This window comes from Gracilinanus agilis, chromosome 2 (assembly GCF_016433145.1).
Source record: "Gracilinanus agilis isolate LMUSP501 chromosome 2, AgileGrace, whole genome shotgun sequence".
NCBI lineage: Eukaryota > Metazoa > Chordata > Mammalia > Didelphimorphia > Didelphidae > Gracilinanus > Gracilinanus agilis.
Window position 1 is genome coordinate 489808803 of NC_058131.1, and position 144179 is coordinate 489952981.

A 144179-nucleotide genomic window follows, 5' to 3' on the forward strand; every position below is an offset into this window, starting at 1 on the left:
ATTTTTAAATTTGCCTCTTTAAGGGCTTCAATAAGATCTAATTATCTGTATTCCTATGTGGAGAAATTCTATGTATAATTCTCTGTAGTGAACTCTATTCACTATTGTAGTATCCACTATTATAGTAATCAGAAGAATAATTCATAAGGAGAGGGTGGAATACTAAATGGTCTAAGATGATATGGGAGGTGGGAAAGAGGGGGGTGAATAGTAGGGGACACCAAGAGAAACTTGAGTGAATAAGAAAAATAGGATATTCTATTACACACAAATAGGGCATGGGAAGGGAAGGGGACAAATACTATTATAAGAAGGAGAAGAAGAGAGCATTAAGAGGTAATATTTAAACCTTACTCTCAGTGTAATCAACCCGGAGAGGGAAGAGTAGCTATATTATCCATTGGGATATAAAACTCTATCTAACCCTACTGAGAAAGTCAGAAGGGATAAACCAAGGGGAACAGGGGAGTGGGGAGGTCAAAAAAGGGAGGGGAGAAGAAGGGAGAGGGAATTCATAAGGCCTTTAAAAATAAAAAGAGGGGAATAATAAGGGAGGGGGTAGAAAGGGAAGTCAATCAAGGGAGGGGATAAGGGATACTGGCTTAAAGCAAACCACTGGTTTAAAAGGAAATAGTGTAAGAAGAAGGGGTAGGACTAGGGGAGGATACAAAAATGTCAGTGAATGCACAACTGAAAATTATAACTCTGAATGTGAATGGGATGAACTCGCTCATAAAACAGAAGCAAATAGCAGAGTGGATCAGAAACCAAAATCCTACCATATGTTGTCTACAAGAAACACATATGAGGCAGGTGGACATACACAAGTTTAAGATTAAGGGCTTGAGCAAAGTCTTTTGGGCCTCAAATGAGAAAAAGAAGACAGGAGTGGCTATTATGATTTCTGACAAAGCCAAAGTAAAAATAGATATGATTTAAAAAGACAGGGATGGTCATTACATCCTGATTAAAGGCAGTATAAACAATGAGGAAATAACACTGCTCAATATGTATGCACCAAGTGGCATAGCATCCAAATTCATAAAGGAGAAACTTGCAGAGCTCAAGAAGGAAATAGATAGTAAAACCATAATAGTGGGAGATCTAAATATTCCTCTTTCAGATCTAGATAAATCAAACCAAAAAATAAATAAGAAAGAGGTAAGAGAGGTGAATGAAGTCCTAGAAGAATTAGATTTAATGGATATGTGGAGAAAAATAAATAGGGACAAAAAGAAATACACCTTCTTTTCAGCTGCACATGTAATAGGGCATAGATTGACCATGTAATAGGGCATAGAAACATTGCAAACAAATGCAAAAGAGCAGAAATAATAAATGTAACCTTCTCAGATCATAATGCAATAAAATAATAATTAGTAAGGGCAACTGGATAGGCAAATCAAAAGCTAATTGGAAATTAAATAATATGATTCTCCAAAACCAATTAGTCAAAGAAGAAATCATAGAAACAATCAACAATTTCATTGAAGAGAATGACAATGATGAGACATCCTACCAAAATCTGTGGGATGCGGCCCAGGCAGTATTCAGGGAGAAATTTATATCCTTGAGTGCATATATTAACAAATTAGGGAGGGCAGAGATTAATGAATTGGGCATGCAACTTAAAAAACTTGAAAGTGAGCAAATTAAAAATCCCCAGATGAAAACTAAATTAGAAATACTAAAAATCAAGGGAGAAATTAATAAAATCGAAAGTAAAAGAACTATTGAATTAATAAATAAGACTAGAAGCTGGTATTTTGAAAAAACAGATAAAATAGACAAAGTACTGGTCAATCTAATAAAAAAAAGGAAAGAAGAAAACCAAATTGACAGTATCAAAGATGAAAAGGGAGACCTCACCTCTAATGAAGGGGAAATTAAGGCAACCATTAAGAACTATTTTGCCCAATTATATGGAAATAAATATAGCAATCTGGGAGATATGGATGAACATTTACAAATATACAAATTGCCTAGATTACCAGCGGAAGAAATAGAATACCTAAATAATCCCATATCAGAAAAAGGCATTGAAAAAGCCATCAAAGAACTCCCTAAGAAAAAATCGCCAGCCAGGGCCTGATGGATTCACAAGCGAATTCTATCAGACATTCAAAGAGCAACTAATACCAATACTATACAAATTATTTAATATAATTAGCAAATAAAGAGTCCTACCAAATTCCTTTTATGACACAAATATGGTACTGATTCCAAAGCCAGGTAGATCAAAAATAGAGAAAGAAAACTACAGACCAATCTCCCTAATGAATATAGATGCAAAAATCTTAAATAGAATGCTAGCAAAGAGACTCTAGCAAGTAATCAAGAGGATCATCCACCATGATCAGGTGGGATTTATACCAGGAATGCAAGGATGGTTCAACATTAGGAAAACCATCCACATAATTGACAATATCAACAATCTAACAAAGAAAAATCACATGATTATCTCAATAGATGCTGAAAAAGCCTCTGACAAAATACAGCACCCATTCCTATTCAAAACACTGGAAAGTATAGGAATAGAAGGACCTTTCCTAAAAATAATAAACAGTATATACCTAAAATCATCAACAAACATCATATGCAATGGAGATAAAGTAGAAGCCTTCCTAATAAGATCAGGAGTGAAACAAGTTTGCCCATTATCACCTCTATTATTTAACATTGTACTAGAAACACTAGCAGTAGCAATTAGAGAAGAAAAAGAAATTGAAGGTATCAAAATAGGCAATGAGGAGACTAAGCTATCACTCTTTGCTGATGATATGATGGTATACTTAAAAAATCGTAGAGAATCAACTAAGAAGCTTGTAGAAATAATCAACAACTTTAGCATATTTGTAGGATACAAAATAAATGCACATAAATCATCAGCATTTCTATATATTTCCAACACATCACAGCAGCAAGAGGTAGAAAGAGAAACACCATTTAAAATCACCCTAGACAATATAAAATATTTAGGAATCTATCTACCAAAACAAACAGAGGAATTATACAAAAACAACTACAAAACACTTTCCAAACAAATAAAACTAGATCTAAACAACTGGAAAAACATTGATTGCTCATCAGTAGGACGAGCTAACATAATAAAAATGACCATTCTACCCAAATTAATTTACCTATTTAGCGCCATACCTATCAAACTACCAAAAAACTTTTTTACTGAATTAGGAAAAACTATAACAAAGTTCATTTGGAATAATAAAAGATCAGGAATATCAAGGGAAATAATGAAAAAAAAATGTGAAGGAAGGGAGCCTAGCAGTATCAGATATTAAACTGTACTATAAAGCAGCAGTCATCAAAACAATATGATACTGGCTAAGAGACAGAAGGGAGGATCAGTGGAATAGACTTGGGGTAAGTGAGGTCAGCAAGACAGTGTATGATAAACCTAAAGAGCCCAACTTTTGGGACATGAATCCACTATTTGACAAAAACTGCTGGGAAATTTGGAAAACAATATGGGAGAGATTAGGTTTAGATCAACATCTCACACCCTACACCAAGATAAATTCAGAATGGGTGAATGACTTGAATATAAAGAGGGAAACTATAAGTTAAGTGAACACAGAATAGTATACTTGTCAGATCTCTGGGAAAGGAAAGATTTTAAAACCAAGCAAGAGTTAGAAAAAATTACAAAATGTAAAATAAATTGTTTTGATTATATTAAACTAAAAAGCTTTTGTACAAACAAAAACAATGTACCAAAAATCAGAAGGGGAAACAACAAATTGGGAAAAAATCTTTATTACAAAAACTCTGACAGGGGTCTAATTACTCAAATATACAGGAAGTTAGATCAATTGAATAAAAAATCAAGCCATTCCCCAATTGATAAATGGGCAAGAGACATGAATAGGCAATTTTCAGATAAAGAAATCAAAAGTATCAATAAGCACATGAGAAAATGTTCTAAATCTCTAATAATTAGAGAAATGCAAATCCAAACAACTCTGAGGTATCACCTCACACCTAGCAGATTGGCCAAAATGAAAGAAGGGGAAGAGTATTGAATGCTGGAGGGGATGTGGCCAAATTGAGACATTAATGTATTGCTGGTGGAGTTGTGAACTGATCCAACAATTCTGGCTGGCAATTTGGAACTATGTTCAAAGGGCTATAAAAAATGCCTGCCCTTTGATCCAGCCATACCATTGTTGGGTTTGTACCCCAAAGAGATCATAGATAAACAGACTTGTACGAAAATATTTATAACCGTGCTTTTTGTGGTGGCAAAAAACTGGAAAAGGAGGGTCTGCCCTTCAATTGGGGAATGGCTGAACAAACTGTGGTATATGCGGGTGATGGAATGCTATTGTGCTAAAAGGAATAATAAGCTGGAGGAATTCCATGTGAACTGGAAAGACCTCCAGGAATTGATGCAGAGCGAAAGGAGCAGAGCCAGAAGAACATTGTACACAGAGACCAATACACTGTGGTAAAATAGAATGTAATGGACTTCTGTAATAGCAGCAATGCAATGATCCAGGACAATTCTGAGGGACTTATGGAAAAGAACACTACCCACATTCAGAGGAAGAACTGCAGGAGTGGAAACACAGAAGAAAAGCAGCTACCTGAAAACAAGGGTTGAGGCAGACATGATTGGGGATTTTGATTCGAAACTACCACACCAATGCAATGATCGATAATTTGGAAAAAGGTCTTGATCAATGACACATGTTAAAACCAGAGGAAATGCTCATCGGCCATGGGTGGGGGGTGTGTGTGGGGTGAAGGGGAAAGTAGGAGCATGAATCATGTAACCATGTTAAAAATGAATATTAATAAATGTTTTAAAAAAACAAAAAACAGTAAAGGAAGAAAAATATGTAAAATAAAAAATTTTAATGTTAAATCCATGTTTTTCCAAGCAGAGTAAAGCCTAACAGCCATTCACAAAACCACACTGATTCTCACTCTGAGAAGAATTAGCGTGAGTTATTACATTATTTTGTGCCAAACATTAGCACCAACATTAATCTTTGTCCGAAGTTCTTACTTATAACAAGTCCTGTCCATGTCAGAGCAGTGTTTCTTTTTGTTTCACTAGTGCTATTTAGTTCTTAATAATGGACTCAAAGTATAAGAGTAGTGATGCTGGTAGGTCTGATAAACTAAGAAAAATCATTAAGGGCCTATATATGTATAAGAAATACTTGTCAAATAATGCGGTTTGATATTATCCTTCATTTTCAACTTATACAAAGTGTCTTGGAACATATTGGTTGAGTGAAATGAGGTCCTACTGTATAAGATACTATGCAAATGAGAGTGTTATCATCATGTATTATTACTTCTATGCTTCAAAAACTATCACTTCCCTGTGGATATCTCCAATCTCAATTTCCATCTTTGATCTTTAGCTAATAGGGCCATCCTACTCAGCCTGGGCAATCTAACATATCCAAAATTGAATTCATCATAGAACTCAGAGCTGAAAAAGGTCTTAGGTCCTTTGATTTACCCTTACCTAAAAGGTGAATTCTGACTGTGACATCTGTGAAAAGTGGCCATCCTGGCTCAGTTTGATATGAGCAAAGGAGCACAGATTAAGTGTTTACTATGTGCCAGACATTGTGTTAATCAGAAGGAATGGAAACAGGCATATGAGCAAAAAAGAATTGCAGCCCCTGTCCTCAAGGAACTAGCATTCTAATGGGGAAAGACAACACATAAAAGGGAGAAAAAAGGGACGAAGGCACCAAGATGAAAATATATGATAGACAAACACAGATTTCAGCCTAGAGATGACTGGCCTGAATACTCTCTTTAAAGATATCTCTTTATGGAGATTCTGGGGAGAGCTATCTAATCAGAGGGAGTGGCTATGGGAGCATAAGATACTTCCAAGGCAAGAATTCCAGGGCCAAAATGATCTCCCAAGATGAAGAGATTTCCAGGGCATGACGAAAAAGTTCCTAGTGCAGTCTGGTCAGAAAGAAAGAGAAGGAAGCTCAATTCTTCCTAAGTTAGCTCTTGCATTTCATTTTGGGATGTCTTCAATTGTTAGGAAGTTTTTCCTTATTCTAAATCAAAATCTACCTCTTTATAACTTCCACCCATTGGTTTTAGTTTTGTCCTCTAGGACAGTGATGGGCAAACTACAGCCAGAGGGCCAGATGGGGAGGGGACCCTGAAATGTTCTATCCCACAGCACGACATTTTTCCTAATCTGACAAGTACAATGAGTAGGATACAATACATTGAAACTTAGAAAGAGTTGCCTTAGAAACAGACTGACAGATGAGCATTTCCTTTCCTTTGGCCCCCTCTTTAAAAAGTTTGCCCATCACTGCTCTAGGACTAAGCAGGGTAAATTGAATCTTTCCTTTGTATGACAAATATTCAGATACTTGAAGATCTTAAATGTATGTCAGCAAATCTTCTTCTAGGTTAAATATTCCTACTTTCTCCAACCGATCCTTATATAGCTTCCAGTTCCCTCATCATGATGTTTGGTATCCTCTGGATACAGCTCTCCTAAAATGTAAGCATCCAATAGGGATAAGGTTTGGGTATGTGATAACTGTCATAGCTTTGGGGAACTTCCAGATGAGGAAACTCTCTGTACCAAGGCTGGTCAGCACCTTCTTTATAATTCATAGAATTGCCTATTGAGAACTGAGAAGTTAAGTGACTTGCTCAGGATCACATTAAATAATATGTGTGATAGGTGGGACTTGAGCCTTGGTTTTTGTGGCTCTAAGGACAGCTCTCTATCCACTATACCACACTGCCTTTCATTCCTACGAACTAAGCATGATATTACAGATGCTTTTTGAGCAGGGCATAATGCAGTATTGTTTAACTCTTCCCTTATTCTTGGCACCATTTTTCTATTAATGAATATTAAGGAAATATTAGTGCAGCAAACACGTATAAGAGCTGGCAGATGGCTGAGCTTTTTCTCCTCTCCTGCCTCTTGAGATGGGTGGAGGGTCAAAGAAGGAGAAAGATACATACCAGTTGTTCTGCATTAGGCAGTGCTAGTGCTAGGAAAACAAAACAAAACAAAACAAAAATGCATAGAGACTTCTTTTCACAGAATAATGTGAGCTGAATGTACATGATCAAAAAGGTCTAGGGTAGGAGGGTTAGAAGAATGAAGAGGAAGAGGTGATAGCTTCTAAGAGAATGGAATATATAAGAAACAGCTCTTTCCAGGGCAAAGGGTTAGCACTTCTAAGACGAGCTGGGATCTACAGGGGCCAAGTTAGAAATATGATGAATAGGTAGAACAACCTGGAACAAGGGGATATAAAAGCTGTTATCTGTAGCAGGACCCATCTAGCAGTATTCCCCAGGATAGTTGACTCTTCCTTCAGACTTTCCCAATGGGTGCAAATCTTTTTTTTTTTGGGTGGGAATTGGAATGAAACTACTGTGGGAAGGGAGATTGGTGTAGAACAGGGTCGGCAACCATTTTGGCCGTGAGAGCCATAAACGCCACATTTTTAAAAATGTAATTTTGTGAGAGCCGTACAGTGCTCACAGTGCGCGCTCCTGTAACAGCGCCTGAAAAAAAACTAACTTTATGGCTCCTGCAGAAAGAGCCAGATCTAGCCCTCAAAAGAGCCAGATGTGGCTCGAGAGCCATACGTTGCCCTGGTGTAGACACTGGACTCACCTATTTTCTATGGTTAAATGCTGACTTCATATCTTGATTTTTGCGTGTGGATGAACTGAATTAAATACCCTAGATATGAGTAAAATTCAGATGTTGCTGGATTTATATGGTGGCGGGGGGGGGCAATATAGAAATATGGAAATCATTGATAAATATCTGAAATTGAAGCTGGTGCATCTGTTTTCATTTGCTAGAGTGTTACATTAGCTTCGTGGCTGCCATTCCCACTGATGACTCAAACTGAACTATCAGTTCATGCAAATCCCTCGGTCTTTTTCCATATAAAGTTTATATTATAAACTGTTATGCCTTTCTCCCATTCTGTTCAGTTGCTCATTTAAAATATATATTAAATATGGGGCTTTACATTTATCTGTGTTCAGTTTTATTCTGTTATATTTCATCTCTCCTTCAAGTCTATTGAGATTTGTTTGGATCCTAATTCTGTTACCTATCACATTATCTGTCTTTCCCGCCTTTGAGTGAGTCAGCTAGTTGCAAATTAGATAAGCATTCCCTCTATGTTTTCATCTTCCCCCTTAAACTAGTTATATTTTCAAACCTCTCCCAACTCACCAGGCCCTGCTAATAGCAACATTATTTTCTGACTCGCTTGGACTTGAAACTACCTTTAACATAGTCTTCATTTCCTAAACCAGTTTGTCAACGTGTCCCATTGTTTCCTAGAAATGATTCTTGGATTCTCCCCTTTCTCTTCATTCCTAGACCATTACTAATCTAGGTAAACCTGGCATCATCTCACACATGGATTACTACAACTCTGACCAATGGGTTCTCCCTACCATCTTCTCACTCTGATATATTTTACATATATACTGCCAGACTAATCTTCTTAAAAGATTGCTTTTTGTCAATCATGTAATTCCCCTCATTACTTCCCTGCATTACAACCTACAAAGGTTCTCTAATGTCTACCTAATAAAGTTCAAACTCCTCTATCTGATTTTCTAAGCCTTCTATTTTTTAGCTTTATCTTCTCGGTTAAATCTTCAAATCTTCCTATTCTCTCCATCAATAAATACACTCTGCTCTAGTCAAGCTGCAATTTTCACTCTTATAACATGCCATGCTCATTTCCTATTTCTGTTCCATTGAATAATATGTGATTCCAGGACTGTTTCTTCCAACTTGGAATTCCTGTCTTTTCTCCCTTTTTCAGGCTGTAGAGTGTTATCATAGGATAAGTGGAAAAAATGCTGGAAAAAAACCCCATCAGGATTCTAGTCTCTACTCTCTTACTGGTGTGTAAATTCGGGCATGCTGTTTAACATTTAAGAGCCGTGTGTGAACCTATACCTAACAAGGGTAATCAGAGTAATGCCTCCAAGCACCTTGCCTCTTTCCTGAGTGGCATTTGCCTGTCTTGGGTACCACAGCAACTCCTGATTGGTCCCCAGTGATAAGGGTTTTATCTAAGATGATTGTTGAGTCAAAAAGATGAACTCTAACTGTAAAACTTTATAAACCATGCTGTTCACTCTCTTATTGGGCTCTTTTTTAGTGTTTTCTCTCTCTTGGACTTCCAATAATTTAAGAATGGGGAGGGATAAGGAGGAGAAACATTGTTTTCCCTTTCCTACTGCCAGAGGCAATGGTTGCTACAAATAGATGGCAGTAAGAACCTATGCTTGCTTAGGTGAAACCAAGACCCTGGCCCCTTTCTTCTTCATGTTTTTAACTTGATTATAGGCCAGTGACTAGTGATCCTGAGAAACAATTGCTTCTACCTGTGGCAATTAATTTATCAAGAATTCCTCAGTTAAAGCTCTAGAGCAGGGGTGGGCAACCTTTTTGGCCGTGAGAGCCATAAACGCCACATTTTTAAAAATGTAATTTCGTGAGAGCCGTACAGTGCTCACAGTGTGCGCTCCTGCAACAGTGCCTGAAAAAAATTGACTTTATGGCTCCTGCAGAAAGAGCCTATCTGGCCCTCAAAAGAGCCAGATATGGCTCGAAAGCCATACGTTGCTGACCCCTGCTCTAGACATTACCCTACAGGAAAAGAGAATTTGAGAGAGAAAAGCACCACCATTAGGAATATCCTGCAATGAAAGGGTTAAAACATTCACAAGGTATTCTCCATCTGACCATATCTGCATATTTTGGATTGCTTTGCAGGTTCACCAAAGTGAATGCTAAATAAAAAAACCCTCTTCAGATACCAACCATGGATACTGAGAAATAGATGTTTTCAGTCTTGGGGACTACTTTATGAGTTAAAAAATTGCAGCCAGTTAGTTGCTGGTTGACCAATGGAAGATGATTCTTCAAAAAGAATTTTCTTTTTAGATAAGCATACCACTACCTGAAGAAAGAACTAAGAGAGGTCAATCAATGCCATGGTTTTTTCTTGGTTCTTCTCTTAACCCTCTGATAATTACTTTGCAGTCTTTTCTCTGTCTCCAACTTATAAATGTGGAGATCCCTAAAGGCTTTGTCCTGGGCCTTTTTATTTTGCCTCCTTCTCCTTCAATATGAATGACCCCCAAGAGGTCCTTGATCCTCTTATCTGTTTAATCTCTCATCTGCTCTTGACTCTTCACTTTCTTGGGGGAATATGAATATATGAGCTGAATTAGGTGTTTTCTATTTCTAAATTTCTATGTATGAATTCATATCTTTGAGTCTTTTGAATCTTAATAATTTTTTGTGGAGGAGGAAATAAATATTCCATATCTGATATTCATACTTTACACTGAGTACTTTTTTTCTAGAATGTACTTTTGAGGGGATTCTATACATGAATTATGCTTACATATTATTTTAGAGATTCCTCTAGATTTTTATTCCAAGGAGGGGTAACGAACTAGAGCCAGAGAAACTTGACCCTCCCTTTTTGGGGTCAGGCTCTCCCCACTCAAATAAATCTCTGTTGAGGTGAGTCAGAGCTTCTCAGGGGAAAGAACCCCCTAAATTGTGGGGTGCTTGTAAAATGAGAGTAACAATATTCGTAATACTTATTCCACATAGTTATTATGAAGAAAGCACTTTGCAAACCTTGAAGGGCTCTGCACCTGTGAGTTATTATCTAAATCCTAACCATCCTTCAAGACCTGGCTAAAGTTCTACTTCCTCCAAAGAGTTGTATCTGATTTCACCAACTATTTTTTTCTTACCCTGAAATTCTATTGTACATAGAGTCAGTATGTACAATACCATACAGTTCAGCACTTAATTGCACTATAACTGTTCCACATGAATTTGTCTTGTTTTCCCAGATAAACTTTATAGACTCTGAGGCTATGGATCATGTATTTGTTCATTTGCTTGTTTTTGTTTTTGTTTTATTTTTTATAACTCTCAGTGCCTACCATAGGGTTAGGTAAAATCATGGGAGGACAAATGATTGATATACCTATCCAAAAAGGGTATGACAAAAATAATTTCATTCTTTAGTTGTGATTTTAATTTTTCAAATACTTTCCAAGCTATTATCCCTATTTAGTTTTTTTAGATAGGTAAGGAAGTAGGTGTATATTCCAATTTGACAGATGAGAAAATTAAGGAAATGAATAAATGATTCCCTATTTGTGTTCCGAAGCTATTTGAGATGAGACCTGGCCCTCTTTCCTGACTACCACGAATTTCTCATCAGCCTGTATTGGAGAATCCAAGCTAAAGGAAAGCCAATTTAGGAAAATATTTTTAAAGTGAGGAATACGTATCTGAGATTCTGGTTCGTGGATTTGTTTGTAGGGGATCCAATTGCAGTATTTGTCCTGCATGTCATCTTATTTGAAATTCAAAATGTGGATGGCTCTTGCTATTCCAAGCTGGCTCTTAATTAGATGATGTTCCTTGAAAGAGGCTCAGGTTTTCTTGTTTGAGGAGACTAATAAATTTTGGTTACAATAAGTGGAAAAAAGAGAATGAAGGAAAAGACTTTAAACTTTGAGGCCATGCATGAAAAAAGGGAATCTTTTGTAGCAGTCATTCATAGATAAAATGTCTCCGTTAGGGAGAGAGAGGAAAATACAAGGAACAGATGCTATGCCAACCTTTAATAAGAAAATGTCCCATTAGTCAAAGACAGTATTGAGTTTGAGATCATATACATAATTCCCTAGACCAGTAGGTATTATAAATCAATAATAATTGTCATCATCAATCATTTGAAATTATCCAATTCAGAAAGACAAATCCAGACCCATCCTTTCTGACCATGAATAGGAGCAGTAATGTTATTGGATTTGTTGCTAATAGTTATCAAATCACAGCTCCTTCCAGCATCTGAATCCAGATGTTCAGGAAGCTCCCACCTCATAAGCTTCACTCCCACATGCTTCCTAATATATTCCCACTGTCCCCCTCAGCTCCCCCACCTCAAATGCCACCTGATGCCTTTGGTGTTATTTCAACAATGACTCTGGTATTTAATTTACTGCTATTAATTTCACATTTAGTCACATTTTAAGGCAGATTTGTAGTCATACTGGAGAATTTGGAAACACTGCCCTCTTTGGGCACACCTGGAAGCTTCCTTCCCATGCAGTAATCTATCTTCACTCCTCAATTCTCAGCAACTATTAGCAGTGCTTTGCACAGCACAAATGCTTAATAAATGCTCATTACCTACCTAACTACTTTACTGAAACTGTTCTCTTCAAGGCTTTAGGAAGCCTTTAATTACACAACTTAATAGTTTCTTTTCAGTCTTTCTCTTCCTTTACCTTTCTTCCCTAATCCACGACTCAGAACTGAAGTTTGTGGTTTACATGAGTTGGGTTCTATTTGGGAGAGTTTTTCATGCAAGTTAGTCTTTGGCTTATGTTTTCTCCAAGGATGATCAGAATTGGGCTCTAAGTGTCTACAAGAAAAGCACAAGGTTCCCACCTCTGACATAAATACTCAGGCTAATATTGATGACAAAATGTTTTATTTAACCTGATAAAAAACTACAAAATACAGAGGGTTTATACTTAAGTCCATAAACAGTCAAAATAACTCTCCTTACCTCTTGGTAAGTCCTATCTTCCTCCAGGGGCCTAAATATTCCTCCATATGCTAGCCTGAAGTTGACTGATTCTCCTCTACAGGTTTATCTGGGAATAAAGCAATCTTCTAGGAGGGATGTCCTGGAGGCAGCTCAAACAGTATCCTGAGGGCCTATTGTTGAATGCTCAGTGTGAGTATCCATATTTCTGAAATAAGCAAACATTGGGGCTTTATTTAAAAATAAATCTTATATTTATCATTTATTTATATTTATTAAAATTATTGTTTTGTTTATTGTCTAGACATAAGAAAGCAATGGTGAAAATGTTAACAATCCAGATTAAATTTAAAGGTTTTAAATTTAAACGTTTTTTTTTTCCCCCCTCCCTAGAGACCTGGTTGTTAAATGTTTACCAGTTCGCTTCTGCCCTCTCCTAGATTTATAGTGCTTTTTTTGGGCTATGAGCCCCTGACAATGGAAGTGCCCTAAGGTGGTTTTAGAAAATCAACACCCTTCTCCAAACCTATAAAAGCCACATGCTAACCAGAGTCAATGTTGGATAAATTCTTGATTTGTTCCTTCATTATGGCTCTGTCCCTGGTTGCTACATATGATCGATTCTATTTCCTGCTTGGTTTAAGAATTTATCCCTTTTGTTCTCATCATCTCTTACCAGTTCTTTGCTACACATGATTCCCTGGAGGGAGCACAAAGCTAAGTAGGCTTCTTTACCAAGGAACTGAGTCCATGTGTGAAGCACTTGTTTCTGCCTAAGCCTCTCAGCTTGGGTGCTGCCATTTTTCTGGAACTCAGCACTCCCTTTAAAACTCTAAGACCAAATTCAAGGGCTTAGTCCAGGCCTACAAACTAGTTGTGAACTGTCAACCATCTTTAATGTTAGAATAAATGGGACAATCTAGGACAAGGCAAGAAATTTCCACTTTATTTTAAAAAAAAAATAGACATTAGAACAAAGTTATCTTTAGTGGGAGATAGGACAGTATAATATATTTATAGTGATAGTGGCTTATTTTGATGTCAGTGGTTTCTTGACCCCTTATGTGGTTTATATACACCATCTTATCTAACCTTTACAACAACCTTATGAAGCAGGTCCTACAAAAATACTTATGCATAAGGAAAATAAAGATCAGAGAGGTTAGATATTTGCCCATGATCACATATTTAGTAAGGAATAAGAGGAATAGGGGGCAGAGTGAAAATTGGAACCCATTTTCTGACTCCAAATCCAACAATTTTTCCACAATACTATACCACCTCTCACTATATCATGTTGTTGTTCAGTTGTTTTGAACTCTTCATAATCCCATTTGCGGTTTTCTTGGCAAAGCTACTGGAGTGGTTTGCCATTTCCTTCTCCAGCTCATTTTTTACAGATGAAGAAACTAAGACAAAGATGGTTAAGTGACTTGCTCAGGGTCACACAGGTAGTGTCTGAGGCAGAATTTGAACTCAAGTCTTCTTGACTCCACGCCAGGTGCTCTATTCAATATGCCACCTAGCTGCCCTACTATACCATACTGACTCCAATTGTTGGCTATCCTTCCTTTAATGATAGTCTTCTCTGTCCTCTTCTTCTACTTCTCTGACTCCTTTTTCTCTTCCTACCTCATAAATGTGAGGGATTTCTAAAGACCCTGTTCTTGACCCTCTTTTTTCTGTCTTCTTAATCTCCCCAAGTGGAGATATCTCTCAGAGATCCTTGATCCTTATCTTCTCCTCCTTCAAAAATCTCATCTATTTTCTTGGATCTATTTTTCACAAATGCATATGACTTCCCAAGCTATATTTCTATTCTTACACTGAGCTCTAGTTCTTCATTTCCAATAGCTTGTGCTATCAAGATGTCCTATTAACTGATCACTCTATTGCAAATATTAAGGATATGGAAATAGGTTTTGAACAATGATACATGTAAAACCCAGTGGAATTGCTCATTGGCTCTGGGAGAGGGGAGGGAGGAGGGGAGGGAAAGAACATGAATCATGTAACCATGGAAAAATATTCCAAATTAATTAATCAATAAAAGTTTTAAAAATAAAAAAATAGCCCATTAGCAAGCACTTTGAGTTCATAAGGTAAAATTAACCTTCCTCCACAGTTGTCTAACTCATATTTAATGTATGTATGTAAATTTTTTTTTTAATTTTTTTAAACCCTTAACTTCTGTGTATTGACTTATAGGTGGAAGATTGGTAAGGGTAGGCAATGGGGGTCAAGTGACTTGCCCAGGGTCACACAGCTGGGAAGTGTCTGAGGCCGGATTTGAACCTAGGACCTCCCGTCTCTAGGCCTAGCTCTCAATCCACTGAGCTACCCAGCTGCCCCCAAAATTTTTTAACTTAGTGTAAATTGAAATCCTCATCTTCCTCCCTAAACCTGCTCATCTTAAATTCTTTATTCTGGTTGTTGGCACCACCATTTGCTCAATAGTACAGGCTTGGATGATTTCCCAGCACCATTCTTGACTCTTCCCTTCCCTTCCCTTTTTAAATAAATTATCTAATATTGTTGATTCTACCTCTAAAATCTTTCTCACCTCTGTTCCCACCTTCCCATCTCTACTTACAAGGACCCTAGTTCAGGCCTACCTCATCTTATCTTGAACTGTTATAATTACCAGCTAGCTATTCCCTCTGCCTCCAGTCTCCCTCCTCTCCAACTTATTATACTTCATATCATTGCCAAAGTTATATTTCTAAAATTTCAGTGACTCCCTCTTGATTATTCAATTTAAAAAAAAACTAGCTCTCATTTATCACAGAACTTCAAGTTTTGTGCAAGACACAAGACATTACAAACATTATTTCACCTTAGATAGGTGGGGTAGAATCAGGAAGACTTAGAATTTAAATTCTGCCTCAGATATTTACTACTTGTCTATGTTATATATTCTAAGTTTATTATCTCAGTTTTACAGATGAGGAAAACTGAGTGTCAGAATGCCTCAGATAAGGAAACTCATAGGGTTATATAGCCTATAAGTAACTGAGATGAGATTTGAACCCAGGTTAATAGTTTATCCACAATATCACACTGCCTTCAACAGAGAAATAAATAATACAAATTCCTTAGCATGGCAATCAACTCTTTCCATAATATGAGTTCAACATACATCTCCAGTCTCATTCATACCTTCTGTGCAAGCATACACCATACCCTTGTGACTGGAACTGACTGTCGCGCCTCCATTTTTATCTACTGAGATCCTTCAATTCTTTCAAAAGCCAACTTCCTCCATTTGGCTTTTCCTGATTGCCTGAGCCAGCATGCTTGAGGAAAGGAAAGGTCTGATCTGTGGATGTCTGATTTCATCTACAGTTATTTCTAATTGGTATTATAGTTATTTGTTACTATATATATGTACATATATATAGTCTACTATATATCTCATATATAGTTACTATATATATTTATAGTTACAACTACACTGTAAGTAAGCTCTTTGAGAGCTTATTCTTTATTGTTGTTCAGCCCGTTCAGTCATGTCAGACTATGACCCCTTTTGGGGTTTTCTTGGCAAAGACACTGGAGTTGTTTATCATTTCCTTCTCCAGATCATTTTTACAGATGAAGAAACTGAGGCAAACAGGGTTAAGTGACTTGTCCAGGGTCTACAGCTAGTAAATGTCTGAGGTCAGATTTGAACTCAGGGAATTGACTTTTCCTGACTCCCGGTCTGATAGTCTATCCTCTGTGTCTCTGAGCTCTTCTGACCTCCCTCCCCCTCATCTCTGAAGGTCTGATAATTGCAGGAAGTTCTTAAATATGCTTCTGCCTCTAGTTACCCTTTTTTTTAATTGCAAAAATATGAAAAGTCCTTGAAGACACAATATTAATCAATGCTTTCAGATGCTTGTTGTTAAGGACACATTAGTAGACAACCTTGTCATGCTAAAGTTTACTCAATGCATCTCTCCAATATGGAGAGATAGAAACAAATGTGCTGATCTTGCAGTCAGGAAAGCATTGATTTGAGTCCTGTTTCCAACACTTTACAAACTGTGTGCCCAGGGAATGTGATCATTCAACCTTCTTTATCTGTAACAATGGGAGTAATACCTGTGTTACCTATTTCACAGAGTTGTGAGGGCGAAATGGCCTTGCTATAGATATGCTGGCAATTATTATTCACAATTTATTATATCAACAACTTGGGCCAAGCTTGTCTGTATCCCAGGGGAATAATTCCAGCAAAATGCTCTGTTAATTCTCTATTTGATAAATTCCCTTTACAAAAGCCTCCTTTCCACCCCCTCCAAAAATCCTTTTCATTTCCAGCTGGCAGAGAGCACTTGGCATTTGCAGAGTTGTGGTAGTTATGAGAACTTACACCCTTTTATTGTTTTTCTCTTCATAGATATGTTTTCCAACAGGAAAAACAATCCCGCAATTGGAGGCATATGGGGTTGAGTTGTTTGTTATGTCCGAGTCCAGGTGTCAGGAGACCTAAGACAGGAATAAATGGATTAGACACTGGCTGTGAGAGAGAGAGAGAGAGAGAGAGAGAGAGAGAGAGATTGAGCATACTCATGCTAAAAACTTGTCCACTAAAACTTTTTTCTTTTAGGGGTAAGAAGGAATTTTTTTTTTTGGTTGTCTAAGGACAACCTTCCTTCCCCCTCTTTCTTTTACATAGTTAGGGGGGATTTGGAACTGTTTTTTGAGCCAGCTTTTACTAGCCTCTCTTTCCCTGTGAACTAAAATCATAGGAGGAGACCAAAAGCTATCACCTGCTTACTTGAAATAGGTCACAGCTGTGCACCATGACCTCACCATTATGAGGACACTTGGGCTTCTATTTCAGAGACACCACCCTTCAACCCAGGGTGTACTTTTATCAGAGGATGTTAGAACTGGGAAGGATCTTATATCAGCTTGGCCAATATGCTCATTTCACAGATAATGAAAAATGGGATCACCAGAGTGAAGAAATGATTTGCCTTAGGTCCTATCAATCTACTTAAAGTAGAGACAAGATGAGAATCCAAATTGTCTGAGCTTTTAACCAAATGTTATTTGTACTAGAGCACAGTGACCACATCATAGATTTTAGTTCTAGAGCTGGAAATTTCCTCCGAGGCCATTTAGTCTGACTCCTTGATTTTATAGATGAGGAAACTGAGGCCCAAAGATCTTATAGGTGGGAAGTATCAGAGTTAGAATTTGAACTGAAGGGGCAGCTAAGTGGCTCAATGGATAGAGAGCCAGCTGGGGAGATGGGTTTCTAGTTTCAAATCTGCCCTTAGCACTTCCTATTTGTGTGGCCCTGAGTAAGTCACTTAACCCCAATTGCCTAGTCCTTACTACTTTTCTGCTTGGAACCAATACTTAGTATTGATTCTAAGATGGAAGGTAAGGGTTTTGTTTTTTTTTTTAAAATAGAATTTGAACTCAGTCCTGGTGGTACAGTGGAAGGAACACTGGGCTTAGAAACAGAAACTCATCATCATGATTAAAATTTGACCTCAGAAAATTTTTAGCTGTATGACCCTGTCCAAGTCATTTAATCCTGTTTGCCTCAGTTCCTCATCTGTAAAATGAGTTGGAGAAGAAATGACAAACCACTCTAGTACCTCTGCCAAGAAAATCTCAAAATGGGGTCATGGAAAATTCTTAAATCAGGATTTCTTGCCTAGAAACTGTGAACTTATTTTTCTCCTCTGCTTCAATTTGATAAAGTCTATTTCAAAATAATTAGTTTCTTTTGCAATCCTCTATACTTTATTTTATACATCTAAGAACATTTTTAAAATAATATAGTTGAAATTCTGCATTTGCATCTCAGGGGTGTAAATAATGGGGGAAAGCCTCTCTTAACTGCCTTTCAAAATGCTCTGCAAACCAACAGTAACCTACACACACTGTGGGCAAGAAGCATGGCTGTGTATTCACACGCAGAATAATAAAGGGGCTGTACTTTGGACAAATGTTTGAATGGTTGATAGGTCATGAATACCTGATGGCCCCATTTCAGTAAGCTTTCCTCCTTGGCCTAAATGATGGGGTATTTAAATGTTGCCAGAGCACACACAGATAATCCCGTGTGGACTTTTTTATAGGCAGGGACAGAAACCTGCTGGTAGATGTTTAACAACCTGCTTCCCACCCCACCTCCAACGCCTGCCAAAAAAAAGTATACAGGACACATTTTAAAGTTTAATCTGAATTACTAATATTTTCTCCATCACTTCATTAAGTCTAGACAATCACGAATCAAGCCTTTTTCAATATCTTTCATCATGAGGTGCAAACGCAATTTAATGATTGATTCTCAAACGCCTAACTAAACTGGCTCCAGCTGACTTCCAAGTCACAGTTTATCCCCACTCCAACCCCATCGTTTTTATATGGGTAAAATCAGCCCCAAGCTGCTTTTTTTGTGAATTAGATTTCCCTTCAAGGCTACCCTTGAAAGAATTGGAAAAATCACATCATTATAATGCAGAAACGGCCCTTAGAGCACTTATGAAGGACTTATAAAACTTAGAACTTCATAGAAATTGTCTAATCCAAACCCTTCATGTTAAAGATGAGGAAAATGAGGTCTAAGGAGATGAAGGGACTTATCCAAGGTCAGATAGATACTAAATAGCAGAAATGAGACTTGAACCCAGACACCAGATTTAGGGATTTTCCTACTAGTCTATTACACTGCTTTTATATGAACAGAATTCTATTTTCTTCTCTCCCTCTTACCACCACTTCAAAGGAAAACAAATTACTTGTAACAAATAGTCGGGCAAACAGATTCCATCATTGGCCTTGTTCAGCAACATATATATCTCATTCTGAATACTGACTCCATCACTATTTTAGAAATTTCTCATTTTTGCAAGTGAGAAAAGTGAGATCCTGAGAAATGAAATGACTTGTTTCTCTAGGCTTAAGAATCTTCTTCCATGAAGTGCTCAAGATGATCTCTAGGGCTCTTTCCTTTTTTTTTTTTTTAAACATTCTATGATTCTAATAACCTCATATCACAGATAGAAGGATAGAGACACAGTGAGTACGTGAATCAGTCAGATACAGGTCTCATCGAAGGTCACAGTATTGGGACCAAATCTCTAGTCAAACTCCAAGCCTCAGGCTCCATCTGGTAGGATAGAATAAATTTGTACCATATCCATTTGCACTTGTCTATGTTATATATTCTAAGTTTCCTAAAAGCTTTTGTATATGTGCTGTGTTCTGACTTTGTAGCTAGATGTTAAATTCCTTGAAGGTAAGGACTGTTTTCTGTTTCTTTTTCATTTCCCTGGGTACAATTTGGATGGTTGCCTTTTGTGTTCAATTCTTTGTGACCCCCATTTGGGGCTTTCTTGGCAAAGGTACAAGAGTGGTTTGTCTTTTCCTTTCCTAGCTCATTTTGTAGATGAAGAAGTTGAGGCAAACAAGATTATGTGACTTGCTCAGAGTCTGAGACTGGATTTGAACTCAGGTCTTCCTGATTCCAGGCTTGGAGCTCTATCCACTGCATACCTAACTGTCTAGTAATTTGAGTACTTAATGTTTAAGAAATGTTGACTTGACTGACTTTAAAGTGACCTAACATCATACAATGAGTAAGATGATTTTTAAAATCCAGAGAGATTTCTTATTCCACTGGTATTAAATTTATATTGAATTCTATTCCAGTTTGAAAATTTGAATAGTGTACTATAAATTTCCATTAGTGCCCTGGGGATGGAGAATGGCCAAGTACAAAGTATGTTGAGCTGGCCATATGTCAATGAAGGGCAAGAAGTCAAAAAACAGCTAACATGATAAAAAGTTTGGTTTTCAAAAAATCTTGCTTTGATTCATTCAAGACGATAATCACTAATACCAGTAAAATAATAGCAATGATGATGGTAATAAATATTACTCCCATCATCATCTCTCTAATATTCAATATTCTCTCTATTCTGCCTATCTGCAAAGGGGTATAGCTTTTCTGTCATTAAATACAAAACTAAAAATCTTCCCTGAGCTTTATTCTCTCAAGGTACCATTCTACAACTTTATCGTCTTTTCAGCCAAACTCATAAAAAAAAAAAAGTTCTTCTATGCCCTTTGCCCCAGTTTCTTTTTCTCTCTTCTTCTTTTCTCATTCCTCAACTTTTTTGAAACCTGGCCACTGACTTCATCACTCATTTAAAATTGTTTTTCCAAAGTTACCAAAGATATGTCAATTGCTAAATCTATTGCTCTTTTATCATTCATCTTTTCCTTAGCGTTTGATGACACAACATATTGTTTTTAGATTCTTTCTCCTCTGGGTTTTTGAGACGCTGTTGAGTCTTGATTATTTTCTTCTCTGTGTTATACTTCCTTCTCACTCTCTTTTGTGAGTTCTTCATCCATATCCTGCCTCCTAACTGGTTGTGCTACAAATTCTGGGTCATTTTCTCTCTCTTGTTTCTCTTGTGGACCTCAGCATCAGTTCCCACGGGTCTAATTATTGTCTCTCCCCAAGATCTAAATATCTCTTTGTACCAACTGCCTGATGGACATTTCAAGTATAGTATAATTTAACATGATCTTTAAAACTGGATGTTCTAGAGGCTCAGACTTTTAAAAATAGATTTCATTATCTTCTCTTCTCCCAGTCTTCCTCTTTTGAACTTCCTCACTTTGGTTAATGGTACCACTATCCTTTCAATCCCTTCCATATTTGCTACCATAGTCTGACACATAGTGGGCAATGAATAAATGCTGCCTGATTGTCTGTTCTGGACTCATCACTCTGACTCATCCCACATATCTGATCACTTACCGACTCTTATTGATCCTTTCTCCACAATATCTTGCATCTGCGCCCCCTTCTTCCTCCACATATATCTGATAACCTTGTTCAGGCTTTTCAGCTACCTTTTGTTCTTTGGCTTTCCCCATTAGATTGTAAGGTTCTTGAATACAAACTCTCTCTGTTTCTGTCTCTGTCTCTCTTGTTTTCTTCTTTCATATTTATATCTAGAACATTTAGCACAGTTCCTGGCCCACTGTAGTTGCTTAATAAGTCTGACTGACTGACTATATATAGCTAGGCAGTTAGATGGCACAGTGTATAGAGGGCTGGGCCTGAAGTCAGAAAAACATCTTCCTGAGTTCAAATCTGGCCTCAGAAACTTTTTAGCTGTGTGACTCTGGGTAAGTCATTTAATCTTGTTTGCCTAGGTTCCTAATCTGTAAAATAACCTGGAGAAGGATATGGAAAACCACTTTAATGGAACTCTAGTGCTAGGAAAACTCCAAATGGGGTCATAAAGAGTCAGAACAACTGAAAACTGATTGAGCAACTGATTGAGATGCTTGTGATGATCTTAGTGGGAAGGGCTTTCAATAGCTACCTAGTCCGACTTGTATGGAAATCTCTTCTATTGAGTCCTATCTGAGAAGCTACCATCTTGCCTTTGCTTAAAGGTCACTTGTGAGGCAGAACCCCTTATGTTCTATTAGGTAATTTTTTTCAGTTGAATATTGCCAACGTTGGTTTGTTTTGCTCTTATTTATTCATCTTAAGGGAGTTACTGAGAGGTATCAGTGGAGAAAAAATGCCTCAATAATACATTAAAATAATAGAATAAAAGCTTGTCATGAGATAATAAATGCACAGGTACTAAATGGACAGCACAATAACAAATTCTATGAGAAGTTCAGGGAACAGAAAGATGATTCAGGGCTAGAATAAGTTCAAGGAAATCATCAGGGAAAGTTTCCTGGAGGAGATAGAACTTGAGCTAAATCTTGAATGATGGAGATTTGGATAAGCAGAGGTAGAGAAGAGAAGCATTTCAGGGAAGGATATAAGCAGAAACAGGTCTATGACTATATTTAAAGACATAGTGGGATGAACACTGGCTCATGAATCAGAAGATATAGTTTCAAATTTTGCCTCTAACACTATTTGTGTGACCTTGGACAAGTCATTTAACTTCCCTGGGCCCCAATTTCCTCATTTGTAAAATAAGGGAATTGGATTAGATGGAATCTGAGGTCCCTTCCAGCTTTAAATCTATGATATTATGACTTGTGTAGCTAAATAGAAGAATCACATAGGGGAAATAATGGCAGGAAAGTTTGTAAAGATTAATTGGGCTCAGAATGTGAAAGGTTCTGAAAATCAGGTTAAAGAGTTTGGGCCTTATAATATAAGTAATAGTAAACACTATAGGTTCCTAAGAAGGGAGTGACATGATGAAAACTGTGAGGAAGATAAACTAGTAGTAGTATGCAGGATTGATTAAAGATTCTACAGAATCACGGGGCTATTAAAACAATCCAGGCGTGAAGCCATGAGGATTTTTTTTTTATGTTTACACAATTTTGTTTAAAGAAAACTCTTGGCACATTTTAATGCAAAGTACTTAGAAAGAGCTTTCCTAAAATCTAGAAAAGTGAAATGTCAAGAAGACAAACAAACGTGAAAAAAGGGTGGTGGGAGTGGAAATAGAAGGGAAGCGATGGCCAAAAGAGACATGAACGAAGAATCAATCTCTGCCTTCTTCCTAACTTCCCTTTTACTGCTGAGGATTCCACACTCTAGCTAGTCCTTTCTACCTTTGGAACAACTTTGTAACATGCCTTCTTCCCTCCTCTATCACTACTACCACTCTGGTGCAGGATTTCATCTCCTCACATCTAGACTATTACAATAGCCTTTTTGGACTCTGGGCGTTTCCACTGCCATCTCTGAGACTTGGAATTCTCTCCCCCCATCCCTTCTCCTCCTGAATTCCCTGGCTTTCTTCAAATTCCAGTCCAAATTTCACCTTCTACAAGAAATCTTTCCCAATCCCCCTTAACACTAGTGCCTTCCCTCTGATTATCTCTAATTTATCCTGTATATGTCTTTTTTTGTACATGGTCGTTGGGAGGTTGTCTTGTGCATTAGCTTGTGAGCTCCTTGAGAGCAGGGAGTGTCTTTTTGCCTTTCTTTGAATCATGAGTGCTCAGCACAGTACCTGACCCAGAGTAAAAGGTCAGTAAATGTTGAGTGACTGACTTGTTCACATCCTGGAGAAATGAATGGGCAAGAGTCGATTCAAAGATGAACGTTTCATTTTTAGAGAAAAATAGAAACCAATAAATTAAAGCTTGATCTTAATTTCATTTGCTTTTAAAAAATCAACAGGACTTCACATTATCTTCAAAATAACCTCCTTCCACGATAACTTGCCTCGGACCAGCTGAACTTGCTTGGCTGAATAGGTATTTGGTGCTCTCTAGTGGAGAGAGTATTGATTACAAAGAGTACAAAGCTTTTTCTGAATCAGACATTTTATTTTGGAATACTGAATTCATATGAACAGAATCTCCAAAGGGGAGAATAAGTACAGAATTGATAGGGCTTAAATAGGGAAAGTACTCAGAGCCTCTATAATATAGTAGCATTTTTGAAGGGACTTTGGAAAAGAGACTTGACTAATGTCATTAGTCAGTCGGGAGAAAGGGATAATAGCTCTTTTGCTTTGCCTTCTGGATTTCAACAGAAAAATAAATGGGTCCAGGGTTAGTGAGATTTGCAGAGTTGGTAAAGACAGGAAAGATGTGGTCTTACTAAAAGGATGGTCCTACAGCATGGAAGTAAGGAGTTTGAAATTTGGTAGGATGAAAAATCAGTCAGTTTCTGATTCTTACATTGCTTTGATCAGATAGGTTGCTCAGTGGATTGGGAGCCCCATCAGAGGTCCTGGGTTCAAATAGGATCTCAAATATTTCCTAATTGTGTGACCCTGGGCAAGTCACTTAACCCCCATTGCCTAGCCCTTACTGCTCTTCTGCCTTGGAACAATACAAGTATTGATTCTAAGAAGGTAAGGGTTTTTTTTTTTTTTTTTAAAAAAAGAAGTTTGTAGTAAACTTTAATTTCAGAACAGTTCTCTCTTTTTACTTATCGGAAAATAAATAAATAAATCTCAGCTAAATTCAATAAGTACCTTCTATGTGTAAGATACAGCTAATCTTTTTATATAATATTTTATTTTTTAAGTTATATGTAATAACAATTTTTTAAACATTTATTAATATTTATTTTTTAGAAAAGTTAACATGGTTTGTAATAACATTTTTTAACATTCATTTCCTAAAAATTTGAGTTCTAAATTCTCTTTCCTTCTTTTCCCTCCTCTTTCTTTGAGATGGCAAGTAATTTGATCAACATTATACATGTGCAGTCATGGAAAACATTTTTCTATATTGGTCATCCTGTAGAAGAAGATTCATATAAAACAAATCCTGCCCCCCAAAAGAAAAAAATAAATTAAAAAGTAGTATATTTTGATCTGCATTCAAACTCTGTCAGTTCTCTCTCTGGAGGAGAGAGCATTTTTAATCATGAGTCCTTTGGAATTGTCTTAGATCATTGTCTTGCTGAGAATAGCTAAGGCATTCACAATTGATCATCATACGATGTTGCTGTTACCCTATATAATGATCTCCTGGTTCTGCTCACTTCACTTTGTATCAGCTCATGTAGGTCTTTCCAGGTTTTTCTGAAATCATCCTGTTCATTATTTTTTCTCTTATTTAATTTTAATTTTCCAGATTAGCTATACATACAGTTTTTAATAATAGTTTACTCACATTTTGCAATCCATGTTCTTTCCCTCCATCTCCCCTTCACACTCCCTCAAGATGGCAGGTAATATAATATGGGTAGGACATGTGTTATCATACAACATATATTTCAATGTCATAAGAAGACGCATATAATTGCTTACACTAGAGAAAAATTCATGAAGGAAATAAAGTGAACAATGGCATGCTTCAATCTGCCTTCATTCTTTGGTGGTGAACAGTGTTTTTCGTCAGGAGTCCTTGGAATTGTCCTGGATCCTTGTATTGTTGATAATCTGCTCATTAATTTTAAAGCTATGCTTTTTAAAACTCCATTTTAAAGCTTGTATACTTTTCCTAAGTCCCTTAAAAAATTATACTGGGTTATAGTCTTTGAGCATTTTCTCTCTTTAAATGCTGTCAGTCCTGCACTTAATCATCCCTTAAAATATTATGAATATGATATTATTATTCCAAAATATAAAATGTGTATTTATTGGAAACTTTTAGAAATAATTACTTCTATGGAAAAGTCATTACTAGGATGCAATAAGTGGCTATTTTTTAAAATTTGGCAATGGACTATAAAAATATTTGTCAATAAAAAAGGTAAGGATATTTCCATTTCTTTCCTGGTAGACAACAAACCTTAGAATAACAGAATATTAGAGGTGGAAAGGACATTTGAAATCATTTAGTTCAATGCCATTTTATAGATGATGAAGCTGAGGCCCCAAGATGCTAGGTAACCTAACTAAAGTCATATAATTAGTTAGAGAGGAGCACAGCCAGGCTTAGAATTTAGATTTTCTTTTATATCTCCTTAAAACAACCCCATCTCTTTTTTCCTGAATTTTTGAGTCTGTGTTTCATGGAACATCCAGTGAGATTGGGACATGAGAGGTGCTAATTAAATGTACCATTGGAGGATGTGCCAAGGTGGGGAGTGGTGGGTGGAGGAGAGTAGTTGGGATCAAAGAACTTTAATCAACGACTCTAAAGGTACACATTTGGTGCTCTGCCCTCTTGTTAGATGCTTTATAATCTAGCATGTCAGAATTGCCATTCTATTTAATTTAATCCACCAAGAATTTGTCAAGTAACTCATATATATATATATATATATATATATATATAATTTATTAAGGAAGTAATAACAGAGCAAGACTCTGTGCTAGACAGTTATGGACCTTAGAAATCATCTATTTTAATGCCTCAAGCTTATAGATTAAGAAACAGAGATGCTGAGAGCTTAAATGATTTGCCTAAAGTCACATAGCTAGTGAGTAGTAAAGTTGAAGCTTGAATCCGCGTCTCTTGTGATTCTGAGAACTCTCCAGGATAACCTGTGGTCCCCCTGCTCTCAGGGGCTCATCATATTATTTCTGGACTCTCTGAAGAAACCCAACCAGCTTTCACATGACTCCTAAACTCAAACAATCCACCACTCTCAGGCTCCCCCAGGAGTGAGGCTTACAAGCATGTTCTACCATAGCAAGCATATTGCTCCTTTTAGAGGAGTAACACAGTACTAGGCTACATTTCCTTCCATTTCCAGCCCCTACTCATGGCAGCACTGCCTCCTTCAACAACAGAAACAATTCCCGGAGTCCAAGGGCACACTTCCCGGTGTCTCCTGGGTGTCACCCCTTCCCTCCTAGTATCAGCCGCATAGAAACCTTGTGGTGTCCCAAGGCAGGTTTCCACTCCCCAGACCTCTTTTCAACTGAGCCTCCACCCCCTCCCTGCCTCTAGTCTCAGGTGCAGCAAGTGCTAGTTATAACTTTGGTTGTCTTTGGCTGTGTAGACTGTAGAGTGCTATAGAAATGTGAACAATTAGTAATAGAGTTCTGAGAAGTGAAAGGAGTGAAAAGAAGATGGGAAGAATCCCAACTTATACCTAATCTGCCTTTAACTTACTTCCTGTCAAAGATAAGACTCTTAAGTCTTTTCTTCTTTCTTTAGCTAGCCTGAAAACTTCAAGGAGCCTTTCTTCTTTCTGCGATGAAGTATATTAATTTCAAAGCTCTCTGAGAGTCTCAGATGATCAACACAAGATAAATACCAATTAAGCAAGCCTCGGGCTTCTTCGGTGACTGAACCTCTCACCTTTGCAATAATAAGGGCTATCTTCCATAGCTCCAATGGGGACAATTCAGTTAAAAAAACATATTTCTTCTGAATCCAAATGTGACCATAGGGAAAATACTAAGCTCTGTTTTCACCTCTTTGGCTAAGCAGTAAAATCCAGTGTGCATTTTGTGACATCTGTCTGTCCTTCTGGGTTGGATCTCAAAATGTCAAGCAATAATGTTTTCAGCCAAAGAGCCTTTCCCAAATACTAGGTCAATAATAGAGAGAATAGAAAACATACAAACACAAATAAAAGGAGGAGAAACACTTCTACAGGCACCTTGCCCTGGGTCATGAGAGGGAAAATTAGCCCAGTTGGATTATTGCCATACACTTTATTTTTTTCAACACCTATTTGTAACGCTTCCTACCAGTCTCTGGGGACTTCATTAAAAAGGGTTTCGTTAATCAGATTTTACAAAGAAAGTATGTTTAAGAGAGTATGGGGGAAAAGACAAGGGAAACCCAGTTGGGCAACCACTGGTGTTTTCTTATCTTGAAATCAATCTGCTTCACAATGCAAGAATCCAGAGCAAGGCTGAGGGACTTATGAGAAAGAAAACTGTGGGAGGAGAAACACAGAGGAAAAACAACTGCTTGAACACAAGGAATGATGGGGATATTATTGGGGATGAAGACACTAAATGATAACTCTAGTCCAACTATCAATAATATGGAATTAGGTCTTGATCAATGATACATGTAAAACCCAGTGAAATCGTGTGTTGGTTAAGGCAGGTTAGGGGGATTTGGGGAGAGAGAAAGAACATGAAACAAGTAAATATGGGAAAATATTCAAACTAAAACTAAAAATTAAAAAAAAAAGAAATAAATCTCCTTCAAGGGGTTGGAGAGAAGGAAGGTAGGTGGGAGACAATCCTCTAGTTTTACTCTCACTGACATTTAAATCTTTAATCCTTCATTAAACCCAGTGGTAGGTATTTTTTCAAATAAAAAATATTTTTTTCTCTATTGCCTGGTTTTACATCTACTGTGGGACTAATGAGAAGGAAGAAAAAAATCCTTTTCCATCTCCAGAAGTTAAACAGCTGTGGTATAGAGGAAGCACTGGTTTTGGAGTAAGAAGACAGGTTTAAGTCTCAGCTCTGACTCTTACTACCATGGAGAAATTACCTTACCTCATTAAACCCCAACTTCCTCATTTGTAACTTCAGGGACTGGATGGATGAGCTCAAAATTCTCTTGTGGTGACTAGTGTGCTGTCCTTGGAGTCAGGAAGACCAGAATTCAAATCCTGCCTAAGATACTGTGTGTCACAATATCTCCCATCTTCAGTTTCTTCATCTAGAAAATGGGGTTAGTAGAAGCATCTACCTCATAGGGTTGTTATGAGGACCAAATGAAATAATATATGTAAAGTGCCTTGAAAACCTTAGTTAATATTAATGTTCATTATTATTGTTGTTGTAGTTCTATAATTCTGTGACCTGGACTAATTCATTTAGACAGAAATATTAAAGGAAGTATAGAGGAAAGAAACACAAATTGGATTAAGAAAGGTCATAATCCTGTCATGTTACTGTATTCTGCAGTCACTGTTAACTGAATATTTGGTCTATAATTCAATGAATTGCTTTACATGATTTGATATCTTTCAGAATTTAAATTTTGCATAATTCAGCATAAGTCTTCAGGCTCAGGATTTAAAGGTAGTTAGTTTGGGTCAAAAGGAAATTAGGTTTGAGACCAAAAGAGATTTTGCCAAAAGCTCCAACTATGTCAATTCTGATAATGAACTTAAAGGTTCATTAATGAACTTAAAGGGTAGACCCATACTTGGGGCCTTGTGCAATAACTGTGGCTTTGAAATCAGTACGCAAAATGACATCAGTGGAAAGAAGAACAGAAATTACTGAAGGTAAATGTCAAAGAAAGGGATTTGTTTGAGAGGGTTTAAATGTTAAAAACACTTCATTGTTTTCTTGTTTATTCATGCACTAGAAATAATGAATTCCTCCAAAGATCAAATATACATATATGTATATTATTAGTATATTTATTTTAGTATATTTTTATTTTTTAGTATATTTATATTTTAAGGAATATTTGGTACCTCGAGGCATTCCTTAAACACAAGATTTTACTATGTCACTCCCCTGCTTAGTAAATAAGACATTCCATCTCTCATTTCTATGCCTTTGCCCAAGTTATTCCTCAGATCTGGAATATATTCCTTCTTTTCTGTCTCTTGGAATTCCCAGTTTACTTCAAAGCTCAGCTCAAGTACCATCTCCTACATAAGCACTTTTTTTGATCCACTCAGTTATACTCCTGTATCTCTCCTAAAATTATCTTATATTTATTTGTGTATGTTTTGTATACACTTATGTATTTCTCCTGATAAAATGCTTTGAGGGCAGGGACTACTTTTATTTTTGTCCTTGTATTCACAGCTCCTAGCCTAGTTCCTGGCACAAAAGAGATACTTAAGAAACGTGTGTTGATTGAGATGCTAGGAGAGCTGATATGTCATTCCAGCTGTCTGTTGTGTTTTTTTTTTTTTTTTTTTGTCTCTCATTCTCAATCCATGCTTCATTTATCTTCTTTCCTTATCATGCATGATTCCTATATGACTTTCCACAGCAATTGCCTGCCATCATTATTTTAATTTCCCTTTGGGTTTTTTGTAACTGTTTCTTCTAAGAGCAGGAAATATTCCATGATTTGAAACCACATATTATCACCTAGAAAACATTGATATTGGGATCTTGGCTTTTACAGTAAAGTGTAATTTGGGATTATTGAAAGGACTGTGCAGTTCCATAAATTTGATCTAGCTTCATCTCTTTCTCTTGCTCAAATCTGGCCCAACTTATCATCCCTGAATGTTATTTTGATAGATTGGCATAGTGTAATGGAAAGGGCTTTCTATTTTGAGTCAGAGGAGCCTAGTTTTAATTCCTAATTCTACTACCCATGTGCATTTCTGAAAATGCTCGGCAACTGGTATGGCTGCAACTAGTTCAGTATTATCTATGCAGAGAAGCATCCGGAGCACCCCAATATCAATAGACAATCCTTTTGTTTGGATGCTGAATAGAAAATTTTCCATTGATTAGTGAGTACTTTAGGTTTACATATTATGCCTCCCTCCATGTTTACCTCAAACACATTTTTATCTGTAGTTGCATGTCAGAATCTTGAATAATTTTAGTGTAAGTTAATAGTCAATAAACATTTATTAAGCACCTACATGTACTAAGCACTTAAAGGCAATGTACTAAGCACTGGGATATCAGAAAGACCAAAGACAATCCTTACTTGCAAGGATCTCACAACTGAATGGAGGAGACAATAAGCAATAGACAGGATAAGTTGGACGCTATCAAAAGGAAGGCACCAGTGAGATCAAGGTAGACTTCTTGTAGAAAGCAGGATTTTTGCTAGGACTGGAAGAAAGTCAGGGAAGATAGGAGGTAGAGATGAAGAGAGAGAATTCCAGACATGGGAGACTTCTGTGAAAATACCTCTAGTCTAAAGAAGGAGAAGTGGAAATCAAAATGAACATGTTGTCTTTCTATAAATCATTTTCATAGTTTTGCATCAGTTTATAGTGTTTTCCTCAGTTTCCATTTTGCCATTTTTATGGCATAATTATATTCTATAATATTCATAGAATTACAATGTGTTTAGCCATCCCCCAGAAAGAGTTTACCTCCTTAGTTTCTAGTTTTTGGAAATTACAAAAAGAACTGGCATAAATATTTTGTACATGTGGATCTTTTTCTTCTTTCATGTTTTTGGAGTATAGAGCTAGTAGTGGTATAAGTGAGTCAAAGGATATGCACAATTTAGTAACTTTTGGAGCTTAGTTGCTTTCCAGAATGGCTGGACTTATTATCCTGATGTGCCTACTTTCCCATAGCATTCCTGCTGTTTTCCTCTTGTCAATGTTTTCAGTCTGATAGATATGAGGTAGAACCTCAGAATTGTTTTATTGGCATTTCTCTAATTATCAGTGATCTGGAGAGTTTTTGTATGTTAAAAATCTTTTTTGTTCATTGATTTAATTTTAAAAATTATTGTTGCAAATGTTTACAAATCCAAATAAAGTAAGCTTTTCCATAAGATAGTAAACAAATGAAATCATGAATCTCTAATTTGTTTAACTTACTCTTCTTCATCTCTACACAATAGAGCCTGTCCACAAGTGTCCCAACCCATTCCCATGTTCCCTGCATCTCATAGAATATCATCAGGGAGGCTAACATTCATGCAAATTAAGTCTTTCATATTTTATCTTTCTATTCAATTTCTGGAGATAATATTTTCAGTTTATTCTTCCAGTATTAGTTTTTTGACTGTGTGTAATATTCTTCTGATTCTACTAATTTCATTGTTCATTATTTTGTATAGTTCTTTCTAAATTTTTAGAAAATCATTCTGTTTAAGGTTTCTTATATTGCAGTGGCATTCCATCACAAAAATATGCCACATTTTGTTTAGCCATTCCCCAGATGATGGACATTCCCTGAGTTTCCAATTCTTTGCCACCACAAAGAGCTGCTATCAATGTTTTGGAACATACAGGCTCTTTCCCTAATCTCCTTGGGAAACAGACATAGCATTGATATTGCTGGGTTTAAGGGTACACACAGTTTTATAACTCTGAGTGTAATTCCAAATTGCTCTCCAAAATAGTCAATGCAGTTCAAAGCTCCACCAACAGTGCCTTAGTTTCCCTCTTTTCCCATATCCTTTCCTACATTTGTCACTTTGCTCTTTTGTCATTTTAGTCAGTCTGGTGGGTGTGAGGTGATAACTCAGTTATTTTGGTTTGCATTTCTCTAATCAGTAGTGATTTAGAACATTTTTCAGTATACCTATATATGGTTTTGATTTCTGCATTTGAAAATTGTTTGTTCATATCTTTCTCATCTAAGTATTTGAGGGATGACTCTTGTTCTTATAAATTCCTATAAATTTGACAAATTTCACTATATATTTTAGCTGTCTACAAAAAATTTTCCCCTAGTTTTCCACTTTCTTTCTAATCATGGCAGCATTTATTTTATTTGTACACAACGTTTTCAATTTAATGTATTCAAAATTGTCCATTTTGCAATTGAAAATGCTCTCTATTTACTAAAATTCTTCTCTTATCCATAAATCTGATAGTATGCTCCGTGGATCTTCTAATTTACTTATTGTATCTCCTTTTATGTATAGATTATGTATCCATTTTGATCTTATCTTACTGAGTGGTGTAAGACAGTGACCTATATCTAGTTTCTGCCAAACTAGTTTCCAGTTATCCAGCAAATTTAGTTTAGGATCACCACTTTAATTATGTTAGCTTTGCCTGTCCACTAACAATCACAATTTTTCCATTTATTTAAATCTGACTTTGTGCAAAAAGTGTTTTATAATTATGTTCATGTAATTTCTGGGTTTGTTTTGGCAGGTATACTCCCAGGTATTTTATTCTAGCTATGATTATTTTAAAATGAAGTATCTATAGTTCTTCTTGCAGGATTTGTCCGCAATATATAAAAATCCTGGTGGTATATGTTGATTTAGAGCATTTTCATATGATTATTGATAGCTTTGATTTCTTCTTCTGAAAATTGTTTGTTTATATCTTTTTGACCATTTGGATATGAGATCTTTATTTGAGAAAGTTGTTGCCAAGATTTCTACCCCAGTGATCTGTTTCCCTGATGTGTGAAATCTGAAATAACTGAGGAAAAAAAGGGTTGAGCTTCCAAGCATATTGATTTATTAAGCATACCAACTGCATAACAAATTAAGACCAAACCTCCTCAGCTTGGCACTGAACCCTGAATACAAGGGGATTTTTTTTAATCATTAAAAGAAAACAATTAACAGGATATAAACCAGGATTAAAGATTAGGTAATCTGACTTTCCAACTTGGGGTTTGGGCGGGTAAAGCGAACAGGTACAATTCCCTGAAATAAGAAAAACAGATATCCCTCCCCAAATGTCTGTATTCAATCAAAGGAACAAGGAAACAGTAACTGATTGACCTCTATAAGACCAGTTTTCAAATAATAAATTTGGGTTGCTTGAGACGTATAATTGTGACAGAACTCCTTGTCTTTAGATATGATTGGGCTTCTGGTCAGTATAACTGAGGTCCTTAGTTAATGGTCACTAAGTAACATATAGAGGTGGTCCAAATTTCCCACCACTCTGGGCTCCATTCAGACAATACAATACAACTTTTTCATAACTCCCATAATTAAATAAAATTTTTACATAAGACACAAAGTAAACTAGATCCATAACTGAATAGAAAGGGAACTGAACTAGATCCAGAATTTACTCACAAGATGGAGTCAGTGTGATTCACTCACTTCTGATAATTTCCACATGCTTCTAATTTTAGCTAAATTTGATTTGTTTTGGAAAAACTTTAAAAATGGTTGAATAATCAAAACTGGCCACTTTATCTTCTGCAATTCTTTTTGTTGCTGTTATAGAGTGATTTCTTCTTGTGACTTCTTGACAAGGTACTTAGGTAATACTTTCTTTTTTTTTTCAAACCCTTATCTTCTGTCTTAGAATCAATACTGTACATTGGTTTCCAAGGCAAAAGAGCAATAAGGGCTAGGCAATATGGGTTAAATGACTTGCCCAGGGTCACATAGCTAGGAAGTGTATGAGGTCAGATTTGAACCTGGGATCTTCTGTCTCTAGGCCTGCATCTCAATCCACTGAGCTACCTAGCTGTTCCTTTAGAATCTTAGATAGTGCTTTCATTATAGTTGTGGATGAGAAAAGTGTGATATAAAAATCAATCAATCAGCAAACTTTTATCAATCACCTTCAGTGTGTCAGGCACTGTGCTTGGTTCTAGGGATCTAAAGACAAAAAATGAGAGTCCCTGCTCTCAAGGAACTTATATCCTATTAGGGAGACAATATCTACACATAAAAGTCTATACACAACACGTAAAAAATAGATGCAGGTAATTTTGGGAAGGAGTGTATATAAGGGCAGATCAGAAAAGACTGCCTGGAGAAGGTGGTACTTGAGAGAGGGAGAGGATGGAACAAGCATTTATTAAGCACCCTCTATGTACCAGACACTGTGGAAAGCACTTTATAAATATTGTCTTATTTGATCTTCATAATAGCCCTATGAGGGAAGTATGTTTTCCCCCCTTTCCAGTGAGGAAACTGAGGCACAAAGAGATGAAGGATCTTAGTCAGAATCACATAGCCTATTAGTGACAGACAGGATATGACCTCACTTTGTGGGGAATGACAATAAGTCCAGTTTTTGACATGTTAAATTTGAGATGTCTCTAGGATGTCTGGTTTGAATCGTCTTACAGTGATGGGCAAACTTTTTAAAGGGGGGGCCAGAGGAAAGGAAATGCTCATCTGTCTTTCTGTTTCTAAGGCAACTCTTTTGAAGTTTCATTGTATTGGATCCTACTCACTGTATTTGTCTGATTAGGAATAATGTCGCACAGCCAGATAGAACATGTCAGAGGACCACATCTGGCCCACAAGCCGTAGTTTGACCATCACTGCTCTAAGAGGTAATTTTGGATACAAGATTGACACTCAGGAGAGATGGGGCTGAATTTGTAAATCTGGGAATGATCTACATAAAAATGATAATAAGACCCAATAGGAGCTGATGAATGAGAGTATAAAATCAGAGGTGAAGAGAGCCTAGGATAGAACCTTGAGAAACACCCACAAAGAAACAGTTGATATATTTGACAAATCAACAAAATAGAGGGAGAAAGAACATTCAGAAAGGTAGGAGGTGAACCAGGAGAGAATAGTCAATATCATGAAAATTCAAAGAGGAGAGAACATCCACGAGGAGAGGTTTGTTAGTGTCAAAGGTAAGAAGGATGAAGAATGAGAAAAGACCATCAGTTTTGGCACTTGAGACCTTTGGTGACTATGGAGAGAGGAGCTTTAGTTGAATGCCAGATTGCAAAGGTTGAGGAGTATGTAAGAGGAAAGGAAGAAGAAGCTAATAATATAGATAGCTTTTGCAAGGAGTTTGCATGAGAATGGGAGGGGAAATATAGATAAATTTCTTCAGGGGATAAAAAGGTCTAATGAAAGTTTTTAAAGGATATCAGTGATGAGCATAGTTGCAGGCTATAATGAAGGAACCAGGAGATAGGGAAAGTTGAATATTTGAGACTGAGGGGTCTGAGACCGCTTAGATGAGGTGGGATGGATCAAACACACATAAAGAAAAGGGGAAAGAGAAGGTTCGGGAAGCTTGAGGGGGGGAGGAGGAGTTTGACAGAAAGAGGTTTAGGATGAAGGGAAGTTTGTTTTTTATGGAATTCCTGAAGGCACAGAGGAAGAAGTAGGTGCTATTGGAGTGGGATATGAGGGTAAGAGGTGGAGGATGGAGAAATTTTATTTTGTATGGTTGGTGATTGATTAATATAATTAATATGGGGATATAAACAGGAAAAGCCATTGGAGTAAAAGTGGATGATAGATAAATAATGAAGCTGACAGTCTCCAAAGAATGTTTCAGAGGCAGCAGGACTAGGACTAGGTTGGTTCTGACTTGCTCATGCAGTTGAAAAAGGCAGGGCTTGATTCCAGACCTTTCTGATTCTATGGCTGGCCCTCTCTTCCCCTGTGCCATTCCATCTCTCTGTGTGCTATATAAATATTGTAGCTCATGATGATAAAAGATAGCCACCACCATAGAAGGAGCAATCAGTCTGAATGCAGATTGAAACATACCATTCTTCATTTTGGTTCTTACAGGAATTTTTCTCAAGTGTAAACAATATATGTCTTGTTTCACAACATGACAGGGAAATACATATTATAATAATATATGTACAACCTGTATCATATTACCTGTCTTCTTGGGGAGGGGGATAGTGTTGAGAGAGAGAATATGAATTTCAAAATGTCAGAAAATTAATATTAATAATTGTAATTAATTGGCATGTAATATGGAAAAAATAAGGAATAAAAAATTATAGCTATTTATTATTTTTCTAGTCTGGTATTTATTTTGACCTTTGTTTTTCCTAGGCAGCACTAAGTAGATTCTAAAAGATTTGTTGTTTCTGTGCCCAGTCATTTAAAAATCATTTTATTCAAAGTATACTATATTTTGTACCTTCCAATTCTCTTCTTCAAAAAAGTATTTATGGGGGGGATGTTAGGTGGCTCAGTGGATAGATAGCCAGGTCCAGAGATGGGAAGTCCTGGGTTCAAATTCGGCCTTAAATACACAGTATTGATTTCAAGACATAAGGTAAGGGTTTTTAAAAAATGTATTCATGATGAGTTTGGGGGTTTAAGTGAAAGGAGAAGGAAATAAAAACAACATCAGAGAGTTTAGAAGTTAGAAGAGATTCCAGATGCCCATCAAGTCCCAGTTGGATGTGGAAGACATGCCCAAAGGTACACATTCGACTTATGCTTGAAGACCTTCAAGGAGGAGCCCACTGCTTGATGAGAGAGAACACATATTGTTGTGGAAGTATCAGGATACAGATGATGCTTTCTGGAAACATCACACACTAGCAAATGAACAAGATAAAGTAATGATGTTGGAAGTTTCATTCTGCTATAATCAGAGCATTCAATAATTCTTGGCTTTCTGGCACTTTCATCTCTCTGAAGGCACAGAAAGTGATGATTTTATCTGCTATTTTCGAATGAATTATGAGGTGGGAAGGACATAAGAATTTATATAGCAGCTCCAGCAATGCACTAAGCACTTTTACAAAGATCTCATCTAATCCTTGCAACCACCCTGCAAGGCAGATGTTACTGTTATCCCCATTTAATAGTTGAGGAAATGAAGGCAAAAAGGGAGTGAAGTTTCTTGCCCATGATTAAACAACTATTAAGTGTCTGATGCTGGATTTGATAGATCTCAGAGCTCTAGCCATTGCACCATCATTTGTATGCTAATGTAAGTTAACTAGAATAGAAACTGAAGGCAAAAAATGAAAGCAAGGGGAATATGGGGAGAAAGGGACTGTGTCACTGAGGAGTTCATAATTGCCAAGAATGGGAAAAGGAGGACATTGATGCAAGGTGCTAGGTTTGTGGCTCTAATGCCAGTTCTCAGTTCAGATTTAATGTTCAGATGAAATGAGGCACTCATCAGTATTTAGACAGTTAACAAGAGGAGGTTTACTTTGCTGGAAAATAGCAAACTGCATCAGGGAAACAGGGGTGGTGGTGTCAAATCACCTCTTGGGACCACCTTATTTCCTTTTGAGGAAAACTAATCACTGTCAGGGCACCTAGGTGGTACAGTGGATAGAGTATTGGGCCAAGAGTCAATAAGATCTAAATTCAAATTCAGCCTCAGACACTTACTAGCTATGTGACCCTGGACAAATCACTTCATCTTATTGGCCTCAATTTCCTCACTTGTAAAGTGAGCTGGAGAAGGAAATGACAAACCACTCCAAGTATCTTTGCCACGAAAACTTCAGTCAGAGTCATGAAGAGTTGGATATGACTGAAAAGACTGGAAAACATTCCCTTTCAAAGGAAGAGGGGTGAGCCCAAGACATACTGTGGGGAAACAATGGACTAAAATATTAGTCCTATCATGATCTGATAAAATTTTTGCACCTGAAAAAGTTTTATCATAGCATTTTTTAAAATTTAGCCACTTATAGCTATAGATTTTACCTTGACCTTTGTAATGATTTACTACGATGTCTCATGGGCCAGAGTGTTGCATGGGGTCTCAGAATGAGATGGGGGTGAGGGTTACCGAAGAGTTAAAAAGATGATACCTGTCACCAGCATGCTCCTAACAAGCTAGCTTTAATCCACCATGTTACTTAACAGGCTTTAGGATACTGCTTGCTCTCTCAGGCTTCTGCTGTTCCAGCCTCTCAGCCAGAAGCAATGTGCACATTTATCTACTCTCTACCAAGGTAGCTCATTAAGGGAAGCAAATGGTCAACAAAAATAATTTTGACTAGAGCCTGGCCTCTGGAATCCGGGAGGCAGTTTTCTCTCTACTTTCACATCATTATATTCAAGGTTATGATGCTATTTTCTCTGCACCTGTGTCCTCTTTGTGAACTTACAAGATAGAGGAGGGAAAGTTCAGGGGGATTTAACTCCTTGGTCCCCCACAGGCCTTGCTGGCTGTTACCCCCGCCCCCCCAATTCCAATTTCTGTGAGAGATGATTACCAGGAACTGGACTATGCCACTCTCTAGCCTGCCCTTTCCTCCCCAAACCCTGCCCACTCCAAAAAAGACCAAGGAAACCTATAAGGATGAGTCGAATTCTGCTTTGTGAAGAGTCCTTATAGTGAGAGAACTTTCAAGTATGGTTCTTTACCAATAAAAAAAATTTAGGGGCAGCCGGGTAGCTCAGTGGAGTGAGAGTCAGGCCTAGAGACGGGAGGTCCTAGGTTCAAACCCGGCCTCAGCCACTTCCCAGCTGTGTGACCCTGGGCAAGTCACTTGACCCCCATTGCCCACCCTTACCAATCTTCCACCTATGAGACAATATACACCGAAGTACAAGGGTTAAAAAAAAATTAAAATTACAAAGTTATTTCTTTAGATTCTTCCTTGTATTTCCTCATAACTCAGGTGGTGAGTCCAGTAGTAGTTCCTCCCTAGCTCTGTCAGACAGCTAGATAACACAGTGGATAGAGTATTGGATTTAGAGTCAGGAAATCCAGAGTTCAAAACCAGCCTCAGATACTTATTAGTTGTGACTGGGCAAGTTACTATAGTATACTATAGTATACTATAGTATACCATACTATATTATACTATACTGTACTATACTATACTATATACTATGTCTGTCTTAGCAGGGTCCTTATCTATAAGTTGGAGGTAGCAAAGGCACCTGCCTCCCAGGTTGTTATGAAGATAAAATGAGGTAATATTTGTGCAGTGTTTAGTGAACCTTAGGATGCTATATAAATGTCATTATTATTAATTTCTCTGCCTCTATTGTGCCAAATCTTGATTAACCCCGTTCTCTACCCCATGGCACCCCAAATCCCACAAAACCTGGATGACAGGGAGATGTTTATAATCTGAGCTATCTTAGACTCCTGTTTTCAGCAGAGATGACTAGGATGGATATACTCTGGAATGCTACCATGGGAATCAGATATACCTGTCCATTCTCCTAGACTTGAGAAAGCTTTCTAATGCTGCTATCCTAATAGATGTTGACCCTTTGGAAGGTTCTCCAAGCCTGGGGTATAGTGAAGTGCTAAGCTTTCTAGATCATAAGAATACTTTAACTACCATATGGGAAGACTAGGGTCTAAATTGAAGAGTTGAACCTTATGAAAAGTACACAAGAGGCAATAAAATAGGTGCTTTTACCTATGTTTGAAGAAAGAAGAATAAGAATGGGACAAACCCAACGTTTGGAGATAACTGATACTTCTGCCTCTGTCAAGGAAAATCATTTTCATGCTGGAGAGGAACAAACTTGGTTAAGAGCAAACTAAAGCCCAGTGAGGATGAAGGGTATATAGCACATTCAGCAAATGAGTTTGTTTCCTAGAAAGGAAGAAATTCAACCTAGGGTTACTGAAAGAACTTGTAAGATATGGCTGAATATATTGTTGATGATGTAAAGTCATCATCACAAGTAGGATACATGCTAGAAGACTAGAGAAAGACAAGATGTCTTGAATTTCCAAAAGGATAAAGGGTAGGTTCTGCAAATTATCATCTGATGAGCTTGATGTTGATTCCTGGCAAAATTCTAGAACAGAGTTGGTAAAATCAAGAAAGCCAGAAGCTAGTGTAAAAACTTCCTTTTTTTTTTTTTTTTTTTTTTTTTTTTTTTTTTAAGAAGGGCTACTCACTTGGCAGATAGGAAAGTGGGATTTTTGGATGTCAGTGAGACATTTAACAAAGCATTCTGAAGTTAGGGCTGTGATAAAATGCTTTTTTTGTATCCCTTACAGTGCCTAGCACATTGAAAGAATTCAAATTTATATTCAATTAAAGATAGAGAAATGTACAATAAAGGATAATAGAGGTAGACAGATTTATATAAGTGGTTGAACAAATGCCCAAACTATTAACTAAGGACAATCTGGAAAGATTTCTGTGTATCACAGTCTCGTTTCAGATCTTTATCCCACTGAACATTTTTAATCAATGCTTTGGATAGTGATGTGGATGAAAAACTTTATTAAATCTCTGAATAACAAATGGGTAAAGGTTCTTTAGTATATCAGATGTTATAGTTGACATCAAAAGAGATTGGGGGGGGGGCAGCTGGATAGCTCGGTGGATTGAGAGCCAGGCTTAGAGATGGGAGGTCCTAGGTTCACATCTGGCCTCAGACACGTCCCAGCTGTGTGACCCTGGGCAAGTCACTTGACCCCCATTGCCTAGTCCTTACCACTCTTCTGCCTTAGAACCAATACACAGTATTGATTCCAAGATGGAAGGTAAGGGTTTTTAAAAAAAAGAGATCTGGATGCTGAAATGATGGATTAAATCTAAAAAATTTAGAAGGGTTAAACATTAAAAAAAACACGCATAAATACAATGTAGAGTTGCTATAGTTTATATGGGAAAGAATGGCTTTTAAAAAAAGATTTAAAGTTTAATGTAAGTTGACAATGTGAAAAGAACCAAGGAGCTGTCTGGAAAAAATGAGGTAACATCCCATTCTAGTCTTATGTTAAAAAGATCACACTGGGACGTTATCTTATTTGTTTTTTTAGATTCACTTGGCGTCACTGGTCACAGTTTGGGGTGACATTTTTCAGAAAATGTTGTCAAGCTGCAGCCTGTCAGAGGGGGGCAAACAGATTAGAAAGGGGACTTGGAAACCATCTCATATAAAAAGTGGTTTAAAGAACTGGATTCCATCAAAGTATGTGGCCAAATTTCTTATCATATTCTTATACATAGGACTATAAACTCCTTTAGTGAAAGGATCATCTCTGACTTATCTTTGTATAAAGTATTGTTACTGTAGTATTTGAAAATTAGATTTATTGGGTAACATGATAGAAATCTATAAATATTTATAGACTCATAATTTATAATCTATATTTATATAACCTATAAATATTTAAATGACTACCTTGGGGAAGAAAGATGAGACTTCTATTTGGTCTTAAAGGGCAGAACTATGAGGCTTGGACTTAAGTGACAATGAGAAATTCTGGTTTAATACAAAGAATTTAATAAAAATAAATTAAAAATCATGACCTTAAGAGGTTATTTTACCACTCCTGTGGTCAATCAGATAATGCCCTAAGGGATGTCATAGAAGGAATTCATGTATCAAGTTTTGGACTTGAGGATCTCTATGTTCCTTTGCAACTCCACATCAACCAACCAATATTTATTGACTACTATGTGTCAGGCACTGTATTGGTTGCTGGGTCTGTAAGGACGAATATGAAATCATCTCCCCTTGAGGAAATTATTGTTTAATCAAGGGAGACAACAGGTAGGCATGGGCAATATGTAGGCATAGACAAAGTAGAAACAAGGTGATTTTTGGGAGGAAGGCACTCGCATCTGAGGGCTGTGCTGGGTAGGTGGTTCAGTGGGTAGAATGCCAGGCCCGGAGTCAGGAAGACTCATCTTCCTGAGTTCAAATCTGGTCTCAGACATTTGCTAGCTGTGTAACCTATGGGCAAGTCACTTTGCTTTGACTGCCTGTTTCCTCATCTGGAAAATGAGCTGGAGAAGGAAATGGCAAACCACTTCAGTATCTTTGCCAAGAAAACTCCAAATGAGGGCATGTAGAGTCAGACACAACTGAAAATCAACATTAATTTAGTGTTTACTATATGCCAGGCACTATATGAAGCGCTCTATAATGATCCTCTCATTTGTTCTTCATAATAACCCTGAGGGAAGTACTATTATCCTTGTTTTACAGATGAAGAAACCAAGGTAGACGGAAGCTAAATAATGCTCAGGATCACTCATGTAGTAAATGACTGAGGCCAGATTTAGTCCTAGGGCTTCCTGACTCTAGGCCACCGAGCTGCTCCTTATCTTTGTGGATGAGAGAAGCATTCTGCTAGAAAATGGTGTTTGAGCTAAGCCTTGAAGGCAACTTGAGCTTCCAGGAGTTAGAGATGAGGAGGGAGTAATTCCTGGATAGGAGAGACATCTGATAGAAAAACACAGAGACAGGAGTCTGGTATCTGAGGAACAATAGTCTCATCTGAGAAGACTGCAGTGTATGTGAAAGACAGAAATGTGTAATAAAGCTGGAAAGAGTTAGGAGGCTGACTGTAAACAGCTTTAAATGCCAAAGAGAAGAATTTGTTGAGAGTTACATAGGCTGGCTGGCACTTTAGAACAATCAGTTCCTAAACTGTATGGAATGGGAAAAGACTCCAGACAAAGAAACAAATTATGCAGCTATTGCAGTAGTCCAGGTGAGAAGCGATTAGTGTTTCAACATCTTTGTGTGGTAGAAAGAGGCTTAGATTCAGAACTGGAGAACCTGGGTTCAAATCCTGCCCCTCTCTGCCACTGTGACATTGGGTGACTTTGGGCAAGTTCCTTAACCTCTCCGGGTGTCAGTTGCTTCATCAATAAATGAAAGTGTTGGACTAGCTGACTTTGAAGGTTCCTCCCTTCTCGAACTCCATGATCCTGTAATACCTTATTGGGCTATGCCCAATTATGATAATTGAAATAGGTCTTTATTTTAGGAAAATCAAAATTCAAGTAATGGCAATATAATAAATGAATTTGTGTGGCATGAGAATTTAGTCACCCATCAAGCAATGTCTGCTGGAGTTGAGGGCTCCTATTTTGTGTCTTGTCTACAGTTGGCGAGGGGGCAGTGATGGTTTAACATCATCACACTTGGATTATGTGAGATGCCTGTGAGAAGCGTGCTGCCCACGGCTCTATCTTCCCCTGTAGCAACAAGTATGCCAGAAGTGAGGATTAAAGATGTCCAAAGCTCTCTTCCGCTTCTACCTGAGTACTGAGTGTTCTAGTTTGGTGATAGTGAGGGATTTCTTTTTATGTCCCAGGTAAGCAATAAAGAGGGATTTCATCTAGAGACATGAATATACACTTGTGCACTCTTACACATGTGTATGATGCATGCATGTAGTTCTCTTGGCTGATCCAGGCCCTGAGGACAATTTATCAGATTCAGGATGCTGAAGTTTGGTTGGGGGTTGCTGGCAAAGTCGTCTGGGGAGCAGGAGCCAGAAGTGAATAAGAGTCAAATTGCCTGGAACTTGAATATAGCTTTTTCCTAGGTTCTTCTGAGATTCTAATGTTTCTCCATAAGATGTAAACAAAAAAACCAAGAAATTTAAATAAAAGTTATTAGGACTAAGGTACATTAGAGCATGTAGACTAACCAGAGGTGGAATCTTTATTTCACAAGATTCAAGATATAGTACAAAACGAATCTGTACATCTTTCTATTAACAGGATTTTTTTGTTTACACAATTATATTACACTTCACCAACCTTTATACTGCATTTTAAAAAATACAAAATAAATTTACAAAAAAGCTTACCATGTTGTTTCTTCACAATGCCAATTGATAATAGTTTACGGTCTTTTGTAACTTCTGCCTCCCCTATATATAGTTTTATATATAGTGGTCATCTTCATCATACCAAACCTTGTAATTATTTTTGTACGAAAAAGAACATAGTCAGTTTGTTTGTCTAAATAGGAAAATAATGGTACAAATAAGATTCCTTATATACACCTAATCTCTCCTTTAAATATGCTAAATGTGATTTGTATTAGTGGAAATAGAGACTTTTGAATATGTTTAAAATTTTTTCTTTATCTTGTTTTTAATTTTTTTGAAGATCAAAGGAGAAGTTTATTTAGCTTCATTTCATTAAATATCACATATTTAAAGACCAGCAAGGGCCTCGGACAATATTGCATTCAGAAAACTTATACTTCCATTTTAATTCGAAAGACAAGCGTGATGAAAAATTCACATGAAGATAGAATCTTTTAAGTTCCATTTCTTTTGCTATTGTTATCTGTTCTACCCTTAAAGTCATAATATTGTGCAATATACATTAAACTCATTTTCAAAAAACAATACCAGCGTGTGTGCGTGTGTGCGTGTGTGTTTGGGGGGGGTGGAATACATAGCTCACAATGCTTTTTTTTGGGGGGGAAGCTAAAGGGACTGTTTTCCTTCAGTACTTTGTTTTGAAATGTCAATCCAAACCTATATACAGGTGAGGTTTTTTTGTGAGAATGTAATTAATTACACATGCTACACACACAAACTGCTGTGGTATTCATTTTAAGACTATCTGCATGCAAGTTTCTGAAGTATTGGTTGGCAGAACAAAGATAGAAGGCAAGAAGGAAAGGGGATAAAACAAAGTGGGGAGAAGAAAATCTATAATGAATTATTTTTAGCTTCCCGGGGGAATTAATAGTTCTTTAATTAAATAAAGCATCAGAGTATCACTAGGTCTCTGGCGGAAGTTTCCAAAATTTCCCAGTGGCATGAAATAAAACGGTTCAGCAGTAAAACAAAAAAGTCACATACTAACCCTTATAATGCAGAAAGGTTACAGATCCTCAAAAACTTTAATGATTCACAATTTGATTCATATGCTAAAGTCATGAATTTTGAATAAAAGTCATTTGATCTCTCTTCTCTCTGCCACTACTCATTAAACAAAAATAAGATCTATCACAAAAATTTGGGGAAAAAAAGGAAAACCCAATACCACCACAGTAAAATAAAATGGATGATATGATGGATATACTCAAGAATCTGAAGCAGTTGGCAAACTAAATGCACAATAGTAAATAAGTTTAAAGTACTACTGTTGTTCTCTTTCTTAGAAGAAGATACAATACAAAATGGATCAGGAGAGCATGGGATTACCATGGAGAAATGAAGCCATACTATATCAGTTACCTAGAAATTCTATTATTAAAACTCCTGAATCCCTGAGTTAGTTTAATGTCACTGACATTAACTAGCTTCTGCTACTGTCATTTTATTCAAATGGATGCCATTTGATAGGTTAGTGTTGACTGTTGTTTTAGGGAAAAAACTAAAACCAAACTTCCTCATCCCAGAGAAAAAATGGGGCAAAGTCTACTCAATTCCATAGATTCTTTAAATATAGCAAATAAACTAAATTATCATAATAGATCTGCAGGTATTGACACCAGAGGAAATTAGGAAATGAAGAGACACAGAGAAAGGGACATGGGATATTTTTTATTTTAATCAAGGATATTGGGATATGGCAATTGGGAACTGATATAAAATAATTTATTAAATGGTAAATAAGGCTGTGATTTGTCCATCCAGCCTTTATGTAATGAATATTCTGCATAACAGAATTGATTCTTACAGCACTACTAGAGAGGAAATGAAGTAAAAATTCTAAAGGGGAATCAAATTTGAAATTTATGAGATTTTTTCTTAAAAAAAAAAAAGGCAAGCTCTTAGAATCATACTAATCTTAAAGTTTGGATTTTTAAGTAAATTCAATACTGTTCCATTCAAATGACGTGTGGTCATGATCTGGTCTCACCTTGCATTACTCTGCAGCTACCTTTAAGGGGTGCACAGGGAAAAAGGAGCAAGGAGAATGAAGACGCACACAATACCACCAACACTCAAACTCATAAACTTAAGAGTGTGCATAAATTTTGTTAGCATTCAAAATCAGAACTTCACAAAGCAACCATTTTAACTTTTGAGGGAAAGAATTCTATAAATTTCCCATCTTTAATTTAGAAGCAAGTTACCTGGAGGGAGAACTTGCTGCTCAAGTTCCTCATAAAATGTTAACAGATGAAAAGTGTAAAGTTTCACCTGAAAGTCCTTTTGTTCACTGGAGGCTGATAAAATCTATTTCTAAACAAAATCTCAGCTCCAGAAACTAAAGCCATGCCACAATGGAAGCACTTAACTCTTTATATATCACCACAGATAATGGATTATGGGGAAAGGGTGTCAAGGTTAGTTTAAGCAGGCTGAGGTCTGCTGGGGAAGGAAAAGCCTGCTCAGTAGGCTACTGAAGTACTCACATCTCTTAAAAACAAAAATCTGGTGAAGATTTTAATTCATTCTCTTGTCCTAAGAAAACCAAGTTCCTGGTTTGTTTTGAGACCCCAGACAGATTCGAGCTAGGGGTAATACTAAGTATCCCAATGCTCTTTTTTTGTGGGAAGGTGGTAAAAAAAGAGATAGCTAAGCAAGCAATTCATCTTTCAATGCAACTGACAACAAGAAGAGGAGAGAATCTACCTTTTAAAGTCTAAAAGGCTTTGGCTTTCTTCAACTGCTGAGGTTAGCCAAACTTTAATTCTCTTGTCCATTTGAATTTAATATTGTAATGGTGCTCACCATACACTGTTTCCTGGCAAAGATCTTTCATATTTAATGATTCAGGATGTTGATCCAACTATCTTTCTGTGCCTGTGCAAAATGAAATGCAAGTGAAAACAAATTCTGGAAGCAAATGCTTCAACTTTTGTACACCATGCAGTGTCTGACATTGTATTCTGATTTTCTCACATTTTAGTTCATCCTCTGGCTTCTGTATTAAAGCCCTGTGTACCCAAAATAAACAAGCAAATTATGCTTGGGTGGATGATGGGTAACATCATATAGCAGAGCAAGAAAATGGTTTACAATGTTTATAGATTTCCTTTTCTAATGAAAGGAAATTCACATAAAACTTTTTAACATTAAATTTTCATTGATCTTTGGAGGAGAGAAATTATGAAGGACCCAAAATAATTAATGAGATGCTTGTAAATGTGACTAACATCAGGAAAAAGGAAGCTCTTCCTTCCCTTTTAAAATAAGGTGAATATGTAGATATGTACACTTGCAATATGGATCAGTAAAATAATTTATCTCATTTATCACAGTTCTAGAGCACTTTGTAGACGTAATTTCTTTTTACTTAAAAGGCAAGTTCTGTTTTCAGACCTTCAACATGTTAAAAGTTGAACTTGCAATTGGGTTTTCCTTTTGTACATTGATCAGTTTCTAGTGTCAAGGCATAAGACCTTAATGTAGTTGATATAAGGACTTTTGCATACTAAGAGAATGACCAACAGAGTTTAAGAAAGACAGCTGGATACAGTAGACATTACTTTGAGTATCTCACATGTTTCCAGGAAAAACTAAATGAAAGCCAATGAACGTTATTATTCCATATGGCACAAAAACATTCAACTCAGTGTAGGTAAGAGTTACTTATCCCTGAAAATAAAGGCATCAGATTCTAAGCAGCTTTAAGAATTAAATGCTTCTTTGTGCCTCTCTTGGGAGGTGGCCACTGATCCAAAGTCCTAATCACGATGCTAGTGTTCTCAACAAACAGATCCCACTCCTTCATGGTTGACGATGGTCAAGGCTCCACAGGGAAGCTGTTATTGAGGGGGCTGCTGTTCTCGTCGAGGCTCCTGTTGAGGCGGGGGAGCTGGCCGTGGCCCTGGAGGCCTCCGGATTGCTTGGTGTTGTCTCTGCCTGTAAGCTATGACTGTTCCCAATAGTAATGCGATGATAATGATGAGATAAATGTCCCACTCTGGTCCCAAAAGCTGGTCCATATCAAAGTAGGAGAAGATTTCCCGTATCTTAATGAAAATAAATATCACGTTACATTCATAGAAAGCTAGAATTATTAAAAATGGTAAGATGTCGATAAAGTGGAAATCAATATCACATATTACTTTACTAAAATGTTTGGTTTTTAGGGAGTACTTTGTTACCTTTTTGTATGTCATATTTATTCCCCTCTGTATGCCAGCTCACTTTAAAAAACCCAACAAAAAACCCTTCCTTCTATCTTAATAACCATTATAAGACTGAAAAGTGGTAAGGACTAGGCAATGGGGGGGGTTAAGTGATTTGCCCATGGTCACATAGCGAGGAAGTGTCTGAGGTTAGATTTGAACCTATGTCCTCCTGACTCCAGGGCTGGTGGTCTGTCTATACACTGTGCTATCTAGCTGCCCCTTAGCTTACTTTTGATAATAAAAACTGGACAGCTATATGATTTCTCTGGGTAACTAATATTCACTGGATTTCAAGATTTTTGAGCTCTTTAGTGAAATCTTTCTTTAGGGTTTAGCAAAACAAATCTCTTTAAAAACAACATCCAGGCACAGCTAGGTGGCTCAGTGGATGTGAGCCAGGCCTAGAGACAGAAGTTCTGGGTTCAAATCTTGCCTTAGACACTTTCTAGCTGTGTGACCCTGGGTTGAGTCCCTTACCCCCATTGTCTAGCCCTTACTAATCTTCTGCTTTGGAACCAATACATAATAGAGATTCCAAGATGGAGGGCAAGGTTAAAAAGAAAAAAACAAACATGGTAGATGTCAGCATTAAGTCAAGAGGACCAGGGTTTAAGTTCTGCAATGAACTGGCGGTATGAGCCTGGGCAAGACATATAACCACTGCTCTAAGCAACTGCCTACAATAATCAGTTGCAGAGGATACCAACTAGAATTGGTGGAGTGAATCTCCTCTTCAGAAATTCCCTCAATTAATGAATTCATAGGTCTAGTCTCCAGTTAAGACAGGGAACAGGCTAGGAAATCAATGAGACTTTTGGAAGTACAGAAGTTACAAACTTATCCTCTACTTATTCTTACCTGTGATCAGAGAATCCAAAAGGAACTATTTTTGAAACTGGGATAGATTATTTTTTGAAAAAGAGTAATTAGAAGTAACACTTGAAAGAAAGACTACCCAAAGCTACAGTATTTGGAAGGCAAAGGTCTTTTTAGAGAAAAAAAAATTCACTCACACTGGCATCGCGTATATACTGTAAAGAGTAAACAACAGCAAGCTTGCAGAGTGCCAGGAACACTGGGACTTGGGCATCTGGGCTTGCTTCAGCAGCCATGTCATAAAAGCGCTTCGCAAGGTGAATATCCTACAATGCAGCACATAATATATTTAATACTAATTTCAAGACATAAAAACAAATCAAAGCCGTTCAACTTCCAGTTATTTTCGAGTCAAGGTAGATGGAACTGTTAATTGAAAACAAAGAATTTACCAAATTGGCATTTGACATGTTTACTTATTTGCTTTAACAAATACACATACACATAAAACACAAATATCCTCATAGTCCGCATTTACATAAAAGTTCTTAATCATATCATTTACTTCTGTTTCTGACAACCTTTCTATAGAAAATTAGGATATACTTTGACTTTTTACAGACATACACCTGCACATATCTTTCAGTGTAAACATATTCATATATACACTGCTGTATATATATGTATACATATCACTATTTACTCTACATGTCTGATTAGCTCACCTCCTGAACTATTCACACATGATCCTGATGAAATCTTTTAGTCACTTTTGGCTAATTACAATTGCAAAAAAATGACAGAATAATAGGATCATAGGACTGGAGCTGGAAGGGACCTTACAGATCATCTAATCCAACATCTCTTCTTTATAGATGAGAAACCAGAGGCTGAGAGACACAAAATGCCTTGCCAAAGGTGAAAATAGTTACTAAGTAGCAACAGCTGGAATTTGAACCAGTGTGAAGTAGTGGAGATAACAGTGGATATAGAGCCAGGAAGACCTTGGTTCAGATCTATCCCAGACGCCTACCAGCTATGGGACCCTGAGCAAGTCACTTAACATCTCTATGATTAGGTCTCCCCTCTATAAAAGAGGTGGATTCAAAGCTTTTAAGATCTGTTCCAGCCCTAAATCTAATTATATAAACCCAGATCCTTTTACTCCAATTCCTGTACTCTTTTCACTAATTAGTACCATGTTAGAGATGTCAAAACTGCAAAACACTCCATTGATTTCCATTAAATATTTAAATAGATGTATGTACATATTTATGTGTACATTTATATGTCTATTGTTCAGTTACATCCAACTCTTTGTGACCCCATGGACAACACACAGCATGTCAATGCTAGAATGCTTAGCCATTTCCTTCTCTAAGGCAAATGAAGATCGAGGGATTTGCCTAAGGTCACATAGTTAGTGTCTAATGCTCGGTTTTAAGCTCAGGTCTTCAAAGCCCAGTGCTCCATGAACTGGAGCCACCAAGCTGATGCTCGCTCGCTCTCTCCCTCCCTCTCTCTCTCACTCTCTGTATGTGTGTATATATAGCTATAGTGTGTGTATACACACACACACACACACACACACACACACACACACACACGTCAATATCCATTTATAAAAACATTAAAAAGAAAACAGAAGAGGAGTCTAGTATATTTGGTAAATCTTCCATAGGGGAACTACCTTTATTAATGTTTCAATTTTTTTTATCAAGTTGTCAGAGTTAGGAAAACTCTTACTTGTTATCTTTAATTATGTTTAAATTATGTTTAAAAAAAATCCTTAACTTTTGCCTTAGTTTCAATTCTAAGGCAGAAGAGTGGCAAAGGCTTTGCAATAGGGGTTAAGTGACTTGCCCAGGGTCACATAGCTAGGAGGTATCTGAGGCCACATTTTAACCCAGGACCTAATATCTCCAGGCCTGGCATTCTATCCACTATACTACCCACTAGTTGTCCTTATGCATGTAATGTATGTAGTTTTTAAAAAGTAAGGATCTTGGATATTAGAATTTTTTTGGGAGACTGGTAAAAATATGCAATGAATTAGTGTTTGGAAGATAATATTGATAAAATAAATTCAAGTTATCACCAAAAGTCAAAGACGCATTTAATAGGAAAAAATTATCTTCACCTGTTTAATGCCAAGTCCTTTTTCATGCATGTACCCAAGGTTGAACATGGCCTGTGCACTGTGCTGCTGCTCAGATGCTAGCCGATAATGAATGAATGCTGTCTCATAATCAACATCGGTGCCAAATCCATAGAAATGGTAGTCTCCAAGCTTAATTCTAGCAACAGTGTAGCCTAAGAGAAAACCATATAAAAGTAAAACTTTCAATAAACATTCATTTTAAAGGTCTACACTAGTTGTTTCTTTCTCTGTTAATATTAAGTATATTTTTATTTTTAAAAATTACAATTTCAATCTATTATAATGCCTGCTTCTTAATGGCAGAGACCATCTTATTTCCTTTGTCTACACCCAGCACCTAGCATACAGTTGGTGTTTAACAAATGTTTGCTGAATTAGATTTCTATTTTCAGCATTCAGATTTTACAAGCAAATTTTTAGCCAAGTTGTAAACTTAGTCAAAATGTTAATTATAAGTATTACTCCTCTCCTTCCCAAAAGGATGTGTGTTGGATGGATTGAAGTAGGGAAGGTATCTATAAGCAGGGAGACCAGAGGATATACCTGCAATAATCTAGGAAGGTGGTAGTCATATGAGGAGAAAGAAAGGGTCAGATGTGAGAGAGATTATGGAGGTGGAAGGACAAGATCTGGCAATTAAATGGATATGTGGGGGTGAGGGAGAGTGAGTAAAGGATAGTGCCACAAAGTTTTAAATTTAGGTGCCTAAAAGAGTGGTGATGCCTTTGATAGAAATGGAAGTCTGGAAAAGTGTTAGGTTTAGAAAGGAAGAGATTAAATTGTTTCAAACAGTGAATTTGAGATGTCTCAAGGACATCTAGTCTGAAATGTCAAAGAGATGGCTATAATGTGGGAGTAAAACTCAGGAGAGAGAGATATAAGTTTAACAATAGGCAGTATCACTCTTATTTCAATATCAAAGTAAAGATGGTATGATTTAAACTTCACAGAAGATAAAGAAAATTCAGTAGAATATTCTGGTGAAACTCATCACTGGAATGCCAACTCACCTTGGGAGGCTGCCCTGTTCCAATGCAACAAAGCCCTGGGATAGGTTTCATTCTCCCCTACAATGCTGGCTTCTTCTAGAGGAAATAAGTTGAGATATCGTTAAGGTTTCTATATACAATATGACCCAATTTCTGCCTTGCTTAACTGAAAGTGCTAGATGTAAGGTGATATTAGCATCAATCTATTTTAAAATGTTTTGCCTATATTGAACTAAGAAACTTCATTCTAGGGTCCTAACACTGTTTTGCATTTTTAAAAATTATAAACTACCCCTCTTTCTGCCTTGAAACCAACACTGAGTACAAAGTATTGGTTCCAAGGCAGAAGAGGGCTAAGAGTTAGACAACTGGGGTTAAATGACTTGGCCAGGGTCCCATAGCTAGGAAGTGTCTGGTGTAAAATTTGAACCCAGGACCTCCTCTCTCCAGGCCTGGCTCTCTATCCACTGAGCTACCTTGCTGTCCCTACTAAAACTGCCAAACTGGTATCCTCATATTTAACAAAGTGTCTTGCACAAAATAGGAATGTCATGAATACATGTTGAATTGAAATGAATGCTGCATTCAGGAAAAGCTTCTTAGTGAAATATTTCAACAGTCATTCTGTAAAGGGCCTGTTTTTGTGATCACTACATTAAGTTTACATGTTTTATTTTAATACATTTACTCAGTGTTAAAGACATCCAAAAGATTAATATTTACATTACTCTGCTAAATGAGCAATTAAAGCACTTAATCATTTTATGTCTAGTTTCATGTCTGAATTTTCAAGCACAATTATAAGAATGTATTCCAGTGGGGTAGCTAGGCAACACAGTGATAGAGCACCAGGGCTGGCATTGAAGGGGCCTGGATTCAAATGTGGCCTTGGGCATTTGGTATCTGTGTGACTCTGGGCAAAGCACTAAAACCTTGCCTTGCCATTGGCACTTTTCTGTCTGAGAATTGATATCAAGATAGAAGATGAGGATTAAAAGAAAAAGAATATGTTAAATCTTTTAAAAAGGCTTTGTTTGAAGTGATTTCAGAGCCAAAAGTCTATTTTGACAAAACTCCAATATAACAATTTAACAAGCATCTGCTAAAGCACCTTCAGGGTGCTAGGGACTGAGGAAATAGAAAAAAAGTGAAACAAAAAGGTATCTGAGTGGTAGCACACAGACCTAGAGATAGGCAAATCTGGCCTCAGACACTTCCTAGCTATGTGACCCTGGGCAAGTCACTTAATCCCTATCACCTAGCCCTTGTCCTTCTTCTGTCTAAGAATTCATACTAAGGCAAGGTAAAGGTTTAAAAAAAAAAAGGTATCTGACCTCAAGGAACTTACTCTATGAGGCAGGATTTAAAAAACTAGCTAAAAGTCTCAAGAACAAGTGTCATGGATACTTAGTAGCATCTTCAGTAGCTACTAGTACAACTAGATCTACTGACTGGGGATCCCTGCTCTAGTGGTCAATAAGAAAGGGAAATGTTACTATTTGCTTAGATGATAAATGAAATGAGACTGGATACCCTCTGGTTAGAATTTAGTTTGAGACAACATATGAAGGTGACAGAAATTGCTTTTAAATACAGTATTAAAGCTGAGACCTATTAATTGCTAGGTTTGACATATGCATCAACAATCCCATTTGTTTAATTTCCACTCATCGTATACTGGACCTAAAGATGGATCAGATGGAAGTGAGAACTTAGAACTCTTAACATGTCCCAGTTCCAGTTACTATCAAGTCCTAAAAATATAAAAAGAGAGAAAATAAGAACAAAGATTTCTTCAAGAGAAACAGCTTCTCTGTGACTTCTAACTTTTTAACTAGGTGTGAACTATGTGCTAAATTCAAGCCCAGACCCTTACTCTGATCCAGAATGAAGGCTGCATTGCTTTGGGCCACTTCATAGCCTTGTTCTGCCAACAGGAGATACTGGACCACAGCAGCATTGGAGTCACCATCTTTATAACTGTTGTATGCAGACATGAGCCTCTCGGACCAACGGCCTCTTTCGCACACATTTTTAAACAACTGAGGAAAGAGAAAAAAAAAATAAGTGAAAGAGAAGGTAAGCTTCTCCAGAAAAAGTCTATTAGTCACTTCTGCTACAATACTACATATATTTAAAAATATTTACCTTCCATTTTACAATCAATACTGTGGGTTGTTTCCAAGGCAGAAGAGTGGTAGGGCTAGGCAATGGGGGTTAGGGTCACCCAACTAGGAAGTGTCTGAGGCCACATTTGAATCCAGGTCCTCCCATTTCTTGTGGTTCTCAAACCACTGATTTACCTGGCTGCTCCCAATACATTTTAAAATGCATTCTATAAGTTTTGAAAATTCTGAGGATATTTTTTGGTTATTTTGGCAAATTCATTCAACTTACACAAAATTTCATATATAATATCTGACATAGATTGGCTATGTGACCATGGGCAAGTCACTTTAATAAATTTGAGGTGGGCTAGGAAACTCTCTAAAACTAAGTTACAGAGAAGATATTGACCTGCATTAGTAGAGAGAGTTTCCTTATCCAGGAATTCCCTATGAAATCACAAGTATTATCTCTCTCTGAACTCACCTCAATTTATAATTTCAGGCATTATGGAAAACCTTTAAAATTGTTTTGAAACCTGAATCTGACACATCACTTGCTTTATGCACCAGTTTTTTATATGTTATCTTCTCATCTAGAAATGAAATATTCAGTAATGACATCATCCTGTACTTTAATTTTAGAAGGGAAAGCGTCTTATAAAGATTAAAACAACATGAGCTAAAGATGAGACTCTAAGAAAGAGAGGCATGTGACACGGGATAGAATATGGGTTTGAAGTTAGATAGAACTCCCCATTTTAGGCTGACCCACCAATGTATGTGCAATGCTGGGAAGTCACTTTCCCTCTCAATGCGCTAGGCAGCTTTCTAAATTGGACCTCCCTATACCAATGAAATCAAAATTCTGATATAAAAGAAAATTGGGAGGAGAGGGAAGTTAGGTCACATGGATAGAACTTATAGGAAGATAGATTCTCATTCTGTAGAAATATGCAGGACTTTCTAACAAAAAGAGCTGTCTAAACAATGAAAGAGGGCTGTTATGGGGTAGTAAGCCCCTTGTTCCTGGATGTAATCAAAGGGAAGTTGGAAGATTCCTTGTCAGAAATGTAGTGGAGGAAGTATATTTGTCACATAGGAGAAAGGACTACAAGACCTCTAGGGTTCCTTATAACACTAAAAAAGTAGGTATGATGTAGAATTCATAGCACTGTGCCTATAGTTCCTTCCTTGTATTTGTCTCACTTATATGTACATATCTTTTCCCAAGGAGTTGTAACAAGACGCTTTGTTTCTGTCTCTGTATCCCCACACAGCCCAATGTCTGACACATTGGTGCTGATATGAAATACTGAAATGTTGAGCCTTCATGGCAAATGTGTGACTCATATCTTAGCACCAACACTTTAAAGAACTAACCCCTTAAATTCCTTCACACTTATCAAAGTATGTGTTTATTCATGGTCCGTTTCCACTCTAGGGGTCTTGTCTACAAAAAGAGGACAAATTTTCTGCTCTATAAATTATCTTTACATATACAAAATGGCAGAAAGAAAACTCACCTCTACTGCAGTATGGCATGATCTCATTACTCCAGTGCCAGTGGCATGCATCTGGGCCAGATTATAAAAAGCCAAGATATGCCCTCCTTGAGATGCTAAATTGAAATATTTCAAGGCTTGTTTATAATCTCTCTTGACTCCAATGCCATCTGCAAGGAAAATGACAGCCAATGTCACTAATACTGGCCTAAAATTAGGTTTATTGTAGTAGCAACAGTGAATCTATATATAGTATTTAAATAGGGTAAAAATCTTATTGAAAAAGAGCACTTATAAGTTAGCTAGATTAACATCCATAGCTTACAAAGGCAAACGGAACATTCCAAAGAATACATTATGTTAGAGTAAATCACCAGAACTGAATTGATAGTATATAGTTCCCATTTTATAGTCATAGTGCCATCTAGTGGAAAAGTCGACAAATTAAATACTGTAATATTTATTACATTACTTACTGTAATACATAGAGCCCAGCTGAAGTTGTCCATCTACCCATCCTTGTTCAGCAGCTTTTTGAAAATACTTCAATGCCAGATCATAATTCTGTAGAAATATGGGTCAAGTCATTTGACAATTTAAAAGGATGACAAATAATCAGGTCAGTAATTCATGAAAGGGATGGGGGGCGGGGAGTACCTGTATTTTAGAGGAATAAGTAAGGGCTATGTATTTGTTATTTTAGTAAGAGGCAAAAAGGATAACATTATATCTGCTTTTCCCCCAGTTAACTGTGTATTAAAAATACTTATCCTCCAAGGGCCAAAAAGTTTGAGTCTAAAATCATATTCCCCCATTAATGGTAATAACTCAAATACATCTCACTTTAAGATTTAGACATTCCTTGTCTCAACTGTGTGAAGTTGTTTTAATATATCATACCCATTTTACAGATGAAAAAAACTGTAACAACAGAGTCACTGACAGGTTAAATGACTTGCTCAGGATCACATGGCTCAAAGAAGAATCAAACCCAGGAATCATATTTCTGATCTCAAGCCCAGTACTCTCTTCACTACACTGTCTAACCGCTACATTATTTGCTTTGAATAGAGCTTTATAAGTAGAATATTGGGCCTTAATTTAAGAAATGGTTTTAACTTTTTTACTATATAGCGTGCTATAAGATATGGAGGGGGTATCTGTACTTCAGTTTCTCCAACAGTAAAACAGAGACTAACTCTTGCTACTATTTTTCCAAACTAGGAAGTTGATAAAATGCATTATACATTCCCTGGAAGAATACAACGTACACTGTATTGCAGCATTCAAATAAATACCACTGCTAAATATCAATTTTAGTTTTTTAGAAATGACTGAGAAGGAATAAGAAATTATTTAAAGTTTACTTCTTTTGGATTTGGTTTATAAAATTCTTGAGTTAATGAGAAACCTAGTGTCTAGGGGCTTAGATTTCAAATAAAGATTTTTGCTACTGACTGCCTGACTTCCAATAAGTACTAATAGGAGAACAACACAGGAAAAACCCCATTTTTAATCAAACCGATAGACAATTTCATTTTTTTGTTATAAATGGACTACAATGTATAAAACTGTTGGAAAAATCACATTTATAACCTTCATGGATTTTTAAGAACAACTAGTGTGCTTGGTTATTAGTCTTATGAAAATCAGTATTTTGAACAAATAACAACAAATAAGAGAAGCCAGGAGACATTGTGCACATACCCTCGCATACTCTATTTTCTCTCAGCAAGTGTCAAGAAGAAGCTCTTTATTGAGCTGGATAAAGCAAATGCTTTTTATTCTCTTTTGAATGAGCTTGGTATATAGAGTGAAGAAAATAAATGGGAATATATAAAGTTGAGAGATACATGAAGATATACCAAGTTGGGAAATTAATGAAAGTATGTAAAGTTGAGTCAGTAGGGCTTAGTGACTAAGTAGTGGGGTTCAAAGAAAAAGGTAAATTATTAACAGAGAATTGGTCACAGCAAGTTACATAAGCATTCTGATTGTTCTGCCTGAAGGAGACAAGATTTCCCATAGGAAAGTGCTTTCATGTGTCTTTCAGGGTTAGCAAGGTGTTGTACACCTATAGGTCTTTGCACTAATAAGCTTTCTAGAAGTAGAACAAAATTAAGAAGGTCTATGACCAAAATTCCACAGTAGGTTTTGCTATGGGGTAATTTGAATATATCTTAAGTGGGTATATAGGGCATTGAGTAGCTAAAGTAAAAAACAAAACACTGCCCTCAAGAAACTTACTTATATTCCACTAATGAGATGCAACATATATACAGATAATTAGAATACAAAATAGGCAGTGAAGGAGTCAAGGAAGGGATCAAAGTGTTCTAGGAATATAATGTTGGTGGAGCTATTTAGTGTTCTATCTGTTCTGGGATTTCAATTTGGAATTAGGCTAGGAAAATAGCTAAGTTGTTCACAACTTTTGCGCTAGTGATTCCACTACCATGCATGTACCATAAAGAAGTTAAAAACAGATTCAAAGGCCCACTACCTACCAAAATATTCATAGCAGTACTTATTATAACAGCAAATAACTGGAAACAAAGAAGGTATCAATAGATTGGAGACTGGTTGAAAAGACTGATATATGAAATGGAATATTTTTGTGTAATAAGAAAAGGCAAATATTAGGCATGTAGAAAACCACAGAAAGATTTGTATGAAGTAATGCCAAATGAAATAAGCAGAGCCAAAGGAACAATATCTACAACTAGAAAAAGGATAAATGAACGATCACTAAAAAGAAGTCAAATTTTAACTAAAAAAAAAAAAAACTAAGGAAAGAGAAATTAAACATATAATCCTCCCTTGCAGTAAGTAGAATAAAAAACCACTAGGGCACAATATTATGTACAAATGTATATTATTAGACATGGTTACTGTATGTTTTAAATTATTTTTATTTGTCTTAATGGAAGTTTCAATTTGGAATATGTGTATACAAAATGACTGATGTGAAAAACAAAAAGCATCCACAAATTTTCTAAAAAGTAAAAAAAATGAAGTAAATTCAAAAATCAACTTTTATGGTTTTTTTTGAGTAACTTAGCCAGTGATATATTTTTTTTTGGCCTTCTATTGCATTGTTTACCAAATAAAATAGTATTGCTACACTGAGCCAACAATTCACTTTTGAACTTCTCAATTAACTTGGTTGGCCTGCTTTAGGCTAAGTGACCAGGCCTCCTTTAACATGCCCTTTGGTTTGCCTGTACAGTATTGCAGAAAGGGCCTTACTATTTGGGGCCTTGAATACAGCGATTCTGGAGAGCCTCTTACCAGGGATGACTTGACACTAAGGAAAGAAAAAGACAATAAAGAAGAGGGGGAATATTGAAATTATGAAGAGCTGAAGACGTTTAATCTGTGTTTACAAAATTACTAATGAGGCTACTGATGGGGAACGCCATAAAATTATATACACACTCCCATTTTACTCATTTTTCATTTGTGCTATTGCAGTTATTCTTTTCTTTCCAATACTCTTAGCTAACACCCTCATTCAAAAGCTTCTTTTGTAGCTAGGTGATTGTGATATCAAACTAATAGATATATCTCTGCAGCTAGATACTATTCTCTCCATTATATCTTATAGTTGTTATTTTAATCTTTCTAAAATGCCAACTCTGACTAAAAGCTTTCAGTGATTCCTCCTGCTTACCAAATTAAGTACAAAATTCTTTGCCTGGTATTTAGGTTCTACAGTGGTGTTCTGATGCTGTGAGGCCAATGTGAATAAAAGCAACTGCTGACAATCTTACTAATCTGTAATCTAACTATTATTTACCTCATCAGAAAGCCCAAGGCTCCCCTTGATTCTTCAAAATGCCAACACTGTTTACCTTCTAAGCTTTCTTAGTTCAATCCTTTAATTTTATTTATGAGTAAACTCAGGTCTTTAGAGGCTGTGACCTAGTTCAAGGTCTCCAAATGATCTAAGCTGGATCCAAGGTTTCCTGACTTAAAATCCCAAGCTCTTTCTACTACACAGTGTCCAGGGCTATCCAGGGAAAATATAATTGATAATGAGCTAGGAAAGCCTCTTCCATTCCCTAAACACCTAGTGAGAAATAAGCCTTACTTTGTGCTAACTCTCCCTCCCTCTGGTATTAGGTCATTTCACCATCCCCATCTTACTGTGGTCATCTGGAAGTTGCTTACTACTTTATTACCTTGCAATTCATGTTTCTGTGCTGCTTGGTTCCATGAAGGAGATCCAATCAGTAGACTCTCTCAGTTTTAACAGACAAGCTGCTTCATCTCCTACTATATAATGTAGTCTACAAAAGCTTGATCCCACATTCCCCATGTCATTTCCTAAATATGAATCTCCTTACTCTGTCTGCTTTGCATAATTAACTTGCTTTCTTGTTCTGAACCTTGACTTCCAAGTGGGCACAAATCTAGATTTTCACTATTGTCTTTAGCTAAAGATAAGCATAAAGAGAGTTTGGAATTTTCTCTTTAGTCCTCAGCTACACATCTAATTTCCCCTTCTTCTCTTCATCTTAGAACCCTAACCAATGTCTCATTATCATCTCTTATTCTTTTCTCCTTTTTCCATAGTCTCTGATAATGAGGTGGCCCTTGCCAAGGCCAATTTTATATGTTTTATGTGTGTCCTTAATTCCTGTCCTCCCCTTGGCTTCTCCAGTAACTTGTCATCAATCATTATCTCCTGTCTCTCCTCCAATCTTCAATCTCCGTCTACTGGTTCCTTCCATACTACCTTCGAATATGCTCACTCAAAGTTCTTTAAAAAACCACCAAAAAACCACTTTGTGCCAAAACCAAAGTAAAAAACGACTCTTCACTAAACTTTACCAAAAGCTATTTTCCTATATCTCTACTTTATTACTCAGCTAGATTTCTAGAAATGGGGGCAGAGGGAGTGGTAGGGGCAGAGAAAGGGATCAAGAAAGGCTTTAAATAAAAGGTGATCCTTGAGCTGTATTGTGAAGAGAGGTATTCTATGGGAGGGAGTTGAAGAGGGAGTGCATGATAGATGCATGCATTGCTTTTACTTCCTTTCCTCCCACTCATTCCTCAACCCTTTGCAATCTGGATTCTGACTGTAACCAAAACTATTCTTCAAAGTTATCTACCAATGATCTTATAAGTAGCAAACTTAATTATTTTTTTTTCTTGATGCCCTTCCTTCTTGCCCTCTCTACAATACTTGACATTGTTATTACTCTTTCCTCTGGGTTTCATGACATGACTGTCTTCTATCCGCCTGACCACAACTTCTCAGTCTCCTCTGTTGGCTCATCATATCCCTTACCTTATGGGAACTCCCCAAGATTCTGTCCTGAGTCCTCTTTTCCCTCTATATTTTTTCTCTTAGTTAACTTATCAGCTCTTATAGGTTTAATTATCATCTCAATCCATATCATTCACAGATCTACGTATCTTTAAAGAGTGCCTGTCTCTCTCTGCATTGCTAAAAAAGGATGCCTATTAGACATTTCAAAATAGATATCCCTGAGACATCTCAAACTCAGTGTGTTCAAAATTGAACTCATTAATTTTCCCATTAAACCCATTCTCTTTTAAGCTTCTCTACTTTTGCTAAAGGCAAAAACACTGTGATTCTAGTTTGTCAGGTTCATAACCTCAATTCCTCCATGTTTCTCATTCCACATGTTTAGCTAGTTGCCAAATCTTATACCTCCAGGACTTCTTACAATCTAATTCTTTCTTATTACTCAGTCACTAACTTAATTAAGGCACTCCTCACTTCTTGTTTTGATTATTGCAATGGCCTTCTAATTTGTCTCCCTACTGTACTTCTTTCTCAATTCTAATCCAACCTATACACTACTGCTAAATTGATTTCCTTTCATTGCAAATTTGAACAAGTTACTCTTTCTACTTAAACTCCAATGGCTCCCTACTGCCTCTAGAATAAAATAAAAACTCATCCATTTAGTTTTTTTTTAAATTTTTTTTTTTTAATAAATCCTTGTACTTCGGTATATTGTCTCATAGGTGGAAGATTGGTAAGGGTGGGCAATGGGGTCAAGTGACTTGCCCAGGGTCACACAGCTGGGAAGTGGCTGAGGCCGGGTTTGAACCTAGGACCTCCTGTCTCTAGGCCTGACTCTCACTCCACTGAGCTACCCAGCTGCCCCCCCCCCCAATTTAGTTTTTTAAAAGTTTTTTCAAAACCTAGCCAACTGACTATTCTAGCCTCATTATATATTATTCCCCTTCCTGCATTTTAAGACTGAGCTAAACTGGGTTTCTTTATGTTGCTCTCACATGTCACTTTACTTCCCACTTTTTCCTTTGTAACGACCATCCACCATGGCTGAAATATACTCTCTCCTCACAAAATCTCTTTTCTCAAGACATAGTTCAAGAACCCTCCCTTTTTTAGAGGCAGCTAGGTGATACAATAGGTAGTAAGGTGGCAGATTGGATAGAACACTTAAGAATCAGGATGATGTTCGAATCCTGCCTTCTGCGTTAACTATGTAACTGGGCAATTCACTTAGCCAGAACCTCTATTCTGAGTGGTAAAATAGGGATAATAATAGCATATAGCTCTCACACTGATTGTGAGGTTAAAGTGATGTGTTCAAAAAACACTTTGCAAACTTTAAAACTATAGAAATGCTATTATTATGAAACATGTCTTAATCCCAACTGCTAGTGTTCTCCATAACAATCTTGAATTTAACTTACTTATTTTTATTGTTGTCTTTATATTTATTTTACATATAACCATATATGTATTTGCCATTTAACCAGATAGAATGTAAATTTTCTGAGAGTAAGGATTGCTTATTTCTTTGTATTTGTATCCACAATATCTGGCACATGAGTATAAGTTTAATAATTGCTTTTCACTGACTTTCTACCCTTGTTCTACCAGTTACTAGCCCTCCTCAGGTCTCTTCCAACTAGGGGTAGATCTTGAAAAAGACATATTAATTTAAAATTATGGGGGAAAATTGGACATATTTAAAGGCCTATAATTGGGCAGAACTATTTTGTCAAAAGTCTTGAGCTATATTTTAAACTATCTTTTAAACATTATGAAATATTTTCCCACATCTACTGTGTTTGTCAGACTAGCACTCTGAATGACCCCCCTGAAGAATTATTAGGCTTTCCACTAATGGGGAATGAACAACCTGATCAGAGGTACAGATGTGGGAAAAACAGCACCTACTGAAAGGATAGTGAATAAACCGATTTGGCTTTAGTGAAGAGTTTGTGTAGGGAAACTGATGAAAATAAATCACCAGTTATATTGTTATATCATTGTATAAAAATTTATAATAATTTCCTTTAATACCTCTTCATTTGTTATAAATTTAAAAAATGTTGATAGTGGTAATTTGGTTTTCTTTTGTCTTATTTAATTTTTTTGTGTAATTCTCAAGGGAATTAGAATTCTGATGGGTCATTTGTCTCTTTTTCCCCTCTATCAGAATATACGTACTTAATCATCTTTTAGCCCCTTCCAGTTGATCAAATATATTTATTTTTCTAGGTTTGTCTTAAATCCTATGTCTGCATTTCAAGGTTTCTACTTAGCCCTGTCTTTTCATCAAGAATTTTTGAAAAATCTTTTATTTCATTAAAAGTACATATTCCCCCTGTAGGGCTATATTTAGCTTTTTTTCTTTTTTTAGGATATATTATTATTAGCTGAATTTGCTTTATCTTTTGCCTTTTGGAATATCATATTCCAAGATTTCCTTTTCTTTAAATAGTCACTGACAAGTCTTGTGTGATCCTTGCCAACGAGTTCCTTTTTAGACTTCTGGATGCCTGTGGTAGATTTTATTTGATTCAAAAGTCATATTTTGGCTATGTCATTCCTGAAAATTTTCATTTTTTGGATTTTTTTTTAGGAGCTAAATGAAACCTTCTAGTTTCCCTTTGCTCACAGATTCTAATAAATATGGACAGTTTTCATTTACGACTTCTCAAAATATGGCATCCAGACTTCTTCTAGGTAGTGGTTTTCTGTGAATCTGATGATCCTTAAATTATTTTTTCCTCTATTTGCTAACTCGGATTTTTCAAATAGGTACCTTACATTTTTTTTTTTAGCCTTTCAATTTTGTTCTAATATTTTTTCTTGTTTCATGGAGTCATCAAGTTCTGTCTGGTCTATTTCAATTTTTAGAGAGAATGCTACTTTTATAAAGCTTTCTACCTGCTATTTTTGTTAGTTAAAATCACCTGGGGTTCTATTTGGAAGGATTGAACCTCAATATAGTGTTTGACAAACTTCTGTGGTCCAATGGGTTTCCGGTTTTGGATTACGTATTCAAGGTGAGGGACTGTTTTAAATAGGGGGGAAGTGACTTTGAACTGCTCTTTAGCTACCTGAGCGCGTGGGGAGAGGAAAAGGTAAATGCCTGAGGTAAGGTTGGAATAGGTTTCTTACAGGCACGTGGTCAGTTTATCTTTATCAGCATGGCTTTCATTAAAATACTATTCTTCCTTTTGATCTTGGCCCTCATCATTTTTAATCATAACATATTCCAACCTATTTTTTCTCTTTTCAATTTTTCTTCCTAAAACTTTGAGTTAATTTTTTGTCTCTTGATTTGTTTCCTCTAGGTAACTTTGACAATCTTTTTTAAGTAAGGCTTTTTTATTTTGAGTGTCTCTTTGAACTTATTGTGGAACTATTCTGTTCTGGGTTTTCATCTGGGATGTCTCAATCCATAATGTTTTATCATAGTGTTTCATGTCTTCTATTTACTAAGTTGAGAGTAGCTTCTGTTCCTGATTTGATAATTGTGTCAGGGCCAGAGACTGTTCTCTCCCTTCTCTTCTCCCTCACCTTACACTCCCTCTCCCCCCCACCATTACAGAATGCTATTAACTATGTCTATTCATATCTTCTATATACTATACTCATGGAGCAATTTTTAAAAATTGGAATGACAGTGTCTTATAATTTGTATATTCTAAATCATTTATCATAGAGTTTTCATACACAGTGAGTATCTGACAAGGATTCAGCTGATATATTGACTATTTAGGGTTCAACAAATAAGACACTTGACTGGAATATAGTTCTCTGAGAGAGAGAGTGTTGGAGAAAGAAATAAGGTCTAGATTTTGGAAAGACCACGAATCCCAGATTAAGGAATAAACCTCTATCTAAGGAAATGGGAACAAATGAAGGTCTGAGGCAAGATGTGCTATATCTACAGAGATGTTCTGGGAAGAGTAATGCTTTTTAATTGTTAACAAATAGTATGTCTATACCAACACAGATTCAGATATATATGATATATTGCTAAAGAGTATAATGTTATCATGGGTAGATGCTAGGAAAAGAACTTATACAGAATTATATAAACTCTTGTTACAAAAATAATAGAGGACAGTTATTTCGGACCATTCCTTGGGACATTTAATAATTATGTGGAACTTTTCTTTGAAATCAAATTTCTTAAAATTATATTTTACCCATATTTAAAACGTGAATAATAGTATTTAGGAAAAGGAAATTTTAATCTCACAGGAAATATTACGATCCTAGGTATCCTTAAAGAGGTAACATGAAACAGTGTACTAGATTTGGAATCAGAGGTTTTAGGTTCAAATCCTGACTGTGGTACTTACTACCTATGTGACCTTAGGAAAATCATTTAATGTCTCTGAGGTCCAGTTTCTCACCTGTAAAATGAGGGGTTAAACTATATACTCTAAGGTTCCTTACAGCTATAAATCTATGATCCTACCCTCTCTCTAAAATATATGTGAATGTATACAAAATAATAACACAATATCCCCTCAAAGTATATTTAATTACTATGGGGGAATGTATAAGAGAGAAGAAATTACTATAAAAGCAAGGGTGAGAAAAAAATAACTAAACAAATAATCCCTGAGTGATACTAAAAGGCTCACCTTTGGTTGATTATGTTTTCTTCCCTCAGGAAAACTAGGCAAGATCTAAAAAATAACCAATCAACTTTTTAAGTAGCTCTTTTAATTGAGAAAAATGTTAGAATGACTGCTTACCACTGGAACTCCTCTCCCATACAAGTAAGCCATTCCAAGTCCACTCTGTCCAACTGGGTTGCCCTTTGAAAGATCAAGGCAAAGGATAGTTAAAAATATGAAATGTAATCCATTTGTAACAGAATGTAATCTGCAAATTAGATATTAAAGAACTGCAAGTGAAATGATATATGTATATATAGTAGGGTTCTTTTATCTATAGTTTGGTTATCTCTGGTTTCAGCATTGTAGGAGGTGGCAGTAGTTTGTTGGGGTAAGATATAGCTTATATTTTTATTTTCATTTTTTTTCATTGTAAATTTCACCTTTTTTGCTGGGAGAGGGAGGAATGGGAGGATGTGGAACACCAAAAGAAGAGGCAATAAGGAGAAAGAGCACATATATATGGAGTCAGCAGGTATTCACTTATATCCAGTTTCAGCTATTTGTAGTAAGTCTTGGAACATATCCCCTGCAATATGGGAGCCCTACTGTACATTATTAAATGCTCAAAATTCAACTATAAAATATTTTTTTCTTTTTGAGGACTAAAAATAATATTGAATTCAGGACAACGGGAAACTTTCAACAACTTTTTTTTGTAAAGAAACAAGATGATAACTGTTTTTAGATGCTTTTCTGATAGATATTATGTTACCTGTTCCATGTTACTTTTATGACCAAACTGAAACTGCTGTTTTCTCCAAAATGAGACTATTGTATCCCCATATAAAAACAGTATTTTTTGATTTTTTTTCTGTTAGTGAGGATGTAGAAATATACATATATGTTTTTTCCTTAGCATCCCTGAGGTAGTTAAAGTAGCAATAACACTTCAGTGATTTTGCTAGGGCAAAGTTGCTAGCAGAAGTTAGGAAACAAACTAGAAAAAGGTGAGAAGGAAAGCCTATCATTGCTTTGAGCTCCAAAGGACAAAAAGCAAGTAATGATCCGTCAAAAAGCATTTATTAAGTGTTTCCTAGTTGCCAGGTATTCTGCTAAGGGCTAAGAACATAAAGGCAAAAACAAACCGGTCCCTACTCTTAAAAGAGAAAATATGTAATATATACTATATCTTTGTGTATGTACAAAATTAATGCCAAAAAAAAGGTACTGAGTATGAAATGGAGTGAGGCACAGGTGCTGCTTAAGCGTAATTTTAGAGATGTTAGGGATTAGGATTCTTAATCAGTCAATCAACAAATATTTATTAAACACCTATTATGTGCAAGGTTCTGGAATTACAAATACAAAGAATGAAATAATTCCTTTTTGCAAGGAATCTACATTCTATCCAGAGAGATGTATATGTTTGTTTGTACATACATAAAAGAATTAGGGAGGGAGAATATTAGCAGTTGGGGAAGGATCAGGAAAGACTGTATTCCTAATCTTTTTTTTTTTTTGGTCATGGAGCCCTTTGGCAGTCTGGTAAAACTTATGAATTCCTTTCTTAGAATAATGTTTTTGGATGTATAATAAGACACATGGGTTACAAAGGTAGTCAACAGTAAGTAAAAATAAAGATAATAATTTTTTCCCATACAAATTCAAGGAGCCCCTTAAATCTACCCATGGATTTCACTGTGAAGAGCTATAAAAGGTAAATGAAGTCTATATCTGATGTTAAAAACATTACTATAAGAGGTGGAAGTGACAAGGAATTGCATTGTAGGCATAAGAATGAAATAGTGAGTGTTGTGTATGAGTACCAATAATATGGGGAGTTTGGCAGAATCAAAGAATGCATGAAGAAGAGTAATAGGGCTGTAATAACAGGTTAGGACCAGATTGTGAAGGGATTTAAATTCCAAACAAATGAGTTTTTATTTGTTCTTTAGGATAATAGGAAGTTTATGGAGTTCATCAACTGTGGAATGACACCATCAGACTTGCATTATCCCAAACAAAAGGGAAGGAACCAACAGTACATCTAAAGTGCCAAGGAAAAGTATTTTGGAAGCATTGTGTTATAAGACCTTGCATGGACCATCTTCCAGCAACTGTCCTGCAAGGAAAGAAGTGAATCTCTTGGAAACATCCTGGATATTTGTGACTTCTCATATTCTCTTTCTTTAAAAATCATTTCATTAAAAAGAAAGCTTAAGGTAATGTTAAAGTCAACGCAATTTATGATTTTCAGTGTTCCAAATATAGTTTATGGGTTAAATATTGCATTTTAAGTCTTAAGGGCTAGGCAATCAAGGTTAAGTAACTTGCCCAGGGTCATGAAGCTAGGAAGTGTCTGAGGTCACATTTTAACTCAGATCCTTCTGACTACAGGTCTGGTGCTCTATACACTGTGCTACCTAGCTGCCCCAACACTACCTTAAGTTTTAGAAATAGAGTACAAGGTATGGGGTCTTTTTATTCCAGGATTAAAGAGAGATACTTCCTTGATAGGTAAAATCTCTCAATGGAAAAAAAGAGGATTTCAATATCCAAATTTCAGAGTGTTATCCTGTTTTCTCAAAAGAATTCCTTAAAAAATTTTTTTGAACATTTTCCCTTACCAATTCAAGTAACTCACATAAAAAAAATATAGCTGATAAATTTTGTCACATACTTGATCCTGATTGTCTTACCATATCAGCAGCTTTCTTAAAGTAATGTAGAGCTGTCTCATTACTCTGTGGTACAATATCACTTCCTTCTGAATACATCTGGGAAACAAACATCAGTTTAGGTAAGAGCTATAATGTCTCATTAAAACCTCTTATTTTTAATTCAGTGTTTCCATTTTCCTTACAAGATTTTAAAGAATATTCCAATCAAAACTTATTTCCTTTAAAAAATGTAAAGGGGCATTAAGTAAATGAAATATTATTAAGTCAAAATATTCTAACATTCATATATATTTTACATCTCCTTTAAATGAACTAGTCTCTAACAAAGCATATACAATTCTGTTCCCAGAAGCTTCCCAGGGCAAGTCATTTTTTATCCCTAATACAAAAGGCATCTTAAGGTCAACAAAACATAAAACATCCTAAACAACAGGTTGTCAGAAGTGCCTGTGCATAGGCCATAAAGTAAAATCAATATAGAAATAATCAAATACTATTGTCATTTGAATCAAGTCACCTTATATATTCAGCACAATGAAATACCTAACAACCTAACAATGGCAAGATTCAAAGGGATAATAGAAAAGTTCTCATTAACCTTGTATGACAGCCAAGGAAATTTGATTGTAGTGGATGGAAACACTGTAATTTATAATTATTAAGACCAAATTGCTTTTGGTCATCTTGTACATGTTTTATTTTCCTATGTACAATAGCCTTTGAAATGTCCTATGTAAATACCCTTTTATGAATTATGCTAATAATTCATTTTTAGCACATTAACATAGTATCAATAGTTAAAATGTTGTAATAGGGTCTTAGGATCATGCCAGTAAGCCACTAAAACATATAAAATATATTTTCCTGCTACAGGGAAAAAAACCAAAAATAACCTTGGTTTAAGAACTGGGTGATGGCTATCATGCTGGGAAATCTGTGGCAAATACTAATTACTATTTCTCATCATGGAAGGATGGTTACAATAAATACAAAAGTTTTAGCTTATTAACAAGAAATGTAAAAAATGCAAAAAGTCAAATTTTTCATAATCAGTGGTACAGATTGGTTACATGAAAGCAAAGCTATCCAATACCTTAATATTTTATAAATACAAACACTCCAGATATTAGGAGAGGGACTCATTATCTGACAGTTGCAGGGAAAATTGGACAGTATTGTAGAAGAAATTAGATTTAGACCAATCCCTTATATCTTATACAAATATATGTTCAAAATGAGCCCAAGACCTGGATATAAACGGTCATAATGTAAACCAATTAGTGAAATGTGGAAAAAATTACTTTTAGATCTAAGATAAAATGGAAAATTTGACCACATTAAAAAGGTTGTGCATATCTGTTAAAATGGAAACTGGGGGAAAAAATCTTAACAGCTGATTTAAAAAGGGAATAAACCTCTGAAAGGCAATGTGCACATTTTAGTTTAGTTTAAAAAAATCTCAATTTGATTCTTCCTACTTAGAACACAATATAATGATCTTTTAAGGAAAGTTTAATTTTAAATTTATTTTTGGCAAAGCAAAAGACAGCATAACATATTGGCTAAACATACAAGCACATATTTTTATGGCTTAAGATGTCCTAAAGATGTACAGTACCTTTCCCAAGAAGGCCATGGCATGTGAATTGCCAGCATTGGCTGCTAAATTGAAGTAGTCAAAAGCTCTCTATGGGGAAATAATTTAAGAAATGTTTAGTCCTTTTTATATTTTTGAAAGCTTTCAATCAAAATAATTTTTTATAAACTCTGAAATATGTTGCAGTGGTTTGAAAGAAATACAAAACAATTTATCCAATAAGATTACAAAATGGCAATCTGTTTAATCCTGAAGCTGTTTGGTCAAAAAATCTTAAAAAGGCCACAATATGTCAGTAAAAGTTGCTGCAAATGCAGAGAAATTTGCCATGTCACCTAAACTTAATGACTATGAATACTTCTTTGGATACATTATAAAGACAAAAACCACAGATTAAGAAAAAAACCCCACTACTTATTCAATTTGCTCTAGCTTTAGCTAAGACTAGGCAAACCTTTGCATATGTGTGCGCACGCATATGTACTATGTGCATACATGTACCTGTGTAAAATTGAGATTTACTTAAAACCTAAAAAAAATTCTTTTTGTAAAGACTCTTAAATCTATATACAATTAATATGCTAGCTAAATGACATATTCAGGAAGCCAAGAAGGTTCTGAGGTCAAATTTGAACCCAGGACTTCCCATCTCGAGGCCTGGCTCTTTATCTACTGAGCCATGTAGCTGCCCCTCTCAAAACTCTTTAGTACAATGATAATCAGCATTCCAAATAATATCACCAAAAGCATGGTAAAATACTGTCAATATTATGTTACTAACAGAAAAGTGAAATTATATATTTGAATTCTTTATAAATTAGAAATCTTTAATTAATCAGATAAAAAACATTGTTGACATGTACTTTTCTAATTAAAAGCTTTTCCTTCCCACCTGATGTGTTTCCTTTTTACTCTTTCTTTATTATGGAAACTATTTTCTAATAAGAATCTCAAGATACATGTATCTCTTGCCACTTACCTAAAAATGTCCATGTCTACAGTACTGTGAACAATGTAAGGCTGAATACTTACCATGAAGAACTAAATTTATTACCCATATGGTGAAGCTTTGACTGCAGGGATGCAGTGCCTTTGCATTTTTATTCTTTGGCTTCCTCAATGTCTAATTAGATATTGGTATTAATTTTAATCTATGTTTTGAGTAATATTAAGTAATATTGACAGGCAGTGACTTAATAAGGGATAAATTTAAAAGAAAAGAAGGTGAGCTAGTCACATATAGTTAAAGTGAAGGGTAATAGATGGAGAGCTTGGATGTTGCACTGGTACTCTGAAGATATTAATAGAATCAGATAAAGAAGTCTAAAAGAAACTTTAATGGAAAGGCATGGGCAAGACCAGCACAAGATGAGACATAGTGGGAAGTGATGTGTAATAAACATATAAAAACACATGAGAGAACCAAGTGATTAAGGAAGAACTGGGAACTATCTGAAAATCAGCAGCAAGGAGAGGCAAGGTGAAATGGTTTCTTTAGCTAATCATATTTTCTTCTTATGGATCAGCTTCTGGTTACAGCTTTCATCTGCATTAGGACAGACCACTGATGTGCTAATTGTTAATGAAAGGCAGCTGAGCAGCCTAACTTATCCTACTTTAAAAGAAAGCAGAAGCCTACCAAAAAAAAAAAAAAATCAAATCTCCATCAGAAGCTTCCTTTAGCTAAGCCATTAGCATCAAAAGAGACAGATTAAATGGAAGGCAACAGAGGTTAGTCAAGAGAGATACCAAAAAGAAGACAAAAAAATTTATAGGGAGCTCAAGCTTCAAGGAAGGATAAAGGAATTCTGGAGATTATGCTCAGTGTTTGTATTTCTGCCACTACCAAATAACACGAGCAATATGTACATAAAAAGTACAAGCTGGGTTTTAATCCTAGATTAGAGAATGATAAAGGAATGGAGGAGAACATCCCTATTATCCAAATTGTCGGGGTCACTAAAATGTTCCTTGAAATAATAGAAAAGTTTCAGAGAGGAAATAAAGAAAAACGGGCCTGAAGAAGGAGGAAATGCTATCTTTTCCCAAAGTTTTAAGGTGGAAGAAGGTGAAATGCTAATAGGAAAGGACCACTAACACTTGACTTTAAGTAATGTCCTCTGGTTGAAGCTCTTCTTCCAGAGAGGGAGAAATGGGTTATTTCTGAAATATTTTTGGATATACAAGTAATGCTGACCACAAGAGGTCGTGTTCTGCCTCCTTGGGGATCTCTAAGCAGTGGCTAGATTGACTAGCTAGTCAGACATGCTTTCCACTATTCTTTTTGTGTGTGGATGGGACTTGCTGGCTCTGGTGATCCCTTTCAACTCTCAAATTGTATGAATCTGTGAAAATGTGGATCTAATAAGCACCAGGAGGTGACAAGTTATTCAGTAAAAGAGGAAGAAAAAATAAGTAGTATTTGTGCTGAGAAGTTCCGAGGTTGCACTTTGTTGACCTTATTTAAACAAAAGATGGTAGATAAGAGGAATGTTGCAGACATAGTAAACTTAATTTTAGCAAAGCATGTGACAGTCTCTCAAGCTATATCACTATGGACAATATGGAGAGATATGATCTGGGACTGGATGATATTGCAGTTTGGCTGAAAAATTTAGCCCCCACGGGCTAATAATTGATGGGTCAATGTCGACCTGGAAGGTGGTCTCTAGCAAAGAACTCCAGAGATCTTATTGAGTCTGGGCTATTCAACATTTTTATTAATACTTTGGATGAAGGCATAGAAGATATGCCTATCAAATTTGCAAATGATATTACAGTGAAAGCAATAACTGGCACAATAGATGATATAGTCAAGATCCAAAAGTATTCTGATGGACTAGAATGATACGCCAATTTTTACTAAGCTATATATTATATATGATGTGATATGAAATGTGACAAACATAAAAAATCTAATGATATCCTTGGCTGTACAGATAGCCTTGTTGTATTCAATCCTGGTTTGACCAATTCTGTTGTTTAGCTGAGGGTGTTAAATGTGAATAATGACAAGGACAACCTTGAGCATGTCCAGTGGCAAATAGAATGGTAAGAGGAATAAATACCATATAATACTAGAATCAGTTAAAGGAACTAGATAGACTTAGAACATAAGACAATATGTTTTGAGCTACTAGGGACCTTAGGAAATCTTCTTATCCAGCTCTTTCATCTTATGGTTGAGGAAATGTGTAGGTGGAAATTTGATGTACCTGAGCTGCATTGTCCAGCCTCTTTCTGAGTTGCATCCTCACCTGGTGTCCTGAGGTTTGGGAAATAAATTGGCTGGAAACCTCACCTTCAGGGGCTCTCAGCTCTGACGGTTCTGGGCTCTCTCCAGGGTGTTAGGTCTGGAAACTTTTCTTTTCTCTTTACTGAAGCTATTTTTCATTGGCTTATTATTATTATTATTGTTGTTGTTGTTGTTATATCTTATAAGAAATAATCATTGGAGTATTGGAATTATTAATTTTTAATCCTACAGAAACTTAGACCTGGAGAGAATTGCCCATAGTCAAACAGGTAATAACTGGAAGAGCAAGGTCCTCGGATTTCAGGTCCGGTATTTTTCCAATAAGTCAAGTATAACAGCAATAATTAATGGGCTATTACATGAAAAGCTCTAAAAATTGGTCTGCTTGGCTCAAGGAAACAGATCTAAGAGCAATGAGTGGAAGTTGGAAAGAGGTAACTTTTGCCTAGGTACCTCAATGTAATAAAAAAAACTACCTCGCAATTAAAGCTATCAAAAAGTAGAAGGAACTTATGCAGAAAAAAGTGCTTTTCCCCTTATAGGAATTCTTTAAGCTGACAGTGGATGGTTATCTAACAGCAATGCTGCAGAGGAAATTTTAGGTCATATGACCTACTGGGTAGCTTTTGACATTCCTTAGAATTCCTAGATTTTGTGAAACCACAGATGCATCTAAATAATTTTTAAACAATATATTTTAAGTAGCACATTCTCTCTCTCTCTCTCTACCCCTCCGCCATCCATTAAAAGGCAAGAAATATGGTACTTATTACATATATAGTATTAAAAACCATACATCTAAATAATTCTTTGGACTCTCTTTTTGCAACCTTCTCATTCCTTACTTTTTTCATTCAGAGGTCTGGCTAAAACATAAAGAACAAAAAAGGCAAGTTACCTGGTGGTTTTGTTCTACTCCTCTCCCTCCATGCAAATGTAGCTGCCCCAGACCAACCTGAAATTTAAGAAAAATTACAAGTAAACCTGACTGATTAACTGAGGAACTTTGGGCACTAGATTTGGTGTCAGCAGAGATGTGGGTTCAAACATCTGATATTAGTTTTGTGACCATTTAGACCCTCTAAAATTCAGATGAATGTAAAATGGGTATAATAAGACTCATTTTTGTACAACCCAGGGTGGTTGTGAAGATTAAATAAGAAAACAGATGTAAAATACTTTGTAAACCCTAAATCTTTTAAAAAATATTAAAAAAATTTGAATTCTAAATTCTTCCCTTCCTTTGCCCCTGAGGGCAAACCCCCTCCACTGAGAAGGCAGGCAGTATGATACTCATTATACAGATGAAGTCCTGCAAAACATATTTTCATATTAGCCATACTGCAAAAAAAAAAAGTAAGAAAAAAGAAAATGAAAAAAGTGTTTCAGTCTGCAATCAAAATTCAATAGTTTTCTTTCTGGAGGTGTACAGTATTCTTCATCATAAGTTCTTTTCAATCATCCTGGATCACTGTATTGATTGAAGTAGTTAAGTCTTTCACAGTTGATCACCGTTACAATAACGCTATTACTGGGTACAATAATATCTAGGGCAACCTTAAATCTGATGTTCACATATATCATCAGACAATGTTGCTGTTGTATTATTGGAACACAAAATTAGACCAACAAAGAAATCTCCCTCTTACAATATACAAAGATTTAGACTTTCATAACTCTTTAAAAGAAGTACTATTAGCTTGCCTTAGTCTCGAATGTGATGGAACAATTCATGGATAAAATGATTAATGGATTATAGTGCTTCTGTGTTTTGTGAGCTAGAAATTAAATTTAAATTTAAAATTACTGACATTTTATAGGTAAAATTAAATTTTGTCAGTCTCAAAATCAGATAAATTTCTCCTAATTTATATATACCAGAGATATTTGGCATTTACAAAGCAGAACAGACTAAAGATTTACTGGAAAAAATTTATGCCTGGTATGGAAGCTTCCTTTTTTTGTTTAATTCTGTTATAAACTACATTAATCTAAGAATCTCAATAGCATTGGTTTGTATTCCATATAATCCAAATTAAAGACAAAGGTTATCACTTCAGGAGCTTAAAATGTAAGATCAATAATGTTTATAGAATGTTCCTTAGATGTAAACTCTAAACGATCACCCTAATGCAAATGTAAGTAATATAGAAATAGGTCTCGATCAATGACACATGTAAAACCGAATGGAATTAATTGCTCGTTGGCTACAGGAGTGGGGTGGGAGGAGAGAGAAAGAACACGAATCATGTAACCATGGAAAAATACTCTAAATTAATTAAATAAAATTTTAAAGTAAAAAAAAAATGTCACCTACTCAGAAAAAAATTATGCAATCTCAAATGACAGATTCTTTTAGTCAATACTGAATACTGAGGGCAGCTGGGTAGCTCAGTGAATTGGGAACCAGGCCTAGAGACAGAGGTTCTAGGTTCAAATCTTACTTCAGACACTTCCTAGTTATATGACCCTGTTAACCCCCATTGCCTAGCCCTTACTACTCTTTTGCCTTGGAACCAATACATAGTATTGATTCTAAGATGGAAGGTAAGGTTTAAAAAAAAAATACTGGATGCTATTCTCTGTCATTGCTAAATTCTGGACTTTGAAGCATTTTATTATCTATCACCTTTGTGATCTCCCTTTTCAGAAAACGGCCAATGGAAGATAACTTTTTTTCCCAAGGCTAATTTTTGTGTTCATGATGACTCAAATTTAACTGCTTAAAATATAAGATTTTAATATTCCCATACCTCACACCCCACCTCCCTGTGGGATAAATGTACCTGTGCTTGTACATCACCCTTTTCAGCTAGGAACTGGTAGTACTGAATCAAATCTTCTTCTAGCATTCCACTGGCCATTCCTGGATTCTCTACTTCATCAGGCAGACGAATTCTTTGTACTACTGTGCCTCCTGTCAGTGAGATATCACTGGCAACTGAAAACAAAGGTTTACAAAGCATTAACATATCACGAAAAAACATGAAGTTTCATGAAGAAATATTGACAATACAAATTAACACATATTTATATGAACTTATTCACCACTAAAGGAATTTTTTAATATCATAGTTATTAATAGGCAAGCAAACAATAAGTTATGTTAAGAGATCAAGAACTTCTGCTCCTTTCTACCCTCCACACTAAAGAATCTGAAAAGCAGAACCCAAAGGAGAAAAAATGTAAGTAATTTGTAATAAACTAGATTTCCATGAAAAGAGATAATAAAAGCAGAACTAGATGTCCCTGAATTTAAACTGCCTGGTATAAACAAAGTATTTACTGAAAGAATTGGCGAATGCAATTTCTAAGCCACTTGTCAGTGATCTTGAGAAGAGCAGATGTCATCTCACTTTTAAAAAAATGAGCTAGGGAAGAGAGTGGCAGCTGAAACTCAGCTTTGGTTCCTGACAAGTCAATTCCAGAATATATAAAGAGGTAGTGAGCATTAAGAAGAGGAAGCACTGATCTAGTCATGGTGATGCATGATGCCCTTAGTAAAGCATCCAAAACCCTGTGAAATCTGACACTAACATGGTGAACACCCTGAACCTTGAAAGACTATATATGCTGCCTGAGGCATATTGGTCTAATTTGGAAAAATGGAACAAGTTTAAACTTCCATGCCAATATATACATTAGAGATTTTTGGCATTTACAAAGCAGAACAGACTAAAGATTTACTGGGAAAAAATTATGACTGGTATGGAAGCTTCCTTTTTTGTTTAATTTTGTTATAACTACATTAATCTAAGAATCTCAGTAGCACTGGTTTGCATCCCATATAATCCAAATTAAGGACAAAGTTTATCACTTCAGGAGCTTAAAATTTAAGAACAATAATGCTTACAGAATGTCCCCTACTCAGATAAAAATTATGCAATCTCAAATGACAGATTCTTTTAGTCAATACTAGATGCTGGGGGCAGCTGGGTAGATCAGTGGATTGAGACCCAGTACTGGGATCTAGCCCATGAGGGTCTTCCCCAGTCTTCCAGCCTGGGGGAGTGGGTGGTGCAGAGAAAAAGAAGATGGACTAGATAAATTAAAAAGCATTTATTAAATGCCTACTAAGAGCCAGGCAGTATGCTAGGTGCTGGGAACACAAATGCAAAGAATGAGATGATTCCTCTTCTTCAGAAGCTAAGCAACTAGGGTTAAGTGACTTACTCAGGATCACACAGCTAGGAAGTGTTTGAGGTAAAATTTGAACCCAAGGCCTCACAACTCTATTCACTGAGCAACCTAGCTGCTCTTTCCTTTATTTTTTTGGATAAGATTACAAGAAATTGTGTTCAACAATCCAAATTTACAAGTATAAAATGGAGAAAGTTTAACTAGAGTCTGTGTGTGCCATATCAGACTGTTTTAGTGGACTGCAAGCTCAATGAGTAAACAGTGACATGGCAGCTAGAAAAACTACTGAGCTCCCGAAGGCTACATTAACAGAGACATAGTCGCCAGGCCTAGGGAGAAGACAGTCCAACTGTACTATGATCTAGACAGATTACAGTGGGAATATTGTGTTCAATTCTAATATCATGTTTTAGAAAGCACATAGATAAGTTAGAGAGCATCTACGGGAGGTAATGTTTGGCCTGAAGAGAAAACCAGGGACCCCAGGGGAAGGAACATGATAGAAGTCTTAAGTATGTGAAGGGATGTCTTGTAGAAGATGGACTGAATTAGACTTTCTCTGCTTCAGAGGGCACCACTAGGAACACTGGTTAGAAGTTGCAGAGAGGAAGATTCCGGTTTAATATAAGAAAGAACTTCCTTAAAAGGATGAGTGTTTTCCTCCGTTGAAACAGGCAGCTTTAGCAATTAGCTAGTTCTTGCTCACTAGAATTTTTGAAGAGGACAGATGATTGCTTTGTCAAGGATTTTGTAGAAAGGATTCTTTTTTCAAATAAGAGTTGGACTAGATGGCCATTGAGGCCATTTCAATTCTGATATTATTATAGACTAGAAATTATTTTCTTGGAGGCTACAATACAATCATGTGTAAAGATTTCAAAAAAATATAGAGGTAAAGTGCTTTGGAAATCTTAAATTTTAAGGTTTTTAGCTCTTCTTATTAACTACCCAGATATGGATTTTATTAATAAATTCTCAAATTAATAAAGCATTGAAACAAGATACCATGATTGGCCACAAGACGATAGTGAGTGAGTGCAGATTCACAGCTCTGAAGGACTCCAATCCCAGCCCAGTACCGGTAACCCTGAAAAGGAAACAGGAAAGCACAGTCAATTATCATATAAAAGAAGGATAGTTTTTTAATAGCACTATTTACAAAACCAGTAATTAAATCATAATAAAAAACACATTTTTTTGTTTCATCCAAGTATGTCAATAATCAAAAGTTTATTAAACAATTTCAGTTTCTTAAAAAAAAAAAGTTGGGAACCAGGAAGGAAGTTTTTAAAAAGCCTCTGAATAGCCAAAATAGAACAGAAGTATGCTGATAAATGTTTTTTTTTTTTTTATAATTTTTTTTTAATTTTTAACCCTTGTACTTTGGTGTATTGTCTCATAGGTGGAAGATTGGTAAGGGTGGGCAATGGGGGTCAAGTGACTTGCCCAGGGTCACACAACTGGGAAGTGGCTGAGGCCGGGTTTGAACCTAGGACCTCCTGTCTCTAGGCCTGACTCTCACTCCACCCAGCTGCCTCCTGATAAATGTTTTTAACAACCAGCTCTTGATGAGGGTTGGTGGGGGGGTGGGGCAGGACAAACTTTTAAGTTTAATTTGTACTGTAACATATTCTCTAACTCTTACTTAAGCCTAGGGCTTTGGTCCTACTAGAGTTCAGAATTCTCAAACTCAGCCTATCTAACAAGCATCAGTCATCTCAGATATTGGGACTATAGGCATGCACCATCATGGTGAAAGCAGTGTTACAAAAACATAAGGAGAAAGTATCTAGGAGGAGAGATCACAGGATCATAGATTTTGAGCTGGAAGAAATTTTAGAGATTGAGCTAGTCCAAACCCTTCATTTTACAAATGAGATATAAATGAATATATGATCTTATCTTAAAAGTATTAAGCAGCAAGTTGGGATTCAACCTAGATACTCTGACTTCAAAACTAGGGAAATATGGGTATGGCCAATGGTGTTAAAAGCTGTAGGGAGGTAAAGCAGGTTAAAGAATGAGATAAGTCCATTAGATGAGGTAAATTGTTAATTAATAGCTTCGCTAGTTGTGTGACTCAGTTATGTGACTTTGAAGGAGTCATGCGGCATTGTGGAGAGAATGGTGACCTTGGGAATCAGAAAGACCACAGTTTGAATTCTTGCCTCAAATACTTACTAGATGAATGATACTAGGTTAAGTCATTTAACCTCTGACAATTTCATTTTCCTCACTTGTAAAATGAGGATAACAACAGTGCCTATCTTTCTAGGTAGTTTTGAGAATCAAAATGAGATAACATGTGAAGCATTGACAGCACTCTTAGTAAGATATTAACTCTTACAATTTTAGTTATTATAGTTATTAATTAATTATATTGAAGATAAAACTTGTGCACTATTCCAATCATTATCCATCTAAGGGACAGTCTGCCATGCAAATACGAAATAGCATTTGATGGAATTTGGTCAAAAATATTAAATGCAAGCAAATTTAACACCAAAAGTTACACTGAAAATAAAAATACCCACAGCTCTTACACATATAACAACTTTTCTTCACTGCTGTATAATCTTACCAAGTTTCACTATAGTGACATGAATATTCCCCCCCAAATTAGGTCTTGCTTACCAAAATCATGTGAGCAATGAGATTACCCCCAAGAGCTCCAAAAGTATAATAAACCAGAGCCTACAAGAGAACAAAAAAGGCTTGAATGAACACAGACACATTTTTGTCAAGTTCAAATGAAAGCAAAATGAAGCTCCTTGAGTATTACCTTTGCCTGACTGGAGTTGACACTAAGTCCAGAGGCATAGAGAAAGCCAAGAGCCTGAAATCAAACACATGATACAAATAAGACTTGTTACTTTGCAAGAGATGTTCAAAAGTAGACTTAAGTTTTTATAATATAAGAGTTGTACAAGGGTTTACTAATTCCAGAAATGAACTACTAGGCCTCTTACAAAATTGCAGAGCTCTGGAAATCACTCCAGAGGCTATAAATAATAAGAAAATGAGAAAAAAAATTCTGTTTACTCATTTTAGGATTATGTAAAAGGCTTCTCTTGTTTTCAGCCTGGGCTCTAAACTGGCCAGAAAAGGAGGGGTTTCATTCCCCAGTGCCCCAGCCTAAGGATCAATATGCTGATATATGAATTGTATTTCGCTTTTGATTTGAATTTGAGATAACATTATAGAAAGAAAGCAAAGGTCAAACCAAAGCAACTGGGTAAAGTGTACACACATGTACACATAAACACACATATATAGACACACACAAAGTAATTTGCAATTTGTATATGCACAAAAATATATAGCTTTCAAAATTATTCATATTTAAAATGACTACATATCAAAACACAGAATACATAGAAGATGGTTTGAGTAATTAAGCTCTCAAGAGTACTAATATTGTCTTTGTCCTCATAAGAAGACTTACTGAGTGGTAGTTAGTATTTACTTTTAAACAGATTTATGAGTTTAACCACAAAGATTTTAAGATTCAGCAATAATTCTAGGTGTTTTGAAATTAAAGATATGGTGATGGACTTTGTGTTACCTTCCTCTCTGCAAACTTAAATGAGCCTCAGCAACATCAATGCAGTAAATTGTTTTAACTGACTATAATACTAATGTCAACAAGCAGAAAGACTAAACAATCAAAACATACATAATAGGAACATTTACTGAAGTTTAATAAGAGATATTTTATCTTTGGATCTTACTTGACAACTTGCAGAGGTGTGAAGATAGGGTGAAAAAATAAACTTCTAAATAACTGGGGAATCTATATGTATCCAGAGGGTCCCCCAAAAGCATTCTTACTGTTTGTCCCTTAGGAGAACCCTCTTCAGTTAATTTCTCAAATAGTTCTTTTGCTGCAAGGACATCCTGCTTTAGGTAATCTCCAAACAGAAAAGCATAAGACACTTTTTCCATGGCCTTGGTATGGTTCATATCTGCTGCTTTTTGAAGATACCGATATGCCCTTAAAAGATCAACAGTAAGAGTTAGTATCTTTTGTAAAAACATAACATAAAAATTAAAATGTGCAGAATGGACCTTCCTGACATTACAAAATGCTATTGCTCTTAATTCCATTAAGGTGATATTGTTAAGAAAATTGAGTATGAGTAAACTATGCTGTAGTCCTGCAGTAAACTATGCTCCTATCCCTTACCAATTTTCCCCATTCACTAGATATTCTTATTGAATTTGATTATAATTCAAAAATGTTGTTTCAAATTCATTGTTAAACAAAAGACTTGTACTATAGCAATTCAGTGAAGTGGCATGTGTAAAAATATTAATAATAATATTTTAATTTTTCTGCCTAAAGCTACTCAACAACTTGTGCCAAAGTTAGAGGGAATCAAAAGCATGAAACACAAAATGAATAATGAACAAATGCTTGACTGTTTTCAAATCGAAATCACAGATTCTAGCTCTAGTTGTAGGTTCTTAATCCCGACCTGGTGGGAAACTCTAACATTCTATACTGACTGGGAGCAAAAGCAAATAGTACAGTTGATTTTAAATAAAGGCACATTATACAGGTCCTAAAATGAGAGCAGGTACTGGAAATAGCAAAAGGGCCTAGAAAACTGTATTATTAGCTATAATCTCTAATCAGAGAACTTATTGTGGGAAGAACTGTATTACGGTTTTCATCACTTATGTTCATACAGACAGACATACTGTGGGAAAGTTAACTCTGAATATGAAAATCAAAGATAAACAGTGCAAAGGAACCATATGTGAATTTAGGAAGCAAAAGTTTAGTGATTTGTATTTGAGAGCATGGTCTATAAAGCCAACTGGTTTTTTTTTCCTAATAATGTCTTAGGGCTGACCCTACGTAAAAAATATCCATGGAAAACAGGCCTGGATGGAGTCTTTCCACTTTCCCATGGCTATCTGGTAGAGAGCTCTTACTAGAGGTAACCTGTTGTTTTTGTTGTTGTTTTTTTAATTGTAAACACATATTTCTAGTTCATCAAAATCAGTAGAAGTTACTCAAATGTTACGGAACCAGTTTTTTTAATACTACAAAAGACTTTTTGTTTTATAGTGAGATGTGGTTTACATTTCAATGCTTAGAGCCATAACCTAAGATTTGGGAGTTGGCAGTCCAACTCCCTCCTCCACTTCTGAAAATACATTCAAATAATATTAAGTAGTCTTCAAAAGCCTTCAAAGAGGGTCCCAGTTCTTGGTTAATGTTGAGAATGCATCATTGTGGAATAAATCAAATTTATTCAAATTTCTCTTCATTAACTTTTTTTTTAAATGTTCATCTATCTATCTATCTATCTATCTATCTATCTATCTATCTATCTATCTATCTATCTATCTATTTATTTATTTTGTGAGCCCTTAACTTCTGTGTATTGTCTCATAGGTGGAAGAGTGGTAAGGGTGGGCAATGGGGGTCAAGTGACTTGCCCAGGGTCACACACCTAGGAAGTGTCTGAGGCCGCATTTGAACTTAGGACCTCTCGTCTTCTTCATTAACTGCTGTGTATATACATACCTATATGTTTTTCTAATAATAAATAATGATAAATATATTAAAAACCCTTACCTTCTGCCTTAAAATGAATACTATGTACTGGTTCCAAGGCAGAAGAGTGGTAAGGGCTAGGCAAAGGGGATTAAGTGACTTGTCCAGGGTCACACAGAAAGGAAGTGTCAGAGGCCAGATTTGAACCTAGGACCTTCTGTCTCTAGGCCCGGTTCTCAATCCACTGAGCTTCCCAGCTGTCCCCATATAAACATTTTAAAATAACATAATTCATAGTTACTATCTGAATTGTTGATATAAATAAAGATTATTTAAATGGTGGCGTAAGAATAAAAAGTGGCATGAACTTTTAAGAAGAAGTTTACTACATCTAACACAGAGTTATTATAAACATGGACAACTCCAAGGGCTAGGTAACTATCTCCTCAGTACAAAAGGATTATGTGTAGCCACTGTTTTGTGCTGAAAAACCATCCAACTGGTATTTTCCCCATAAGTCCTGCAGAAGATCTTGTTAATTATTTTTAAAGAAATTTTTTTTCTCATATTTTGGAAGAAGAGGGTAAAGAATGGTTTGGAAGTCATTTATCTTTTATTCCAAGATAAAATTCAATAAAAACCAATATCATTTAAATTCATCTAACATAGGAGGCTTCTTTTGTAGATGTAAGTAAAGACCCAAACACTTCTTGGGTTAAATATCTCACAATTTATCTCAGGAATGGTCTTTTTTTCATTATTAGAAATGTATTAGATCAGAAGGTGGGGGCAAAGCTACTTACTCTTTCTTTTGGGTCTTTTTACTGCTTTCATTGAGAATTTTCATCCCAGCCTGGTAAACAGCTTCCGCTTCCTGCATCTGTCGTCTCTTATGAGCTTGTTCTTCAGCTAAAAATTAAGAGTAAGCCACATAAGTTAAAAGTGATTTCAATTTTATCCTAAATATTATTCTGCAATATATTTTTGGTATGTTTTGTAGCTAAAGCTACCAAGACATCTCTTTTTCTCTGTCAAAGAGATCTTTATTAATATCTGGCTTAACTTTGGAATGTATTTGGATGGGTGGGCAGGGTGAATGCAATACAGGGGGCAAAATGTAAAAATGATTCTAATTTGAATAATTAAAAATTATTAAAAGTTAGAGAATAAGGGGCAGCTGGGTAGCTCAGTGGAGTGAGAGTCAGGCCTAGAGACAGGAGGTCCTAGGTTCAAACCCGGCCTCAGCCACTTCCTAGCTGTGTGACCCTGGGCAAGTCACTTGACCCCCATTGCCCACCCTTACCACTCTTCCACCTATGAGACAATACACCGAAGTACAAGGGTTTAAAAAAACAAAACAAAAAAAGTTAGAGAATATGAATTTCAAACTTTCTAAAACTATGGTAAATTGAAAATTTGCATAATTGGAAGATGGAGGAATTCTGTAATTGGGACAATAGTTCTATATCTTTTTTTTAATACATTTATTAATATTCATGTTTAACCTGATTACATGCTTCATACCCCTACTTTCCCCTTCACCCCCCGCTCTCCCCTCACCCATGGCTGACGCACATTTCCACTGGTTGTAACATGTGTCCTTGTTAAGGGCCCATTTCCATATTGTTAGTTGCATTGGTGTGGTCGTTTCTAGTCCACATCCCCAATCATGTCCACCCCAACCCATGCGTTCAAGCAGTTGTTTTTCTTATATGTTTCCTCTCCTGCAGGTCTTCCTCTGAATGTGGGTAGCGTTCTTTACCATAAATCCCTCAGAGCTGTCTTGTGTCATTGCAGTGCTGCTGGTACAGAAGTCCATTACATTTGATTTTACCACAGTATATCAGTCTCTGTGTACAATGTTCTTCTGGCTCTGCTCCTTTCGCTCTGCATCAGTTCCTGGAGGTCTTTCCAGTTCACCTGGAATTCCTCCAGTTAGCGCAATAGTATTCCATCACCAGCATATACCACAATTTGTTCAGCCATTCCCCAATTGAAGGGCATCCTCTCATTTTCCAGTTTTTTGCCACTACAAAAAGTGCAGCTATAAATATTTTCGTATAAGTCTGTTTATCTATGATCTCTTTGGAGTACAAACCCAACAATGCTATGGCTGGATCAAAGGGCAGGCATTCTTTTATAGCCCTTTGAGCATAGTTCCAAATTGCCAGCCAGAATGGCTGGATCAGTTCACAATTCCACCAGCAATGCATTAATGTCCCAATTTTGCCACATCCCCTCCAGCATTCATTACTCTCCCCTTCTTTCATTTTAGCCAATCTGCTAGGTGTGAGGTGGTACCTCAGAGTTGTTTTCATTTGCATTTCTCAAATTATTAGAGATTTAGAACACTTTCTCATGTGCTTATTGATACTTTTGATTTCTTTACCTGAGAATGTCCTATTCATGTCTCTTGCCCATTTTTCAATTGGGGAAAGGCTTGATTTTTTATACAATTGATTTAACTCCTTGTATATTTGAGTAATTAGACCCCTGTCAGAGTTTTTTGTTATAAAGATTTTTTCCCAATTTGTTGTTTCCCTTCTGATTTTGACTACATTGTTTTTGTTCGTACAAAAGCTTTTTAGCTTGATATAATCAAAACCATTTAATTTACATTTTGTAATTTTTTCTAACTCTTGCTTGGTTTTAAAATCTTTCCTTTCCCAGAGATCTGATAGGTATACTATTTTGTGTTCACTTAACTTATTTATAGCTTCCCTCTTTATATTCAGGTCATTCACCCACTCTGAATTTATCTTGGTGTAGGGTGTGAAATGTTGATCTAAACCTAATCTCTCCCATATTGTTTTCCAAGTTTCCCAGCAGTTTTTGTCAAATAGTGGATTCATGTCCCAAAAGTCGGGCTCTTTGGGTTTATCATACACTGTCTTGCTGACATCATTAACCCCAAGTCTATTCCATTGATCCTCCTCTCTATCTCTTAGCCAGTACCATATTGTTTTGGTGACTGCTGCTTTATAGTATAGTTTAATATCTGGTACTGCTAGGCCCCCTTCCTTCACATTTTTTTTTCATTATTTCCCTTGATATTCTTGATCTTTTGTTAGTCCTATATCTTTTAATTAAATTTAATGAACACCTAAGTAAGCATTTACTATTTAGGAAAGCATTTTTTGTTAGGTGTTAAGCATAGCCTGAAAATATACAATTAATATATTCTGATTGGTGAGGTCATTTCTTGGCTGCTACAAACCTAGTCAACAATGAACAAAATTTTTGCCACCACAAAGAGCGCAGCTATAAATATTTTTGTACAAGTCTGTTTATCTATGATCTCTTTGGGGTACAAACCCAACAATGGTATGGCTGGATCAAAGGGCAGGCATTCTTTTATCGCTCTTTGGGCATAATTCCAAATTGCCATCCAGAATGGTTGGATCACTTCACAACTCCACCAGCAGTGCATTAACCTCCCAATTTTGCCACATCCCCTTCAACATTCATTACTCTCCCCTGCTATCATTTTAGCCAATCTGCTAGGTGTGAGGTGGTACCTCAGAGTTGTTTTCATTTGCATTTCTCTAATTATTAGAGATTTAGAACACTTTCTCATGTGCTTATTGATACTTTAGATTTCTTTATCTGAAAATTGCTTATTCATGTCCTTTGCCCATTTATCAATTTGGGAATGGCTTGATTTTTTAATACAACTGATTTAGCTCCTTGTTTATTTGAGTAATTAGACCCCTGTCAGAGTTTTTTATTATAAAGATTTTTTTCCCAGTTTGTTGTTACCCTTCTGATTTTGGTTGCACTGTTTTTGTTTGTACAAAACCTTTTTAATTTAATATAATCAAAATTATTTATTTTACATTTTGTAATTTTTTCTAACTCTTGCTTGGTTTTAAAATCTTTCCTTTCCCAGAGATCTGACAAGTATACTATTCTGTGTTCACTTAATTTACTTACAGTTTCCTTCTTTATATTCAAGTCTTTCACCCATTCTGAATTTATCTTGGTGTGCCCTTCAGTTGGGGAATGGCTGAACAAATTGTGGTTTATGTTGGTGATGGAATACTATTGTGCTCAAAGGAATAATAAACTGGAGGAATTCTGTGTGAACTGGAAAGACCTCCAGGAATTGATGCAGAGTGAAAGGAGCAGAGCCAGAAGAACATTGTACACAGAGACTGATACACTGCGGTAAAATCGAATGTAATGGACACGTCTGTACTAGCAGCAATGCAATGACCCAATACAATTCTGAGGGATTTATGGAAAAGAATGCTACCCACATTCAGAGGAAGAACTACAGGAGAGGAAACACAGAAGAAAAACAACTGCTTGAACACTTGGGTTGATGAGGACACGATTGGGGATGTAGACCCGAAAGGACCACACCAATGCAACTATCAATAATATGTAAATAAGTCTTTACTGACCACACATGTTAAAACCAGTGGAAATGTGAGTTAGCTATGGGTGTGGGGGGTGGGGTGGAGTTTGAGAGGGTGAAGGGTAAAGTAAAAACATGAATTATGTAACCATGAAATATTTTTCTAAAAATAAACAAATTAATTAAAAAAAATGAACAAAATTTCTCTAACTAATAAATGGTTAAAGGGTATAAGAAGTAAGTTCCCAAAGGAAGAAATGCAAACTATTAACCATGACAAAGTGCTCCAAATCACTAATTAGAGAAATGCAAATTAATACAATTCTGAGGTTCAATCCCATACCTATCAGATTAGCAAAGATGATGAAAACAAAAAATTATGATTGTTAGAAGGGCTACAGGAAGACAAACACAGTATTGAAATATTGAAAGAACTCAGAACTGGTCTAGCCACTCTGGAAAACTACTTGAAATGATCTCCAAAGGCACTAAGCTGTGCATACTTCTTGAACCAGATACCTCTCATAGGCCAAAAAAGAAAAAAAAATAATAAGAGGAAAAGGATCCATATGTATAATGTATATTATTTATTTATTTTTAAGCTCTTACTTTCCAACTTAGAATCAATTCTGTGTATTGACTCTAAGACAGAAGGGCAGTAAGGGCTAGGTGGTGGGGGTTAAGTGACTTGCCCAGGGTCACACAATTAGGAAATGTCTGAGATTTAAACTCTGGTCTCTAGGCCTGGCCTCAATGGAGACTGAGCCACCTAGAGCTCCTATAATGTATATTATTAATAACATAACAAAGGAGATAAAACAGGAAGTGGCTGAACAAATTATGGTTCATGAATGTTGGAAATTTGGGGTTCTTTGGGGTTCATTGAGTCTTAATATTCAGGTCCTTGATATAAACTTCCTGTGGACGTTTAAAGGACTTGAAAACTACATTTCCCATGATTCCTCTTGTGTAATACAAGTGGGCAGGAAATGTGATTATGTAGACAAAGGTATAAAGTCTCAGAACTTGATTGAGACGCTTTCTTTTCCTGTGAAGCAGCCAGGTGGGCAGAGGTAATGGTGGGTATTTTGAATTAGATCTTAGCAGGCATGTGGCTTTCTTAATTACCAATATGGATTATAATAAACCATTAATACTTTTTGAATATACCCTTCTATATCAATTTTATTTGTAACAATGTTAATAGATTTTATTGTGCCATGAGAAGTGATGAAAGGGACGATTTTAAGAAAACCTGGGAAGACTTGTATAAATTTGTGATGAAGTGAGCAGCAACAGGAGAACAATTTATATGACTCTGTAAAGACAAATAACTTTGAAAAAACTTAAAAACTTGAATACAATGACTAACTATGATTCCAAAGGACTGATGCTACTCACCTCATGATAAGGTGATGGATTCAAGAAGAAGAATGAGACACCTAATTAATTAATTAATTAATGAGACATGTGGAATTGTGCTTTGTTTGATTCATATATATCTGTTATTGGGGTTTGAGTTTCCTTTATTTTCTCTAGATTGAGGAGAGGAGGGGGAGAGAAAAAGTAAATGGAAATAATGTAAAAACTTTTTTAAATGCTCAAAACTGGAGAAAGGGGAAAAAATTGGTCCAGGAGGGCAAAGTTCTTAAAACTTGGCTCAGACAAGAAATTTCTTAGGCATGTCTCTGAAAATATACTTACTTTCACAAAAGCCCCACTTTTCATCTGTTTTGTAGTCATAGGTTGTGGCACACCATAGCCTCCCATCTTCCCTCCCATCTGATGTACATTCAGCATATTCTTTCTCAAGGAAGAGGAAGGGAAAGTGGCAGGGTTCCCCATCTGCTGTACCTTCAATGGCGGTCAAAACTGTAAAGAAAAAATTACAAAGTGAATAAAACAATATCATTCTCACTGAAAAAAATTCTTTGAAAAAGCAACTCCCTCTGCCCAATTATAAATAAATCTTCAGTACCTACAGAACCATTTAATATCAATTGCATTAAAAGAAAGAGCAGCTAGGTGGCACAGAGAATAGAGTGCCATGCCTGGAAGACTTATCTTTTGGAGTTAAAATGTGGTCTAAGACATAAACTAGCTGGATGATCCTGGAGAAGTCATTTAACTATGTTTACCTCAGTTCCTCATCTGCAAATGAGCTGGAGAAAGAAATGGCAAACCACTCCAGGATTTTTGTCAAGAAAACCTCTAAAAGAGCCAGACATGACTGAAAAACAACTGAATGATAACACAATAAAAGAGAGACAGTGTCCAGAATGGTGGAGGCAAATGGTCCTGCTAATACTTTGGCTGTATCAGATAGCATTTAAAGTATTGTGTTCAGTTCTCCTAATTGGGGACTACTTCTCTTGGACAACTGTTTCAGGAAAGCCCCAGTCCCCATAATTCATGTTACTCCCTGCTCTCTAGCCATCTTCCAGTCACCAAACACCTTGAATAGGATGCTAGATGGGAATATCTCATTCATAAGAAACAGCTAAGAGGTTTAAAAAAAAAGGAGGTAGGGGAATATAACATTATGTATTAAAGAAGTTATTAGTCATATGAGAAAATCCAGTGTTCGGAAGGGGAAAGAATGCTGGAGATAATTGCGGGGGAAGATTATAAATAAACTTTTGTCACTTACACATACAAAATATCACTTGCACAAAAGAAGAAAGATATAAAGATTTTAGGAAACAAATGACAAACTTGTTACAAAGTCATGATAGAGCAGTAATGATGGTGGACATCAATTATCCAGACAGCTGGAAATTTCTCTTATCTGCTTAAAACAAAGAAGCTGTTCATTTATAAACTTGGATGAATGATAATATCCTTTAAAAGAGAGAAGGATCAAAAAAGGAAAATTCTCTTCTACATTAGATTCTTACTTATAGTGGGGAATGGGCTGCTAAGGTGAAATAATGGAATCCTTGGGAGAAGAGGAAAGACAAGCATGACATACATGCATCCTATATTTTGGGAAAACTGATTTCAGAGTTCAGAGGAAGGATAAAATTCTCTGACCTAAAATTATGTAGGGTAAATTAGTCCAGGAGGCATGGGAAACTCTTAAGAATGAAATTCTGAAGACACAAAGGCAAACAACTCAAATGAGAACATAATACTCAATTCATATGGAAAAGGAACCTCCACCACAATATAACCACTAAGGTCATCCAGTCACTGCTGAAATACCAATGAAATAGAACCCACTACCTCTCCAGGCAACTCATTCAACTCTTGGATTACTCTAATTTTAAAGAAAGTCCACTTTACACTACACCTAAATTCCCCATTAGGTGATAACTACTTGTTGGAATTGTTATACAAGGGGATTACCATTCAGACATATGTTGAGTCAGATGAGCTCTGATGTCTCTTGAGTTTCTTCTTACCATTCTGTAATTTACTCAATCTTGTGATAATGAGATTAAATCTACCCCACCCATCTTTAGATTAAATTAATCACCAAAGGTGAAAAAAACATCTCTACTTAACTCACAAGTTGGGTGGTCTGTGTGCTAGAGTGAGTGACAAATCAAAATTTATTGACTGCCTCCTGGGCAGTCCTAAGAAAAGCATCTGTTGTAATTGGACACATAAACTAAGAGGAAGGCACAGGAAGTGACACAAAATAAGCACCTTTAAAAGAGACCTCAGTGAGCTCAGCTCCACTCTTCTGGTTCGTGAACAGGACCTGAAGGAGTGCTTCTGGTTTGTGAACGGGACCTGGAGGAGCTCTGGAGCTGGTGAGGCTGTTCTTAAACCTTTCCTTTGGAATTCCACGTGGTGAGTGTAAAGACTGAATCTTCCTGAGCTTCTCTTAGGAACTTCCCTTTCAAAAGAGACTCTGTGACTGAAGCTTTTGCTTCTTACAGGACCTTTGGGCCTCGGGCCTTGGCTTGGCCTTTTTCTAATTGAGGACTAGTTAGATCTGCTTGGGTTAAACCAGGGACCTAAGCAAATTATTTAGTTTGTCAGGTTAAATATTTTACCTTATCCTCTCTCTAAATTTCTTAACTTCTCTCTCTCTTCTCATTTGTAAATAAACTTCCATAAAAGTCATTTTGACTTGAAGCTACTCTTTAATTGGGAATTGACAATTATTCAGTTCCCTGGCGACCAAACCTTTTAATATTCAACCTATCCCAAACCCCTTTTTACCCCTTACAATCTCAATGATGACATTTGTATTTTGCTGCATGTAAAACATTTTATGTCCATTATTTAATTTAATCCTGACAACCAAATGAAATATATGGTTCAAGTATCACTCTCCTCAATTTTTAGATGAGGAAACTAAAGCTTGGAGAGATCATAGGATCATAGATTTAGAGTGAGAAGGGACTTTAGAGTCATCTCTAGTTTGAACCTTTTACTGACAGATGATGAAAGTATCAGACATATAATCTGGATATTATGATTACAATTTCTAGGGTACTAGTAGTTTTTAAATTATTATTCTTGTAAAAGAAATAGTAATAATCAATATTTAGATAATATTTTTAAGTTTTTACAAAGCACTTTACATTACATCATTTGAGCCTCAAAACAAAGCTGAACTGATTTGAGACTTACTTAGTTTAGTCATTATGCCAGCTTTTTCCTTTCACGTAGTAAACAATGAATAGTAGACATCTCCTTAAATCAATTCTGTTTTTATAGCCTTGTTTTTTTCAATGCTTGAGCACCAAAAATATTAGATTCTTATAATACTAGAGACTGTTATAGTGTTTTATTTTCAGAAACTGAGTTAAATGTATGAGCAAAAGGAAGTTAGTTTTTAATTCATTTCCCTTTGTGTTATCCTTTGTTTTTAATATATCAATACTAGATATTCTAGTAACACACATATGGTAGATTTTTTCTCTTACTACTGCTTTACATTGTACTGTATTAGGTAACCAGGAAATTAAATTATTCTACTAAGAAGTAATGGAAAAGACCACTGAATTAAAACATAGAAGACAACCCATTTCTTTTACAGTAATAATAATTAAAAGGCTACTTAACACAGTAGTACCCTGAAATTGTAATTAGAATATCTAGATTACATCTCTGCTACTTTTCTTAACTGTCAGTAAAAGGCTTAGAATAGATGACTCTGATGTCCCTTCTCTCTCTAAATGCTTACTGGATATTTGATTTCAAGCAAGTCATTTCATCTGGAGTATCTGCTCACAGAATGTTTGTGAGGCAGACACTGATGAACATAACCTGTCCTGGTGATCTTTTTGCTTTTTATCACAGTGAATAATACTTCAAAGCATGAGGAAACCAACTTCATCAACTCCTTTATTTGTCTTTCAAAGGAAAGCCTATGAGCCATCATTCCACTTAGCTGCAATTGCCTTAAGTCTTTTGGTTTCATTTACAGCAAGAATGTCTATATTAACATGGTTCAAGGCCTCAAATGATCTATCAATGAATTTGTCCTGGAGAAAGATCCCACATTTGTAATGCCAACAATTAAATGAATGTTTATAGACATTATAATTGTGTGATTCTTAGCATGCTCTAGCCTTTGTTCTAGTATTCTGCCATTGTCACTGAGGAAGAAGAGAAAGACCATACAAGACTGTGGGTCATTTTTGCATCTTCCTTTGTTTTATAAGCTGTTGTGGTCAAAGAATTATTTACTTACTGTGTTAACCTACTATTTTGAGGATAAGCTTATCCACATTTATTTGGGTTGATACTTAATAGAATAAGTCTATAACAAGGTCTCTACTTGGAGGTTTTTTAGCTCAGTTAAACCTGCCAGGGCTTGTACTCCACTGAAATAGCCTTCTAAAAACCACAATCACCTTCATATGATGGTGAAATATAGGAGTAAGATTTCTCTATTATAGAATATTATAGGTTGTACAAGTTCCATGAAATTCATGACCATTCAAGAGAGATCAACCTAACAATCCACATGGGAAAAACTAAGTAGATAAGAAATGCTTTTTTGCCCAAACCATGATAGTTATCTAAATAAGTCCATAGAGATTGTTGGTTGTGCAATCATTTTTCAGTCATGTTCGACTCTTTGTGAAAACCATGGCAAAGATGCTGGATTGGTTTGCAATTTCCTTTTCCATTTCACTTTACAAATGAGGAAACTAAGACAAACAGGGTTAAATGGCTTGCTCAGGGTCACATGGCTATTAAGTCCAAATTTGAGGCCAGATTTGAACTCAGGAAGAACTAAGGAAGTCTCCCTGACTTCAGGTCAATACTATATTCCACTGTGTCACCTAGCTGTCCCTACTGAATTAGTTCATCAGTATTTATACCTTAGATAGGCATTACAGATGGACAGTGAACTAAGCCCAGAACAAGCTAGCCAAATTTAGGAAATCATGCAATACCTTATATGATTCTCAAACTGCTTGCTGGACAAAACCTTATCTTTACACTAAAAATTTTCAGTGATGTTGTATGGTTTTTATTTTTATTTTTATTTATTTTTAATTTTTAAATTTAGAATATTTTCCCATAGTTACATGATTCATACTCTTTCCCTCTCCCCCAAAATCCTCCCCGCCCCCCCATAGCCGACAGGCAATTCCACTGGATTGGTATGGCTTTTAAACAATCTCTGAAGAATCTAAATTACTAATAATGCAAAGGACTATAGAAAGATGGGTCAGGGGCCTTTGCAGCATGAGAACATAAAATCAGTATAATTTATGTGCATTAAGTAGCTTAATGCTATCATTGAGGAAAAAGGCATGATAAGAAAAGGAAGTAGGTCAGTCACATATGCTACACTATATTTAGAAATAGTTGAAAAAGGACCTAGAAGAAAGCCTCAAGCTTCACTGCCTCTATAGCAGGTTTATGGGGAAACACTGAAAAGAATTACACAAGATCAGAAGGTACTGATAAGCTTCAATCTCAAATCAAGGAGATGACAGATCACATTAAAGCATGTGGGTACTATCAAGAAATTACTTGTAAGGTCTTCAGTGACACTATTAAGAGAATTAGAATTTCAGGAAGAACGTCTTAACTAAAACCATCTAGAAATAGAATGAGTGCCTCTGGATATAGATACTTAATAATAATATTTTTGGAAATGTTGTAGATGGAATTTGGTTCAGATAGGAGCTTTGATTAAGTAACTCCTGGGGTCCCTTCCAACTCTAACATGTTATGAAAGGGAAAAAAGGAATCTATACACTGGTAATCATTCCAAATCTTGTTTAGTAGAGTATCTGCAGGCCTACTCAACACCAAAAACAACACAGAAACTTGGAATGAAAGTAAATTTGATAAATTAATACAGTAATTTTTTTTGTCATTTCCCCAAAGGAAAATAGTTCAGTTGTGATTATTTCTACTTTACAACATAGTCTATAACATAGCCCAGTAAATTATCATCATTATCATAGTGCAATTTTAGAGTTATAACATTTTTAGTTTTGTTATTTTTAAATGTGAAATATATGATAAGATAAATAATATACGGTAAAGGTCTTAAAGTACAGTTAATTAAAAATCATCCCTTAGGATTATATTCTTTTGAAACAATTAACGACAGTGTTATAATTCAGGAATGAAAATTGCTACACTAGAAAGTATAACAGAATTTTTCAATCTTAAAAAGGTGGTCAATTTCCACCTGAGGATTTACAAGGAATTATAGGCTGTTAAGAGCTAAATAAATTAGTCAGAAGCGATCCAATTCAACCTCCACCTTAAAAAATCAAGTATCTCTAAATCTATAAAAAGTAGTTATATAAGTTCTACTTGAAGAGCTCCAGTGATATGAAAATCACCAACTCTCAAAGTAGTCCATTCCATTAAAAAAAAAATCCTTACCTTTCATCTTAGAATCAATACTGTACACTGGTTCTAAGGCAGAAGAGCAATAAGAGCTAGGCAATGAGGGGGTTAAGTGACTTGCCCAGGGTCACATAGCTAGGAAGTATCTGAAGCTAGATTTGAACCTAGTACCTCCTGGCTCTAGGCCTGAGTCCATTCCATTTTTGGACTGTTCATTGATCCTAGTTATGTCCTCTGAGGTTCTTTCACTTAACAACCCTTAATATATTTAAAGGCAATTATCATTTCTTCTGGGCTAAACATTTCTTTAGTTATTCATTTAAGGACAGTTTTGCATCACTTCCTAACTGGTCACATTGGTCTTAAGCCAATATTTCTAGAGAATATGACTGACTGAAAACAAATGTTTCCATTTTAGTAACCTGGATAGTTATTCAGAAAAAAAGTTACATAAAAAGTTCTTTTGAGGAGTTTCAGTTTAAAACAATCTGATCAGGTGTAGCCCAAAGTTTTAGCTTTCTTATTCCTAATACACCAGGTTTAAGACCTTTGGATATTCTACAATCTATCTCTAAAAATGCATCACTTAAGACCATAGTGTTGCATCATATGAAACTAGAATTATTTAATATGTTTGAAACTGTTCATAAAATTAGTGAGAACAGGTGCAAACTAGTTTTCATGATTTTAAAAATAACTAGGATTCCTAGTTTCCTCCTTTTATTAAAATGTCTAAGCTTCAAGAGAAAAAACAAAGTCAACTCTTTCAAATCTATGCCATACATTTAAGGAAATACATATGATCTAGCCCTCTGAAAGAAGTACCTAAGCCCTGGCTATTTTACTAAAGTGGAACAATTTGTGAAAAAACTGATATATTACTTTGGAGGAGTTGTGAAACAGTCTAGTTATTCTGGAAGTAATTTGGAATAATTTTGAAGTGACTAAATTGAAGAAGTGACTAACATGTTCTTCTGCTATACCTATCTCTCTTAGAGAAATGACAAAAAGAAAGGTTCTATATGCATCAAAAAACAGTAGCTCATTTTGTAGTGACAAAGAACTGGAAACAAAGTAGATGTTCTAACAATTGGGGAATGGCTAAACAAGCTAGGGCATGTAAATATAATGGAATATTACTGTGTCTAGGGAATTGTGAATATGTAGAACAAAGACAAGCATGAGAAAACTTATAAGAACTTATACAAAGTGAAGTAAACAACCAGGAAAATAATATTCACAATAACTACAGCAATGTAAATGTAAAGAACAACAAAGTAAATAAATTTGTATGCAATGGAAATTATAATGAACAAGGTTGATTTCAAAGAAGAAATACAGAAGGTATTTCCTCCTGGTAAATCTTTTTCAGAGGTAGGGAACTATTGGACATGGACATTACTTATCATGTCAGACAATTTCAGTATGCTGCATTAGTACTGTTAAACCATTTTATTCCTCTTTTTTATTCTTTGTTATAAAGAACAGCTCTTTGGAAGATTGGGAGATACACTGGGAACTACGAAAAAATTAATGTATAGTTTTGAAAGATTCCTGCAATAGTGCATAGACTTTTTTTTTTTAAACCCTTAACTTCTATGCATTGGCTCCTTGGTGGAAGAGTGGTAAGGGTAGGCAATAGGGGTCAAGTGACTTGCCCAGGGTCACACAGCTGGGTAGTGTCTGAGGCTAGATTTGAACCTAAGACCTCCCGTCTCTAGGCCTGACTCTCAATCCACTGAGCTACTCAGCTGCCCCCTGCATAGACTTTTAAAATAATTAACACAAGAATCTTTTCTCCTTCTATTATAAGCAAGGAACTGAATATTCTTAAATATTAGCTAGAAGACTAGATCTTTCTGGACAAATGGCTACTCTTGGATATAAATTAGACCCCGTGGAAGTTGAATTAATTTCATCAGACCTGTAATTGTACTGGAGCAGGAATGCCTTGAAGGAGCTAATGCATAGATAAATCTTATTTGTTTGTATCACAAGAATTTTTTCTGGGTACAAGTTAGGTTTAATGAAAACAATTGAGAAAACCTAAGTTTTCTATTATTGGGAGTTTAATGATGAAAGAAAAAATTTCAGAAGTTGTGGCAAAAATGATCCTTAACATCTCACATTTTTCCAGAACTATAATTTTGATATTGACAAGAGACCTGTGAGCACAGAATTTATTGATCTTGTCATTTACTTATTGATTTAAAAATAAAACTGCAGATTTTTTTAAATGTAAAATTTGTTAAGAATCTGTTATAGAAGCAAGTTATAGAGCTTGGGTTTTCAAGCTCATTCTTTCATGAAATTCTGTCCTTTGTTCATTTTTAACTAAATGAGGAAATAAAAACCTTACTTACCCTCTTCTCCCAATTAATTAAACTACAATATCCATTTCTCAACTAAGCTGGTTAACTGAAGACTCACTACATTTCCACATGCACATAATTAGAGAATACCTAACTCATTCAGATATATCTAAGGACATTACTATTCAATGTAAAACAAAAAAAAGCCATCAATTTAATGAAGAAATCTTATAGTACTCAGAAAGCTTAACAAAATTCTAAAAATAAGTTACACTTTGAACAAAGACACAATTTACGTTATTTAAAGAAAACCATGGCTAAAATAAATAAAATAGCTAAGAGGAGATAAAGAGGGGTTTAATATTACTGTTGTGAAAACATGTTACAGAAATCTCTTGGGACAATATACAGGTGTCATAGAAATTGCGAGGTTGTCTTATTATTATTATTTATTTATTGCAAAAGACTAGCTGAGAATTGTTCAAGAGGGCTTGGGGTTCTATGTCACAAGAAAGCTTAAGAACTGAACCAAAGTAATGCATTTGTGTGATTCAACTGTGTTTTTTAGGAAGCATGAAAATAATCCAACCCTAATTCAGAAGACCAGGATTCCCCTAATGGGAGTTCAATTCTAACTTATTATATTTGAGAAATAATTTTAATTTCTAATTAATAAGGGAATTTGATTTTGTTGGTACAGGGAATTCCTTAATGAGAAAACTAACTGCTAATACAGTTCAGCAACTTATAAGCTTAAAATAGTTGCTTGGAGCCCTGAGAGGTTAAAGGATTTACCCAGGGTCATAAACCTTCTATGTATCACTGTCAGGACTTAAACTAAGGTCTTCTGGACTCTGAAGCCAGCTCTTTATCCATTAAAGCATTGACTCTCATCTATTTTATTACAGTAACAAAAAAATGAAAACAATAGCCTATGTACTCAAGGCACAAAAGAAGCCACTCACAAATTTAGTGAAAAAGAACTAGACCTTGAAGAAATTTAATATAAAAGACCTTGCTAATAAAGTAGACCACTTTTGATAGGTTGCATTCAAGTATTTGTTTTGTGTATTTTAAAAATCCATGTTTAGAAAACCTAGAATTTTAGTTAAGTGCTAGTCTAAAAGAAATAATCTCCTTAGTCAAAATTTGGCAGCTAGGTGCTGCAGTGGATAGTGTCTGGCCTGGAGCTGGGAAGACACACCCTTCTGAGGTCAAATCTGGCCTCAGATACTTACTTAGCTGCATGTGACCATAGGCAAATCATCTAACCCTGTTTGCCTCAGTTCTGATATGAGCTGGAGAAGGAAATGATAAACCACTCCATTATCTCTGTAAAGAAAACCCCAAATGGGGTTACTAAGAGTTGGATACAACTGCACAACAACAGACAGCCATTACAGGTTTTTTTTCCCTCCTTTTTTCCTCTTAATTTTTTGCATGATGTTGCTGGAAGATGTTTGTGTTCTAGTCTTCTACTTTTAGGCTAATTTTATTTCCAGGAAAAATCTTAATTTTCTTTTTAACCATTACTGAAATGGAAGAATAACCCTTTGGTTCAAACCAGCTCATGAAAGAACAGGAATTTTAAGCATTGTATAAGATAAGGTTTAAATTTTGTGTCACTAAAGTAGACCACAAAAATGAGTCAAAGTAATCTAACAGTTCTTGTATTGAAACTTTCCAACCAGAACAATGCTGAGGGTGAATCTTTTTTGTAGATTTGTGACAAAGTTAAAGTATCTAAAAGGAAATTTAAAGGACTTTTGAATTATAATCTTCATTTTGATAACTGAGGTCTTTAGTCCCTACACAGTGCTTTGCACCTGTACTACAACATACTCCTGAGGCTGTGATCTCATTGGTGTAGATATTCCCCACAACAATGCAGATTACAACTAATCCACTCCAGCCTATTCCTTTCCTAATTCTCTTAACTATAAATGCTCTCCCTCTCTGACTTGAAATTATTCCTCTGGATTTGTGATTATTCTTTTATATTTATTTTGTAATGCCCTTGTTGCGTTTAACAAATGCTTCTTAGATTTGACTCAGAAAATTTTATAATCTGCTTTGCCAAGCCCTCTTTTAACAAACCCCAACAGATCTGTAGATAGATGTACAACTATATATGTAATAACTTTATAAGACAGTTTGTGTTGTCTTCCTTAAGAATAAAATTGAGAGGGGGGCAACTGGGTGGCTCAGTGTATTGAGAGCCAGGTCCAGAGATGGGAGGTCCTGGGTTCAAATTTGGACTCAAGACACTCCCCAGCTGTATGACCCTGGGCAAGTCAGTTAACCCTCATTGCCTAGCCCTTACCACTCTTCTGCCTTAGAACCAATTCATAGTATTTATTCTAAGATGGAAGGCAAGAGTTTAAAAAGAAGGAGAAGGAGGAGGAGGAGAAAGAAGAGAGAAAAGAGAAGAAAGAAGAAAGAAGAAAGAAGAAGAAAATTGAGAGGTAATATGGTGTAGTGTATAGAACTGGTTTAGGAATGAGAAAGATCTGGGTGCTGACCTACATTAAATGAGGGAGATTTCTCATTTGGGAATTCCCTACACCAAAGAAATTACAGGTCAGTCTTTATCTCTTAATCATACTGTAACATGATTCTGTCTCCTATTTAAAAACAATGTAAATCATAATGGTTGAGAAAAGTTTAAAGGTCCCTGACTTGCAGTTATTTTGCTATGAAGTACTTGTGATTTTTATCAATGTAAGTACTCTTATCTACCACTATCCCGCTTGACTATGAGCATTTTCATTGATTGTCCTCCATGCCTGAAATGTTCTCCCTGCTTATTGCCCACCTAGTTTCCCTGGCTTCCTTTAAGTCCCAGCTAAAATCCTATTTTCTATGAGAAATCTTTGCTGATCCCCATCCCTCTAATAGCAGTCCCTTACCTCTGATGATTATTTCCAATTTAGCTATCTCCAAGTGGAGGTAATCATATGTAATACACACGATGTGTGCGTGTGTATTTGTATGTAGTTGTGTCCTGTTTTCTAAGAGGAAGGACTGTCTTTTGCTTTTCTTTGGCTATGCAATGCTTGGTAAAGTGCTTAGAACATAGTAGGTGTCTAATAAAAATTCAAAGATTGACATTTCCATGTCTTCTCATTTTATGTAAATCTTGATTATATTTTTGCCAAAAAAATTGGCATTTTAGCATGAAAAGGTTCAGACCATATGTATAGGTATATGGAATAATGAAGGGAAGGAGGTCTTTAGGGAAGATATATGTCTTTCTTTCTATCACCAGTGTTTAGCACAGTACCTGGGATATAGCTTTCACTGAATAAATGCTTCCTATTTATTGGTTGACTACTGACTTGTAGTCTGAAAATAATACAACTATGGATTCTTAGGATCTCTTCTGATATTGTGGCAAATCTATTAATAGGGGAAAGATGACCTTAATCCTAACATTTATTAATCTGACCCTGAGCAAGTTATTTCTCCTCTATGGGCATCAGTTTCCTCATCTATAAAATGGGGGTGGGGTGCGTTGGAAAGGGGAGAGGACCTACTTATACAAAAATATTTATAGCAGCTATTTTTGAGGTGGCAAAGAATTGGAAATTGAGAGGATGCCCATCATTTGAGGAATGGCTGAACAAATTGTGATATGTGCTGGTGATTGAATACTATTGTACTATAAGAAATGATAAGCAGGATGATTCCAGAAAAAACTAGAAATATCTGCAGGATCTGAAAGATGCATCAGAAATATCTAATGCAAAGCGAAATAAGCAAAACTGGGAGAACATTGTACATGGTAAAATATTGTACAATGATCAACTTTGAAAATTTGGCTACTCTCAGTAATACAACAATCTGGGACAATCCTGAAAGACTTATGACTGGGAATGCTATTCACCTACAGAAAAACAACTGTTCGAGTCAGATGGATGTGAATCAAAGCATACTATCTTTTATATCAGGGTATTTATGGTTTTATTTTGGGGTTTTGGTTTTGTATGAATGTGCTCTTGCAACAATAACCAACATGGAAGTACATTTTGAATGATAATAAAAATAAAAATTTTTTAAAATGAGGGGGTTGGACTAGATGGTTCCCATGGTTTCTTCTAGTTCTAAGTCTATTACCTTTAAATTTATAGTAGTTATAGTCAGTTTTTGCATTCTCATTTGGAAATCAATTTAGCCCAAAGGACAAATTATTGTCTCCTGCAACCACCTTATAATTGAGTGCTGGAAAAAAAATCCAATTTTTACTACAGAAAGAAGTGTTCTTATTAATAGTAATAATAATCTTCCACTAAAATCACAGTTCAATGCCTCATCATGATGCAATAGTGATCAAGGGCTCCTGAAAGCTATGCCACACACAGTTCAAGCTTTGGTGAGTCCTACTAAGCTAGAAAGGGTTTTTGTTTGTTTGTTTGTTTGTTTGTTTTTGGTATAGCCTATAGAGAAATTGCATGTTCATCAGATGAGGAAAAGCTTAGCCAAGTATGGAAAGGTCATCTCTAGGTTGGCAGCAGAGTGATGAATGAAGTAATTTCAAAGGCTGACTACTGAATCATAGATAGGTTTAGATTTGCATTGGTGGAGGAGGTCTCTATATTTTGAATTATCAAAGGATTAGTAATAATAATAATAGAGACAAAGAAAAATGCAAAAAGTAATCTGCTATTCTGATGAATTTCAAGGACGTAAGAAATTAAAATAAACTATGTCCTTAAGGTCAATATTCCAAGTCAGGTTTAAAGAAGTATTATGTTGGTAGAACAAAAATCACTTTAAGAAAACTACTAATACTGGTAAGAAAACCAAAGCACCAAGAACTATTCACACTTCCCTAAACATATCTATACTTTATTACAGCCCCATTTCTTTTTCTGAGGCATCCGTTAGATATATGCCTACTGAGATCCTACCTGCTCCATGGGTTTTGCTTTTCATGCCTTCACAATAGTTGGGGTTGGGGAGAAGGGAAAAAATCCATAACAAAAATAAATAAATAAATAAAAAGTCTGTTTTAAAAAATATTAATAAAAATGAAGCAAAAAGAGATTTTATTTATTCTTTAAGCCCTAACACAAGTGTTATTTCTTCCATGAAACTTTCCCTGAATTGTCCCTCCTTCTCTCCCACCCAGTCAGAAATTATCTTTCCTTCTTTAGATCTTATATAACTTTTTGTACGTCTTTTATTCATTAGTATCTTGTTTTGAATAATGTATTATTATATGTGAGTGGTGCAGGCAAAAGAATACTGGACAAGAATCAGGAAAATATCCTGTCTCTGACACTCTGTGACCATAGGAAATACAGTTTCCTCATCTGCAAAATGCTAACAATCATAGCTAACATTTATGTAGCACTCTGCAAACTTTTTAGGTAGTAATATAGGTATGTGCTATATTATTTTCATCAAAATTTCTAAAACAGGGATAATAATACCTACTCTACCTACCTCAAGAAGCTGTTTTGAAGGTCTAATGAGATAATGTTTGTAGGTGCTTTGCAAGAAGTGTTCTATAAATGCCAGCTATGGTGATAATGACGAGGATGTGCTTTTTTCCCTCCTCAGTGGACTATAAATTCTTTGATAGACCCAGTATCTTTATCTTTGTATCTGCCCTAGTGCATAGTACAATAGTCTGCATAAAAGAGTTGCTTAAAAATTTTTGTCAACAACAACACTTTGACAAACGTGACCTTTCTTCCCATTTGAAGTTAATGGTTTAGGAAAATTGTAACCAATCAAGAACACAATGCATATTTCTTAGAGAAGTCATAAGTGTTCAAAAAGGATAATCCAAAGGAAAAAAGATTAAAGTTTATATTTACAGTTTAGCCTAAGAACAATAATGATAATAGAAGCTAATATTTATAAAATGTCTTAAGGTTTTCAAAATGCTTTACATATATTACTTAAATTTATCAATTTGATTTTTACTGAGAACTTGCTAAAGTACTGGGGTAGGCACTGAGATAAAATGCACACTTAAGTAATTATATTATTTACATACTGCATGAATAAGAAAGACTAGAAGGGATAGGAAACTTTGGACAAAGGAGAGATTACAAGGTTTATGGAAAACCTTATTGTAGAGGGACTGTGTAAACTGGTCTATAAAGAATGGGTAGAAAGTGATAGAGGACACTGTAGACACAGAAAGTGATGTGAGCAAATGTGTGGAGGTGGAAAAGCATAGATTGTGCTTGGGAATCAATGAATAAACCAGTTCACTAAGACTATATGGTTAAGTGAAAGTTTTCCTTCCAAAAAGCTGGAAATTCAAAACTGGGATTTAAACACAGGTTTCCTGGGCCCAAATTTTGTGTATGATATTGAGCAAAAACTGCAAACATTAGGGCAGCTGGGTAGTTCAGTGGAGTGAGAGTCAGGCCTAGAGACAGGAGGTCCTAGGTTCAAACCCGGCCTCAGCCACTTCCCAGTTGTGTGACCCTGGGCAAGTCACTTGACCCCCATTGCCCACCCTTACCACTCTTCCACCTATGAGACAATACACCGAAAAGTACAAGGGTTTAAAAAAAAAACTGCAAACATTTACACAATAACAATAATATGTACAATGAATAACTATGAATGACTTATTATCAGCAATAAAAGGCTCCAGGACAATTCCAAGGGACTCATGATGAAAAATGCCCATTACCAGAGAAGGAACTGATGGTGTTCAAATGTAAATTGAAGCATACTATTCTTCACTTTATTTCCTACATGAATGTTTCTCTAGTGCAGTGATGGTGAACATTTTAGAACTTTTTAGGTACCCCATGCCCTGCCCCTCCACTGAGTTCCACCATGGAGAGAGGTTAGGAGGCTTGAGTCCCCACCCTGCCCCCAGTTCAGGGGCAAGGCTGTGATGCCTGCCATGGGCTGGCCATATTCCTCCATGACTGTGGAGGGAGGCTTGAGTGCCTCTTTCTACTCCCCCCCTCCCACCCACCCCCATTTAGGGACAGGGCTGCTGGCTGGTCAAGCCGGGGCCAAGCTCTGCTGCGATGGTGAAGGGAGTCTTGAGTGCCCTATTCCCTGCATTCAGAGATGGGGCCAGGCTCCCAGCTGCCAAACAGGGGGCCTGCATGTACCCACAGAGAGGTCTGTGTGTCATCTTTGGCACATGTGCTATAGATTCACCATCACAGCTCTAGCATAAGCTCTAGATGACTTGTTTCATACCATGACAAACATGGAAATAAGCATTACATAATAATATATATACCGCCTATATCATATTACCTGCCATTTTGAGGAAGGCTAGGAGGGAGAGAACATGGATTACAAAATGTCAGAAAACAATTCTTAAAAATTGTTATCAACATGTAATCTGGAAACAAACAAAAAAAACAACAACACCCCCTTCACCCTTGCAAACATTCTTTTACTTCTTTAAAATATAAGCAAATCTATTCTGCTTTCTACATCTGGAGAAAAACCTTTGGGAAGCAACATTATACCTGATTTCAATACTTCTTCACTTTCTTCTAAGTCCTTGTTTTCTAGATTTGGCATTTCTAGGGAGCTGGTTTCTTCTATAATACTTTCAACATCTCCCTCCTGGCTCTTGAAGCTGTTCTCTTTGGCAGGAGGTTCTAATTCTGGTTCTTCTGAGTCAATGAAGATCTGACCAGCTACAACTCGGGCTGCTGTGGCATGATCTTTTACTGTTTCTTCTGATGGCAAAGAAGTCTGAGAAGTATCAAACAAAAGTTTCACGGTAAATATATTTTTAGTACATTAATTTCATGAAATTATTTTCTAGTGTATATTGATATGTTTTCCCTTCAAAGGTCTCCTTTTCAGGAGTGTAATGTGTATTTGGCATGTGTTATAGTTAGACTAATCTGACAGGTTTTGTTAACTTAGATTTAGAAGAGATTGTTATCCTTTGAGCCATCTTTTTGGCTAATTTCCTTTATGATTCTTTATATTTACTAGCATCTTTTTAAATTGACAGTAAAATAATATTAATTCTTTTCCTAATATTTTAAAAAATGTATTCAGTTATATGTCAGATTGGATAGGAATTGGATCCAAGTAGTCCTGACTCCAAGGCTGACTCTATCCACTGATCGAACTAAATCTCATGCCTTCCACATGGTAAGTGCTTTAAAAATTCAGGTAGAATTAACATGACTAATATTTTGCTCCCTTAAATTTATTTATTTATTTGATTGATTTAGAATATTTTGCCATGGTTACATAATTCATGTTCTTTCCTTCCCCTACTCTCTCCCTGCTTCCGTAGCCAATGAGCAATTCCACTGGGTTTTACATGTATCATTGTTCAAAACCTATTTCCATATTACCAATATTTGCAATAGAGTGATCATTTAGAGTCTACATGCCCAATCATATCCCCATTGAATCATGTGACCAAGCAAATGTTTTTCTTCTGTGTTTCTACTCCCACAGTTCTTTCTCTGGATGTGGATAGCATTCTTTCTCATAAGTCCCTCAGAATTGTCCTGGATCACTGCATTGCTGCTAGTAGAGAATGACCAATATTTTTGAAAAAAGGAAAGTTTATTTTTGTTTTCAGAAAAGAAAGATAACACCTCCATTGTTCTATTGGCTCCATCTAAGATACTTCTCTTGTCCTGGTGTCATACCTAAACTCAATACTTATAAGGCAAATTTAATGTTTTCTGGCAAAAGGGCAAGTGTTACCGTTACCACTTAAGAAAATTATAATTCTACTTATCATATAAATGCAGATTCCTTATATCTTCTCTACTTGTATTGTGCAAACCCTTAAAACAAATAATCCCCCACTCATCCTCTATATATTTTGCTTGTAATAGTTATCTGCAAGTTGTTTCTATCATTAGACTATGAAATTCTTGAGAGCAAAGACTGCTTTTAGACTTTCTTTGCATCCCCAAGCTCTTAAGACATAGTAGTTACATAAGAAATGCTTATTGTTGACAAACTAGCTAAATAGCAGCAAATATAGTGAAGATGTTTAGTTCATACCTTTGAATCTAAGGATTCATCCTGACCGCCTTCTTCATCTGTAAAAAAAGTTTAAATAAAGTCAATCATTATAAGCTTTCTTGCTGGAAAATTATGGAATTTCTAAGGTTAAACATTTAACAAGCATGTCAAAATAATATCCACAAACTGGATAATCAGTGCCTGACATAATTAAGAATTTCAAGTGAGTAGCCTGGAATGAAATAAAAACATTTTTTAAAAAAAGGTTCTCTTAACTCTGCTGCTCCATAAGTTTCTATTCTACTCATTTCCCTTTTATTGTCAAATTTCATGACCGAGTGACCTATACTAATCATGCCTATTTCTTCACTACCAGCTCACTATCAACTTTTAAGCTTCTTCTAAGCTTGTTATTGCAATGAAACTACTCTTTTAATTATCAAAGCCATTGGTCTTTCCCAGGAATTTTCCCTTCTTGACCTCTTTTGGCAGCAAATGACATTATGCAATAACTCCTGTCCCTCTTTCCTCTTCCAGTACTTTCTTCTTTTGGCTTGGTTTTAACTTTTTAACCACTCCATCTCAGTCTCTTTCTTTGGCATTTTTCCTTCTTCCATTTCTTTAATATAAGCATTTCCCAGGCATTCAGCCCCTTTCTTCCCTTTCTTTTGATGATTTTGATGACCTTCTTCAACTTTCACCTCTATGTAGGTGATTAAAAAAACCCTCTTTCTGGGGCAACTGGGTAGCTCAGTGGATTGAGAGTCAGGTCTAGAGATGGGATGTCCTAGGTTCAAATCAGGCCTCAGAAACTTCCTAGCTGTGTCACCCTGGGCAAGTCACTTGACCCCCATTGCCCACCCTTACCACTCTTCTGCCTTGGAGTTAATACACAGAAGTTAAGGGTTTTAAAAAAATTAAAAACAAACAAACAAAAAAACCTATTTCTTTAGATTTGACCACTTTCAAGTTCCAGAATCACATTTCCAACTATTTATGGAAGTTGCAGACTCAATTGTCCTGTCTATAGCTCTAGGTAAATATATCTAACAGTAGTCTTTCGTTACAATGTGCGTCTTTTCCCAACCATTATGATTCTGTCAAGGGTACCACAATTCTGCCAAGATCCACTCCATTCAGTACTTATATAATGTCAATCTATCTTGACAGTACCTCCTGTATAGGTATCTTCATTTCCATTTCCATTACCACCACCATAGTTCAAATTCTTATTGCTTCCCATTTGTCTACTGTGAGGCCTCTTAACCAGTCTCTACCTCCAGTTTCCCCTCATGTTAATCCAACCTATATGTCATTTGTAAACTGATTAAAAACTTCTGATGGGCTCAAGCAAAATTTATCCCAGCATTAAAGACATTCCAAAAATCTGCTTCTACCCTGCCTTCCACCTTTATTTCATACCACATATGCTTCACACTAACTAAACCTAATTATTCAATGACCTTTGAATAACTATAGTACTTTCCCATCTCTGTTTTTTTTGCTCACATTGCTTGGAATATCCTTTTTGCTAATCTTCCTTAGTTAAATTCTTATACTTCAAGCTCAAAATGCGACTTCCTCCATGAAGGCCTCACTGAGAACCCTGCCAGTCAGAATCTCTTCTCACTGAAGTTCGAAGTGGGAAAGGAACCCAGAGGTCAGCTCATTCAACTTGTACCTAGGCAAGAATCTCCCTTATGATACCCTTGACAAATGACATTCCAGTTTTTACCTGAAAACGTCCATAACCAAGACAGCTAAATCTTGAGGACAGCTATTTGCTAAAAGTTTTTTTTTTTTTTTAACAATAAACCTAAATTAGCCACATTGCAAATTCCATCTATTGCTCATACTTTAGTTCTGACCTTAGGTCCTAATCTACCTTCCATATGACATGTGACCTTTCAAATATTTGTCATTAGCTATTGTATTCTCTCACTCTCCCCTATCTCCTCCTTCCCAGTGTCAGAGCCTTCTCTTCAAAAAGCTAAGCATCTGTGGATAGAGCACTGGAAAAAGAGCCATGACACTTTCTATGTGACCATCTTAATCATTTAATATCTCTGCATCTCAATTTCTTCATCTTTAAAGTGAGAATATCTGTGATACCTCCTTTATGTGAGGTTCAAATGAAGCAGCACATGTAAAGCAATCTACAAACTTTAAAGCGATACATATAGAATATCCTTTTAAAATTTTCTTTTTTAAAATAATCCTTACCTTCTGTCTAGATCAGTGATTCCCAAAGTGGGCGCTACTGCCCCCTAATGGATGCTGCAGTGATCTAGGGAGGCGGTGATGGCCACAGGTGCATTTATCTTTCCTATTAATTGCTTTAACATTTTTTTTAAAATTAATTTCCAGGGGGCTAAGTAATATTTTTTCTGGAAAGGGGGCGGTAGGCCAAAAAAGTTTGGGAACCACTGCTCTAGACCTTGATACTAAGTACCAGTTCCAAGGCAAAAGAGTGGTAAGGGCTAGGCAGTTGAGTTTAAGCAATTTACCTAGGGTCACATGGCTAGGAAGTATCTGAGACCACATCTGAATTCAGGTCCTCTCAACTCCAGGTATGATTCTCTACTCACAGAGCCACTTAATTGCCTCCAACATCCTTCTTAAAATGTGGTCCCCAGAACCAAACCCATGAAGGAAGATGGAAGCCAGCATATGCCAGGCAAATCACACCACTACTACCACTACCACAATCTCCCCATAGACTCTGATGAAGACAACTCAGTACCCTGAAACCTAAGATCCTTGGGTATAGCAATGCTTCTAGTCCAGTGCCTGCAGCTGTCATCTAGGGAAGTAACCCCTGTGGAGATGCAGCCTGGCAACTACTTCTGCAAGTGCTATAGTCAAAGCTACTGAAGTCCCAGAAAAGAAAGTTCTTGACACTGCAGTTCTTGGCACTATCAACAGTTCAATATCAGAAAATGGTAAGATTTTATTAGTGGAAATGCCATTTTGCCAGGAGTCACTGAAACTTTTTGTTTATCTTATAGAAGAAACCTTCCATATGGGTAGTCTCTATTAGAATACCAGGATTTTGAGAGCAGGAATTGTCTTTTCTTTTGAAAGAAAATTCTGAATTTTCTTTCAAAACAAACAAACAAACAAAAAAACCTTTTACTTTTCATCTTAGAATCAACTGAACCCAGATGGTCCTGTTTCCAAAGGTAACTCTCTAACATTAAGTTGCACCTCATGCCTCCCACATTAATAAAACAATCCCACTCTTAATAAAACAATCCCCATTAGATTTGATCTTCTTATATTTACACCTTCATTCTAGACTTGTTGAAATCTTTTTTGGATTCTGTTATTCAATAGGTCAGGGCCACTGCACCTCATCTCTAGAACTTGTGTTCTATTTTGCTTTGATTCTGAGGGGGAGACACACAACTTATCTCATTCATGAGACAATAAATTCCTTGAGGAAAGAATCCAGGTCTTATTTTTCTTAATATCTCCAATATCCCCCACATTCTTTTAGCTCCCCATTATGTTATTTCCCCCATTAGAATATAAACCTCTTGAGGGTCGCAGTTGTCTTACTTGCATTTGCATCCCTAGCACTTGACACAGTGCCATGCACATAGTAAGTACTTAATAAATGCTTTATTATTAATTCATTCAATACTTAGCACAACACCAGGGACTGTTAAAAATTAATTTATTCAGCCAATGGTTATTATCCCAGAAGAGGTATCTCATGGTAAGACAAAAGTCATAAGAGTTCCTCTGGCTTAATATCATTATTTCCCACATATCCTACCTGACAAATCATTAATTTTTCACTCATTCTAACATTTATCAAGTGCCAACTAAGTGCTGTGCAAAGTACAAGATCCTGGGGGCAGAAGGATCTGGTCTTATAATTTATAAGACAAGGTCCTGCCTTCAAAGCACACAATCTACCTTCAAGGGTGATATTTATAAGATTAATACAATACAAATTAGAATATGAATGTGTAAGGTTATAAAAATCAAGATGTTCAAAGAATTAACTTCCTTGACTTTTTGCCTCTTTTTTTTTTTTTAACTCTGCTAGGCATAAAATTAGCTTCCTTTTTCAGTATTTTACTACTTATTAAATTGAGACTGTTTCTCAAGATAGGATCATATATCTTTCTTTTTCCCTGACAAACTAATAAAGCACATTTCAAATACGAGACAATTCAACAATTGAACAAATTGTCGTTAAATACCTCCTATGTTTAAGGCATTGTGTTAGGTGCTAGGGACACAAAAAACAAAATCAAAATGGTCTATAATATCAAATAGACTGCATTCTACCAAGGAATATAATATATATACACATAAGTAATTACAAAGTCATTTCTGGAGAGAGAAAGTATTAACAAACTGAGGTGCATTAGGTGGGGTAGATAAGCCAGGAAAAACTTTGGTGGGAGATAGCATCTCAGCTGAGCCTTGAAGAAAGGTAACAGTTATTTCAGAAATGGACTGGAGTTGCACTGAGACAGAAAATGAAATGTTGAGTTTGGGGAACGACTAATAGGCTGGTTTGTCTATAAGTAGAATGAAGGAGAACAATATTAAATAAATCAAGTAAACAAGGTGGAAACTAGACAGAGGAAAATTTTTTAACTATTAGGATGGATTTGCATTTTATACTGGAGGCAATGGGGGTGCCACTGAAGTTTCTGGAGCACAGGAATGGCATGGTCAGATCTGACTATAATTGAATAGTGGAGAGACTAGAATCAGGGAGATCAATTAGGAGGCTATGTTGTAATTGTAGAGGGCTGACCCAAGATAGAGGATGTAAGGGGACAGATGTCAAAGACTTGGGAGGTAGAATTGGCAAGAATGGGCAACTTATTGCATATAGGGTTCAGGGAAGGAAGTAGAAGAAATCAAGAATGATTTAGATGTAGCACATGTAGGTGATTCAAAGAATGGTAGCATCTTAATAAAATTAAGGAAATTTAGAGGAAAGATGTGTTCATTAGGGAAGATAGTGATCTATTTAGGCTAAGATGAACTGATGCCTTTTGGGACATGCAGGTAGAGATACCCATCAGGTAATCAGCAACATAAAACTAGAATTTAAAGATTAAGGCTATAGGGAAAAGTATAGCTCTATATATTTAGGAACAATATGCATAACAAATATTTGGTGACTAAATAGAAATATGGGAAAATAAAGAATTTTGTACAAAAATGTTTTAAAATTGAGATAATTTTTAAACTATGGATAATTGTATGCAGTTTCACTTTTCTATTTGCAAAGATATGGGACTCACTAAACAACTAAGAAAAGTAGATTTTTACTAATTGTGCTCTAGACTCTACTATTGCAGAACCAAAAGGTGGTAATAAACAGTAACCCACTTAACGTCCTACAGAGATTTGCTGTTAGTCTCTTTATTAAGAAATCAATAGTCTGATTTTAAGCTTCCAAATGTTCCACAGTCAAATTAGTTCAGAAAAAATTGCTCTGAACTTCTACAAGGTAATGGTCCTTAGGCCTGAGTTATTTATTTATTAAATAAGTAATAATTCCAGTAGAGGAGAAATAGCTCTTGCTTCTTCATTCAAACTGATTACTTTGGCTTTCCTGACACTATTCTTCCCTAAGTTTTCTTGCTACTTTTTGCTTCCTTCAGCTATTACATTTTTCCCTCCAGCTCTTATGTAACCAACAAGCAAAGGCTCACTGTCTAACCAAAACATCCATTTTCCTTGCCCAGAAAAACTGTCAAAAACAAACAGGAGTTTTCCATATGAGGTTCTTCCCCAAATAGACTTGAACTAGGCTTGACCAGTTGGACAACATCTTTTGATTACTTTTAGAAATCTTGGTATTAGATAAACAAATGGGACTTCAAAAGTCAACCTCACTAAAATTTTAAATTTGTTATCAAAGCTGTCATTTGGTCTTTCTTTCAATGTAATTCCCAAATTCCAGGATTTTACAAACTACGTTCCAAAGAACTATGGCTCTCTATGCCATGTTCTGAGAGCCTACCAGAAGTTCATTCTATCAATATTTTCCCAATCAAAATATTAACTATTATTTATCAAAATATTTTTAACAGAAATTTTTCATTTCTTTATTTCCAGGTCATACTCTTACCAACCTAGGAACCAAGTTAAGGCTTCCATCAAAATATTTTAAGCTCCCAAATGTTCCACAGTCAAATTAGTTCAGAAAAAATTGCTCTGAACTTCTACAAGGTAATGGTCCTTAGGCCTGAGTTATCAAAAGCAGAGTGTTTACAAGAGACAATTCTTATTATAAACAGTCTAATTGAAGATACATATCCCATTATTTACTATAGATATGTGCCACTCCACTCCATGGTGTTAGTATTTCCCTTGAATAAACTAGCTGGACAAGTCTGAATAACTGAGGTTTATGATATGTAAAATATAATTATGAAAATAGTATTAAGTAATGGTTATTGTTCTCATTTTATGACAACCATTAAGCAGTGTTTTTGCCCTACTGGTTATATAATTAGAACACATGGACAATATAGTCATTGATTTGCAAAAATTAAATGCTCCTTTCCTCCAAATTTCAAGTTGACCTCTCCTCAAATTATCCCAAAGGTTAAATTTAAAAATAAGGTTTCAAACAAAAACAGTAGGCTAAATAAAAGGATGAAGGTGGGGAAGCCCAAATGTTTTCTTTCCATTTCAGCTTCTCTTTGGATATTTTAAAGATTACTCATTTAAAATATATTTATTTTTGGCAAGCTCATGAATATATTTACCTTTTCACCTACCAAAGGAAAGAAAACTTTCAGATACATATTCTTATTTGTCTAAATTTTATTTTTAAGTGTATCATTTGATCAATAATTACAGTGATAATTTTAGTTAGTTACATATGACCACAGCAAGTTACAGTTATTATGTTTCCTTATATTTAAAAACAAAAAAGTTAATCACTATAACTTGTTGCATTTAACTCCTAATAATATGCATTACAAGTAATCTGTAGTTTAAACTTATTTCTATGATGCTTCTTGCCTGATTATGAAGTGAGTCCCTTATTTATGAAACATAAAAGTAGTACTTTGCATACAAATATATTATCTGTATTTTTCAAACTTTTTAGTCAACTTTTTGGGTTATCCCCTACGTATGTGCATATTTCCTTCTACTTATTCAACAAATATTTATTATGATGGTTAACATACTTTAAAATAAATAATTATACTTACCAACAGGATGGGAAAAAAGTTAGTAAGAACTAAATACAAGGAGTCACAATAATAAAATTTGTTTATGAATACAAGAATACATGGTAGTTTCAGTTACCAGATTTCATCCCTATTGCATCATATGCACAGCAACTCTTTTTAGAAACAACTAAGCACTAACAGGTTTCAGGTAAAGAAAATATTGACAGATCTTAACCCATTTACTAAAACCTGGAAAGAAATATACTCCAGATGGTAATGTTAAGACTGTTCACAAAGCATAAGCTATTTTCTTTTTGAAATAAGTAGACATTCTGTTATGATGATGAATGAGTCACTTGTTAATTTTTGATATTTTATGTTCAAAGGGGGAATGAATCTATTGGAGTTCCTTTTAAAGGAGGGACCATTTAAAAAAGACAATGCTTTTGATGAATAGTTAAAGAGACTCCATATTATTAGTTTTTCAAGATCATAGTTAATCAGAACTTAGATCAAAGAGAAAAAATGGTTAGGGCATAAGTTAGTAGTACTCAATACTTATGGATTTTGCACTCAATATCATCATATCCATGATAGTATATTTTTCATCATAGGTAATAGTTTAAGATTCTTTTTTAAATGTAAATTTTCCTTTGATAAAAAGGAAAATTTACATTTTTAAAATCATTTAGGAAAGCAGCATATTGCTGTTGATATGGTTTCACAGAAAAGTGATCACAATTTAATCTATGTCAAATAAATTAAAATTGATTGATACCAACTTTAAAAAGAAAGAAGAGACAATAATGTAGTAAAAAGCGATCTGTCAGGGGGCAGCGGGGTAGCTCAGTGGATTGAGAGTCAGGCCTAGAGACAGAAGGTCCTAGGTTCAAATCCGGCCTCAGACACTTCCCAGCTGTGTGACCCTGGGCAAGTCACTTCACTCCCACTGACCATCCTTACCACTCTTCCACCAAGGAGCCAATACACAGAAGTTAAGGGTTTAAAAACAAACAAACAAACAAAAAGCGATCTGTCCATTCTTTGCTATACCACTGATCTTGGTTAAATAGTAAGGCTCTCTATACTTTGATTCCCTACTATGTAAAAAAATAGGATACCACTGTTCTTTCCTGTCACAGGGATGATGGAAGCATTAATGATAGCATTTTGGAGGAGGGGAAGTCAGGATATAAATCTAAGATAAAAAGTACTATTTTTTTTGGAATCGATTCAAACCCTAGCTTGTTAGCTATATGTTAGCAGCAAGTTACTTTCCCTTTTTGGGTCTCAGTTTCTTCTTCTGTAAAATGATTCTGGGAGCCTTTGCCGTGTTCTCCATAGATAATAAGCAGCAACATTTCCCAGGATCCTGTTCTGAACTCTCTGAATTTATGCAGGTTTTATAGTTTCTGCTGTTTATTTGTGACAGGGGCAATTAGATTTGAGGTTCGACCATTTCAGCGGAATATTAAAAAATAATATCACTGGTAGGACAGTTCAAATCATTTCATGAATTACTTTAAATATAGCTAGATAGAATAATAAAGCAAAAATCTAAAAAAGTCAGTAGAGGCAGCTGGTAGCTCAGTAGGTAGAACACTGGGCCTGGAGTCAGAAGATCTGAGTTTCAATCCAGCTTCAGACACCTCATAGCAGTGTGACCCTGTGCAAGTCGTCATTTAACCTTTGACTATCTGACAAAAGGCTCCAATGGAGAAGGAAATAGAAAATCACTCTAGTATCTTTGCCAAGAAAACCCATGGACAGCTATGATCCAGGGGGTCATGAAGAGCTGTACTACAACTGAACACAACAAAGCAGTTGCCAGCTATTGAGGCAGGTATCTTAGGTTAGGCATTTCTGGGAAAAAAAACAAAACAAAACATGTTTTGTTTTTTTTTTTTAAAATAATGTTCCAAAGGAAACTATGTTGTAAGAGTTAACAACAACAAAGTTAACAGCTCCTAAGGCCATAGATAGATAAGAGATATCTAAAACTGAGAGGATCCCTCACAAATCATAGAGCACAAGCTTTTCATTTTATATAAGGGGAAACAGACTTTCCCCACAGGGCTTAACACAGTGCTGGTACACAGTAGGGACTTCATTACTGCTTAATGACTTTAAAAAAGAGAAGTTAAGTGATTTATCTAAGGCCATACTGATTGTACAATAAGACAGGATTTGGAACCAACTCCTCCAATTGTAGAGCTAATGTTCTTTTCACTGCTATATACTGCCTCTTAGTTGTCTAAAACTTGAGAAATTGGTTAAACATTATTTTAATCTCCTTGCTAACTGGCCTGTAGTGGAAAGGGCTGGTCCATACAACTTAGAAACAAACAATCTGAAACATTTAACAATAGAAACAAACAAAAATAACTCACAAGAAGCTTTCATTTTTAAGATGAGGATCTATATCTCTATAAATTATCAGAGCCTGTGACAGTTCAAGAAAAAAAAAGACCATCTGTCCTACAATTATTTTGTATTATTTTTTTAAAAATAAATGGAAGAAAACCACTTTTATCTCTGAATAAAGACATTTTAGCTAGTATTTATAAATGACAAATGAACCTTTGAATACTGACTATGTTGCCAAATATATGTGTCTTGTACAAGATAAGAGCAGTATTTTGATCCTTCAAAGCAGAATTAGAAATAAAATTGGCAAAAACAGAAAACCTGAAGGAAGTTAGACTATCGACAGGTAGGTAGATTTTTTTCAACATCTGGGCATTTAAACTTTTATAAAGTATCATATAAACCTGTATTTTAAACAAATCAAAGGCAAAAGTAATCTAAATTTCTACTATGAAGAAAGTCTATAAGATTTAATCTTATTCCAAGAGCATTAACTACCCTGCAGCCAACTGAATTTTTATGAGTTATCTTTCTGCATATATGTATATTGTTTTAATCTGTCACATACCCTTTCATGTTAAGAAAATTATGTAACTGTCATGTAAAAAAGCTGTGTGGTTTAGTAGGAAGAACAAGGAATTTAGAATCAAGGAACCTTAGTTTGAATCCAAGCTACAAAACTTACTACTTGCATGATCTTGGACAAGTCATTCAACTTCTCTAGGCTTCAATTTCTTTATCTGTAAAATGAGTGGGGTGGACTAGTTTCCAGGGTCCCTTCCCTTCCATGATATAAACGCCATGGTTTTAAATGCTGGCCGACAGTTTATGTTATAAGTTGGAACAAAACATTTACTGAAAAAGCATCCTGTTCAAACAGATACAATGTTATGGAATGTAGCATTCCAGGATTAGTATCAGTTGAACCAGAGTACAACAATATAGTCAGATAGTTACTTATAATCTGGTATGTACATAGTAGTTTATATGTTGTCTCCTCTATTACGATGTAAGCTCCTTGAGGGCAATGACTATTTTTTTATTTTTTTTGGTCTTTCTCCTTTCTCTCAAGCCTAGCATAGTGCTTAGCACATACTAAGTGTTAGTTAGATAAATATGTATTGACTGACAACCCTATTTTATTTGATCAAAAGATTTCCAAGGCAAGATCTAGTTTTTAATGAAAATTTAACATGATTTGAAAAACCACTCAAAGTCTGTGTCCTAATAATGGCAATGGGTCAACATAATTTTACTTATATAAGGTATAATATGTTGTCAGTTTTAAAAAAATGAGAAATATCAAACTATGTAAGTTACCAATAATAGAATTTTGAAATGGGAACTTTCATTTTAGAAGCAGAATAATCAAGGGAATGCAACAATTTTGAATTAGGCCAGATATTTGGAGATCCAAATAATCACTTGGACAACCTCTTGCAGAAGACAAAAGAGAAACATTCTTTTTGTGGTTAAAAATAAAGACAAAATATATGAAGCACTATATAGATTTTAGTTATTATTAGTATGATCTATTTATGGACACTGATGAAAATTCTAGCAGTACTGTTGCTCTGGTTTGGGCAAAAAACACTTTCAGAAGCTAAGAAGGTCTTTTAAAGAAGGTAGCTGAGGAAGGATCTTGAAAAGCATTCCAAATTCTAATTAAGGCCCCCAAATAGATAAACACACCAAAAGAAAAAGGCACAAAAAATGACTCTAATGCAGAGACCAAATCAAATGACAAGACATTCCTTTTAGGACATCTTTTTTTAGTGCCAAACCACAAAACATCAAAAGCTATTTGCCACCCTTTCTGAACTAATTTCTTCCTTAAACCTGACTGCAAACAAATCTGAAGCCATTCCTAATCCAATCCTCCAGCCACTTTCTCAATAACAAGGACAAAATATAAATATAAACAAAACATAAACAGAGTACAATGGAGGCCAATGCATATGGTAAGTCTCCAAATACAATATTAACTACTTAAAACTAGGTGTCCCCTTTCTCCAGTGACAGCCCATGAAGCACAAGCTAAATAGAATCTGGAAACTCAAATTGTGGGGTGCCCTGACTTCTGGAGTATTCTCAATGCTTAAGGCAGGGCCCGAGGAAGGGGCAGGCACGAAAGCTTTTCTCTTACTCCTCAGTTCCAAGAGTCAGTGGAGTAGGGGCTGCAGGGGTCCCTAGCCAGCTGTTGAGATAAGATGGGTGAGGTGTTTATGTAGGTAGATGGGTGGGTGTGCGTGTGTGTGGGGGGGGGTTTGGAGGGGGGGACGTCGGGAAGGCCTCCATTTCCAGCCTCTTCTAGGACACCCTCCATATCCCCTTAACCACCAGCCCCTCTACGCTCCTACAAGCCCGAAGCGCTCACAACCCAGGTTAACCGAAGCCTTGGTAGGAGTGACAGGGTTGGGGGAGCGCGTGGGGACGGAACCCTCCAGGCGGGGGTTGGGATGGGCCGGGACCGATTGAGAGGGGGTCCTTATTCCGCCGCCGGCTCGGCCTTCTTTGTGGGTCTTTCTCCCAGCCCAGGCCGGGCCTTGGAGAAGAGGAAGGAGGCAGAGGCGGCGGCCCCGGAGTCCCTCAGCTTGGACCAAAGCAGGGGGGCGGGTACTGACCCGAAGCCGCCCACACCGCGCCGCAGACCAGGAGCGCCCCATACAGCAGCAGGGCCAGCCTGACCCGGACGCGCATCCTGCCGCCGCCGCCGCCGCCACCGCCGCCGGGGCCGAAGTGCCGATGCCACCCTCCCGTCAACAGTAGTGTCTTCGTAGGCGCCTCTGCTGCCTCTTCAGCTACGGGATCAGCCGCTGCCGCCCGGCTTCCTGCTCAGGCCACTTGGAGCACCCTCCCTCCGGTCCCTCCCCTCAACCCTAGGTCGTAGCCAATCCTGATCCCGGCCCGTCGAGTGTCGTGGCCAATCACCGTAGCCGCCCCGCCCTCCATATCGTCCCGCCTCACAGGGTCAACCAACCACCAATCGTGGCGCGCCGTCCTGCACACCGGCCTCCTTAGTTGGGCCACGGACGCGCCGACATGGCCCCAGCTAATTGGCGGCTCTGGGTCTCAACAAAGCTAGGGCGAGGCACCGGGAGAGAAAAAGAAAGGCAAAAGTGCGGATGCGTACTTGAACTACGATATCCATAATGCCTTGTCATGAACCTCCTCACTCAGGCCTCTTGGGAAATGTAGTACAGGTTGAACCTTGGTTTAAAGGTGTTGGGTAAGATGCTGGTTTAAATGTTGCTGAAAGGACTGGACTTTCCCTGACAAAGAGGCCAGGCCCTTGACATTGGTGAATAACTCTACCTGATCCCAAAATGTGTTGAGGTTGGGTAAAGTGGGGGTAAAATAAAATGTTAAATGGCAGAAAACGCCTGCTCTTATTTAGGACAGAAAACAGAATACCTGTAATGTATTAAGCTCACAGAACACACGCACACATGCTTTTTACTTTACCTACCTGAACTGATATTGCGGCAGCAGGATGACACTTGCCAGTCATAATCTAGAACATGTGTCAACATGAAAACCCTACCTCAGGAGAGGCTTCTTTTTAGGGTCATTTTAAAAGTTTTTTGTGTTTTCATTCCTGCCTGTTGTTGTTGTTGTTTGGGTAAAGCTTATTTGAATAAACTGGTGTGAACTGAAAAACTGAAACTGCTAACTGCCTGGGAGGAGTTGAGGGGAGAGTTTTCTACTTAAAAGATCATACTTTAGAGTTGGAGGGATTTGTGGAGGACACATCAATACAACTCCATTTTACAGATGAAGAAATTGAGGTCCCAAAGAAGTGAACTAATTTCCTCAAGGTCATACTGGTAGTAAATATCAGATTTGAAAGTAGTTCCTCTGACTCCAAATGGAAAGTTCTTTCCATGATACTGCTACACCTCACACCAAGATGCAAAAAAAAATCCCACAGAGGCATCAATTGCCTTATCCGAAAATGATGGGATTGGATTAGGATGATCTCCAAGATGCAACAGAAAACAACCTAACAATGTCATCTCATCTCATGTTCTGATTCTCATCCCCAACAGGATGCCTGAACATCCAAGTTGTAGGCCATCTTCCTGGTCCCCAAAACTTAACTATTCTATATGAATAGCTCCTTTCTCCTCCCAAACTACTTGCTGCTTTTATGGACTTTCTGTGACCTTCTTTTCTTTTGAAGTAACTAATTATTATTGGGATATAATGACTTGGCTTCCTGTGTAGAGAGTTAGCTCAATGGATACATAAATTACTGAAAATTAATTTTGGTTATAGTTGCCCTCTTATTCTAAACCATTTTGTAAGATGCCTAGTCTTACAATTTTCCAATCTCAACGTTACCGTATGTTTCATATGTCCACCCATACACTTAAGAAAGTATCAACCAGCTAGTCAGAGAACATAGTTTGGGAGATTAGTGTTCTGTGTTCCTTTTGAGAAAATGTTCTTTCCCAGGAAGAATCAAATGAAGGATGAATGGCATTCTTTCTCTGGTCCAAATATGCACATGTTTCTTTTATCTTGAAACTCTTTAATCTGAACTTTTGGTGCCTTCTAGTTAACATCAAATACCTTCCTACCTTTTGCTTCCAAACTTTAGGAATGAATGTCTTTTTTATTTACTCCATCTTTAACATCTCCTTCCCTGTCCCATTACTATGCTATAACTATAATCTCAAAAATTATGATTCCTTTGATGCTAGATATGATACACTTTGGATATTGCCTTTTATTTGTCTTCATTCTTCTTCACTTCTTTGTTGTATTTGATACTTTGGAGCACTCTTGCCTTCTTGAAACACTTTTCTCTTTGCTTGACTGATATACTATTCCAGTTCTCCTTCTGCCTCTAATTAATTCTCTTTTTCCTTCTTCAGTTCTGCCCTCTAAATATGTTATCCCCAAGATCCTCTGCTTTTCTCTCTTTGTAGTTGCTTAAAATTATACATTCTCACAGCTTCAACTTTAACCTCTCTGCTGGAGACTCCCAAATACCAAGTTCCAATTTCATATCCTTTGCCATCTAATGGACATTTCTATTTCTATTGGAATCTTTTTCTATTACCTCAATTCAATATGTCTAAAATAAAATCCATTATTTCATCCTTTCCCTCAAAGTGTCACTCATTCCAATTTCTGTTGTTCTATAAGTTTTGTACTAGGATTAAGGCCTTGAGACTTTTCTATCCCTTCTATCAAATCACCAAATCTTGCCATTTTTTTCTTCCCAGGAGAAGATTTTTTTTAATTTTTTCCTTTCTTTTTCATTGTCTTCTTGGTCTTCATTATACTGTATTTTGTTTATTGACACACCTAGACAACCTATATAACTCTATTTGTCCTTTTTTAACCAATCCTTTGAAAATCTTCTTCCTTAAATACTGTTTTCATTCTTATACAACCCTGTTTAGAAAAATTCTAATGGTTTAAAAAAAAAAAGAATCTTGAGATTTTGGATAAAAGCTAGACCAAATAGTCTGACTCCTTCATGTTGTGAAATTAGAATCTGTTACCCTAAAAACTACGATTCCCAGAACCCCACTCACTTCCTGTTGTTACGTGCTGACATAGACAGGATATAAATTAGGTAGAGTTCCATGTCTAGCTCTCTCTGTCTTCCTGTTGAGGCTTTAGTGGAGCAGGTATTTTGAGCAGGTAGAAAAACTTGGTCACGTGGTTCTATTTTGTCAGATAACAAACTTTATAAAATATAATACTTCAAGTATAGCACATTAACTTAACACTTAACAATGTTACAGTTGAAGAAACTGAAGAAGAAAGATAAATTGATTTGCCCTAGGTAGTGCTGCTAATTAATGGTAGAGATGGGCATAGAATTTAGATCTTTGGATTTCTAATGTAGAATTCTTCCCTCTGTAATACACTATTTCAGTGATGGGCAAACTTTTTAAAGAGGGGGCCAAAGGAAAGGAAATGCTCATCTGTCAGTCTGTTTCTAAGGCAACTCTTTTGAAGTTTCATTGTATCGTATCCTACTCATTGTATTCGTCAGATTAGGAATAATGTCATGCAAAGGGATAGAACATTTCAGGGAGTGGCATCTGGCCTGAGGGCCATAGTTTGACCATTACTGCACTATTCCTTCCTTCCTTCTTTCCTTCCTTCCTTCCTTCCTTCCTTCCTTCCTTCCTTCCTTCCTTCCTTCCTTCCTTCCTCTCTTTCTCTCTCTCTCTCTTTTTTCTTCCTTTTAGTGCCTTCTCTCCATTGATTATCTCCAATTGATCATGTGTATATGTATACAATACGAACATATATACATATATCTATATAACATACATATATACACACTAACTAGCTTGCTACCAATCTATCTATCTAGGTGATACCTAGCTGTTTGTATGTTATCTCCCCCATTTGAATGTGAACACCTTAAGAAAAGGGACTGTTTTTTACCTTTCTTTGAATCCCTAGTATTTATTTATTAAGTACTTAATAAATGTTTGTAGATTGACTGACAGATACTATTCAGAGTTCTAGGGATAAAAAGCTAAAAAGAAGAACCCTTGCTTTCCTGAGCATTATATTTTATAGTGGTAGGTAACATGTACAACATTTACACAAATACACATCCACACATACACACACACAAATCTAGTGCAAGGTAGTTTTTCAGGGAGGCACTAGCTTTTGGGGGAATCAGAAAATCCTCACACTGGAGTTGGCATTTGAGGTGAGCTTTAAAGAAAACTAGAAATTCTAAGAGGTAGAGGTAAGGAGGGAATTCATTCCAGGCATGGGGATAAGTCTGGATACAGAGGTAGGAAGATGGGAGTTGGAGTATCATATGTGAGAAACACTGTAGCAGGATCCAAGAGAACATCAAGTGGAAATAATATATAATAAGTCTAAAAGGGCAATTTGAAGCTAAATTGTGAAAATCTTTAAAAATGCCTAACAGAGTAGTTTGTATTTGATTCTAGAAGTAATAGGAAGCTGTTAGAATTACCTGAGCAAAGGAAAAACTTCATCAGACCTGCACTTTAGGAATATTATTTTGCCAACTTTGGGTGGATGGATTAGAAAGAGAAGAGACTTGAGGCAAGGAGAACAATTAGGAGGCTATTACAATAAGCTAGGTAAGGGGCATCTAGGACCCTCAGTGGATACAGTCAGGTCTGGATATGGGAGGTCCTGGGTTCAAATCTGCCTTCAGACACCTCCTAGTTGTGTGACCCTGGGCAAGTCACTTAACCCCAGTTGCCCAGCCCTCAAAGATCTTCTGCTTTGAAATCAATATGTAGTATCCAAGAAAACAATATACCAGCCTAAATGAGTGTTATGGCTATGTGAGTGGTAAGAAGGGAACAGATATAAGAGATATTGTGGAGGAAGAATAAATATTATTTTACAACTGTAATGTTGGGGTGGTAATTGGGATGCAAAGCCTATCCTGAGGTAACAACACAGACCAGTATATAACAAATAATAGATGAAAGATTTATTAATTAAGGGAAGGTGAAAAAGGGATTTGGATGATTCTAATCTAATGTCTTCTAACTAAAACCCACCAAATCTAAATGTCTTGTTACCAGGAGTCTTCTTGGATTTTAAACTACACTGATCTTACCTATCTGTCTAAAGCCCAGACCCTAATATAAAGAAACCTACACTGACCCAAAACTCCCTTCTTTTTGGTGGTAATAGAAGGTACTTGGTTTTGGCAGTTAGGCAGGACAGGGCCCAAGAAAAAGTCCTGGATCCAGAAGGATCCTAGACCGAGTTTTACTGACAGATGGCCCAGATGAATTCAGTATCACACCAGGAACTATGTAGATATCAGTCAGGTAGCAGGGAAGCAGGATAACAGAGCAGCAAGATAGAAACAGCCGAGGGAAAGTAGCTTGTCTCTCTCCAGGCCTAAACCCAGAACAAAGCCCAGCTCAAGGACAACTGTCTCTAACAGCCCAGCTCTCTCCACAGGATTTCAAAATCCTGCATTCTGCTCCCCATGCTTCTGCCCTCTGCAAACTTATACACTTTAACTTAACTTTTCCTATAACACAACTGGTTGGATCAATATGTGTGAGGGAGGGGACAAAGTCAGGAATAATCTCCTTACTCTCCCTTCTATACAAAACATGCTCATTCCTTCCTCTATGACACTCATGCCGTCTATGATGGAATGCCATCTGATCCTTCCACTCCCATCTATCCAAATCTTATCTATTATTTAAATTGAACTCAAGTCTCATCTCTGCCATAAAACATCCCATGATGATTCTAGCCTACATTGATTTCTATACGTTCTAAATTTCTTTGCTGGCAGAGTAGTAGCTAAGGCAGTGAAGTAGAGTCACAGAAGAGAGTTACCTTGCCAAGAGTAACCACAAAGCATGAGAACACTGAATGAATGAATGAATGAATGAATAGATGAATTCATTAGCTCAAAGCTTTTCATTACTTCTCTCCTTCCTACTTTTCTAGCTATCTTACACTTTACTCTTCTATATAAGCTACACTCTAGCTATACTGGCCTGCATTCACTTCTTCAGATGATTAACGGCCTATATAATAGCTGTCCCCAATATCTAGAATATTCTGCCGTCTGGTCTCACCTCTACCTCTTAATTTCCTTAGCATCCTTGAAGAATCAGCTTATATCCTGCACTTAATCCCCCAAGAACCTTTAAAATTACTTTCATCTACTTTGAAAGTATAAGGATGATATTAGAAAATAAGTATTGTTTTATTAGTTTAAAGATAAAAAGTAGAGAAGCTGGCTTGAGGAAGAATTGGAGTTTCAAATAGAGCTGAGAGAGAGTGTTAATTTCAACTGGTGGCAGTTATAACTTATTTCTATGACAGTTACATGCTCTGGGTGTGGCATTCCAGGAGTTGGCTTCTGGCAGTCAACAGAGCCACATACAGATTCTTTCTCTCTCAGAGCTAGAGAAGGTAACATCTTTGCCTCTCTCTATCTTGGTCTGAGGGAAAGACTTGAAGGAGTGGAGTGTTTTCTTTTCCAACTTAGGAAACACTATTCATTTATCTGTTACTGTCTATGGATTGGATAAACTGTGAAAAGACCAAACAAAACCTGGTCTTTGGTTTGGACTCTGAGTTTGTTGAGACTATTGTGGAGACTCAACCAGCTAGCCTTGGTTATCTTTATAACTTAAAGGCAAAATTAAGAGTTATAATGTTTAGGTTTATTTAGAATAGTATAAATTTGGTTAGTTAGATCAGGGAGGATTAGCGTAGTCTATGAACCACAGGAGAAGCAGTTTCTTGCGGGACCTGGGAGTTTATTTGGGTGGAGTTAGAATCCCTTAGAATTAGAAATCATTTTTCCATTATATATATTTAAATAGTTTATTTTTCATAAACAACAGTCTCTTTAGTGTTCCTTTTGCCTTGCATTGCTTGTCTAATATTATTTTTATAGTTTGGAGAGCCACAAAGGACAAGGAACCTAAAAATTCTGATTTTAAGGGTCCAACTGTCAACTTGGGCAGTTGGAACTGTTATCTCAGCAGGGGGTCTGTTGAAGCCGCTAGAGCTGACAGTTCCACTGTGAGCTATAGTAACAGTGAGCTGAACTCTAGGTTGCTAAAAACTCATCTCCCAATCAACTTGATACAAAGACTCTGCAGACTCAGAAAAATATGATGAATTAAATCACCATGGTATTTTTTCTATTACCTATGACTTCTCTCATTTTTACTACTATATCAGAATATATAAAAAATTTATTGGTCTGTGACTTCCTAATGCCACTACTTTCATTGATGCTGTTAAAACTAATCTCTTATGTCCCTGTGCTGCTATTGTTTTTCATGTGCTTTTACATGATCGTCATCAAATCTTTGGCAATGTAGTTTAAATATTTAAAAGCAAGCATCAAATAAGCTAGTGCAAAGAATGATCTAATGTTAAAAGTGAACTATCTAGAGACTAAACTAGATAGAATACAAACTCAATATGAGGAATTACTCAAGGCTAAAGGGACAATCACAGAAACTAAAGAATATGAAGCAACTAAATTCGAGGGTGCAACTACATAAGACAAACCAACTAAATTAGAAATGGAAACGGAAGCATCAGAAAGCAAAGAAGCTCATATGTTCCCTCTAAGTGAGGTGCCCATAGTGAACCCAGAGCATGGTATACAGAATCTCATATGTCACAAAAGGTTTTTACAAGCTGATATTGACAGTTTTAAGAAAAATACACCAAAATATGAAGAAGAGTCAAAGGGAGTTGTAAGGTAGTTCAAGCTCTTAAGCTTTACAACCCTTCTTATTTGGACTTTGACATCCTTAAGGATGAATTTTTGACAAAAAGAGAAAAACAGCAGATTATAGATAACACTAATAATAACCCTCTAATTGCTTATTGGCCAACTGAGGACCCTGGTTGGGAAGTTAACACTGTTGCAGGGTACAGAAATTTAACTACAGCCAGGGAAGCAATAATTGAAACTATGAGACAAAATTCTAGACGTCCAGGAACCTGGTCTAAATTTAAGCACCTAAAGCAGGAAGTGTGAGAGACTCCCTCCACTTTCCTCAATAGAATTATTGACTGTGCAGAAAAATGGATTGGGTTGGATATTTTAACAGACAAAAATGTAAATCACATTTGCAGGCAGTTTGTGAAAAATGCATGCCCTGTGATCCGAAACTATTTTTGGAGTAACTGTCCAAATTGGTTTGATATAGGTCTTGATGAAATTCAGAGAATTGCTAACTATGTTTTCAAAGATGAAAAAGATAGGCAATCAGAAGAGAAAAATGATATAATTGATAATTTAACCAAAGAAATCAGAGAGCTTAAACAAAAACTAAGATCCAGTGAAGTGCAGGAAAAAACAGTAGCTGCACTAAGAACTTATAGACAACCCAGAAATAACTACAACACTAGTCAATACAGACAAACCCCAAGATGTTTCCTTTGCCACAGACCTGGTCATCTCATGAGAGATTGCAGATTTAGGGGACAATTCTTTGGACAAAATTTCAGGGGAAACCGAGGCAATAGATTTATTCGCTTTTATGGATTCAGGCAAAATGGATATAGAAATTATGGGCATAATAACAGATTTAATAATGGATTTGATAATGCATTCCAGTATGGGAGACCAAACTACCCAAATTATTTTGATACTGGATAATTCACAACAAGCCCCAGACCTGAATATCATGCAAGAATATATCAAAGCAGGTGATCATCCAAAATATTCCCAAGTAGCTGGTGAAAATCCCCCAAAACACGATATGCTTAAAGATGCAACTTCATTATGAAGGTGTGCCAAGGCCTGTGCAGTTAAAGATATAGTATATGGAGAATAGTTCTTGGAACATAGAAAGCACTCAATAACTAATTGCTAACTGACTAACTGACCTACATGCTTTTCTGTGGGATCAGAGGTTTCCAGAGGTGAATCTTAAGGCTATCAACTGACACTTGGCATTAACTGAAAATAACTGACCTCAGTTTAGTTGGTAGACTTATGTCTTGCTGGGAGCCATCAAACCTACCCTATCTGACATGGTTGCAGGTGGGAATCTAAGGAAGAAAGAGCAGTCCTCATGGAGGATGGAAATACCCACTCAAATTCCCCCGTGTGACCTCTCTCTTACTAATACACTCTATTAATGGATTTATAATGATCAGTAACACTACTTAACACCAGAGAAATACAGAAGAATAGCTGAAGGCTGCCAAGGGCCACTATAGATTCCCAGGAAAATCCCGCCCTTACATGTAATGATACAGAAATTCCCCTAAAAGTTACTTTATAACAACCCAGCAGATAATGAGTTAATGCTAAAGATTCTAAAACCCCAACAAAACTGTACTTCAATTTTTCACTCCCATATACAGGAGCTTGCATAATAACAGGCCAGGACTGTTTCCAAGCCTCCCCTGATCCCTGAGCCAGAATGCTAAAACAGGGAAGACAATGGATGAATTATAGAAAAGATAAGGCTGACACATTCCATTACACTGGACTGTTTTATTAACCCCATAACCTAGAGAACACATCAAAAATACCTTTGAAAAACATTGAAAAATGATAGGCTCTTATTACAATAAAACTTGGGTTAATTGTATCTTTTGAAATCTGATTGATTGTGTAGCTGGTTAAATGTAACGAATAATTATTGATTAATTGTGCAATGAATTAGAGTAAAAAAATAACCATTCATAGTTTAATCAATAAAATGTAATGAACCATTATTCTTAGCTGAAATACATGTCTTGAACCTCACGGATGGGTGGAAGAATAATTTATAGCCCAGTAAACTCCCATGACAAAGAACACAAACATTTTCTGCAAAGCTTTGCATCTTTTGTTTAGTCAAAGAAAATAGGATAATTATAGAATGCCAATCAAATGATTTTGTTATTTAGTAAAAGTTAATGTGTGATTTATTCATTATCTCCAAGAAAAGATGTATGTTGAAAATGAAATTCCATGCCAAACATATCTTAAAGATGTATAAAAATAAAGATAACCCAAGCCTGATCAGAGCAGTCTGTGATGCCTGGTAGAAACTCTGACTCTTTCTCATCTCTTTTCGCTGATGCCGTTATCCTCTGAGATACCCTGGTCCTATGGGAGGTGGACTCCCGCAATATCTCAAAGTGTGTTCTAAAACCTTCTATGAGACTAGCAATAGAGGGAATAACTAGAGAAGCTATAGTATACTTACTTCTACCATATATTTGAACATTTGATTTTAGCCAATCCATTCATTCAAGTAACTTTATTCCTTCAATTAGAAGGTGGGCTCTTTGAAAGCATGTCTTGCATATATTTATATTTTCCTCAATGTCTAGTTTATGGCTGTTGTTGTTGTTTAGTGGTGTTTAACTCTACATGAGATTATATGAGGTTTTTTTTTTTTAAGCAAAGATACAGGAGTGGTTTGTGATTTCTTTCTCCAGAGGCTTAAGGCAAACAGAAGTTGACTTGGCTAGAGTCACATAGCTAGTGAGTGTCTGAGGCCCTATTTGATTTCAGACCTTCTTCATTCCATTTCCAGTATTCTAATAATAAGCCTCGGGGAAGAAGTAAAATAGTATTTGTGTATCTACTTTACATATGAGAATGTAAAAGATAATGTTCTATATCTATGTTACCTGCACATGAATATCCTCTCTCATAGGAGGAGCTGAATATAATTCTCAGGGTGTCTTTCATAAGCTCTTGCTGGATCATGCCTTGATTCCAGGAAGTCCAGAAAACAGTATCTGACTCATTTTGCTTCCAAAAAAGGGCCTTTGGCTCTCTTGAAAGCACCAAGTCTACTTAGACATTAAATTAAAAAAAAAAAAAAAGGTTTCAGTTTCCCAACAAAAATATGGCAAAACCTTGTTCTTGAACCCAAAATTAAGAAAATATTCCAATTTCCTATAGGAAGTATGGAAAGGATTTGTACATGAGCTCATAAAAGATCAGTAAAGTTTTCCTACCTTCCACAGAGATTATAGTGACAAAATGTGCTGAGTTTGGAGTTATAGGGCCTAGACCAGATTCTCATCTCTGTCCCTTACTATACATATGACCTTGGGCAAGTCAATAACTTTTCTTGGCCTCAGTTTCCCTCTCATATGTAAAATGATGGGGTAGAATCTGATGGTCTCTAGGATTCCTTCTATTTCTAAATCCATGATTCTTTAAAAAAAATTTATAATGCAAAACATACTTCCATATCGGTCAATGTTGAAAAACCAAAGCCCTAAAATACACTGCTGTGAAAGATAGTGTGCTTTGATCTACATGCACCTGACTCCAACAGTTCTGGAGGTGGATAGCATTCCCCATCATAAATCTTTCAGGAATATCCCAGATCATTGCATTGCTGAGAGTAGCCAAGTTTCCAAAGTTGATCATCATAAAATATTGCTATTGCTATGTACAATGTTCTCCTAGTTCTGCTTATTTCAAACTGCATTTGTTCATGCAGATCTTTCCAAGCTTTTTCTGAAATCATCCTGTTTGTCATTTCTTATAGCACGGTAGTATTCCATTACCTACATGTACCACAATTTGTTCAGCCATTCCCCAACTGATGGGCATCCCCTCAATTTCCAAGCCTTTGCCACTACAAAAAGATCTGTTATATATAGTTTTGTGCAAGTAGGTCCTTTCCCCTTTTTTTATTATCTCTTTGGGATATAGACCCACTAGTAGTATTACAGGAACAAAGGTTATGCACAGTTTTATAGCTCTTTGGTCATAGTACCAAATTGTCCTCCACAATGGTTGGAGCAGTTCATAGCTCCACCAGCAATGCATTAGTGTTCCAATTTTGCCATATCCTCTCCAACATTTATCACTTTCCTTTACTATCATATTGGCCAATCTGATATTTGTGAAGTGGTACCTCAGTGTTGTTTTTAATTTACATTTTTTAAATCAGACTGAGTTAGAACATTTTTTCATATGATTATTGATGGCTTTGATTTCTTCCTCTGAAAATTGCTTATTCATATCCTTTGACCATTTGTCAGTTGAGAAATGACTTGTATTTTTATAAATTTCACTTAGTACTCTATAAATTTGAGAAATTAGTTCTTATCAGAGATTTGTTATAATTTTTCCCCACTTTGTTGTTACCCTTCTAATCTTGGTTACATTAGTTTTGTTTGTACTAAATCCATGATTCTATGAACTCTCTGATCATATAAAGTACCCAGTTTTCCTAGGTGATGGTGGGGTTGGTTGAGATTGATGGGTGTGACTTATGATATAAGCAAAGGGCGACATGACGGGCTCCATCACGGCTCTCTATCTTGTTGCTCTTGGACTCTGGCTTCTCTAATCTCCTCGGTTCTGGGGATTCTTCTTTCCTCTTTGAGGCCCCATGGCTCTGCTGATACTTAAATGTCCTTGGCTATTGAAAGTTGCCTCCCTGTGACATCTGTATAGACACAGTGGCCTTCGGCCCTGTCTCTCTCCAGGTATATATGCAACTCTGTGGCTCCATCTGGTGTTGGTTATTTTCTTTCAGAGGCTACACAGGTCTCTCTCTCTCTCCAGGTCCACACTGATTGCATCTTTCCCTCCATCTACTTTTGACTCATTGCCTCCAGGTTTTGTTCAGATGCAGTGCTGATCTCTTTTCATATCTACTTGTTGGGCTGGTGTATCTACTATAGCTTTTGGAATCCTTCTTATATAACAATGGCTCCTTTTTCATGCATATGCCTGGGTCCTCTTGGTGCATACTCCCAACATGTATACCCTATAGTGCCAAGGATAGAATTAGGCATGTGATAAATACATTCAAATTAAAACGAATGAGCAAAATATTTGACAATGTGGCTTTGATACTGTAAGTAAGAAAGGTTGAAAGCCAAATAGCTTTTATCTTAAGAGCCAGGCCCTTTGTGACTGAAATTTCTTGAGGCTATTTGCTAGATCATTCCTTGGATGATTCCATACCATTCAATCAGCTCAATATAGGCCACAATGATCTTATCAGCTTGCTTCTTTGCACCACAGTGATTCACTGGGAAGTAGGTAATGAAGTTCCATTGGTCTCATCTCTTCCATATGTGCGTTCCCTAAGATTCTACCCCCTCTGCCTGCAACTAGGCATATACATACTTCATTTGAGAATAATTTAAATATGTTATTTATTCAATTCAAGTACTTGTTCAATATTTGTTCAGCTGTCTGTATGCCCATTATACCTTTCCTCTTCAGGTTTCTGGGTCATTATTCCAGATTAAAAACTCTAGAGAGCAGGGTTCATGTTTATTCACTCTCCTTATTACAACATCAAACATAAACAATCCCAGGTGGATTCTTAATAAGTACTTTTTTATGCTGATGACATTCTAATGGGATGCAACTCCTTGGTAAAGCCTGAGATTAGTGCAATGAATAAGAGAATCAAACAATTATATCAACCACCAAGTTAAGCATTTAAGTGCTATTTCATCTCTAGTTGGCACTGTATGCCAGGTTCTCTGTTATTGCTAGGGATTCAAAGACAAAAATGAAACTGTCTTCATCCTCAGGGAGCTTGTAGTCTCTGTCTCTCTTTCTGACTCTGTCTCTCTCTCTCTGCTCTCTGTCATATGTAAATACACACATACACATGAAGACATATTATGTAGATAGATTAAATACAAACATATAGTACTTATACACACATATATCCACATGTTCATATAAGTATACAATCAACATGTGTTTGTTATGACCACCTCATGGAGTTATTAGGGCAAAAGTATTTTGTTATCATCAATCAATGAGCAATTTATTAAGTAGCTTACAAAGATAAAAGTGAAACTGTTCCTGCCTACATGGAGATTACATTCTAATGGGTGTGTGTGTATGGAATGTGTGGAAACAGAAATATGCGAACATACTTATAAGAATTTATAAAAAATGAAGACAGCATAGTTTTTTTTTTGAGAAAGTGCACTAGAACTAGAGCAAGCATCAGGGACCAGTTTTTTGTAGAAAATGTCGATTAAGTTATGTTCTGAAGGAAACCAGGGACTCTGAGACATGGCAATTAGTTGGGAGAATATTCCAGTAATGGGAGTTAGTCAGTACAAAGGCATAGAGACTGGAAATGAAATGGCAAGTAGGCTATTATGGCTAAATAGAAGCATGAGAAGATGGGGATAAAGTATAAGAAGACTAAGAAGTTGTAAAGAGATTTAAATGTCAAACAGAGGAGTTTGCCTAGAGGCAACTTGGAACCAGAGTTTATCCTATAGTGACATCAGACTTGTCCTTTAGGAAAACCATTGAGGCAGGTACATCAAACAAGACTAAGTCACAATAATCCAGGTAAGAAGTGATTAGGGTCTGAACTAGAGAGATAACTGTGTTAAAGGGAAGGAAGCGAAGGGAACAAACATCTATTAAGGGCCTACTCTACGTCAGGAATTGTGCTAAATGCTTTACAAATATTATCTCATTTGATTTTCACAACCACCCTGTGAAGTGTTATTATTATCCTCATTTTATAGTTGAGGAAACTGGGGCAGAAGTTAAATGTCTTGCTCAAGGTTATGCAGCTAATACATGTCTGAGCTCAGAATAAAGCACAAGGTTAAGTGTGTTATCCACTGAACTGCTTAGCTATGTGAGTAAAGAGGAGGGGCAAATGTAAGAGATATTGTGAAGCTAGAAATGTCACAAGTTGACAATTGGATATATGAGGAAAGTAAGAGTGAGGAGTAGAGCAAATCACAGATTGTGAACTTGGGTAATGTTATATTCAAACTCTGAGTTTCACCTTGATTGACAAGGGAGACAGTTGGAAGACATCAGAATGTTCCCAGATGCCGTGAGGACAGGAGCAAAGGCAGTTGGCCTGAGGATATAAATACCCTAACAGTCATCTGGGAGGGGTCTTTGGTCCTGGAGGCTCAGGTTTTAGGTCTTGGAGCTTTGATCATTATTATAAAATAAATTAGGGACTCTTCTTGGTACCGCTACGCTCCTATTGGTTTGGGAAGCTGTGGCTTTTGTATTCCCCTAGGTAGCTGGTGCAGGGACACCCATTCAGTTACCTTAGTTTGATGGTATAAGTCCCTTTCTAAACATAATAGTGCCCAGGTAGGACCCTTATGGGTTTGTGGATGGGTAACCCTTTCAGGTCCCACCTGGGGTTGGATTGGTTATTAATATTGGGCTCTATTAGCCTTGGATAATGTTTTCATCTGACTGCGTTACTCCCTCCCCAAGGGCTGTGATTTAATGACCACTCAGGAAGGTACTTAAATAAACTTTATCTATAGATGTTGAATAGGGAAAGGAATAATCAGGAACAGATTGGGGATAGGAGACCCTGTCACTATAGCTATGATAAATAATCCCTCAGGACTGTAGGCAGTTGTTTCAGTAGGTTGAAGCTAGTGGTTTAAAACTGTGCCAGTTTTTTGTAGCTAATTTTCATAACTTGGAGATTTCTACAGAAAAGGCAGACCCAAATAATGATATTAAAATCGATAGGCCTTTATTTCATAATTGGACTGGCCAATGAGAATTAAGTCCTGAGAATGTGCAGTTCATGAGCCTGCTTCTGGGAGTGCCTGATGAATGGAATGGAAGAGCTCTGATCTCCACTTCAGAGCAATGGAAGGTATTCTATGTCTGTTTCTGGTACTTTAACCTCATGGGAAAGAAATGTTTTTCTGATTGGATGATGAGTCAGAACTGAATTTGCACTCAAAAGTTATTAACTCTCAAAATTCAAATAGGGAGGCAAATAGGGATGGATGTGGAGAGAAAACTAGTGCCAGTAGCTAATCTGTCCACCTGGGTCAACATGAAGTTATGAACACTTGGCCCTACTGTTTCTGTCTATTGGAAATGGAATTAATTGGACTGCTAAATTATGAACTTCAAAAGGCAAAGAGTAAGCTGCCAGATATACAGTGATAGGAATCCATGCCAATTGTAGATGGCTAGGTTGGTGAATGTTAAAGTCTAGTAATTTGTTTAATGCAGCCTGGCAGGGGATAGAAGGCAGTCAGGGAAAAGTGATCCACTGGCTATTCACCATTCAGAAATGAACTTGATTGGAGTGAATTTTTTGTTGTAATTACTTTAAGTTTGAATCTGTTCTCCTGAGATACCAAGAGGAGAAAGAAATATATTTCCATTCATACTATAGCTTCTCCATTAATAGACTTTTGTTAAGCTAGTTAATATTAATTGGTTAAGAGATGCTGAGACACTAAACACTAGCAATTAGGGAAAGCATCCTGGAATGGGGGTTTGAACCCATGGCAAATAGAAACATAGTCTGAAACTCCTCATTGGTTCTTCCAAAGCTCTTAGGGAGAGAGCCAACCTCATTGTAGGGATCCCTCACTGGGGAGCTCATCAGTGTATGAGTTGAGATATGGATCTGTAGAACTTATAGGGCAGTGATGGTGAACCTATGGCATGGATGCCAAAGGTGGACCAAAGAGCACTCTGTGTGGGCCCTTGGCCACTCCTCCTAACTAGAGTTTGTTACTAGAAAGGCAGAGGGACTAAGACTGAGCTGCTCTCCTCCCCTTTCCACCATGCCTGAGGACATTTTTTCCACATTTCCCCGCCCTTCTGCCCAGCAGCTCAATAGGAGCACACAGGGGATAAGGTGGGTGGCTCAAGGCAGCAGAGCTGGAGGAGAGCAGAGCATTCAGACCATGCCCCTCCCTAACTCTAAACTTGCTGAGGATATTCCTCACTTCACCCTCCCCTCCATCCAGCAGCCCAATGGGAGTGTTTTCTTCCTCCTCTGTGTGGGGTAAGGGAGGGAGTGGGGCATGCTGGGCATTCAGTAGTGACAGGGCATTGTGCTCTGTCAGTGGTGTAGGGTGGGGTTGGGGCCCAGCACTCTATCTCAAAGGTTCGCCATCACTGTTATAGGTTATATAGTATTTTTCTAACTTCTAAGAGAAGGCAGTTAGTTTGAAAGATCCATGGTGGGGTCGGGGGCAGCTGGGTAGCTCAGTGGATTGAGAGTCAGGCCTAGAGATGGCAGGTCCTAGTTTCAAAGCCGGTCTCAGACATTTCCCAGCTGTGTGACCCTGGGCAAGTCACTTGACCCCCATTGCCCACCCTTACCACTCTTCCACCTATGAGCCAATACACAGAAGTTAAGGTTTAAAAAAAAAAAAGAAAGAAAGATCCATGGTGGGGATGACAGGGGAAGAGAGAGTTTAAAGATATATTGAGTCATAGTTACCTTAGAGACAATGATATAAGTGGAATCTAGTAATCTGTTACTTAGCTATTGAGGGAATCTGAGAGGGAAAGAAGTGGTGACTTTGTGAGATAGAGGCTCTTTCCACTTATTATGTTCGGAACACTCAGGTTATTCCACACCCAAAGGCATCTCAGGGTTGTGGAAGAACCAGATGTTTTTTATAGGGAAGTTGAGGTCTCACTCACATGAGACTGATCAGTTTTCTACCTCTATTGACACAGGTACCAATTATCTAGGAATCTTCCTAGGAATTTTTTAATGAGGAAGATTCTGGATATGAGAGAAAAAGCTAGAAATTTTCTAGAAAAGAATATTCCATAGGAGGGATACACTTTCCTGAAAATAGGATAAGCAAGAGTAGTGGTAAAGAGGGCTGGTCTAATACAGAGACAGTCTTATCTTAAGAAAGAACAGATGACTTTAAGTTAGAATTGGTGGTATTAGGTATTGATTTAAGTTTGTAATAAAAAACCCTGTATTTTTGGAGCACTTGAATTTTGGACCAACTCATGAATCCTCATAGATTCTAATTCATTATTTACAGGTCTAGAGAATTTGAAGACTAAAAAAGAGCGTTTGCCAATCACCTCACTACCATTGCCTCACCTTCAGTTTTGGTGCAAGCTTTGTTAAACTAGGAAGAACAAAAGAATTTTTAAGAGTATTGGACCATCCATAGATGTGTCCTGGCTCCAATTTCTCATACTTAAATATAAAGTAATGGTGACAAAATAGTGTTTTATGGTCTTTAAGAATCATCATGATGAGTGGGGCACTAACTGAATAAAGTAATATCTCCAAAACCTGATTCATCTGTATTTCAGACTTCTTGCCAGGTTTTCACAGCTACCTTAGCAGTTTCAGGGCACACAGAATCTCAGCTATATATCACCCTGGCTTGATTTCCCAATATTTCTGTTGCTTTCTTCATCTCCTTATTTTCCTACTGCAGCAGAAATAATATGTTGGACTTTGAGGGGGGTTATCATTATTATTGTCATCAGTGCAAATGTCCTATTTTGTATAATTATCATATGTTCTGTGACATTGGACCCCTTCAAGCTCCAGCTATTTCAGAAGAGAAATATGAATCTATCTTCCATTTTGAATGTGTAATATTTTCCAAACTGAACTGTAATCTCCTTGGGAGTATGGCCAGTATCTTATTTAACTTCCTATCTCCCATTGTGCTTTACATAGCAAAGTAGATATTCAATAAAGATTTGTTTGAATGAATTTTGTATCTGACAGTGCTTTGGATTATAGTTTGCACCTATGTCAGAGTACATTTTAGGAGTGTTCTGAAGCTAGTTCATACTGACTTTTGAGAATCCATACTTAAATTTTCAGTGTGAGCGTTTATACTTTGGATATTGGCAAATGTCACAAGTCAATGTTTTACTGTTTTGTTGATTATATAGACAAGAAAAAGATGGAGAAAATGTTAAATGTAGGTTAAGCTTAAATGAAGTTTATTAGGCATCCTTTGTTTGTTGTTAAAGATTTACTAGCACACGCTTGCTTGTTATATATACCCCCTGTAACAAAACTTTGAAGTAGATAGGATGATTTTATTTTAGCCAATGCAATACTGAAGGCCATATAAAGGAGAACACTTCCTTTATCCTTGAGTAGTAGAGCAGCCATCGTAGGAGTATTCGTTTTCATTTCTGTAATTGATTTATTAATTACATATATTAGGGAGAAAAAAGACTTTCTAAGACTTTCCAAGCTTGATCTCATATTAGATACTGGTATAGAGGCAAGTAGGTTGGATAGAGGGCTGGGCCCAGAGTCAGGAGGACCTGAATTCAAATCTAGTCTCTGATACTTACTAGCCATGTGACCCTGGACAAGTCACTTAACTTCTATTTACTTTAATTCACTGGAGAAGGATATATCTTTGCTAATACATGTCTGGTGAGAACTAGATGGCTTCTGAGATCCATTCCAAATCTTGTTATTCTGTGAGTCTGTCAACATTTGTCTAGCAAAAGCCTATCTGTTAACATAATACTACTAGTTAGGTACTAACATTTTGTAGAGTGACAGCACTGGTGTGCTGTTGTCTATAGGGTCGTGAAGAGTTAGACGTGACTAAACGACTAAAACACAACATATATAGCAGAACTCAAGTGAAATGTAGAAGGACAAAATAAATCTCTGGGAAATTCTGTTTCCCAAATAATACCCCAAATCCAAATCTGACAGGTGGCTTCTACTCAACTACCAACACGTCAATAGTTTTTTGGTAGTATTTTGTCAACAGATAGACTTTTCCTAGCAAATGTTCACAGAATCACAGAATAATAAGATTTGGAAAGAACTTGGAAGCCATCTAGTCCTCACCATACATGAATAAGAATATTAATAAATGATATTATAACCTATGGTTGAAGACATTCAGTAAGGAAATTTACAATTTTCAAAGACAGCCATTTTTGGGTTGTTCTAATTTGAAGGAAGATTTTTTTGTTACACCAAGTTTAAAATTCCCCTTTTGCAACTTCCACTAAGTATTCTTGATGTCATTCTTTAGGGTCAAACAGAATGTGTTTCATTCTTCTTTCACAGGATAATTCTTTAAATGCCTGAAGATAGTTATCATATACCTTCCTATGATTTCTCTTTATCTAGGATTTTCTCATTCCTTTAAATAATCTTTATGTAGCATTATCTTGAGGTTCTCCAATATACTGATTGGCTTCCTCTGGATACTCTACAGGTTATCATTAGCTTTCCTAAAATGTGATGCAGAAATAATACTACAGGTATTATCAATCTGAAAAAGGTACAGTACAGTGGGATTATTACTTCCCTAATAGTGGAAATTATCTCTGTTAATATAGTGTAAAATCATATTAAAATTTTGATTGTCTTATTATACTGTTGACTAATATTGAATTTATAATTTACTAATGTCTACATAACTTATAAATACTTTTTTGTTGTTCTTGGGTTTCTTCACAAGCTTCAAGTCATTCTGAGCATTAGCATCATTGCTTGTTAGTTGAAAAAAAATTTTTTTAAACTTGAGCATTCCAAGTAGACTATGTTTGGCTTTCTCCCCTATTTTTCATAACTTTTAAGATGGAAGGATCTACCCGTACCCAAAGTTCTCACGATCTTCTCTCTAGCTACTAATTCCTGATTGTTGGTGAGAATTAGGTCTAAAATAAGACTTTCCCTTATTGGTTCCTCCACGTTTTGATATATGAAATTACCCTTATTGCAAGTCAAGTAATTATTAGGTATGCTGAACAGAAAGAGAAAGAACTCCAAAAGATTTCTGTAAAAGTGAGTTGATCCTTGAAAGTTCAAGACATAATTGCAGAAAAAGAGCAATAATGAAATCTCATGCTTAGTAAAAAAATTCAGCAAGGTTACCTAGGAATTCTAGGAGGCAGAGATGGGATGGTAGAATGTTCTAAGAAATATAGTATTGTGTATGAGTAGTAGCACATTTGCAGGTGTAATTGGAGAGTAGAGAACAAATTGGAGGGGATAATAGATGAAATAGAGTATTATGCCATGAAGGTGCTATTAGTATATATTTGGGTCCTTCCATTTGTAAGGACTCATTGAGGAGATTCTCCAACAGGCATTCTCTTTCATGAATTCTCTAGTATTTTTTTTTTATTTTAAACCCTTAACTTCTGTGTATTGACTTATAGGTGGAAGAGTGGTAAGGGTAGGCAATGGGGGTCAAGTGACTTGCCCAGGGTCACACAGGTGGGAATTGTCTGAGGCCAGATTTGAACCTAGGACCTCCCATCTCTAGGCCTGGCTCTCAATCCACTGAGCTACCCAGCTGCCCCCATCTCTAGTATTTAAAAGGACCAGTTGTTGGAAAAAATAGCATCTTTGGTTTCAGACTATAAAATGGAAAGTCAGTTTTCTTACGTGTTTCCTTTACAAGTTATAATTCAGATTTTTCTGAGAAAACTTCACCATTCAGAATATGGAAGCTAACAAGAGCAATATGGATATTATATTCCTACAGTACTGGTGCCCAGAAATTTACATAGATCATTTTCCATGAGATTCACCCATGTTCATATTTTTTTTTCTTTTGAGGTGACTTAGATTGCTTGCCTTATGGTGACATGAGAGCAGACAGCTTATCTGAGCATCTTATGGATTTTAGGTTCCTAATATAACATGCCTGATAGTTTAGAAGACCAAAGTAATCAAGTTTATATACTTAGTCTGTTTTTGTGAGTCCTAATTCTCTTTGAGGCCTTTCTGAGTTTATTTTCCCTTTAGGCTAATTTGCTTCTCTTGGTGAGGCAAGGATTCAGATTTCCATTTGGTTTGTTTTATGTGTTGCAAGGGTACGTTGGGGGAATTATCAGATGCCCTCTGTGTTGCAAGAATGAAGAAAATTTTTACCCAGGATAGTTCAGTTTCCCTCAGGAAATCAGAGGGGTTAGTTTACAGTAAACTCCCAATCTCTCATTCCTATTGGGAACTCTATAGGTATCAGATGTTCCTTCTGAGAAGGGAGGCTTAACTTTCTTTTATCACTTTTCTTTATTGTCTTTTTGTTAGAGCAGGCCTTTGTAAGCATCACTACAAGCAATGACTTTGAGAATTTTGTAAAATGAGTCTGCTTGTTAAACTTGTATGATTATGAATTTAAAGTGAATGTAAGATCTAGGCATACCATCAATGCTAGGCCTGCATACTTGTGGTAAAATGTAAATTTACAGATTTAATTTCTCGATTATTTGTGAACTATGCCAAAAGGGCTTTGCTAAAATTACCATGGTTGATTTGTTGAATTCTGCAAATGTTTAGCAGAGAAAAATTTAAAGAGCTTATTCAAGCACAGGACCAAATCATTAAAAAGGGGCTGGAAACAAAGTATTTAAAAATGAAAACACTGCTAGATGATGCAGGGATTTGGGGAGGCAGAGGTGTGAAAGAAGAATGTTCTGGGGATGGGACAGCCAGTGGAGGTGTGGGAAGACAATAAGAGAATAGATAAAAATCTGAGATTCCTCTTTTGACCCCTTTTGTGATCCTTGTGATTTCTTGTTGAAAAGTATTGTGGCCTTATTGAAAAGCTTTAAGTTCCTAGCTAACCAGCAGTTAAAAAGGTTAACACTGTTCCCCTTTGCCAGGAATGCAGCTGCCTGGTATAGCGAAGGCCAAAACCTTAGCAGGGGCAATTCAACCCTGAGAAAAATATTCTCTGACTTGGCTTTCTGATAAGAACCCAGTCAAAATTTAGCCTTGGCCTTGTTCTATTCTGAAGTCAAATGAGATTTTCTGTGTTTTGATATGACATAATTTGTAACTTCTGCATATCTGCGAAGTTTTGGGGGGGTTCTTTTGTGTGAAATGAGTCTTGAAATATATATAATAAACTCCATGCTCCTGGAGACAGAGCTGGAAGCATGAGCTAAAAGACAACTTCTGTGTCCTGTTATTTCTTTATCAACTAAACTGTCCTTATCATGGAGGGCCTGGTATATAGGAGGTAGGGAGTCAAAAGTAAGGGTGGGGAATCAATCACCCACTTTTTCAGGTCAGAATATACCTTTATCTTTAAATTTTCATTTATTTATTTATAGAATTTATTTAGTTTGCTTCTTTAAGGGCTTCAATAAGATCAAATTATTTGTATTCCTGTATGGAGAAATGTTATGTGTAATTCTCAAAAAATGTATTCACTGTTATAGTAATTAGAAAAATTATCCATAGGGAGAGGTTGGAGTGCTAAATGGATGGGCAAACTTTTTAAAGAGGGGGCCAAAGGAAAGGAAATGCTCATCTGTCAGTCTGTTTCTAAGGCAAATCTTTCAAAATTTCATATTGTATCCTACTCATTGTATTTGTCAGATTAGGAATAATGTCCAGTGGCCTGATAGAACATTTCAGGGGGCTGCATCTGGCCCACAGGCCATAGTTTGCCCATCACTGGTCTAAGATGATACAGAAAAAATGGGGAGGAATAGAAGATGGCACCAAGAGAAACTTGAAGGAATAAGAAAATAGGAAGATCTATACCACACAACGATGGCATGGGAAGGGGAGAGGATGAATACTATTATAAGAAGGAGAGGAAGAGAACGTTAATAGGAAATACTTAAACCTTACTCTCAGCGGAATTAATCCTGAGAGGGAAGAGTAGCTATATCAATTGGGATAACGAATTCTATCTAACCCTACGGAGAAAGTCAGAAGGGATCAACCAAGGGAGGCAGTGGGGTGGGGAGTACAAAAAGGGAGGGGAAAAGAGGGGGGGAAGGAATTTCTTAGGCCTTAAAAAATAATAAAAGGGGAACAAAAAGGGAGGGGGTGGAAAGGGAAGTAAACTAAGGGAGGAGGTAAGGGGGACTAATTTAAAATAAATAACTGGTTTAAAAGGAAATAGCACAAGAAGAAGCAGCAGAACTAGGAGAGGATATGAAAAATTTGGGGAATACACAGCTGGTAATTATAACTCTGAATGTGAATGGGATGAACTCTCCCATAAAATAGAAGCAAATAGCAGAGCGGATTAGAAACCAAAATCCTACGATATTTTGTCTACAAGAAACACACATTAGGCATACATAGAGTAAAAATAAAAGGCTAGAGCAAAATCTATTGGACTTCAACTGAGAAAAAGAAGGCAAGAGTTGCAGTCATGATTTCTGACAAAGCCAAAGTAAAAATAGATCTGATTAAAAGAGATAGGGAAGGTAATTAAATCCTGATAAAAGGCAATATAGACAATGAGGAGATAACAGTACTCAACATCTATGCACCAAATTGTATAGCATCCAAATTTCTAAAGGAGAAATAGGCAGAGCTCAAGGAAGAAATAGATAGTAAAACTTTATTAGTGGGAGACCTAAATCTTCCTCTATCGGATCTAGATAAATCAAACAAAAAAATAAGAAAGAGATAACAGAGGTGAATGAATCCTAGAAAAATTAGACTTAATAGATATGTAGAGAAAAATAAATAGGGACAAAAAGAAATACACCTTCTTCTCAGCTGCACATGGCATATTCACAAAGATTGACCATGTATTAGGGTATAGAAACATGGCAAACAAATGCAAAAGAGCAGAAATAATAAATGTAATGTTTTCAGATCATAATGTAATAAAAATAATAATTAGTAAGGGCACATGGACAGGCAAATCAAAAACTAATTGGAAATTAAATAATATGATTCTCTAAGATCAGTTAGTTAAAGAACAAATCATAGAAACAATTAATAATTTCATTGAAGAGAATGACAATGATAAGACATCCTACCAAAATCTGTGGGATGCAGCCAAGGCAGTACTCAGGGGTAAATTTATATCCTTGCGCATATATTAACAAACTAGGGAGGGCAAAGATCAATGAACTGGGCATGCAGATCAAAAAACTAGAAAGAGAACAAACTAAAAATCCCCAGTTAAAAACTAAATTAGAGATTATAAAAATTAAAGGAGAAATCAATAAAATTGAAAGTAAAAGAACTTTTGAATTAATAAATAAAACTAGAAACTGGTACTTTGAAAAAACAAATAAAATTGACAAAGTATTGGTCAATCTAACTGAAAAAAGGAAAGAAGAAAACCAAATTATCAGTATCAAAGATGAAAAGGGAGACCTCACCTCTAATGAAGAGGAAATCAAGGCAATCATTAAAAACTATTTTGCCCAATTATATGGCAATAAATATAGCAATCTAGGTGATATGGATGACTATTTAGAAAAAGTATAAATTGTCTAGATTAACAGTAGAAGAAATAGAATACGTAAATAATCCCATATCAGAAAAAGAAATAGAATCAAAGAAAAAATCCTCAGGACCAGATGGATATCACAAATGAATTCTATCAAAGAATAACTAGTCCCAATACTATACAAATTATTTGACGTAATAAGCAAAGAAGGAGTTTTAACAAATTCCTTTTATGACACAAATATGGTACTGATCCTAAAGCCAGGTAGAACAAAAACAGAGAAAGAAAACTACAGACCAATCTCCTTAATGAACATAGACGCAAAAATCTTAAGCAGAATACTAGCAAAAAGACTCCAGCAAGTGATTACAAGGGTTATTCATTATGATCAGGTGGAACTTATACCAGAAATGTAAGGATGGTTCAATATTAGGAAAACCTTTCACATAATTGACATGATTATCTCAATAGATGTTGAAAAAGCCTTTGACAAAATACAACACCCATTCCTACTGACAACTCTAGAAAGTATAGGAATAGAAGGGCCTTTCCTAAAAATAATAAATAGTATATATTTAAAACCATCAACAAACATCATCTGCAATAGGAATAAATTAGAAGCATTCCCAATAAGATCAGGAGTGAAACAAGGATGCCCATTGTCACCTCTATTATTTAACATTGTACTAGAAACACTAGTTGTAACAATTAGAGAAGAAAAAGAAATTGAAGGTATTAAAATAGGCAATGAGGAGACCAAACTCTCACTCTTTGCAGATGATATGATGGTCTGCTTAAAAAATTCTAGAGAATCAACTAAAAAATTGTGGAAATAATCAACAACTTTAGCAAAGGTTGCAGGATACAAAATAAATGCACATAAATCATCAGCATTTCTATATATTTCCAACACATTACAACAGCAAGAGTTAGAGAGAGAAATTCCATTTAAAATCACCCTAGACAATATGAAATATTTAGGAATCTATCTGCCAAGACAAACATAGGAATTATACAAACACAACTATGAAACCCTTTCCACACAATTAAAACTAGATCTAAACAATTGGAAAAACATTGACTGCTAATAAAAATGACCATTCAACCCAAATTAATTTACTTATTTAGTTCCATACCTATCAAACTACCAAAAAAGTTTTTTACTGAATTAGAGAAAACTATAACAAAGTTCATT

The 144179-nt window shown here is 36.2% G+C and overlaps 1 protein-coding gene across 1 annotated transcript; it reads right to left on the reverse strand.

Moving 5' to 3' along the window:
• Positions 1-47413: 47413 nt before the first annotated feature.
• Positions 47414-106163, reverse strand: SEL1L (SEL1L adaptor subunit of ERAD E3 ubiquitin ligase; the record flags this gene model as incomplete). The annotated part of the gene is made up of 20 exons (XM_044659983.1): positions 47414-47870; positions 49046-49174; positions 50989-51161; positions 52020-52094; positions 53875-54040; positions 55630-55778; positions 56085-56172; positions 65626-65688; positions 68190-68267; positions 69790-69858; positions 73923-73979; positions 75811-75965; positions 78170-78251; positions 79799-79858; positions 79947-80000; positions 80996-81158; positions 83477-83582; positions 88738-88905; positions 104594-104825; positions 106113-106163. Coding segments are annotated over 20 exons (2325 nt in total), but the record flags the coding sequence as incomplete, so codon positions are not given.
• Positions 106164-144179: the final 38016 nt, after the last annotated feature.